Genomic DNA, 144,179 nt, shown 5'->3' with positions numbered 1-144,179 from the left:
GCTCCTTGTGCTATTCAGCAAATTCCCAGTGGTTATCTATTTAACATACAGTAATGTATGCATTTCAAAAGTTCTAAAGAATAGCAAGAAGAGATAAGAAAGACTTCCTCAGTGACCAGTGCGAAGAAATAGAGGAAAACAATAGAATGGTGAAAACTAGAGATCTCTTCAAGAAAATTAGAGATACCAAGGGAACTTTTCATGCAAAGATGGGCACAATAAAGGACAGAAATGATAGGGACCTAACAGAAGCAGAAGATATCAAGACGAGGTGGCAAGAATACACAGAAGAACTGTACAAAACAGATCTTTGCGACCAAGATAATCACAATGGTGTGATCACTCACCTAGAGCCAGACCTCCTGGAATGGGAAGTCAAGTGGGCCTTAGAAAGCATCATTATAAACAAAGCTAGTGGAGGTGACGGAATTCCAGTTGAGCTATTTCAAATCCTGAAAGATGATGCTGTGAAAGTGCTGCACTCAATATGCCAGCAAATTTGGAAAACTCAACAGTGGCCACAGGACTGGAAAAGGTCAGTTTTCATTCCAATCCCTAAGAAAGGCAATGCCAAAGAATGCTCAAACTACCACACAATTGCACTCATCTCACACGCTAGCAAAGTAACGCTCAAAATTCTCCAAGCCAGGTTTCAACAATACATGAACCATTAACTTCCAGATGTTCAAGCTGGTTTTAGAAAAGGCAGAGGAACCAGAGATCAAATTGCCAGCATCCGCTGGATCATTGAAAAAGCAAGAGAGTTCCAGAAAAACATCTATTTCTGCTTTTATTGACTATGCCAAAGCCTTTGACTGTGTGGATCACAACAAACCGGAAAATTCTGAAAGAGATGGGAATACCAGAGCACCTGACCTGCCTCTTGAGAAATCTGTATGCAGGTCAAGAAGCAACAGTTAGAACTGGACGTGGAACAACAGACTGATTGCAAATTGGGAAAGGAGTACGTCAAGACTGTATATTGTCACTGCGTTTATTTAACTTGTATGCAGAGAACATCATGAGAAACGCTGGGCTGGATGAAGCATAAGTTGGAATCAAGATTGCTGAGAGAAATATCAGTAACCTCAGATATGCAGATGACACCACCCTTATGGCAGAAAGTGAAGAGAAACTAAAAAGCCTCTTGATGAAAGTGAAAGAGGAGAGTGAAAAAGTAGGCTTGAGACTCAACATTCAGAAAACCAAGATCATGGCATCCAGTCCCATCAGTTCATGGCAAACAGATGGGGAACAAATGGAAACAGTGACAGACTTTATTTTCTTGGGCTCTAAAATCACTGTGGATGGTAACTGCAGCCATGAAATTAAAAGATGCTTGCTCCTTGGAAGAAAAACTATGACCAACCTAAACAGCATATTAAAAAGCAGAGACATTACTTTGCCAACTAAGGTCCATCTAGTCAAGGCTATGGTTTTTCCAGTGGTCATGTATGGATGTGAGAGTTGGACTATAAAGAAAGCTGAGCACCGAAGAACTGATGCTTTTGAACTGTGGTATTGGAGAAGACTCTTGAGAGTCCCTGGGACTGCAAGGAGATCCAACCAGTCCATCCTAAAGGAAATCAGTCCTGAATGTTCATTGGAAGGACTGATATTGAAGCTGAAACTCCAATACTTTGGCCACTTGATGAGAAGAACTGATTCATTGGAAAAGACCCTGATGCTGGGAAACATTAAAGGTACGAGGAGAATGGGACGACAAAGGATGAGATGGTTGGATGGCATCACCAACTCAATGGACATGAGTTTGATCAAGCTCCGGGAGTTGGTGATGGGCAGGGAAGCCTGGCATGCTGCAGTTCATAGGGTCGAAAAGAGTCGGACATGACTGAGTGACTGAACTGAAATGAACTGAGTGTGGGCAATGTTGCCTCAGGTCTTTTCTGCCCTTCCCTAGGGATTGTCTCCTCCCTAGCTCTGCCAGCACCCAAAGATCCCCACTGCCCTCCCTCCGTGGGGGGTGTGGTCCAGTCTCCTGTGCATAGCCTCTTGACTACCTCTTCCTCCCCAGCCTGAGGAGGGAGGGTCCTGGACCCTCACGGGGACATCCTCTTCTTGATACTGTCCAGCCAATTCTGTCCCTGATTTTCTGGGATTCTGAGCTCCTGCAAGAGGCTAGGCACAGACACTGGCAAGATGTAAATAGCAGGGCTCTGGAGCAAGCCCACCTTTGATTAAGTAAGTGTTAGTCGCTCAGTCATGCCCAACTCTTTGCAATCCCATGGACTTCAGCCCACCAGGTTCCTCTGTCCATGAGATTTTCCAGGCAAGAATACTGGAGTGGGTTACCATTTCCTTCTTCAGGGGATCTTCCCAACCCAGGGATCGAACCTGGGTCTCCTGCACTGAAGACAAATTCTTTACCAACTGAACTACAAAGGAAGCCTTGTTTGATTAAGGTACGAACATTTAGCTGCTGTGTGACATTGACTAAATTCCTAAACCTCTCTGAGGGCTACTTTCCTCTTTTTTTAAAAAAATAATTGCTATTGTTTTTCTTTTTAAAAATGTATTTCTTTATTTAAAAAAATTACTTATTTATTTTTGGCTGCACAGGGTCTTCACTGCTGTGCATAGGTTTCTCTAGTTGTGGTAAGCAGGGGCTACTCACTGTGGTGGCTTCTCTTGTTGCAGATCACAGGCTCTATGTGCAAAGCCTTCCGTAGTTATGGCTCTTGGGCTCTAGAGCACAGGCTCAGTAGCTGTCACACATGGGCTTAGCTGCCCTGTGGCATGTGGGATCTTCCTGGATCAGGGATCAAACCCATGTCCCTCGCATTGGCAGGCAAATTCTTAATCACTAGACCACAAAGGAAGTCCTATTTTCCTCTTTTTTCATGAAACAAAACAATGGGCCTTTGTGCCCACAGCACCAAAAGCCAAACTCTGACAGTGGGTATTTGCAGCTAAGTTAGGGTATCCGCTTACCAATGCACATGCAAGAGACAAGGGATCTATCCTTGGGTCAGGAAGATCCCCTGGAGAAGGGAATGGCAACCCACTCCAGTATTTTTGCCTGGAAAATCCCGTGGACAGTTGAGTCTGGCAGGCTACAGTCTATGGAGTAACATAGTCAGAACGACTGAGCATGCCCACACCCATGGAACACAGGGTTTGTTGCAGGGCCAAGCAAGCTACATTGCTCAACTGGCTAAAAAAAATTCAACCAAACAAATGAAACTGATTATATATCAATTGCCACTGGTGAGGATACACAGTGACGGATGCAAAATGGCACAACCGACCGGTTTAGCAGTTTATTCATTTCTTATATACGTAAACATAGTCTTACACAATCAAATGACAGTGCTCCTAGGTATTTACTCAATTTAAAAACTTATGTCCACAGAAAAACCTTCACATGAATGTTTACAGCAGTTTCATTCATAAATGTTGAAACTTGGACACAATTGTCTTGCTGTTCAGTAGGTGAATGGGTAAACTGTGATACGTCCACACAGTGAACTTTTATCAGGGATAAAAAGAAAGAGCTATCAATCCATTAAAAGACATTAATGAATTTTCAAGTATATATTGCTAATGAAATAAACTGTCTGAAAAGGCTATATCCTATGTGTTTCTTCTTTTTTTTTCCAATATGTTTCCAATGATATAATATTTTGGAAAAGTGAAGGCTACTAATAAAACAATTTAGCTGTCTTCAGTTCAGTTCAGTCGCTCAGTCGTGTCTGACTCTTTGCGACCCCATGAATCGCAGCACGCCAGGCCTCCCTGTCCATCACCAACTCCCGGAGCTCACTCAGATTCGTGTCCATCGAGTAGGTGATGCCATCCAGCCATCTCATCCTCTGTCGTCCCCTTCTCCTCCTGCCCCCAATCTCTCCCAGCATCAGAGTCTTTTCCAATGAGTCTTCTCCAATGAGTCTTCTCTTCGCATGAGGTAGCCAAAGTACTGGAATTTGGATTCCTTCCAAAGAAATCCCAGGCTGATCTCCTTCAGAACGGACTGGTTGGATCTCCTTGCAGTCCAAGGGATTCTCAAGAGTCTTCTCCAACACCACAGTTCAAAAGCATCAATTCTTTGGTGCTCAGCTTTCTTCACACTTCAACTCTCACATCCATACATGACCACAGGAAAAACCAAAGCCTTGACTAGACGGACCTTAGTCGGCAAAGTAATGTCTCTGCTTTTCAATATGCTATCTAGGTTGGTCATAACTTTTCTTCCAAGGAGTAAGCGTCTTTTAATTTCCTGGCTGCAGTCACCATCTGCAGTGATTTTGGAGCCCACAAAAATAAAGTCTGACACTGTTTCCACTGTTTCCCCATCTATTTCCCATGAAGTGATGGGACCGGATGCCATGATCTTCATTTTCTGAATGTTGAGCTTTAAGCCAACTTTTTCACTCTCCTCTTTCACTTTCATCAAGAGGCTTTTTAGTTTCTCTTCAGTTTCTGCCATAAGGGTGGTGTCATCTGCATATCTGAGGTTATTGATATTTCTCCCGGCAATCTTGATTCCAGCTTGTGTTTCTTCCAGTCCAGCGTTTCTCATGATGTACTGTGCATAGAAGTTAAATAAGCAGGGTGACAATATACAGCCTTGACATACATATAAAACAACCTCACTGAAGGTAATGGGGGAAAATGCTGACCTAAGTGACTTTGGAAATAAATAGAACTTGAAAGATTAAAGGCAAAAGGATTTGTACTATAGTTTATAAAGTTGTTTCAGACAGGGCTATGAGTGAACAATTAGGATATGCAGATGTCATTATACATTTTTTTACTCTAATAAAAGGTTTTTAAATTTCCAAACATACTCAAGAGTAGAAATAATCATTTTATAAATTCCCAAAGTAGTATCGGTTCTCCACAATTATCCAGATTTTGCCACAGCTCAACCAACAATCTATTTTTTTTTCCTGAAGCATTTTAAACTAAACCTCAGAAATTACCCTTATAAAATTGTTTGGGAGGGGGCAGCTTTTTTTTTTTTTAAGCTTTTTATTTTATGTTGCAGTATAGCCACTATCAGACTTCCCTGGTGGCTCAGTGGTAAAGAATCTACCCGCTAATGCAGGGGATGCGGGTTTGATCTCTGATCAGGCAACTAAACCCTCATGTTGTAGCTACTGAGCTTTCACACCACAGCTAGAAAGAAGCCGTGTGCCTCAATGAAGGATCCCATATGCCACAATAAAGATCCTCTGTACAGAAACTAAGACCAGATGCAGCCAAATAAAATTAATAAATATTAAAAGTGGCTAAAGAATGAATATTCACAGCAGCTTCATTTGTAATAGCCACAAAGTGGAAACAATCCAAATGTCCGTCAACTGGTAAATTGATAGACAAAATGTGAAACATACATTGATAGATAAAATGTGAAACAAATGTCAAACATTAATACAATGGAATACTACTCAGCAATAAAAATGAACTAACTCAGTATGTGCTATAACATGAATGAATCAAAAACATGATATAATTTCAAAGAGAAGGCAAACACAAAAGAGGGCAGACATATAATTCCATGGGTATGAAGTTCTACAATAAGCAAAACTTATTTATAATAACAGAAAGGATCAGTGTTTGCTTTGAGGGAAGGGTGTGGGGAGGATTTCCTGGGGAAGGCAAAAGGGAATTTTCCAGGGTCATGGGGTGATGTTCTATATATTGTTTAGAGTGATTACACTGAATAGAGTGGTTAAAATTAATCAAATTAAACATTTAAGATCTGTGCATTTTGGACTTTTCTGGGGGTCCAGTGGTTGAGAATCTGCCTGCCAATGCAGGGGACACAGGTTCTATCCCTGCTCCAGGAAGATTGCACATACAACTAAACCCATGCAACACAACTAGTGAGCCCATGCTCTATAGCCTGTTCTCCAAAGAGTAGCCTCTGCTCTCCGCAACTGGAGAAAGCCCATGCACAACAATAAAGATCCAGTGCAGACAAAAACAAATAAATAAAACAATTTTTTAAAATGTGCATTTCATAGTATATAAATTATATCTCTTAAAAAATGGATTTATGTCTCAATTTTGGATTGCTCTCATCTCTTGATGAAAGTGAAAGAGGAGAGTGAAAAAGTTGGCTTAAAGCTCAACATTCAGAAAACTAAGATCATGGCATCCAGTCCCATCACTTCAGGGCAAACAGATGGGGAAACAGTGGAAACAGTGACAGATTTTATTTTGGGGGGCTCCAAAATCACTGTGGATGGTAACTGCAGCCATGAAATTAAAAGACGCTTACTCCTTGGAAGGAAAGTTATGACCAACCTAGACAGCATATTAAAAAGCAGAGATATTACTCTGCCAACAAAGGTCCATCTAGTCAAAGCTATGGTCTTTCCAGTAGTCATGTATGGATGTGAGAGTTGGACTATAAGGGAAGCTGAGCGCTGAAGAATTGATGCTTTTGAACTGCAGTGCTGGAGAAGACTCTTGAGAGTCCCTTGGACTGCAAGGAGATCCAACCAGTCCATCCTAAAGGAAATCAGTCTTGAATATTCATTGGAAGGACTGATGCTGAGGCTGAAACTCCAATACTTTGGCCACCTGATGGGAAGAACTGACTCATTGTAAAAGACCCTGAATGCTGGGAAAGATTGAAGGCAGGAAGAGAAGGGAACAACAGAGGATGAGACTGCTGGATGGCATCACCGACTCAATGGACATGAGTTTGAGTAAACTCTGGGAGTTGGTGATGGACAGGGAGTTCTGGCGTGCTGCACTCCATGTGGTCACAAAGAGTCGGACACAACTGAGTGACTGAACTGAACTGCACTGATCACCAGGTGGCAGTGGAAACTAATTTCTTTGACTGTAAAGTGAGTGCAGTGCCTAACATTTGTAAATCATGCTATTCGTGAGTGTTCTTAAGAGCATGAGGCACAATTTTATAAGCATGAATGTTTAATTTCAATCAATAGTATTGTGCTGGAGGTCTCTTCCTGTTCCTTACTCTTCCCTGCCCCCACCCACTCAGCACCTTGTTTTAAAGGTCTGTTTACGTTATTGTGTGTATATCTACTTCATTGCTCTTTATTCGATATAACACTCCAACGATGGATGCCTCATTGTGTCCATCCCTTCAATCATCACAAATAATTTTGTGATAAAATATCCTCTTATATGTTTTTTATGCACCTGTGTGAGAATTTCTCTAATGACATAGCCAGGAGTAGGGTCCTTCCCAACTCCACTCATAATATTTATTTTACCTCCTTATCCCCTCTGCTTCATAAATTTTCCCCAAGTTCTTTGTGCTAAAACAGCTGAATCCAGGTATCATCCAAAACTTTTATTATGTATTTATTTATATTTTGCTGCACTGGGTCTTTGATGTAAGTGGACTTTCTCTAGTTTCAGCAAGAGGGGGCTACACTTGTTGCAGAGGGCTGGCTCTAGGTGCAAGGGATTCAGTAGTTGAGGCTCTCAGGCTCTAGAGCACAGGTTCAGTAGTTGTGGCACACAGGCTTAGTTGCTCCACAGCATGTGGAATCTTCCTGGAGCAGGGATTGAACCAGGGAAGTCCATAAACTTTTTTTATTGACCTGTATTGAAAAGGAACTGTGGACAAAGATTCACCAGAAATAATCTGAACAAGTGAGAAAATACAGTTAATATTACTGAAACTTACTAAAAAAGTTCCGGGACATACAGCCATAAGCTTTTAAATTAAAGGAACTATATAATGTGAGTTATTTTATTTGTATGTCTCCTTACAAAGTGTGTAGTGCTCTTTGTGATGTTGTTTAAATTTACAAAATAGTACTGTTGACTAAGATTTGGATGTCCAAATTTATAATCCTGGATTTTCTTCTACTGAATAAATTTCTCCTGATTCTTTGTGGTAAGAGAGCTGAATTTATGTAACATCCTAAAGGTTTATTACAGGTGATGTCCTAGGAAAACTTTGAAGGTTTCTCAACTGTGTCTCTGTTGACATTTTGAGCCTGATAATTCTTTGTTGTAGGGAGCTGTCCTGTGCATTATAGAATGTTTGACAGTGTCCTTGGCCACTGCCCACTAGATGCCAGTAACATCCCTTCTCCCTGGTTGTGACAACCAAAAATGCTTCCAAACGTTGTCAAATGTCCAATGATGGGGGCAAAAACACCTCCAGTTGAAAAGCACTGATTTGTGGTAAACAAACTCTGGAATTCACTTGGGACCCTTTTGCTAGACTCTGCCTTCCTTTTTGTCAGTTTATTTCAACCCTAATCTCAACTATCGGCTTCCAAGTGGCTCAGTGGTAAAGAATCTGCCTGCCAAGCAAGAGAGGCTATTTCGATCCCTGGGTCAGGACGATCCCCTGAAGAAGAAAATGTCAACCCACTCCAGTATTCCTGCCTGGAAAATCCCATGGACAGAGGAGTCTGGAGGGTTGCAGTCCACGGGATCACAAAAAGAGTCAGACGCGACTTAGCGACAAAGAACAACGATCATCTCAGCTACAGACTGTATTACATGGTCCTTTTAAAAATGTCTGCCTCTACTTTCCAGCTGGAATAAAGCTCTGCCTGGAGAAACGTATCAGAACTTTTAGTCTCTTAGTGGACTGAACACCAGGCAGTCTTCTCTAGGTTTCCTGGCCTCCCTCTCTCAGACACTACAGTGCACCAGAGGGGGAAGAAGGAGTCAGAATTCTCCTGTGTTCCCTTCCCTGAGGAATCCAGAGGAGCAGGAAGAACCCCACAGTGCCTGATAAGATCTTAAAAGCCTGGTGACACCAGTCTGCAAAGGGAACAGAAAAAAGTGGTGTCTGTTTTTTCAATTCTCACCTCCACTCCCCTCATCTCTCTAGATCTCCTTTGAAACTTAATTTTTATCTACAGTCCTTGGATGAGCACCTGGAGTGATGACTGTCACCTATATTTCTCAGCACTATAAGATAAGTCTCTGGAAAGTTCTCTGTGGTCAAATAAGTGAGGACAACACTGCCTATTGAATCTCTCGCTCTTGGACACTAGCAATGACTGTTAGTTTATTAAAGGCTTTGAAAAGCTCTTCAGAAGTGTATGTATGTATGTTCCTCTGTCCATTACTGTTTGAGATGCACTGCCTTGAAATGAGCGCACTCTCTGACAAGCATGTAAACAAAAACAAACGCAGTTCTGTGTGTGTCTCAGCTGAAGAGCTGACCCAGCAGCCTTCAGGCCAGGCCAGTCAGACAGAACAGGAAGGGAAGGCTGGTGGAGGAAGCAAGTGGCTTCTCTTCTCTCCTCACCCAGCAATGGCTGACTCAGAAGGCCAGGCTGCAGGCATGTCATCCAGGAGTGAGGACAGGTAATGAGGCCATACCTGGGGTCCTTCCTGCTTAGATACCTGCCATGACTGGGAGGAATAATGGGTCTGACTGGGAGGAAGGGAAACAGCAAGGTTTGGAGGGGAAGCAGATACTTCCCATTACCCTCCCAGAGACACCGTCTCTGCTCTGGACCAGACAAATGGCCAGCCAGAGAGCCCAGGATTCAGGGCTCTGTATGGAGAACTTTCAGCTTCTTCCTCTTGATCCGCAACCTTGGTTAATGGAGGAGATACAGGGAGGGTTCACAGCAGCCTGACCCATAAGCAAGCAAAGAAGTTTCCGGGCGAGTGCACCTAGATGCTGAGCAGATGGCCTAGTGTTGAAATCTCTTTCCTTCTGCAGGTCATGCGCATGTCTGGGTGTCGCCCTGGGCCCTGGTGGAGCGAGCTCTGTGGGCTGCAGTGAGACTGCAGGCAGGCAGGGTGAGGGCCTGGGGGAGGCTCTTCCCACAGACTAGGCTTGTGATGGGTGGAGGTTAACTAAGGCAGAGGAAACTGAAAATCACAACATTGATAACCACAATGAAGGGTAGCAGAATATGCCACCCCAAAATGAACGCTTTGATAAATTGATTATTTTGAATTGTAAGCATTTGAGAAATAGCAAAACAAGGAGAGGCTTTCTCTGAACTCTCTTTATTGCCTAAAGATAGACCTTCCAGCAACTTCCTTGGCAGTCCAGGGGTTAAGACTCTGCCTTCTAATGCAGGGGATACGGGTTTGATCCCTGGTCAGGGAGCTAAAATCCCACATGCTTTGGGGCCAAAAAACCAAAACATGAAAAAAAACAAAAACAAAACCAGAAGTAATATTGTAACAAAGTCAATTAAGACTTTTAAGAAGGGTTCTCAGGGTTCTCTAGTTGTGGTGTGATGCCTTCTCTTGTTTTGGAGTCCAGGCTCTAGGCATGTGGGATCCTCTTGGACCAGGGATTGAACCCGTGTCTCCTGCATTGACAAGTAGATTTTTTTACCACTAGACTACCAGGGAAACCCCAAGACTGTTTGCTATTCTACATAAATACTCCAAAGGTGAGTCAGGCAGCAATAGACCAAGATTGGACATGGAGGCAGCATTTGAAGCAGAGGGAAGGACCCACACAAAGCCCCAAAGGCCCAAAAGGCCCTGGGTGGAAAGAGGGGTCAACTTACATGTCTTCATTCAGTCCTGATGAAGCTGGCCTTATTGTGTTTTCCACTCTCCAGGACACCATTGGGTTTCCCTGGTGGCTCAGATGGTAAAGAATATGACTGCAATGCAGGAGACCTGGGTTCGATCCCTGGGTTGGGAAAATCCCCTGGAGGAGAGCATGGCAACCCACTCCAGTATTCTTGCCTGGAGAATCCCATGGACAGAGGAGCCTGGCAGGCTATATAGTCAGTCCATGGGGTCACGAAGAGTCAGACATGACTGAACACACACACACATACGTGCATATACATACATGTTTAACATAGCTGAGATCATACTGGCTATGAGTTTCTTGCCTTCCTTTTTCACTTGGCAGTACATTATAAGTTCTTGTTTGCTGTGATCATCATTAATATTCCATCCTACCCTTTTATAATTTAGTTAGCCACATCCCTGTAGTGGTTACAGACTTATATCACATTTCAATTGGGAATGTACAGAAAATTTGATTATAAAAATGTGATTTCTATACTTTTTGTCTCTAGCTGATCTAGTCTCCTGCACTATTTCCTACACACTTAATAGGCAAAATTAGCAATGAGTCTAACTAAAGAATAATCTGAAGAAATAATTTGAATAGCTTGCCTTTAAGGCTTTCATCCTTCTATGTGATCCCATTTTGCATGTCAGAAACCTCAGTCTTTCTCTTTGCGTCCTTCTTTCTCTTTCTTTCTTTCTTTTGGCCATATCATATAGCTTGTGGGATGTTAGTTCCCCAACCAGGGATTGAACCCAGGCCCCTGGCTGTGAAAGTGCAGTGTCCTAACCACTGGGGAATTCCCACTCTGCATCTTTTCTGTAACAAATTCTAACTCCTGCTTCTTTTGTCTTCTCATTGATATAGAATCATCCAGGGTCTCAGCAGAAAACTGATAGCTTACTCAAGGCAGACTATCCAGAAAGGTGCCAGCAAGGCTAGTTTAATGCATAAGAAATGGTGAAGCAAAAAAAAAAAAAGAAATGGTGACGCGCCCAGACCAGAGATGTGCGAGGGTATTAACACCCTTAGTTCTGAAGGAGCAACAGCAAAATCTGAAGCTTGGCGAGGTGGAAGGATACAGGCATAGCCTCCCTATGGTCTGGCTGAGAGGGACCTAGGGGAGTAACATCTCCCTCCACCTGCCTTCCACCTGTTTCCCGTGCCTCCCATTAACCCGACTGAACGGGAAGACAGGGGAACAGGTATTCTGCAGAGGTCAACCTCCCAGTGCACAGAGGGTGTGGCACACAGTGAACAATGGATTTGAAAGGGCAAATGAACGATAACCAGCCTGCATGATTTGCGCCGAAGAGGAAAACACAAAAGAAACAAGCACATTAATACTTTCCAAATCATATCTATTATTGGACTTCCAAGTTGCTTCTTATTTTCACTTTTATAAATAATGTTGTCTCAAACAGGGACATCTCTCAAACTCCAAATCTTCTATTGAAGTTAATATATGATGAGAAGAGGTTCAGAGTCTCTCAGAGTCAGACTCTATTGTTAAGTCTTTCTTGCTCAATCTTTTTTTTTTTTTTTTTTGTGGGAGATGGGGGCTGCCCACAAGGCTTACGGAATCTCAGTTCCCTAACCAGTGATTGAACCTGGGGCCCTCGGCAGTGAGAACAGAGTCCTCGTCAAGAATTCCCAAGTTAAGTCTCTTTTGTTTATAAGCTACAGAAAAAAACTAGAGCTAGATTAAAGTGAAAAAAAAAAAAGAGAGGTGCTTCTCTGGTGGTCCAGTAGTTAAGAATCTGCCTTGCCATGCAAGGGACACCGGCTTGATCCCTGGTCTGGAAAGATCTCACAAGCCTCAGAGTGATCAAGCCCGGGGGCTACAACTACTGAGTCAGTACTCTAGATCCCGCAAACTCCAACCAGAGAAAGCCGGCATAGCAACGGAAACCCACTCCAGGCAACAGATAAATCTTCTTTTGAAAAAAAAGTGGAAAAAAAGGACAACCTTAATTATCAGGACTATTAGGATACTAGGGAGTCTTCCGAGGCCCAGTGGACTTCAGGAGTAAAGGAGCAACAGCTCCAAAGAGCAGCTGCTCTGCCTAGGGCTGAGGGATTGCATCTGAGGCAGCTCCCCACTCCCATCCCACGCTCAAAGCTAAGATCCAGACTTTGTAGATCCAGACTTTGTGGAGCTGGGTTCACGGGACGGTAGAGATGTCACTATGGTGCTGTAACGGCAGAATGTGCTGGAAATCCACCCTCTAGAGTGAGTGGATTGCATTCACGGGGGTCCCTCCTCTACAAAACCGCCTGCAGCAGTAGCGCCAGGGGAAGCTGGGGCGTTTGGATGATGCTGGCCTCTAGGTGCTGTAGGAGCTGGATGCTAAAGAAACCATCTGTCCTGCAGGAAGCTGATACAGGAGAAGTTGCTTGCATCGCCGGCGCTGGATACCCGGAGAAACAGTCTAGGTTGTAGGAACCAGGCGCTGCTTGCCACAGGGGCCTACTGAGCGGAGCACATCGGAATCAGGAAGGAAAATTCCCTCCCACAGTGTCTCTCCAGTGCCCTCTACTGGAGAAAGACAAAGTTTAACACCCATCAGCGGTCAGGGGAAAATAATTGAGATGATCCACTACATTTTTGTAGCACAGTGAAGATTGAATTTGAAGTTGAGAGACAATAGATTGAGAAGTAGCACGATCGCAGGTCCATATGCCCAGAGGAGGAACGATGACTGGTCTAGCCGGTGCTACCCATGGGTTGGTCAGTCACCTGTGCTGAGAATGGAACTGCATTCATAAAAAGAAAAGCAGTAAGCATGGACAGGTAGGTGCAAGAAAGCTAACTGATAACCAAGCAGCCTTGGCTCTCCAGGGGAGAGAAACAACCATCTCAGTTGCTAGAGAAATTGTCTGTCCAACACATCAGGGACATTTCATCAAGCCTCACCATGGTTTGAAAAAGTACTCCTTAAGACTGCTGCTAAGTCGCTTCAGTCATGTCCGACTCTGGGCGACCACATAGACAGCAGCCCACCAGGCTCCCTCATCCCTGGGATTCTCCAGGCAAGAATACTGGAGTGGGTTGCCATTTCCTCAAGACTACCCGTTTTCTTTTATTCAAACATGTAGCACACCAAGAAACCTGATGTCTCTTCCCGCCTAACCAAAACCAGATGAGAGATAGACTTGGGTGGTGGCTACATATTCTGCTATTTGAAAAGGGATATCATCCACCATAATCTAATAAATCAGTGTTTGATGTTAACAGCATGGGTGTCATTAGAGAAAGTTGACAGACCAAGATTCTGCTTTCATGCGGTACAGTAAGAAGTTAGGTTCTCACCCTGAGGAGCTAAGAACCAGGTTTTGGACTCAAGGGACTCAATCAGGGTGTTCTCCTAAAGGACCTGCAGCCTACACCCTAGACAACATCGCTGCTAGAAACCCTGCAGAACATATAATTGTGTATGGATAAATCATATTCTATTAATATAAATACCCAACCAACAATCATTCTTTAGTTCCTGGACTTTTGGGCTGTTTCCAGTCTTTCACTGATATATGTAACCCAGGGATAAATGTCCTTATATTCAGTGTTCTTTTTGCTATTATTGTTTTATTTTTGTATTTCAAGTGATTCCTTTAGGATAGATGGTCAGAATTGGAAATAAACTTGTATCAAATTGCATCTTCCTCTTTGGGGAGAGATAGCATGAATGTTTTACAGACACTTGAGACTTACATACTGCCCAATGATTTCAGAAATGTACCAAATACAATCCCACCAGAGGCCATTTCAGGACATCCTGACTTGGAGGATTACATTTTGAAATGTGTGTATGTGTGTGTGCAACAACTCAGCAGTGGCCACAGGACTGGAAAAGGTCAGTTTTCATTCCAATCCCAAAGAAAGGCAATGCCAAAGAATGCTCAAACTGCTGCACAATTGCACTCATCTCACCCGCTAGCAAAGTAATGCTCAAAATTCTCCAAGCCAGGCTTCAGCAATACGTGAACCATGAACTTCCAGATGTTTAAGCTGGTTTTATTTTTTATTTTTATTTTTTAATTATTATTATTATTTTTGATCAAGCTGGTTTTAGAAAAGGCAGAGGAACCAGAGATCAAATTGACAACATCTGCTGGATCATGGAAAAAGCAAGAGAGTTCCAGAAAAACATCTATTTTTGCTTTACTGACTATGCCAAAGCCTTTGACTGTGTGGATCACAATAAACTGTGGAAAATTCTGAAAGAGATGGGAATACCAGACCACCTAAACTGCCTCTTGAGAAACCTGTATGCAGGTCAGGAAGCAACTGTTAGAACTGGACATGGAACAATAGACTGGTTCCAAATAGGAAAAGAAGTACGTCAAGGCTGTATATTGTCACCCGGCTTATTTAACTTCTATGCAGAGTACATCATGAGAAACGCTGGGCTGGAGGAAGCACAAGCTGGAATCAAGATTGCCAGGAGAAATATCAATAACCTCAGATATGCAGATGACACCACCCTTATGGCAGAAAGTGAAGAGGAACTAAAAAGCCTCTTGATGAAAGTGAAAGAGGAGAGTTAAAAAGTTGGCTTAAAGCTCAACATTCAGAAAACGAAGATCATAGCATCTGGTCCCATCATTTCATGAGAAATAGATGGGGAAACAGTGGAAACAGTGTCAGACATTTTTTGGGGCTCCAAAATCACTGCAGATGGTGATTGCAGCCATGAAATTAAAAGACGCTTACTCCTCGGAAGGAAAGTTATGTCCAACCTAGATAGCATATTCAAAAGCAGAGACATTAGTTTGCCAACAAAGGTCCGTCTAGTCAAGGCTATTTTTTTTTTTCCAGTGGTCATGTATGAATGTGAGAGTTGGACTGTGAAGAGGGCTGAGTGCTGAAGAATTGATGCTTTTGAATTGTGGTATTGGAGAAGACTCTTGAGAGTTCCTTGGACTGCAAGGAGATCCAACCAGTCCATTCTGAAGGAGATCAGCCCTGGGGTTTCTTTGGAAGGAATGATGCTAAAGCTGAAGCTCCAGTACTTTGGCCACCTCATGTGAAGACTTGACTCATTGGAAGACTCTGATGCTGGGAGGGATTGGGGGCAGGAGGAGAAGGGGATGACAGAGGATGAGATGGCTGGATGGCATCAATGACTCGATGGACATGAGTCTGAGTGAACTCGAGAGTTGGTGATGGACAGGGAGGCCTGGCGTGCTGTGATTCATGGGGTCGCAAAGAGTTGGATATGACTGAGTGACTGAACTGAACTGAACTGAACTGTATGTGCACATACATAAGAAATCTTGCTTTCTTCACGTTTCTTTAGTTATTACTGGGGCTGGATATTCATCCCACATTTGTCCTCTTTTGAGAGCATTCTGTTCAAGTTGTTCACAATTGAAAAGTATTTTATTGCAATCTTGGGGGAATTTCATGTCCCAGATTCTCCATCCTGTCCTCTTTTCCCACCTGTAAATCCTTTGGAAATTCCCCTCTGAATTCAAGTTCCTTTGGCATAGGAGGATGTGCTTGGGTGGCTAAGAGCTTCTTTGGGGCTGGAAACAAGTGTATGGAAGTCTGAAGCCTGCAGAGCCTGCTGAACTTTCATCCCCATTTGGAGAGTTTTCAAAGGGAAGGAACTGGTCTCTATGTAATCTTCTTTTCACTTTCCATTTTTAAACACTCCAGAGGGGCCCTGGGTGATTTTGCTTCTTCCTGCAAATTGAATCTCTAAATAAACTATATCCCTCTTAGGAGCCTAAGACATATTTAGAGGAAACATGTCATTTGGGGTGCTTTTTTGTGAAGTCATGTGAGGAATTATCAGAGCAAGAATGTCCTCACCACCTTCTGAGCTCTGCGCCTTCTTTAGCACAGAGGCAGGAGAAAAACTTTCTCTTCTTCCTCCTCCTGCCCCTTTTCCTCTCTGAGTCTGACACAGAGAACAAGGCCTGCCCTGAGTGCACACAGGTGGTGAGTAAGTGGCAAGCCTAAGATAGTTGTGTTGAAGTGGCCTGTGTGGGAGTGTGAGAGGTGATAGCAATTCATTCACACGGGGAGTGAGGCTGAGCAATGATATTTAAGGGAGCTTTGGGGAGGAGGGGTCATTTGTGGCTACCTTAAATGATAAATAGGGTTTGGGAATATGGTAAAAGAGTCAACTAAGTTTCTATCAGTTTCTACTCTGGCTTCACTGGTACCACCAGGAAGCTGGTTCTCTGTGTTGGTGCCAGAGACAGTTATCCATTCATCCATCCACCATCCATCCATTATTCGTCCACCCATGCCTGCATGCATACATCATCTGACATTTTATTCATTCATTTATTCTTTCTTCCAATGGTCCTTCCATCCTTCCATCCTTTTTTTTTTTTTAATGTGGCTCATTTTGAAAGTCTTTATTGAATTTGTTACAATATTGCTTCTGTTCTGTTTTTTGCCATGAGGCATGTGGTGTCTTAGCTCCCTGACCAGAGATTGAACCCATACTCTCTGCATTGGAAGGTGAAGTCTTCACCACTGGACCACCAGGGAAGTCCCTTTCTGTCCCTTCTTACATTATCTATGGAGGCCTTACTCTCTGCAGCATGCTGAAGGCACAAATATTAAGAAAAGATTTTAGCTTTCAAGGAGAACATAGTCTAGTATTTAGCTGGACAACTTAAAAATAGATCATAATATTGTACAATAAGTCCATGCTATAGGAGTTTGTTTAAAATACGCCTGTATACATCCCTTTTCCCTGTAAAGCCTTACTAGACCATTCAGTCTAAAATAGGTTCTTGTATACTTACCAACCCCGGGGAACTACCATAGCCAAGAAGGTGGTATTTCTCAGGACGAGGTTCATCCATTGCACTCTGGGTATGTTGACTGTTGAGATTTCCACAAACGTGATGTTACCAAGTCCAAGCTTGGTTTACTTGCCCCTCGACAGGCCAGTTAACCGAGAGGCTGGCTGACTGAGAAGATGCCAAACTGATGTCTCAAAATAACCATCTTGTTGGGATCTGGATACCAAGTTTTTTTATAGGACAGAGAGGAGGAGGAATTGAGGAAGTAAAAATCATTTTCTTGTAGACATCTCCTGGAATGGCCAATCTCTTACTTCTCCTGGAATCGCCACTCTTACTTCAACACAACTGTCTTAGGCTTGCCACTTACTCACCACCTGTTTGCACTCAGGGCAGGCCATGTTCTTTGTGTCAGACTCAGAAAGGAAAAGGAGGGGATGTGGAGCAGGGTTTCCTGAGGCAGGTCACTGTGTATGATTACAATTAAAAAAGCGACGAAAAACAAAGGTTAAAGTCAAACAAACAGGGACTTCCCTGGTAGTCCAGTGGCTAAGATTCCACACTCCTGATACAGGAGGCCAGAGTTCGATCCCTGGTCAGGGAACTATAGCCAACATGTCACAACTAAAAGATTCTACATGCCATAATAAAGATCAAAGATCTCAAGTGCCCCAGTGAAGACTCAGCACAGCCAAATAAATAAATAAAAATATTTTTTTAAAAAGTCAAAGAAACAGATTCATTATGGAGTCAGAATTGCTTCTTCCCTGCAACACTGGGAAACCCAGTTGCATAATTTGTGATAGTGATCTCAGGTGGCCTTGGCCTGCAGAGGCTTGAAGCAGGGTGTCCCGGCCAGAGATTAAGGATGAGTCTCAGCAGTGAGAGCGCCACTTTCTAGGCACTAGACCAGTGGTCATTGACAAGGCCTTGGTTCCTCGGTTTTGCAGAAAAGAATTCCCACAAAGATGAAAAGTAGTGAAGCAAGCAGAGTGTTTATCAGGAGAGAAAGAGTACAGTACATGTGGATAGACCCACGGGGCGGGGGGGGGGGGGGGGGGGGCGGGGCGGGGGGGGGGGCGGGGCGGGGGATTGGGGGGAGGGAGGGACTCAGAGAGAAAGTCGTGGCCTCCTGGTAGTTTGAATTACGTTTATGGGGCATGTGTTCCAGGTTTCCTTTGGCCAATCATTCTGATTTGCCTGGTTCTGAGTCCATATTTGGTACTTCTCAGGATGCAACCCACTCCAGTGTTCTTGCCTAGAGAATCCCAGGGACGGGGGATCCTGGTGGGCTACCGTCTATGGGGTTGCACAGAGTCGGACACGACTGAAGCGACTTTTAGCAGCAGCAGGATTCTCTCGTGTGTGTGTGTGTGTGTGTGTGTGTGTGTGTGTGTGTCTGTGTACTTCTCTCAGCCAAGATGGATTCCACCCAAGAGGCCTATGGGTAGATTAGGTGTCACTCCCCTTTTGATGTCCAAGGAGCTTTCTAGTGGTGAAGGTTTCCTTGACTTCAAGAATGAGAAATATGTGGTCTCTTATCTTCAATCTGGGCAGGGCCCAGCCTCCCCTCTGGATTGTCCTGCTACTGATATTTTGGAATTTCTGTCCACAGGGAATGAACTCAAATTGCTTTCCCTGGGGAGGGTGTGGGGGGGAGTGGATCTACTTCCTGTCTTAGTAGTGGGGCAGCTGCAAGAAGAGTAGATCCCTGCACCAAAGCTCCAAAGCCCTCAGGTTAAAGAGACCATAACTGGATTCAGTCCTATATTCAGCACAAAAGTCTCAACACCACCTTTCTCTCTCAAGACTGTGACCTTGAAACAGCTCCCACTGTGGGAAAGTAGGCCCAGTGAACATTCCAAAGACAGAGGGTGGGGGAGAAGCCTGCGACTGCTTTGGGTCCAGCTGGAAGGTCAATCAGGGGTCATGCCCTCTCCATTCCTCCTCCAACACCACTCCAGACCAGTATAGAGGCAGAAACTCTGGAATCAGCAGTCTGTGCTTTAACAGGCCTTCTGGGTGATTCTGATGCCTGCTGAAGTTTTCAAACACTGTACCAAAGTGATAAATGGACATTGTCATCTATCTTAGATATCTACACACAGAGACAAGAGGAATTATGTCTGGACTGGGAAATTCTTCATGGAGACAGTGACATTTTATAGGAAGCCTCAGGCTAGATAAGCGAAAAGCAATTCAGGCAAACTACTGTGTACCCAAAGGCACACAGGCATGGATTAGCCTGGCCTTTGAAGGGATCTACCAGTCGTTCTGTGGGATGGTCCCGGGCAAGGCAGAGAGATGAGCATGCAGAGGCAGGCAGGGGCCTTGAATACCACGTTTCAAGCGGCGAGGTAACACGGTACCCATTTCCCCTCCCCACGGCTGTCCAGACTGGCCTGAGTCAGACTTCGGTGGACCCATTTCCCGTCCCCGCCTGCCTTTCTCCTAGCTCTTCTCCCAATTCTCTCACCTCCTCCCTTCCCCTGGGGGTGGGACGGTCGGGTTTCCAGGCCAACCCCACCCCCGCTCTCCGCCCCCATCCGGCCAACTCGCTGACGTCAGCGAGGCCGGGCGTGTCTGGCTTGCGGTTTTGGAGGCTGGCCTGGCCGGGCCTCCCGGCCTTGGGGGAAAGGCCAGGGTGAGGGTCTGTGGGCAGGGTGCCGCGCAGGCGCACCTGCTGAAGGACGCAGTGGGGCTTTCAGGGCTGAAGAGAAAGAGTGCCTATCTCTGGAGACACCTTGTTTCTGAGGGAGAGGTCTATGATGTCAGTGTCGGTTGCTCAAGACCCAGGCTGAAGTCACTCAGCACCACAGCCTGGGGAATTGGCACCCAGACTGCGCCCTCCTCTCCCTGACCTACCGAGCTGGTGACTCCCAGCGGGTCTGTTCTCCTAAGTCCTCAACACAAGATGCTTGGAGGTGATGAAGGGTGATAACAGCTTCTTAACAATCGGTACTGTTTACCGAGCACTTAGACTGCTGGCAGTGAGTCACCTACTCCTTGTAGTTCTCAACTTTATGCCAACCAGTGCCGGTTTCTTATAATACTTTTAAGTGTCACTCAGCATTCATAAATAATGTAACCAACTTACATGGAAGTTTCCTAATATTAAACCATAAAATGCCACAGTTAGTGTAAGTGAAAGTGTGAAAGTGAAAGTGTTGCTTATTTGTGTCCAACCCTTTGCAACCCCATGGACTATAGCCCATCAGCCCCTATGTGTGCCATGGATTTCTCCAGGCAAGAATACTGGAGTCGGTGGCCATTACCTTCTCCAGGGGATCTTCCTGACCCAGGGATCGAACCCAGGCCTCCTGCATTGTAGGCAGATTCTTTACCATCTGAGCCACCGGTGAAAGTCACGCAGTCGTGTCCAACTCTTTATGACCCCATGGACTATACATACAGTCCATGGAATTCTCTAGGCCAGAATACCGGAGTGGGTAGCCTTTCCCTTCTCCAGGGCATCTTCCCAACGCAGGGATTGAACCCAGGTCTCCTGCATTGCAGGCGGATTCTTTACCAGCTGAGCCACAAGGGAAGCCCTTATGAGAACTGCCAAGAAAGAAAAAAAAGTTGTTCCTCTACCCTTCTCAGCTCTTCTGACTGGTCTAAAAGTTAAATTGACATGAGACAGACTAACAGGAAAAAATCAAATGTAATCACTTAGGTTCAAGAAATCCACATTAACATGAGAGATTCCAAAGACACACAAAAATAGCATATATAAGTCATTCTGGGCTAAAGAGAAGGGGGCGCTGCCCAGGACTTCAAAGGGAAGGAAGGCAATTTATAGGAGATGAAAAAAGAGCAAATGTTTAGTAAACAAATGTTTGCTGGGCCATGTAGAAACAATGGGACACAGAGAAGAAGAATTTTAACAGACTTTGCCAGTTTCCGCCGCACGTACCACACCTAGTTTGTATTATACTGTAGATATCTCTTGGAGAAGGCAATGGCACCCCACTCCAGTACTCTTGCCTGGAAAATCCCATGGACAGAGGAGCCTGGTAGGCTGCAGTCCATGGGGTCGCTAAGAGTCGGACACGACTGAGCGACTTCCCTTTCCCTTTTAACTTTTCATGCATTGGAGAAGGAAATGGCAACCCACTCCAGTATTCTTGCCTGGAGAATCCCAGGGACAGAGGAACCTAGTGGGCTGCTGTCTATGGGGTCGCACAGAGTCGGACACGACTGAAGTGACTCAGCAGCAGCAGCAGTAGATATCTCTGGTGGTAGTTCTCTTCCTAGAGAAGGCTCTCTCTCTGAATTCTTTTTAGACAGTTAGCAGGGAGGTGAAAAGAAAACACTTCTCAAGTCTTTTGTTTCTTTCTCTTGCCAAAGAGACATATTCTGGGGTGGCAAATTTTGCTCCCCTACAGAACATATCACAGGGTTGTGAGAACATAAAGCTGAGAACTGAAGGATGGGGCAGGAATTGGGTAGAAGAACAGGGGAATTAGGATGTTGAGGAGGGAAAGCGTCCCAGGCAGGAAGAAGAGCATTGAGTGATGACAACACTATCATGAAGCAGCATCCTCTGGAACAAAGGAAAGATCCTTGCCTAAAGCAAAGCTCCAGCTGAGTTAGACCAGCTGAGGGGCCTGGTATCTAACCTCTCCCCATTTTGGGCCCTAGCTGCTGCTGCTGCTGCTGCTGCTGCTGCTGCTGCTGCTGCTGCTGCTGAGTCACTTCAGTCTTGTCCAACTCTGTGCGACCCCATGGACTGGAGCCTACCAGGCTCCTCTGTCCATGGGATTTTCCAGGCAAGAGTACTGGAGTGGGGTGCCATTGCCTTCTCCATGGGCCCTAGCTATTACATTAGAAAGAGGCTCTTTCCTTTCCCTGGAAGCAGCCTACCAGGGACCATTCCCTCCTGTCCAGATTCTTCTACTCCTTATTGAACTATTGTATGGGGAGAAACACAAAACAGTTCCAAGAAGGCTTGACACTGAATATGATCTGTATATGCATTCTTCCCTTTCATTCATGCCCCTTTTGGCAGAGAATGTAACTTTTATCCTAATAGCCTTTATGCCCACCTTCCTTACTCCTGTGTTGGGGGCAGCATGTATCTGGGTAATAAAAACACATTTCCCAACCTTCCTTGCAAATGGGAATGGCTAATGAGAAGTTAGTGGAGGTGACTGGGTGGAGTTTTGAGAAAGCTATTCAAAGGAGTAAACTTAGCAAGCTCTCCTTTTCACTTTCCCCCATTCTTCCTTTTTTGTCCCTGGGACATGAATTTGATGGGTGGGGCTCTGACAGCCATTTTTCATGCGTGATGTGATCTTGAAGATTGATGTCATGTACCAAGGATGGCAGAGCAGATGACTGATTTCAGCTTCTGAGACCTTCTACAGTCCCCATACCAGCTTGACCTGCCTGAAGACAGATTATCACGTAAGAGGAGAATAAGTGCCTATCTTATACGCATGCCTGCATGCTCAGTCGTATTCTACTTTTTGCAGCCCTATGGATTGTAGCCAGCCAAGCTCCTATGTCTATAGGATTTTCCAGCAAGAATACTGGAGTATACTGCCATTCCCTCCTCCAGGGGATCTTCCTGACCCAGGGATTGAACACAAGTCTCCTGTATTTCCTGCATTGGCAGGCGGATTCTTTATCACTGAGCCACCTGGGAATACATCTTATATAGGCCATTGCTATTTTGAATCTCTTACCAGTGACTGGATTTCCCTGGTGGCTCGGATGGTAAAGCGTCTGCCTACAGTGAAGGAGACCTGGGTTCGATCCCTGGGTCGGGAAGATCCCCTGGAGAAGGAAATGGCAACCCACTCTAGTACTCTTGCCTGGAGAATCCCATGGATGGAGGAGCCAGGCGGGCTACAGTCCATGGGGTCGCAAAAAGTCGGACACAACTGAGCGACTTCACTTTCTTTCACTTTCACCAGTGACTGCACAAAATTCTTCATTGGTGTAACTCTGAAAGCCCTCTCATAATTCAATTTTTCTCCACTAAATGGTCAAGTCATCCATTCATTTATTCACTCAAACACTCTCTGATTGAAAATAACCCCATCTTCTAGAATCAGATGAGATTTATGTAGGTATAAATGTGAGCATGTGTGTGCTCAGTCATGTCCGACTCTTAGCGACCCTATGGACTTTAGCCCATCAGGCTCCTCTGTCTGTGGGATTCTCCAGGCAAGAATACTGAAGTGGATTGGCATTTTCTCCTTCAGGGGATCTTCCTGACCCAGGGATTGAGCTCTCATCTCCTGCGTCTTCCGAATTGCAGGTGGATTCTTTACCACTGAACCAACTGGGAATACACCATGTGGATATAAAAGGGCATTGTAAATACCAAAGCATTAAACATAGACTGTGTTATTAAATATTTATTTAATATTGTGATTTGTTGTTGCTCAATTAGGGAGATTCTAGTGTATAGCAATTTGGAGACTGCTACTGCTGCTAAGTCACTTCAGTGGTGTCCGACTCTATGCGACCCCACAGACGGCAGCCCACCAGGCTCCACCATCCCTGGGATTCTCCAGGCAAGAACACTGGAGTGGGTTGCCATTTCCTTCTCCAATGCATGAAAGTGAAAAGTGAAAGTGAAGTCGCTCAGTTGTGTCTGACCCTCAGCGACCCCATGGACTGCAGCCTACCAGACTCCTCCATCCATGGGATTTTCCAGGCAGGATTACTGGAGTAGGGTGTCATTGCCTTCTCCGAATTTGGAGATTGCTACACACTAACACTAATTCTAGTGTGTAGCAATTTGCTAGAGGGAAACTCCCATTGTCAAGTGATGGGAAACTCCCGTTAACTGGTGTGAAATTCAGTGCTATTTCATGTTGTAAATAAAAGAAGCAGTTCAGTTGAGTCGCTCAGTCGTGTCCGACTCTTTGCGTCCCCATGGACTGCAGCACGCCAGGCTTCCCTGTCAATCACCAACTCCTGGAACTTGCTCAAACTCATGTCCATCAAGTCACTGATGCCATCTAATCATTTCATCTTCTGCCGTCCCCTTCTCCTCCTGCCTTTAATCTTTCCCAATATCAGGGTCTTTTCCAATGAGTCAGTTCTTCCCATCAGGTGGCCAAAGTATCGGAGCTTCAGCTTCAGCATCAGTCCTTCCAATGAATATTCAGGATTGATTTCCTTTAGGATTACTGGTTTGATCTCCCTGCAGTCCAAGTCAAGAATCTTCTCCAATACCACAGTTCAAAAGCATCAATTCTTCGGTGCTCAGCTTTTTTATGGTCCAGTTCTCACATCCATATATGACTACTGGAAAAACCATAGCTTTGACTAGATGGACCTTTGTTGGAAAAGCAATGTCTCTGCTTTTTAATATGCTGTCTAGGTTGGTCATAGCTTTTCTTCCAAGGAGCAAGTGTCTTTTAATTTCATGGCTGCAGTCACCATCTGCAGTGATCTTGGAGCCCAAGAAAATAAAGTCTCTCACTGTTTCCACTGTTTCCCCATCTATTTCCCATGAAGTGATGAGACCAGATGCCATGATCTTCATTTTTTGAATGTTCAGTTTTAAGCCAACTCTTTCACTCTCCTCTTTCACTTTCATCAAGAGGCTCTTCAGTTCCTCTTCACTTTCTGCTAAGATATTTCTCCAAGAAATCTTGATTCTAGCTTGTGCTTCATCCAGCCCAGCATTTCACATGATGTACTCTGCACTTAAGTTAAATATACAGCCTTGACATATTCCTTTTCCTATTTGGAACCAGTCTGTTGTTCCATACCAGTTCTAAGTGTTGCTTCTTGACCTGCATACAGATTTCTCAGGAGGCAGGTAAGGTGGTCTAGTATTCTGACCTCTTTAAGAATTTTCCAGTTTGTTGAGATCCACACAGCCAAAGGATTTGGCATAGTCAATAAAACAGAAGTAGATGTTTTTCTGGAATTCTCTTGCTTTTTCTATGATCCATGGAATTCTCCAGGCCAGAATACTGGAGTGGGTAGCCTTTCCCTTCTCAAGGGGATCTTCCCAACCCAGGAATCAAACCCAGGGCTCCTGCATTGCAGGCAGATTCTTTACCAGCTGAGCCACCAGGGAAGCCCATAAAAAAAGCAAGGGGAAACCTAATGCAAGTGCTTCTCGCACCTTAAATCACGTAAGAAATACTTGAGAATCTTATTAAAATGCTGATTCAGACTCAGAGGGGCTTGGGGTGAGGCATGAGATTCTGCATTTCTCATAAGCTCCTGATGAGGCCACCTACTGCCCTGGACCTTTGAATAGCAGGGACCTGGGAGATCTTTGGGCTTCCCAGGTGGCACTAATGGTAAAAAAACAAAAAAACAAAAAGCAAAAAACAAACCTGGGTGCCAATGCGGGAGATGCAAGATACATGGGTTTGATCCCTGGATTGGGAAGATACCCTGGAGGAGGGCATGGCAACCCACTCCAGTGTTCTTGCCTGGAGAATCCCATGGACATAGAGTCTCAAAGAGTCGGACACGACAGAAGCAACTTAGCACGCACGCAGGAGATCTTTCTCCGTGCTGGGGAAAGAAATGATGAGAGAGGAGAAAGGAAAAATGAGAGCAGAGAAGAGAGCATTTCAGAAAATGGGGAAAAGGTTCTCTTAGAGGCTTTATTTTCAAGCAGATTGGTAACTTAATAAAAGCTAGGAACTGTGCAGACCTTATTTCACTGAAGTCTTAAAACCATGTATAAGAGGAATTCTAATTCTTAGTCTGCAGTTGAGAAAGCAGGAAGCTCAGAGAAGTTAAGGGATGTGATCGAAGCCACAAAGCAGGTAGTGGCAGGGATGGGATTGCCACAGAAGTTTTTCAGAGGCCAGAGCCCAAGTTTCTTTCCAGGCTCCGTGATAAAATTCCAGGGTTGGGGAGCGGGTTTCTTTTTTTTGCTAAATTCTTTCTCCTCACCCAGAGAAGAGGGGAGGAAGACACTGCTGCCCTAGGGAACCAGTCCCCCCGTATTTGTACATTTGGCTTGGCTCTAATCTATCTAAAAGGCTTTCGTGGCAGCTAAGCTGTGTATTTTTTGAACACTGGGGTCTTGGTAGTGGGAAGGGCGGTGGGGTGAGGGTCCGGTAGGATGTTTATAAGTTCTGCCGGACAGTTTCCATTTCATAAGCCTGGTCTCCTTTCTGGAGGCTGCCATGATCCAGAGCAGCAGGAATAAGTCCTGGGAGGAGGAGGCCACAGAGGTGAGAGCAAACCCACCTCTGGTTCTGACCCATGGGACCCTTGCTTTCTTTCTGGATATCTTTGAGGGATGAATAAACCTGACAACTTAGCTGAGCAATCAGCAAGCCAGCAAATGCCAGGCCCCAGTAAGGAGCTTTGTGTCCTCCCAAGAGAGGAGGTAAATGGGCAGTTTGTGTCCCCATAAAGGTCCCACCATGCAGTGTGGAACTTCTGTTATAGGCTGCCCCTCACACTGCTGTCCCCCAGGACTTGGGCATAAATCCCAGCCATTTCCTTCTCCAGTTTCCCACAGTGACTAGCCTTTGTCTAATTTCACCACCGTCGGTGGGGCTGGGGAGGGTTTCCTGCACAATAAATCTTTCACCAGCACAGTGGGTTTATCATTAGAGAGGACGATGCTAAAAAAAGAACGGGACTTCCCTGGTGGTGCAGTGGATAAGAATCTGTGTGCCAGTGCCGGGGACACAGGTTCAATCCCTGATTTGGGAAGATTTCCACATGCCGAGAAGCAACTAAGCCCATGTGCGGAAACTACTGAAGCCCAACGCCCTAGCCTGTGCTCCGCAACAAGAGAAGCCAACACAGAGAGAAACCCAAGCGCCGCAATGAAGCATAATAGCCCTTGCTTGCTGTAGCTAGAGAAAGCCTGCACAAAGCAATGAAGACCCAACACAGCCAAATAAATTAATAAAAATAAAAAAAAAAATAAAGAGCGGATGTAAGTGGCAAATGTATGATGAAAAGGAAGGGCTCAAGGTGACAAGAAAGGGATAAGCCTGGGATCACAAAGCAGAGTTGAGGAGGTGTGGATGGAGAGTCATGGAGGCATGCCAGGAACATCCACCTAAGGTCTGATTGCAGAAGAGTGTGGAAGAGCTTCCAGTGAGAAGAGAAACCAGGACATGTAGTGTGGGCTCCTCTCCCCTTGAAGACAAGCAGTTGTCTGCTTGGACATTAGCTCCACGGATGTGCCAAGGATGTTGGATGCACTGGTGTCAGGTCTGGAATCCAGCCTTCTGGATGCAGAGGGGACAGTCTTCTCACTGAAGGACACCCAGAGGAACCCTAGTGCGGAGTGTCTGAAGGGGAAGCATCTACTCTTGCTGAGCCCAAACCATCCTCCAGCCTTATTCCTTTAGGGATGTTTCCTCCTTCCAGGCTCCCTCTCAATGCTCATTTCTGAGACAGCATCAGCATCACCAGAGCAGTGAAGGTCAGTTAGGCTGCAACACTGAGGGGTAGTGGAGATCCCAGATTACCCTCATGCTGGCTGGTCTAGTCCTAGAAACAGAGGAAGGCCAGGAAAACCCTCCCTGGAGCCCCTGGCCTCTGCTGTCTCCTGGTCACCACTATCTTTGGGGCCAGGCTACTCTACGTGGTTGACAGTGCTTGCTGCCTCCACTTTCTTGATTCTCATTCTTCCAGCACTCTACAGGGTAGCTCTGTCCCACCTTACCCCAACCCACTGCAACTGCTCCTACCAATGGCAACAGCAATCTGAGGCCAAATCCAGGGGCCACTTCCCAGCTCTTAATTTTTCTTTGACTTCTCATTTACTTGATTAAAATCATTTCTGCTTGAGAAATCTCAACCCTAGGGCTTCCTAATTAGGGATCCATGAGTCCCTAGATTGTCTTTAGGAAGAAACAATGTGCAGTCCCTACAATTTTTACACAAAGTTTGCACACAATGGCATTTTTTCTAGGGAAGATGGTCCAGGGCATTCATCGAATTCTCAAAAATGATCAATGATCTGCCAAAATGTTAAGAACCAGTGGCCTTGAAATCTGTAGTGGTTAGAACTAGGTTCTGCCGGGAGTGATCCAAGGTAGCAAAGATTGATTTGATCTTCTTGCAAACAGAGTCAGTTATCAGAGTTGGAGGAGTGACTCTTCCTAGCTCTCCCAACACCAGGTGTAAAAGTCCAAGGTGGTGCTCCAAACAGCATGTTGGAGGGAGGGACAAAGAAGAACATAAAGGACATGCATCTGCTGTCTCTCAAAGAGTCCCAGGAGCTACTGTATGATCCTTTCACTTTTGTATTATTGGCCCAAACTTAATTACATGAGTCATATCTATCTGTAGAGAGGCTGGGAAATGTTATTCTGAGCAGTCTCTTGCCATGGATGAAGGGGAGAAAAGATATTGAGAGGCAGATATCAGCCCCTGTCAGAGCTTCTGTGACATTGCCAGTGGTTGATACTGTGAACTGATTCACACATTAAAGCTGGGAAGCCACACTACCTAGACTCCCTTAAAGCTGGCATTCCAAATGTGATTTAGGAATTGCCAATTAAATGGACTTGCATAAGACTTGAACCTGGAACCAAGCTAAGCGGGGAGAAGGAGCCAATGAGGTATCAATTTTGCAGAAGTGGATGATGGCAAACTTGTTTCACGGTCACCATCTTCCTGGGTCAGCAGCTTCCTGTAGTGGCTTCTTTCTTGATCTTGAAGACGAGGCATGGTGATCCTGAGGGCTTACAGTCATCTCTGGAAGCTCCATTCAAGTCTACTCTTCCAGGCCCTCCACCAGCAACATTGTGAGCTGAAGCATCTCAAATTTCAATGTTCATATTGGCCTGAGGGTCCACCTAAAGAGTAGAGTCTGATTCAGTAGATCTGGAGTGAGATCTCAGATTCTGCATTCTTAACAAGCTCCTATGTAATGTCTGATGGTTAGGATGGATTTTTTTTTTTTTTTTTTTGGCTGCAGGATTTTTAACTCCTGACTAGGGATTGAAACCGGGCCCTCAGCAGTGAAAGCGAGGAATCCTAACCACTGGACTGCCAGGGAACTAGGATGGACTTTTAGTAGCTCAGTCCGAACGTGTCCTCTGATAACCTACATCTGATCATAAATTCCTTTCTTCTTTGTCTGCTGAATGATGGTTTCTGATTCTCCTAATTCTGTGGCTGATTCTTCCTTGTTTCTTTTAGAGGATCTTCTTGCTCTGTTTGTTCCTTTATATTGGTATTTCCCAAAACCCTTATGGCAGAAAGTGAAGAGGAACTAAAAAGCCTCTTGATGAAAGTGAAAGAGGAGAGCGAAAAAGTTGGCTTAAAGCTCAACATTCAGAAAACGAAGATCATGGCATCTGGTCCCATCATTTCATGGGAAATAGATGGGGAAACAGTGTCACACTTTATTTTTGGGGGCTCCAAAATCACTGCAGATGGTGCCTGCAGCCATGAAATTAAAAGACGCTTACTCCTTGGAAGAAAAGTTATGACCAACTTAGAGAGTATGTTCAAAAGCAGAGACATTACTTTGCCGACTAAGGTCCATCTAGTCAAGGCTATGATTTTTCCAGTAGTCATGTATGGATGTGAGAGTTGGACTGTGAAGAAGGCTGAGCACCGAAGAATTGATGCTTTAGAAGTGTGGTGTTGGAGAAGACTCTTGAGAGTCCCTTGGACTGCAAGGAGATCCAACCAGTCCATTCTGAAGGAGATCAACCCTGGGATTTCTTTGGAAGGAATGATGCTAAAGCTGAAGCTCCAGTACTTTGGCCACCTCATGCGAAGAGTTGACTCATTGGAAAAGACTCTGATGCTGGGAGGGATTGGGGGCAGGAGGAGAAGGGGACGACCCAGGATGAGATGGCTGGATGGCATCACGGACTTGATGGACATGAGTCTGAGTGAACTCCGGGAGTTGGTGATGAACAGGGAGGCCTGGCGTGCTGCGATTCATGGGGTCGCAAAGAGTCGGACGTGACTGAGCGACTGAACTGAAGACTCTGGCTTAGAGGGCATCCTACAAACTCCTCCTGCATGATCCCCTTCATTCTCCAGACTTCAATAAATATCTGTATGTTTCTCAAATCTTTATTTCCAATTTATACTCTCCCCTGAGTCCAGATTCCAGTACCCACAGCTTACCAAAATTGAGTTCTACAGACAAATAGGACATGAAAGAAAGCCTCCATGGTCAAATAAGTTTGGAAAATACTGCTGCTGCTACTGCTAAGTCGCTTCAGTCATGTCCAACTCTGTGTGACCCCATAGATGGCAGCCCACCAGGCTCCTCTGTCCCTGGGATTCTCCAGGCAAGAACACTGGAGTGGGTTGCCATTTCCTTCTCCAATGCATGAAAGTGAAGAGTAAAAGTGAAGTCGCTCAGTCGTGTCCAACTCTTAGAGACCCCATGGACTGCAGCCTATGAGGCTCCTACACCCATGGGATTTTCCAGGCAAGAGTACTGGAGTGGGTCGCCATTGCCTTCTCCTTGGAAAATACTGGATTAAATAAAATGAAATTGACTATTTTGCTGAAGTGCTCCTAGAACAGTTAATGTGCTAAAAGGTATTGCAAACATTTAAGAGGAGGTATGACCAACCTAGATAGCATATTCAAAAGCAGAGACATTACTTTGCCGACTAAGGTCCGTCTAGTCAAGGCTATGGTTTTTCCAGTAGTCATGTATGGATGTGAAATTTGGACTGTGAAGAAGGCTGAGCGCCGAAGAATTGATGCTTTTGAACTGTGGTGTTGGAGAAGACTCTTGAGAGTCCCTTGGACTGCAAGGAGATCCAACCAGTCCATTCTGAAGGAGATCAACCCTGGGATTTCTTTGGAAGGAATGATGCTGAAGCTGAAACTCCAGTACTTTGGTCACCTTATGTGAAGGGTTGACTCATTGGAAAAGACTGATGCTGGGAGGGATTGGGGGCAGGAGGAAAAGGGGACAACAGAGGATCAGATGGCTGGATGGCATCACTGACTCGATGGACATGAATCTGAGTGAACTCCGGGAGTTGGTGATGGACAGGGAGGCCTGGCATGCTGTGATTCATGGGGTCGCAAAGAGTCGGATACAACTGAGTGACTGAACTGAACTGATGCAATACTTTGTATTTCTTAAACTTATTCGGTCTGTATAGGACATAAGCAGTACATTTCCTCAGATTCTCCCAGTCCTGCCTGAGCCCTGAACACATGACCTTTTGCTTTCCTTAACTATTTCACTGTAACCAATAGTGTAGTTGTGTGGCCAACCAGCCGCTCCTCTTGGCGTCTTGCATTGTTTTCCATCCCACGCCCCTTCCCTTTTATATCATTCTTAAGGTTTTGGGTTTGTGCCTTCATAAAAAGCCTGAGCACATAATCTTTGCCTCAGGCTCTGTTTTCTAGGGAACTTGGGCCAGTACAACCTGCAAGAGACCCCCACCCTTTTTCTTGGAATATTAATATCTCCCAGAACTTGGGTTCCTAGAACACACTTTGGAAATTCAACTTAGTTATCTTTCCCTGAATATCTACAGGCACCTGAGATTCAGCATGTCCTAGTCTGAATTGATCTGTTTTCCTTTATATCTGTTTCTCATCTGGTCTTTTCTGTCTTAGTGATTGCACCACATTTGCCCACCATGCAAGTAACCTGGGTGTTGTTCTTGACTTCTTTTCCTCTTCCGTCCAATCTGTTCACCCTCTCTTGCTTCCTCCTTTCTACTCATCTGGCTAATGAATGATTATTTGTCCTTTTTAAAAATTATTCATTTATTTATTTTTGGCTGTGCTGGGTCTTCATTCCTGTGTACAGGCTTTCTCTAGTTGCAGAGAGCAGGGACTACTCTGCAACTGCAGTGTGCCAGCTCCAGTGGCTTCTCTTGTTGCAGAGCACAAACCCTAGAGGGTGAGGGCTTCGGTAGTTGTAGGGCTTAGTTTCCCCAAGACATGTGGAATCTTCTGGAACCAGGTATGGAAACTGTGTCCACTGCATAACCACTGGACCGTCAGGAAGTCCAACAATTACTCCTTGTTCTTAAAGAGACAGTGTAGGTACCATCTTCTTACCCTGTCTGCTCAGTTTGGTGGGGTCTGGGTGATGTACCACTCTGAGTTCTCAGAAGCCTCTGAAATTGTCTCTCTTACAGCACTTATCACACTGTGTGGTAACTGATCTTTTAAAATGAATCTGTCTCCCCCCACCACCATCTTTGGTATCTTATTCAATTCTTAGTCCCTAGCACCTAGGATAGAAAACTTACTGATTTATTGATAGATGGGAGTGGGTGAGGACTTTCCCAGTGGCTCAGCAGTAAAGAATCTGCTTGCAACGCAGGATTCATGGGTTTGATCCCTGAGCTGGGAAGATCCCCTGGAGGGCATAGCAACCCACTCCAGTATTCTTGCTTGGAGAATCCCACGGACAGAGGAGTCTGGCAGGCCACGGTTCATACGGTCGCAAAGAATTGGACACAATTGAAGCAACTTAGCACATACGCATGCGTGGGAGTGGATGAGGCACGAGGGAGAAAGAGAACTCCAATTTGTAAGCCTTCCAAAGGAAGAAAAATAATTTCCCCTCTACCTTTCTGAGTTCTTTGGGGAGATCTCTGCAGTGAAACACAGATTAACAAGAGAAAAGCAAAGAGAAGTCTACTAACATGTATACCTTGTGCATATGTGGGAGATGTCCAAGGGAGAATGAGTAACTCTCTGAGTTGGCTTAGAATTCAGGATTAAATACCATCTTAGTAGAGAAAGAAGAGTGAGGATGTTAGGACTCTCTGCTGCTGCTGCTGCTGCTAAATCGCTTCAGTCATGTCCGACTCTGTGCGACCCCATAGATGGCAGCCCACCAGGCTCCCCCGTCCCTGGGATTCTCCAGGCAAGAACACTGGAGTGGGTTGCCATTTCTTTCTCCAATGCATAAAAGTGAAAAGTGAAAGTGAAGTCGCTCAGTTGTGTCCAACTCTTAGTGACCCCATGGGCTGCAGCCTACCAGGCCCCTCTGTCCATGGGATTTTCCAAGCAAGAGTACTGGAGTAGGGTGCCATTGCCTTCTCCATTTAGGACTTTCAGGGAAGAGGAAATGATTTTTAGGAAAGATGAATGGGCTCTTCAAAGACTAGATGGAAGAAATGATAGTTTGCAACCAAGTTTGTCTGTGTGTTGTGTCAACCTCTAGCCTCCTCTCCTGTGATAAATCAATCTCCTTGGGTTAATGATGCCTCTAGGGAGGATATTTATGATAAACGAGTTCTTTTTGGAGGATCTATCTTTAGGCAGATAAGTGGGGTTCAAAGAAAGCTCTACCTGCATTTGCCACTTTTCAAGTGCCTATAGCTCTGAATAGTTGGTACACCAAAGCAGCATATTTTGGGATAGCATGTCTTGAACTCCTGCAGTCATCTTTTGGGGTGGCATATTCTGCTACCCTCATGACCCACCTTTGAAAATTCCCCAAGTTTCATGGTCTAGAAGCTGAGTTGGTAGATCTCACCGAACCAGTCTCTTAATCTTGAGAATAGGTCAGTTCAGTTAAACAATTGTGTCTCATTCCAGGAAGTGATATTGCAGGTGGGATCCTACCAAAGTTAGAATGGATATGATACAAGTAAGCAGGTATTTGATAAGAGGCATTTCTTTGGAAACAAAACAAACAATGGTTGGAGCACACTGTAAGTCAGTGTCTGAGTCCAGGGAGCAGCCCTGAGAAGATTTCTGTATATTGGGCTGGAAGCACCTTTTGAAGTTTAATATTAATATTTTTGATGATGTCATTGGTGAACTTTCTGGTGAACTTTCTGAGCGACCTAGACAGCAACAGACATGAAGGTTGTCCATACATGATCCGTCGTGGTGATTTCTCTGAGGTTTATATGAAGTTGTCCAGCTTCAACTTCCAGGGCTTTGGGAAAAGGGCAGGTTTGTTTTTAGGGATTTCAGTCAGAAGGGTGAAAGAAAATTGCAAGCATTAGTTTGGAGAATTTTAGTCAGATATTAGAGAAAACTAGAATTTAAGATCCAGTCCAATTTGCTAGAACCTCATATCCACAAAGATTGTTATAATTTTCTACTGAAACAATCTTTCGCTGTACAATCACCCCCATTTCTAGAAAATATAATCACAGAAAAGCAAATTTGTTCACAAAACAAGTTTAGGCTCACAAAACTTGACCTGATTATTTACATAAGAGCAGCAAGAATAGCAATTGAGCATGTAGGTGCTTTTAAAATCTGCTTTGTTAGAACTTTCATAAGGAATCTCAGATTGGACTTCTAAAAGTCTTTCAAGGCTAGGAAGCCAAACCAAGAACTCATTGTCAGAGTTCACATGCATATCTATACATTTGGGTTAATTCCTCTCTTCTCAAAGTCCCCCCCAAAATATACTGAGATTCCTGGGACTGGTAGGAAGTGATCTTCCTTACTCACTTGTTAAGGCTGGAAAACCTAAAGTCAAGGAACCAGGAAGTTTCTTAGAAGGGGCTTAATGGCTCAGACGGTAAAGCAGAGCCTGGCAAGGTACAGTCCATGGGGTCACAAAGAGTCGGACACAACTGAGCAACTTCACTTTCACTTTCACTGTAAAGTCAAGCTTACTTCCTTAAAGCTGTCTGGTCATATCTTATTCTACGTACATCATTCTCCAATTTGATATCCTAGTCAAGCCTTAGTAATATAACTGTTTCCAACTGTGTCCTGTCACAAGAACAACAGATTCTTCTACAACTTATGCAAATAGCTATATTGCTGTGAAAATAAGAATACACATTAAGAGTATGAATTCTGGAGGGATCAGATAGGGAGAAAAGATAAATGCTTCAATTCTGTTTATGAAGGTATACTATACCAAACTGCAGTAAGTCATAGATAGCTTAAGAGAAAAAAGCTTAAGAGAAAAGAGCTTTCTTAAATCTAGAAAACAAAGCATGAAAGAACTAGCAAAATTTCAAACAAAAAGTAATACAAACTGTAGTTGTGCTCATCAGTTTATTCAGTCCCCTATGATTAAATCTTATTTTGCTTGATCTTGAGCTACCAGTTTTATGACTCATTCTGTTTTTCCATTACAGTTTTGGAAATTCTTACCCAGTTTAATGATATGATCTTAAAGTTATTGGAAACTGGTATCCTAGCATACTTATAAGTCCTTTCCATGAATCTGAAGACAAAGAGTTTTTGCATCATAGGTACTTGCAAAAGCTTTCAGGAAACATCAGAGTAAAACAATAACTGTCTGTGACTGACAAAATGACCGTGGTTAAAAACTTGATGAAAGTTCATTTAAGAATAACTGACAAGGAAATTTGGTTATTTCTGTGTTGTACACAGTTTAGGATGATAACTAGAGTTATGACTGATAACATTGTATGAGGATGTATCAGATTCTAGGAATTTCATATACTTTCTGGAACACACATTAATAATAATATACACCCTTACAAATATAATTTAGGAGGGTTAAACATTGCTTCCTTAAAAAAAGGAGAAGAACTCTATTTTGTACTGGCATATAGCCAATTAACATGTTGTGAGTTTCAGATGAACAGCGAAAGGACTGAGCCATACACATACATGTATCCTGCTGCTGCTGCTGCTAAATCGCTTCAGTTGTGTCTGACTCTGTGTGACCCCACAGACGGCAGCCCACCAGGCTCCCCCGTCCTGGGATTCTCCAGGCAAGAACACTGGAGTGGGTTGCCATTTCCTTCTCCAATGCATGCATGCATGCTAAGTCACTTCAGTCGTGTCTGACTGTGTGACCCTATGGACAGCAGCCCACCAGGCTCCTCTGACCATGGGATTCTCTAGGCAAGAATACTGGAGTGGGTTGCCATTTCCTTCTCCATTCTTCCCCAAATTTCCTCCCATCTAAACTGCCACATAACACTGAGCAGAGAGCTTCTATGTGCTATACAATAGGTCCTTGTTGGTTATTTATTTTAAATATAGCAGTGTGTACATGTCCATCCCAGACTCCCTAGCTATCCCTTCCCCGCATCTTTCCCCCCAGCCACCATAAGTTCATTATCTAAGACTGTGAGTCTCTTTCAGAGCTAAACATTACTTTTTACTTAACAATATTTCCCATGTAAATTAACACAGTGTATAAGCCTAATTAGCTTAACATCTGTCTTTTTACAAGCAGAGAGAACAATCTTTTGAAAAGTTCCTGGGGCCCTTTTGTTGTTTAGTCATTCAGTCATGTTTGACTCTTTGCAACCCTACAGACTGCAGAACGCCAGGCTTCCCTGTCCTTCACTATCTCTCAGAGTTTGCTTAAACTCATGTTCATTGAGTTGGTGATGCCATCTTACCAGCTCGCCCTCTGTTGTCCCCTTCTCCTCCTGCCTTTAATCTTTCCTAGCATCAGAGTCTTTTCTAATGACTCGGCTCTTCACATCTGGTGGCCAAAGTATTGGAGCTTCAGCTTAAGCACCAGTTCTTCCAATGAATATTCAGGGCTGATTTCCTTTAGGATTGACTGGTTTGATTTCCCTGCAGTCCAAGGAACTCTCAAGAGTCTCCTCTAGCATCACAGTTCAAAAGCATTGATTCTTTGGCACTCAGCCTTCTTTATTGTCCAGCTCTCACATCTGTACATGTACTACAGGAAAAACCATAGCTTTGACTATATGGACTTTTGTTGACAAAGTAATGTCTGTGCTTTTCAATACACTGACTAGGTTTGTCATAGCTTTTCTTCTAAGGAGTAAGCATCTTCTAATTTCATAGTAGCAGTTACTGTCCGTAGTGATTTTGGAGCCCAAGAAAATAAAGTAAGTCACTGTTTCCATCATTTCTCCATCTATTTGCAATGGAGTGATGGAACCCGAGGCCATGATCTTAGTTTTTTGAATGTTGAGTTTTAAGCCAGCTTTTTCACTCTCTTTCACCTTCATCAAGAGGCTCTTTAATTCCTCTTCACTTTCTGCCATTAAGTGGTGTCATTTGTGTATCTGAAGTTACTGATATTTCTCCCTGCAATCTTGATTGCAGATTGTGCTTCACCCAGTCCAGAATTTCACATGATGTACTCTGCATATAAGTTAAATAATCGGGCGCCCTCTGGGAAATCCCAAAGTTAGTTCAAGGTCAAAAAGACTTCATTTAGAATTTGATTTTTGGTACATTCTCCAAACTTTTTAAGAGATTAAAAAGACGCAAGAATACACAGAGAAACTGTACAAAAATGACCCAGATAATCATGATGGTGTGGTCACTCACCTAAAGCCAGACATCCTGTAATCTGAAGTCAAGTGGGTCTTAAGAAGCATTACTACAGACAAGGCTAGTGGACTGGAAAAGGTCAGTTTTCGTTCCAATCCCAAAGAAGGGCAGTGCCAAAGAATGTACAAGCTACTATACAGTTGCACTCATTTCACTTGCCAGTAATGTTATGCTCAAAATCCTTCAAGCTAGACTTCAGCAGCATGTGAACCGAGAACTTCCAGATGTGCAGGCTGAGTTTAGAAAAGGCAGAGGAACCAGAGATCAAATTGCTAAGATCTGTTGGATCATAGAGAAAGCAAGGGAATTTCAGAAAAACATCTAATTACGCATCATTGACTAACTAAAGCATTTGTCTGTGTGGATCACAACAAGCTGTGGAAAATTCTTAAAGAGATGGGACTACCAGGCCATCTTACCTGCCTTCTGAGAAACTTGTATGTAGGTCAAGAAGCAACAGTTAGAACTTTACATGGAAGAACAGACTGGTTCCAAATTGGAAAAGGAGTATTTCCCAATACAAGGCTGCATTTTTTAACTTATATGCAGAGTACATTATGCAAAATGCTAGGCTGGATGGATCACAAGCTAGAATCAAGATTGCTGGGAGAAATATCAACAACCTCAGATATGCAGATGATACCATTCTAATGGCAGAAAACGAAGAAGAACTAAAGAGTCTCTTGATGAAGGTGAAAGAGGAGAGTGAAAAAGCTAACTTAAAACTCAAAATTCAAAAAACTAAGATCATGGCATCCAGTCCCATCACTTCATGGCAAATAGATGGGGAAAAAATCAAAACAGTGACATATTTTATTTCCTTGGGCTCCAAAATCACTGCATATGGTGACAGCAACCATGAAATTAAAAGACACTTGCTCCTTGGAAGGAGAGCTACGACCAACTTAGACGGCTTATTAAAAAGCAAAGACCTCACTTTAACGACAAAAGTCCATATAGTCAAAGCTGTGGTTTTTCCAGGAGTCATGTATGGATGTGAGAGTTGGACCATAAAGAAGGCTGAGCACTGAAGAACTGATGCCTTTGAATCGTGGAGAAGACTCTTGATTCCCTTGGACTGCAAGGAGATCAAAGCAGTCAATCCTAAAGGAAATCTACACTAAATATTCATTGAAAGGACTGATGCTGGAGTTGAAGTTCCAATACTTTAGCCATCTGATTTGAAGAGCTGACTCACTGAAAAGACCCTGATGCTGGGAAAGATTGAAGGCAAAAGAAGAGGGGAGCAGAGAATGAGATGGTTAGATAGCATTACCAACTTAGTGGACATGAGTTTGAGCCAACTCTGGGAGACAGTGAAGGACAGGGAAGCCTGACGTGCTGAAGTTCATGGGTTGCAAAAAGTCAGGCATGACTTAGTGACTGAATTACAAAAACAAGTTTTTTCAAAAATATCAAAAGATTTCAAAACACTTGGTTAACTAGTAGCATAGGTCACTGTGAAATAACACTTAGTTATCCATTTAACCAAAAATGACAAAGCTCTCAAAGGCAAATATGGAAATTACATAGTAGTAAAAAGAAATTCAGCTCTTTTAACATAGAAGATATGCTTTTCTTTTCCTTTTACTTGTGTTGAGGCATAGCTGATTTACAATATTATGTAAATTTCATGTGTACAACATAGTAATTCACAAATTTTAAAGGTTATACTCCATTTACAATTATTTTAAACTATTGGCCATATTTCCTATGCTATACAATGTATCCTTGTAACATTTATTTTACATATAGTGGTTTGTACCTCTTAACCCTCTACTCCTATTATGTTCTGCCCCCCTTTCCCTAACCTCACTGGTAATCACTAGTTTGGTCTCTAATGCGTGAGCCTGTTTCTTTTTTTTGTTATATTCACTAGTATTTTTCAGATTCCACAAATAAGTGATAACACAGTAGCTGGAGAAGACTTATTTCCTTAAGTAATCAAAGATCTGATAAAACAACATGAATCATAAGAAATTATTTCCTTTACAATGTTCACACATAATTACAGCAGTGTTAATTATATTGATTATATTGTACATTACATCTCTAGTATTTGTTTCTCTTATAATTGGAAGTTTATACCTTCTGATTGAAAGGGAAGTAGCTCAGTCGTGTCCGACTCTTTGCAACCCCGTGGACTGTAGCCTACCAGGCTCCTCTCTCCATGGGATTCTCCAGGTAAGAATACTGGAGTGGGTTGCCATTTCCATCTCCAGGGAATCTTCCCGACTCAGGGATTGAACCTGAGTCTCCCACATTGTAGGCAGATGCTTTAACCTCTGAGCCACCAGGGAAGTATACCTTCTGATTACTTTCCTCCAATTCCACCTCTCCCCTTTGTCCTTTATTCTTGTCTTTCTCATTCTGGAACAACCAGTTATTCTATTTTAGGACAAAATCACTCTCATTTTTTTCTTAACAAAAATATGTCTCCATACCTCATACTTTTTCTTGCTTAAAATCATACACTACATGCCTTGTATACTTGGCATAGTTTTTTTTCCTACTGCTTTTAATTATATGCATTAATTAGAATTCTTAACTCTTGAAAAGTGAAAGTGAAAGGGAAGTCCAACTCTTTGTGACCCCATGGACTGTAGCCTATCAGGCTCCTCCATCCATGGGATTTTCCAGGCAAGAGTGCTGGAGTGGATTGCCATTTCCTTCTCCAGGGGATCTTCCCGACCCAGGAATCGAACCCGGGTCTCCCGCATTGCGGGCAGATGCTTTACTGTCTTAGCCACCAGGCTTAGAGACTTTAATTTCTAGTAAAAACTAAGAAAAGCAATTGGAACTGTCTGTCACACCAACATTCCAGAGGTGGCAAACTTGTGACTACATCATTTCATAACATCCAGAATCATAGGCTTCCACGTTGTACAATTTTTTAATGTAGCAAAAGGATGCTTACTATTAGAACCAATTTTTTTCTGCTTATAATTAGAGACCAAAAGTGAGCAAACTTAGGCTTTCTTGTTTTCTATGTGTAAAAATCAAGCATTTTATTTATATAGCAAGAAAGCACTCATTTATTCTCTATTTAAATAGCATACTTGAGATTTAAAATCACATTTGGCAGTGTACTGCAGGATGCTAAAAAGACTTCATCCATATTGCTTTGGATTTCCTGACATCTTGTTATATGTTTTCCATCATCCGTTGAAACAGTTAGTTCAGCTTCCTTAACCTGAACTGGACACTTAAAGGATGTAAAAGCTACACTTATGTTTAGTAAAGTTTCAGAATATTATTTTATTTAGAAATTATCTAGATATTCAGTGGACATTTCAAGTGACCAAAAAGATTTTGGAAGCTATTATAAACTACTTTATATTTTATAAGACATAATTGTTGAAAAGTTCATTTAAAATTTATTTTTAAAATTTTATTTATTTAAAAAATTTTTGGCTGTGCTGGGTCTTTGTTGCTGCATGATGGCTTTCTCTAGTTTCGACGAGCAGGGTCTGCTCTTCGTTGTGTTGTGCCAGGCTTCTCGTTGTGGTAACTTCTGTTGTGGTGGTGCACAGGCTCTAGGTGCCTGGGCTTCAGAAGTTGCGGCACATGCGCTTAGTAGCTGGGCTTCTGGGCTCTAGAGCGTGGGCTTGTGGTGCATGGTCTTAGTTGCTCCGAGGTATGTGGAATCTTTGCAGACCAGGGATCAAAACTGTGTCCCCTGCATCGGCAAGCAGATTCTTATCCACTGTATCGAGGAAGTCTGAAAAGTTAATTTATAAACTTTTATTTCATCTACATTTAGTTAATTCCTTTGTTCTTAACAATTATGTTTGGATAAGTGGTGACAATTTCATGAGATATTATACAAGTTAAATTATTTTAAATTATGTTTCTTCCTGACTAGTAAACCCAGGTAGAACAAAAGTTGTATATATGTATAACATTTGATACTAACAACCCTGAAGACATGCCTATTTTTGTTTCACTAAACCAGTAATATTCTTATTTGCCAAAGATTATCTGCCACGTGAACTTGAAAAACAGTGGGTTTCTATATTTCTCTGAGAGAATATTTAATTTATATAAGTATTTATTTTCCTTTAAGTCAATTAAATAGAGTTCTTTTACAAATTGGGGCTGCCCTGGTGGCTCAGTGGCAAAGAATCTGCCTGCCAATGCAGGAGATGTGGGTTTGATCTCTGGGTCAGGAAGACGCCCTGCAGGAGGACATGGAGATTCACTCCAGTATTCTCACCTGGGAAATCCCAGGGACAGAGAAGCCTCGTGGGCTATAGTCCATAGGGTTGCAAAGAGTGGGACACAACTTACTGACTAAACAGTATAGGCATACATAAACACACAAGACAAACACAAACTGAAATCTTACAGTTTTTATCTTAAAATTTTAGCCATATGTTAGGTGTATTAATTCACAAAAGAACAGTTGGATCCAAATTGTGTTTCTGGCAGATTAATAGGTTGATTACCCACTACTTGGCTAAGGTTTTCACTTGTATTCAAGGAGAAGACTTTTAAGAGATTTCACTTTCTCAGATTCCAAAAGCTCCTACTTCCTTTTCCATAGTTGCTTTGAGGGGTGTTTGAACCCCTTGAAAGCCCCTGATGTGGGGTAAGGGACCTTAAGTTCAAGTGTCTGTAGGGAGTTGAGGGGCCAAAGTGGGAAGGAAAAGGTCTGGTAGGGTGGACAGAGGGCTGGAAGAGGTAGGCGTTTGATGGGGCTTAGTATAGGATTCAAAGGAGCTGAATGGAAGATGCAAGGTGGCAAAAGAAGGAAGGAGGAGCACAGAGAATATGGAAAGGAAGGGGTCTTAGAGGAGTCAGTTTGGTGAGATCCTAAGTTTTCCCAATGAAGTTTCAAATTATCTGCAGCAAAATCATGCTGACAAAAAGGAAGCGGAGAGATTTCCCTGGTGGCCCACTGGCTCAGAATCTGCTACCAGTGCAGGAGACACGGGTTCAATCCCTGGTTCGGGTACTAAGATCCCAAGTGCTGCAAGTCAACTAAGTCCACATGCCACAACTACTGAGCCCGTGTACCGCAACTACTGAGCCCGTGTACCGCAACTACTGAGCCCGTGTACCTCAACTACCGAGCCCATGTACCACAACTACTGAGCCCATGTACCTCAACTACTGAGCCCATGTACTGCAACTACTGAAGCCTGTACACCTAGAGCCTGTGCTCTGCAACAAGAGGAGCCACCGAAATGAGAAGCCTGAGCACTGCAACTAGAGAGTAGCCCCTGCTCTTTGAAACTAGAGAAAGCCGGCACACAGCAGTGAAGACCCAGTGCAGCCAAAAATAAATAAAGAAATAAAAAAAAAATTTTAAAAAAAGGAAGTGGACAAAATTGGTGGAATGTAATCAGCAGAGCTTTGAGAAGAGGGTTTCAGTTGATTGGAAAGTCCCGGGAGGAACACTGTCAAATAGAGAGGACAGAGAAGTCAAAAAACAAAAACAAAAACAACTTCTATCAGGCTCTGAATATCAGCTTCCAAATAGGAAGGGCGTCTTCTGACCATTGTTTAATCACTAAGTCGTGTCTGATTCTTTGCGACCCCATGGACTATAGCCCACCAGGCTCTTCTGTCCATGGAATTTCCCAGGCAAGAGTACTAGAGTGGGTTGCCATTTCCTTCTCCAGGGGATCTTCCCTACCCAGGGACTGAACCCACATCTCGTGCATTGACAGGTGGATTCCTTTACCACTGAGCCACCTGGGAAGCACCTTCTGACCATAGAGTTCTTTTTTTAAAAATTCTTTCAATATCTTATTTTATCATATTTCAGCAAGTACAAACAGTAAATATTTCTGGCAATATTGAGCTGCTTTTTAAAAATTATCTCTCTACCTTTTCTTTCAAACCAAAGTATAACTACCAAGTGACTCGAAACCAGACCTTTCACGACTTAACTACGGACATGAGAGCTGTCCCGAAAAAGGGTGCACAATGTGCAACTCTCCTAAGACCCAGAAATACAAAGATCGCTGAAAGAAAAAAAGGCTTACCTCCCCTGCAAGCTGGCAATAGTCAGTAGGAGGAGAGCTGCAAATGGGGTGTGGCCCACATTCCTGTTTGGCTACATTCTTGGCGCCCCCCAACCTGATGGTTGAGCCATCTGTACACACAAGAACCAACAGCCTGCTTTCAAGCTGAGGTCTCAGGACACAATATGAGACAAATAAAAAAGTAATAGCTGTTTCCAGGAGGGAAAGGATAGATAACCAAAGTGTTGTGTTAGTTGTTCAGTCATGTCCGACTCTTTGCAACCCCGTGGACTGTAGCCTGCCAGGCTCCTCTGTCATGGAATTCTCCGGGCAAGAAAATACTGGAATGGGTTGCCATGCCCTCCTTCAGGGGATCTTTCTGATCAAAGTGTACCCCCAAAACAAAATTCATAAGACTCACAATTCAGAGAACTAATTCTTTTGTGGGGGGGGGGTAGGCTGGATATTAGTTGAGGAATATAGGATCTTTAGTTGTGGCATGCGAGCTCTAGTTCCCTTTCTAGGGATCAAACCTGAGTCCCCTGTGTTGCAAAGAGGAGTCTTAACCACTGGGCAACCAGGGAAGTCCCAAAGAACTCAGTAGTGTTTTTCTCCTGCTAATTTGAAATTGGAAAGGAAGGGCCTACATAAAATTTTGCCTTTCTCTCTTGACTGAGCCATACAGAGAGTTCCAGGAACACTGACTTTGGGATGAGGTCTTACCCATCTGCCAATGTTCCTAGGATTCCATCTGAGGAGGGTGGCTCAGTGGTCCCTTCTCATCCCCAGAAACTGTAGAAGAGGGAAAATAATTTTCTCTGTACCCTTCTGAATTCCTGCCTGAGACTCGTAATAGAACACAGATTGAAAAAAAAAAGAAAAAAAAAGAACACAGATTAACAAGAGCAAAGCAGACAGAAGTTTGTTAATCTGTCTCTCTCATACATACATGGGAGATACCCAAGGTAAAAATAAATAAAATTTCCTAAGGTGGCTTAGGAATTCAGGATTAAATGCCATCTTAATAGGGAAAGGTGAAGGGTTGGAGGGCAGGGGATGTAGGCCTTAGAGGAGTGAAAGTGTGCTAAGTCACTTCATTCATGTCTGACTCTTTGTGACCCCAGGGACTATAGCCCGATAGGCGCCTCTGTCCATGGGATTCTCCAGGCAAGAATACTGGAGTTGGCTGCCATGCCCTCCTCCAGAAGATCTTCCCAACCCAAGGATCTAACCTGTGACCTGGGGATCAAACAGGAGTCTCTTACATTTTCTGTATTGTCAGGTGGGTTCTTTACTACTAATGCCACCTGGGAAGCCAGCTTCACAGCACCATTCAAAGATTTTAGATCAAGCATTCCAGCAGGACTACTGTCACACAGCCTGGCATGGCCAGAGGTGCCCACCTCTTAAGCATGCACCTGCTGTCAGGATCAGCCCTTGCAGGAACTGGAGACTGATTGCACCCGGAAGCGGGGGGGCCCTGCCACCTGACACACCTCACCCTAGCCCTTGACCCTGCGACCACTTAAGCTGGGAGAGTCACTGACTCATGATGAAAATCAGAAATTTAGGCCTTTTGTAAAACAAAGTTCCGTCTAGGGGAGTGTATTCGTTTCCCCAGGTTGCCATAACAAAGTCTCACAAACCAGGCGACTTAGAACAGAAGAAATCTATTTTCTCACAGTTCTGGAGGCTAGAACTGTGGAATCAAGGTGAGGGTGAGATTAGCTCCCTTTGAGGTTCTGAGGGAGAATTCATTCCCTTGTTTCTCCCGTGCAATCCTGGCACTCCTCGGCTCGTAGGTGGGTGATCACTACCCTCTCTGCCTCCGTCTTAAAGTGGCTTCTCCCTGTGTCTTTCTGTCTTCACGTGACTGCCTCCTTCTAAGGACACCAGTCAGATTAGTGGCCAATCTTACTTCAGTATGAACTCATCTTAACTAATTACATCTGCAATGACCCTATTTCCAAATACGGTCGCATTCTTGGGGTTAGGAATTCCACTTATAAAAAAAAAATTATTTACTTCTTTATTTTTCTGCATCAGGTCTTAGTTTCAGCATACGGGCTTTTTCACTGTGGCGCACAGACTCTCTAGCTGTGGTGCGTGGGCTTAATTGCTCTGAGGCATGTGGGATCTTAGTTCCCTGACCAGGGATCAAACTTGCGTCCTTTGCACTCCAAGGCAGATTCTTAACTACTGGACCACCAGGAAAGTCCCGGGACTTCCACTTGCTATTAATTTATTTATTTATTGAGACAAGATGACACAAAAGAACCCATAATAGGAAAAAAATAATAAGTAAAAAAGAATTTTATTTTACATCAGTTTTGTGAGCTGCTTTGTTCTAAGTATCCTTATTTCTGTTTGGAGCAAGGATCACAACCCGGTGATTCAGGGCCAAATTTGGCTTCCAGGAGTGGGTCAGTGTCTCCACCATTCCCTAGTATGTTAAGCTGGCCACTTCACAAATTTGCTTACCTGAGTGGTCCTTGAAGGCATCTGTATATGTGACCCTTGGATTAGAGCTTGCTGTCTCAGTGCGCCTTCATGTTTTACCATCTTAGCATCAGAATTACCCTGGGAAACAGAACAAATGTGTTCCCATTTCGATGACCAGGACACAGAGGCTCAGAAAGCAAAGGGGATCTGCCTCAATCACACAGTTGGAAGTAGTGGAGCTGAGTCTCCCACCCAAGTCTCCAGCCACCCTGATGGGGCTTGTACCTGATCAGGACATCTCCACGTTTCCAAAGCTCTAAGGCTGCAGTGGGCTCTCAGGACCCGCCCTCTGCCCCATTTCTTCAGCTAGATTTTCAGAGTAGCAAATGCCACTAGCATTTTGAGTCACAGAGACTTTTTAAATAGCAGGCACATTCCTGGAGGAAAACCTTTGCAGATGTTCCTCTGAGAGAGAAGAAAGTATAATAATATGCTGTCTGAGTTAAGGGCAGGCTGGTTTTGAGCTTGGTTAAAATTTTCCTTCTCCAAATACGCAAGAAAAAGGAGTGAAAGGGACTACTCCTTCTTTTCTCTTATTCTGGAATTCCTATTAGATGGCAAACATTTTGGACCCACCCTCCAGGCTTCCTTTCTTTTTCTTTTTTCCCCCACATGCCAATGTGGTATTTTAAAATTAAAGATCCAGATGTGGAACAACCTTTGAGGGAAGGTCTTGCTTAGGGGTCAAGCCCCTCCAACCAGCCCCTCCCCACCCCTTTGAAGGCATTGGCTTCTTGGAGGGAGTGTTCTTCAACTTGCTTTTTGGTTGCTCTTTTGAGAACTGGATATTTGTTCTGGGTCCTCCTAGAAATATGCGCTTACAGATGTAAGGAAATAGAATGAAATTTCTTGGCATTTCCTTTATGCTTGGTATTTTGAAATTTCATCGTAATTAATCCAGGTGTTGCTGCTGTTGTTCGGTCACTAAGTCATGTCTGACTTTTTGCAACCCAGTGGACTGCAGCACGCCAGGCTTCCCTGTCCTTCACTATCTCCTGGAGCTTGCTCAAACTCATATCCATTGAGTCAGTGATGCCATCCAGCCATCTCATTCTCTGTCACCCCCTTCTCCTCCTGCCCTTAATCTTTCCCAGCATCAGGGTCTTTTCCAATGAGTAGGCTCTTTGCAACAGTTGGTCAAAGTATTGGAGCTTCAGCTTCAGCATCATCAGTCTTTCCAATGAATATTCAGGGTTGATTTCCTTTAGGATTGATTGGTTTGATCTCTTTGCTGTCCAAGGTACTCTTAAGAGTCTTCTCCAGCACCACAAAAGTTCAAAAGCATCAATCTTTCAGCGTTCAGCCTTCCTTACGGTCCAACTCTAACATCCATACATGACTACTGGAAAATCATAGCTTTGACTATATGAAACTTTGTTTGTAAAGTGATGTCTCTGCTTTTTAATACATCATTTAGGTTTGTCATAGCTTTCCTTCCAAGGAGTAAGCCTCTTTTAATTTCATGGCTGTAGTCATCGTCCACAGTGACTTTGGAGTCCAAGAAAATAAAATCTGTCACTGTTTCGACTTTCCCCCATCTATTTGCCATAAAGTGATGGGACCAAATATCATGATCTTAGTTTCCTGAATATTGAGTTGACAGAATCCAAGTGTAGGTCTTTTTTTAAAAAAGTTATTCTTGGTGCTCAGTGGGCCATTTCACTGTGAAAGCTTATTCCTTTCTTCACTTCTAGGAAACAATATGTCATTGCTTTCTTTTTTAATTTTTCCCCTTCCATTCCCTCTGTTCTCCCTTTCTGAAATCCCTATAAAATAGGATGGTAGAATCTCTGGATCCATCCTCCATGGATTCCCCACTTTTTTTCTATGCCAACATGAGGTGTTTTTTATTAAGTAATAAAAATAACTAAATGAAATCCTCTAAGTCCCTTTAAGACTCAGCCTTGCTGTGTGCACAGTAGGTGCTGAATAAACATGACCTCCTTCATTCTCAGCACCTATATCAACAACCACATTATTATCAACAGTAACATTTATTGGCTCCTTATTGTGTGAAGGCAGTGAGCAAAGTACTTGACACAGAACCCTATTTAATTCCCAGAAACCTATGAAGTAGGTATAATTATTGTTTCCATCTTACAAATGAGAACACTGAAAGCCATTAAGCAGAGAGGTTGGCAAACTACTGGCAGTGAAACAAACTGACCTCTGTCTTCTAACTTTTATTATTATTAGCTGCACCATGGGGCTTGTGGGATCTTAGTTCCCTGACCAGTGATCGAAACCAGGCCCTGGCATTGAAAGCGCCAAGTCCTAACCACTGGACTGCCAGGGAATTTCTATCTAACTTTTCTTTTATACTGCCCATCTCTGTTCTTTTGAACTGCATTTTGGGAGAATTTCTTCATTTGATCTTTCAACTTTGTTATTCACCCTTTAGCAATATCTATTTTGTGATTAGTCCATTGGATTTTTATTTGGAAAACTGAGTTCTTAGATTTCCAAAATCTCCAGTTGATTTTTTTTAATATATGAGATATCCTTTCACATTTCTTGTGAACCTATTAATTGCACTGAATCTGAAGTCCTGTTCTTTAGTATTTGTTAATTCTGCTTATTTAGTATTTATTTGGCTGCTTCAGGTTCTAGTTCCATCACTCAGGATCATTGATCTTTGTTGCAGCATGTAGGATCTTTAGTTGTGGCATGCAAACTCCTAGTTCCCGAATGAAGGATCTAATTCTCTAGCCAGGGATCAAACCTGGACCCCTTGCATTGGGAGCTCAGAATCTCAGTCACTGGACCAGCAGGGAAGTCCCTAATTCTGTTTCTTGATGTTAGTTTTTCTGATAGTGGATTGTGATGGTCCTGTTTCATTATCCTGACTTTATTCAAATGTGTAGTTTTCTAGATATTTGTCCATGTCTTTATTGTGCATTCTTATTTTTATCTGTTTTGTTTACTGAGCCCCCATGTAGTAACTTTGTGGGAGGAGTGGAGTGTGTTGGTTGGAAATAGATGAGGTGGGTGTAGGTAAGAAAGAAGAGGACCTGTCTTGTCTTTTGGGTATGACAATCCTCTACCCTTTCTGGACTTTAGCTATTTGGAACAAGACCTTACCTCTGGCCAAAGAACCTGGTTTGAGGTGAATCTCCCCCATAGCTTGGTGATCAGTGTAGGTGTGAGGATAAGGAAGGGGGAAATTTCATTAGATACTTCAAATGCAATTTCCAAATTAACAATCCCAAGGAATGGCCCAGGTTCCAGTAACATAGAAATTTTGAAATTCAAGTTCTTTCTTAACATTTCTCCTTTTGTGCCAGACTTCTCTGCATGATTTTTTTTAAAACCAGTGTCAATTTGTTCTTTATTATCTGCCTTTGGTATTGAACTTAGAATGGTCTTCTCTACTCCCTTCCACTTCAAAATGATATTAATAAATATTCATCTATCTTCTTCTTTTACTATTTTGATGATTTTATATTTTACATTCAAAGGTTTCAGCCATCTGGAATTTATTCTAATGTCAGCCATGACTCGGAGCTCTAACTTAATTTTTTTCCCTAATGGTGAGCAAGTTGTACCCACCATGCCTTTGGCCTTTTAAAAGGCAGCTCAACTCCCAGAGCTCCATAAAAGCCTAAGAGTTAAGAATAGAAAAGCTAGGACTGTAAGTCAGTCAGATCCTAATCTCTGCTGCATCACCACTCACTCTGGGACTCTGGCAGCACTCTGTTCTCCTTAGGGAAAAAGCTCTGGCCAATGATGTAAGGCTAAGAGGGCTGAGGCAGTGAGAGGAGGATTTGCAAAGAACCCTCTGGAGGAGGTTAACAGAGGCTATGTCCCTGCCACCAGGCATGGCCTTATGAAAAACAGTTGGTCAACCTTGAAACTGTTGCAAGTGGCCCCAAGCTCTCCTCCTTAACTGTATTCTTTCTTTAAACCCTTTGTCCTTTCTTGACTCCAAGCCCAGTTCATGCTGCTCCTCTGTGAAGCTTAGGTGCTCCTTGTCCTGGACCTCACTGCATTTGGCACTAATGCAACCTTTGCCATTGTTTATTGACACGTCAATGAGTTAACAAATAAACTAAGTTCCCGGTTTATTTGTTCTAAGTTCAAAGGATGCTGCCTGCCATGTACAGGAGACAAAACCCCAAACACCAGAAGATAGATGTGGCCACCTCTGTAATGTTTGCTGGGGCTCCAACCATTCGTGGCACCGTGGTTGGTACTGTGGAATGGCTGTGACTCTGATCAGGCCGCCAGAAGCTAAGGAGGCCATTCTATTTGACGAGTGTCAGATCCTGGAGAGAGCAGGAAGAGTCAACTTTCTCTCTTTCCTCGGGGAGCTGATAACTTATGTATAAGTGTGTAGAGGGAATCTTGGAAGAAACTTCAGGAAAGAAAGAATCAAGCCCAACAAAGCCTCCTAAGAGAATAAGGGATAACGGTGAGTTGGAGAATGCTCCTTCATCTATAAAAAATGTGCACCAGTGGTTCTTGTGTGCTGTGTGTGAGGCTCCAAACTCTTAACACACTATGTCTCATTTGATCCCCGTGAACCCAGGTGGCATTTTGTTGATGAGAGGTGAGATGACTTAACTATGATCACCACGAGGGGGCCACAACCAGAAATCCAGGTGAGGAGGGGGTTAACTTCAGAGAGGAGAAGGACCCACCCTTGGCTGTTTGTACTTCTTCTTCTCCTTCTCCTTCTGCTTGGAAGTACCTGGTGGGGCTGAACAGAATTTTCAGTCTTGTTCTCTGGGCCTTTGAACTGCAGTTTCCTCCGCCTACATTGTCCTTCACAGCACTTTTCCTCTAGTGAAATTTCAGCCTTCTTTGAGAGGCCAGCTCCCATGTCCTGGCCCCGGTAGGGCCTCCTGCTCCTCCTCCGCCCCTTCCTAGAGCCCCTTCCTGGAGCCCTTCAGGCACGGTCCAGCCTGATTGTAGTTCATGAAGTACATGTCTCCCCTAGGCCTGCTTCCCTGCAGGCTGCCCTCACTGAGGACAGACTAACTCTTTTTGGTCTTTCCAGGGCCTAATATAGGGCCTGGCATGTATGCTTGTTGAATAATAGTGCAGGCAGAAAACCAACACTTTTTTGAGCCATGTCAATGCATCAGTTTCAGAGCTTGTTCCTTTTTATCCCTCTAAATCCTCCCCTGAAGATTATGTGAAACTTAGCTGAGAACCACAAAAATGCTCATTCCTTTGAATTGTCTTTTGCGCTATTTCCTTGGGAATTATCCTTCCCCCGCCCCACCCCTAAAAGATATTTTACACTTTGAGAATTAACAAAGAGAAAATTTCTTAAAATATACATGTATTACAAAATTTATCATCGCACCCCTTTTCAAATGTACAGTTCAGTAGAGTTTAGTATCTTCACAATGTTGTGCAATATGAACCTTTGCATTTTGCAAAACTGAAACTCTATACCCATTAAACAACTCCCCATTCCCTACTCCTCTCAGCCCCTGGAAACAACCATTACACATGTCTCTATTAATTTGACTACTCTGGGTACCTCATGTAAGTGAAGTCATTCCGTATTTGTGACTGGCTTATTTCACTTAGCATAGTATCTTCGAGGTTCATTCATGTCATATCATAGCATATGTCAGAGTTTCCTTCATTTTAAAGACTGAATAATATTCCATTCAGATGTAGCTTTTAGTTTGTTTCTTTTTATTTAATTTTCAACTTTTCTATTGCTTTTCAGTCTCAGATTTTGCTATTACTTTCTAGTTTTACTGCATTGTGATTAGAGAATGTTATCTATATTCATCCTACTTTGAAATGTACTGAGATTTTGTTCATTTGTTTTTATCAGCCTGTCATGTGGTCATTTGTTAATGATCAACAGGCACTAACAAGAGTATATTCTAGGTTTTCAAGGTATGGAGCTTGAGGTCTTTTAATTTGATCTATCTTACTAAGTCAACAAATCAAGTCCTCCATATCCTTCCTTATTGTGTGATTTATTGATCATGGACTAAGAGAGGTAAGTGAGAATTTTCTACTATTACTATATTTCTGTCCATGTCTCCAGGTACTTCCTCTTTTTTTGCATTATAAATTCTGATACTTTATTTTTGGTGCATAAATATTTATGACAGATCTTCACTGTGACTCTCAGCCTTTATCATTACAACATTTTCTCCCATGGCTTGTTTTCTGATTTTCTGTGAGTTCAGCTGTGTCTGATATTAAAATCATAACTCTTTTTTGTTGTTGTTACTTGTATTTGCATGTGTGATATTTATTCTGTTTTCTATTTTTTCCTTCTCTTCTACTTTCAATCTGTCTGAGGAGCACTATTTTAGATATGTCTCTTACACATGGCACTAAGTAGGTTTTATTTTGTGATTTCATGAGCTGCTTCTAAAGAGTGGGGTGATCAGGTCAAAGTTAAAGAAAGCTTTTAAAGCCCTTGACCCTCATGGCCAAATAATTTTTTCACTGGTTGGACTGCTTTGTCCTGTTACCAGCATTTAGAAGCAAGCCATCTCCCCACCATTATCAGCATGACTATTACACTGCTGCTTAAATATTTAATAGGTGAAAATGGGACCTCATTGTTCTTTCATGCTTTTCTTGGCTTCATCTAATTCTACTTTAAGTAAATAAAGATGGAAGAAAAAAAGAAGTTAAAATGAAACATTCCTTTTCAGATATCTTCAGTGAGATTAAAATGAGTGGTGGTATTTCTTATTCCAGATTTCCATGACACTGGACCAATCTTTCCACGGCTCCTCAGCTCAGGCCTTGGATCTTTGCAGGAGAAAACTGTCCAGGTTTCTTTCTCATAGCCCTACACCATGCTTTCTTCCCTCTGAAGTGAACAGACAAAATAACAGAATAGGAAGATACTGGGTCTGAAGCTAGATTGAATAGCTTCATTGCTATCTGCCATATTGCCAGATTGCAATAGCTAGATTGAAGCTAGATTGAATAAATCTCAGCTCCATCTCTGCTGTTTACTAGCTGCGTGTTCTATGGCAGTTCCTCAACCTCTCTGTAACTTGGTTTCCTGAGGTAATAATTCTTAAGGGTAACAATGACTATAACAGTAAATATAGTAACACCTGTTGGGGTTGTTGTGCAGAATAGTTAATTTATGCAAAACACCCAGACAGGATTGCTGTTGGCTCTTCCTCTGGGAAACACACAGCTTACACTTCAACTACGGTGGTTTCGGTGGAAGCATTTCCTTCTTCCAAGACCCTGCTCTCTTAGCCATTGCATTCAGTCTTAGGCCAGGGGCAGGCTCCTCACAAGAACAGAGCCAATCACAGTCTTTTCCTGGGAACTAAAACTGGGACATGAGAAAAGAAGCCTTTGGTGCCTTTCTGATAGGGAAACTCCCACGGTGTGAGACCCAGGTTCCTGGCAGCCATGTTTCCAGCCTGTGAGGGGAGCTTGGCTTTGAGAGTGAGGCTAACTGACCAGTGGAGAAAAGTTGACATTAGAAATGAAAAGAGACGGACATTACTGGAACCCTTACTTTTGGCTGTCTTCAAAGGCACTTTATGAGCCAATAAATACCCATTTTCTCTAAGATTGCCCTCATTGAGTTTCTGTCACTTGGAATCGAAAGAGTCTATTTCTTAAGGCACCTTAGGACAGTATAGATCATGAGGTCTCCTGTCTGTCCACCTATCTGAGAAGCCCTCCCTAAGACATACACACACATACACACACACACATATTCGCGCACACACACTCATGGCAATTCTAGATATGAACTGGTATTCTTTCTTCGCCTGCGCTGCCCACACAGACCTTAGCTTCTCTATACACACCAGAGACCGCTGTGCTCATGCCTGGCCTAAGGAACTGCACTTGCTAAACAGGATGTTATCCCGGAAATCTGTGCCCTTCTCTGTAGGCCCCTTGTTCTTTTTTTTCACTGCCCTATTCAGTAACTTCGCAAATATCTAATGAGCACCTGCCAAGAACCATGTCAGGCCTGGGGCCCCAGAGAGGCAGCAGACAGTTCCTGCTGTCAAGGAGCTGCAGGCCATGCGGGCCATCAGGCTGTCAGAAGACAGCTCCAAGAGAGACAGCGGGGCGAGTGTGGAGCAGATGTTTCTGCCAAGTGCTGCAGGAGCTCAGAGGGGGCTCTGTCACTGGCTGCCGAGGATTGTCTGCTGAGACTCTGTCTATCTGCCTCCAGCTTCTCCCCACCCCAGCCCACCCTGCCCACTGCCACCAAAATGTCTCCCCCAACAGCTCAGTTCAGACTGCCTCTGCCCCCTTCCCAGGCTTAAGCCCACAAGCCTTAGCCTGGCAAGACCCTAATCCGGATATTACCTCAACCTACTTTCTCAGCCATGTTGTCCCCTGGTCCTCAGGAAACTTACCCACGCCCGGTCACTCACCTTCATCACATATGTCTGTGTTTCCCCACCTTGGTGTCTCTGCTCGCCCTGCTCCCTCTGTCTCCCATCCCTGCAAGTCCCAGGTATACATACCTTCCAAGGTGAGGGATGGCAAATGTGTGCCATGTGCCTGCTCTGATCATCTGGCTGTGTTGCCGTGTTGAGAAGGATTCTGTGGACATACCTGTTTTCAGTGAAAGAGTAAGGGATCAGGGACTTCCCTGGTGGTCCAGTGGCTAAGACTCCAAACTCCCAATGCAGGGGGTCTGGGTTTGATCCCTGGTCAGGGAACTATATTCCACATGCCACAACTAAGACCTGGCACAGTCAAATAAGCAATTTTTTTTTTTAAGAAAGTAAGGGATCAGTCAGCAAAATCAGCCATTGGCACCAAATTGGGTGTGTGCTGTGGCTGGTGATCAGGGAGAGGTGAAGGGCTGGAGGGAGTGGGTGGTGATGAATAGCACTCTTGGGCTGCAAGGGCACTTTGGTCTAGGTTGAGGTCTTATGGATTGCCCCACCCCCATGAAGACTCCCTTGCTCCTTCAAGTGAAATTAACCTCTTTCTCTTCTGAATTTTTATAGCCTTCTCTCTGTGCCTCAGTGACAGCACAGATTGCTGCTATCTTTTTATGGTACCTCTGCGTTTTGTTTTTTTTTTTTGAGGAGACAGATGGTACCCTATAGACTATGGTAAAAGGGAGAGATTCAAAACACATTAACCAAACGGATGGAAACCTGGTCGGTTCCACATGATGGAACTGTGTGGAACACTAAGATAGATATACAAAGAGCCGCAAGGGGCCTGCCCCATGCGGTCGGCCTTCCCCATAGCCTTGGGCAGACCTGGGGATTGTTACAGCTCCATTCTGACTCCTGAACCAATGTCCCACCCTGCTGCTTCTGCCTGACCTGTCACCTGCTATCTTCCTGGGCACCTGTGACCACTGAGGTCTGAGCTCCCAGCTTCTCTAATTCATCCCTTGACTCAGTAAACCAGGGTTGATGCTTCCTCGGCATCCTTCTCCTCCTGTGCTTGCTGTTAGGGGCCCAGGGACGATGTCCTGCCTTCAGTCTGATCACAGGCTGGGAGAGAGTGGGGCAGAGGTGGTGGAAGCATGGAGACCCGAGTCACAGGATTCAAGAAGTGATGTGGGTCCTAAGATAGGAGCAGAGAGGGTGCTGAGGAGGGATAATAGCGGCTTCTGGGGTGGGGTGGAGTGAGGGTGGAAGTTCTTGACACACCCATACCCATCAAATTTCCTCTTCCTCCACGCTTTGCAGCACGTCATGGCTGGGTTGCCTGATTGTCACTGCAAGCTCTGTGTCCCCCAGTTCCCAGGGGGCCTGAAGATGGAGTGAGGAAACATTTAAACAGCCTCAGAGCCTCCCACCTCTCCCTGTCCCACACAAACACTCAGACCTCAGCAGCCCAGCCCTAATGACCACTCCAGGCCTGAGAGCTTCCAGCCACTCCTGGACTCTCTTGAATCTCCTTAGCTGCTGTTCACACCTGGGATTCTGGGCCCAGGTAACCATCTGCCTGTCCCTAAATTATTCTTGGGGCTCCAGGATGACTAGCAGATTCACTCAGGCTGCCCTATCCCTCTGTTGCTCGGGGACTCTGGTGCCACCCCTGGCACCTCCCTCACCCTTTTACCCACTCCCCTCCCTGCTTCCCACTCCACACACGTTTCGGCTGGAGACCCAGCTGCAGAGCCGTGCAGCCCTGTTGGCAGGAGATGTGCTGGCTTAGAGCTGCCTGGAGGGGAACGTGGCAGATCACATTTCTTCAGCTTGTGCCAAATATTATTCAGACGCAGCTTTTCAGACAGACACAAATTGCTCATCCAATAAACACAGAAGGGCTAATCCCAAGACATTTATCAGAGTGGAGAAAGATGAGAGAAAAGGGAGACACACAAGAGGCCTTTGAGAGCTGGCCTGGTGTGGCTGGCCTGAGGGGAGGTGGGGAGACCTGCAGGCACTCCCAGGGTTTTCTCCTTAGAGGACCCGAAATCCAGCGCCAGGGCATTGGGGTTTGCTTTCGCTGTGACACACAAAGCCAGGGCTGGTGTGTACACGTCCCAGAACAGAGTGGAGGAAATGAACGCAGGCCAGGGTGACTCTCTGGGCAGTCGCCCCACCTCTAGTTGTCAGTGGTCGTGGGGATTAGCCGTCTGCAGGGACTCTGTCACTTCTCAACCATGCACACACAGTAAGCTCTCAAGGCGTGCTGTGATTGCTGGCAAAGTTGTCAGGAGACGACACTCCTGGACTGGAATTTCTTATTTCTGGCTGACAGGTGTGAGACCACAGCTGCTGAGAAACAGGTTGATGGACTCGGCCGACCACGATGGCAGTGGACTGGAGAGACAGGGGACCTCCGTCAGTACCAGAGGGCTGGCCAAGCCTTTGAGGTCCTTTGCTCATCCCTTTCTGCCGTGCCTTCCAAAGGGCGCCTTGAGTGTTCCTCTTTAGGGATTTTGCCCAGAAATGAAAGAAAGCAGGCCCTCCTCTGACACCCCATCTTGGAACTCAGGGAGAGGAGGCCCAGGTGAAGTCTCTAGAGACAGCCTGGATCCTCCCACGATCTATGCCATGCCACTGGGACTCTGGTGTGTGCCCAGGGAGAGGTGGGCATGTGCCCATTGGAGGGAGGAGGCACTAACTAGATCAGAGTGAGGGCACAGAAATAATTGCCAGCATTTATATAGTCGGGCACTGTTCTTACTTTTCTCACAACACCATGGCACAGTAGATGTACTATTATTGATACCATTTTTCTGGTGAGGCACTGAGAGGTTAGCTAGCTTGTCTAAGCTCACCCACTTCCTGAATGAGAGGCTTTAGCATCTGTGCCCTTAACTTGCCATACTGCCTACAGTGATTTTCAGAAATCAGCTTCAGAAATGCCAGTTGTGTGCGAGTACTTAAGAGAGTAGGGTTTGGAGGCTGGAGTCCCTAGACCTGGGATGGTGCCTCTGAGGCCCAATGTTAATGCAGGTTTCCACTGAGAACCTGGGGGGTCTATAATTAGGCTGATTAACCCTCGTAGTTTTCCAAGAACTGAGAGGGGTCTTGGGATGCTGATTTTCACTTTTAAAACTGGAATGGTGGTTCAGTGCTGAAGAATCCACCTGCCAAAGCAGGAGACCTGGGTTCAATCCCTGGGTCAGAAAGATCCCCTGGAGGAGAAAATGGCAACCCACTCCAATATTCTTGCCGGGAGAATCCCATGACAGAGGAGCCTGGCGGGCTATAATCCATGGGGTCACAAAGAGTCAGACATGACTTAGCAACAGACTTTCATGTTCATGGGCAAGTAGGGGTAAGTTGACCATCCTGCCTGTAACATCAGGGCTAGTCTTGGATTGCTGTGCAACTTCAGGTCCAACCTGCAGGCCACCTTCCCCCTCACATTCCCAGGCTAGGGAATAACAGAGTGGTGTGCTGACTGGGAAGAGGGGCCGAATAACAACCAGCTGGCAGCAGCTCTTCCCAGACACTTAGGAGGTGCTGTGCTGTGCTTAGTTGCTCAGTAGTGTCCGACTCTTTGAGACCCCACAGACTATAAACCACCAGGCTCCTCTGTCCATGTGGATTCTCCAAGCAAGAATTCTGAAGTGGGTTGCTATGCCCTCTTCCAGGGCATCTTCCCAACCCAGGGATCAAACCTAGGTCTCTTGAATTGCAGGCATCTTTCTTTACCATCTGAGCCACCAGGTAAGCCCAAACTTGGGAATTTCGGACTGTAATGACAGGCAGCAGAAAAGCAGGGACACCTCAGCCCTCAAAGCTTAGTGGGAACAGGTGTCTTCTGACAATTAGGAAGACTGGGAAATTACTAGGGGAGGACTGACAGGCAGCCCAGGTGCCGCCCAAGGAAGCCGGGGGAAGCCCCTGCCCACCCAGCCTGCCAGGAGCAAGTTTCTATTCTGGTTCCTGAAACTTCATTCCTGCCAGGAATAGCCTCTCCTCTACCCACCTACCCAGTGACCCACATTGACCTGTGTGCCTAGGCTAAGAATCCCTTACCTTCCTCCCTCTCTAATTTTGTCCCTGCTTGGTACATGACCTATTTGTCAGTCTCTGATTGTAAAGTCTGAACTTCACTCATGCAATACCTGGAAGATTCCAAGAGGAGAATGGCACAGAATCCATGGGTAGAAATGCTACTGGGTCTCCGGAGGGACAAGGACAGGGCAAGAAGCCTCAGGAATGTAGGCAGTGCTCGCTCTTCACTTCTGGTCCCACTTCTCTTTGTGGTCTGTAAAACAGAAGACATTGCAAGAGTTCATCCAGCTGCTCAAAATAAATTTGTTTCCTGCCCAAATGAAGTCAATCCAAGACACTGAGAAAACTTCCAAGGGAGATTGCGCAATCCCTATCAGGGGTTTTTGGAGGACGAATGCAATATGAAGAAGTCTGGAACACTGGTCATGTGCAAATGATTTTCCAGTTTTGAAAAAGGATGGGTGGTGGTCGGTTTCTGTTACTTCAAACAGATCTAAGGGGGAAAAGGGAGGGGGGATTTGCCAGTTCAGATTACTGATGAGTCCAGGGCAGTCTGATACGGCCATGGCAGGGCACACTCCCACCTCCTTTTCGGCTTCAAGGGCAGGCTCTTTCCACATGGTAGTTTTAGGGGGTTGAATGGTGTACCCCCAAAATTCATGTCTACCCAAAACCTCAGAAAAGATCTTTTTTAAATAAATAAATTTTATTTATTCATTTATTCTTGGCTGTGCTGGGTCTTTAACAAAGAATGGCTGTGTGGGCTTTTCTCTAGTTGTGGTGAGTCACGGCTACACTCTAGTTGCAGTGTGCAGACTTCTCATGGCGATGGATTCTCCTGTGGAGAATGAGCTTTAGGCATGTGGGCTTTTCTCTAGTTGTGGTGAGTCACGGCTACACTCTAGTTGCAGTGTGCAGACTTCTCATGGCGATGGATTCTCCTGTGGAGAATGAGCTTTAGACATGTGGGCTTCAGTAACTGTGGCACATGGGCCTAGCTGTTCTAAGGCATGTGGAATCTTCCCAGATCAGGGATCGAACCTGTGTCTCCTGCATTGGCAGGTGAATTCTTTATCACTGAGCCACCCAGGAAGCCCTCAGAAAAGATCTTTTTTGGAAATAGGGTCTTTACATATGCAGTTGGTTAAGGCAAAGATGAGGTCATATTGGATTAAGGTTGGGCCCCTTTTTCTAGTGATTGGTGCCCTAATCGGAAGACAATACATCTGCAGAAGAGAGAGATACACACAGAGAAGGCCATATGGTAACAGAGATAGAGTGGAGGGACGCAACTAGAAGCCAAGGAAGGTCAAGGTTGCTGGAAGCCACTGAAGGTAAATGAGGCAAGGAAGGATACTCCCTAGAGCTTCTGAAAATGCTAGGGAAACATCCTGTGTTTGGACTGCTAGCTTTCAGAACTGTGAGAGAGGATATTTCTACTGTTTTCAGTTGCCAAGCATGTGGCAATTTGTCACAGGAGTCCTAGAAAACTAATACAATACCCTTGACAATTCCGGGTTGGCCACCCTAGAGGAAAGGAAGAGGCTTTTTTTCTCAACATTTACCAAAATTCTGGAGAGGAGGGGACCTTTGCTTCCTGAACAAATCACTGTGACTGGAGGAAAACAGCACTCTGTTGGGACTGATATGAATTCCACATTTACTGAGTGGACTGTGGTGAGGTTAGACTGTCCCAACCACGTGGGAAGAGTGGACATCTTTTACGAGAATGAGGAATGAATACAGGGGAGACAAAATTAACACCTGTCCATTACAGGGAGGAAAAGCTGATTCTACAAATCATGCTCTCATCTAAGAATAGATTTTTAAAAATAATTTTATCTATTTGACTATGCTGGGTCTTTGTTGCTGCATGGCTTTTTCTCTAATTGTGGTGAGTGGGGACTACTCTCCAGTTGTGGAGCTTGGGCTTCTCATTTTGGTGGTTTCCCTTGTTGCAGAGAACTGGCTCTAGGGCACAAGGGCTTCAGTAGTTGAGTTGTGGCATGTGAGGTCAGTAGTTGCAGCTCCCAGGCTTTAGGGCAGCAGGCTCAGTAGTTGTGGTGCACGGGCTTAGTTGCTCCACACATGTGGGATCTTCCTGGACCAGGGATTGAACTTGTGTCTCCTGCATTAGCAGGCAGATTCTTTACCACTGAGCCACCAGAGAAGCCTAGATGATAGTACAATCAAGAGGAAAAGTAATCTGCTAAATCACTGGAGTGAATCTATGTCACTACATTTGTTCATTCAGCATGCAAACCCCTTTCTAATTTTGGAGAAATTTTCTAACGATACCATTATAGTATTGTGCTTAGTCGCTCATGTCTGACTCTTTGCGACCCCACGGACTGTAGCCCAACAGGCTCCTCCATCCCTGGGATTCTCCAGGCAACAATACTGGAGTGGGTTGCCACGCCCTCCTCCAGGGGATCTTCCCAACCCAGGGATTGAACCCGGGTCTCCCACATTGCAGGCAGATTCTTTACTGTCTGAGCCACCAGGGAAGCTGCCCTGGAAGACTTTCCTTTTTAATTCCTTGCAGCCAGGGGTCAATCATGTGAATTAGGCTCAGCCATTCCCACCAGGGACTTTTAATATTTAGGAGGTGAATTTAAGAGGTGGAGGTAGTGTAGGAAGTAGTCATGACAACAGCAGCAGCAGCTGACCCATCCTGAAGTGATGATGCTCAGGGTTTACCGGCAGTAACAGCTATGGCAGAGCAGTGGTGTAATTGACTGTCTATGCAGTCAAAAACACTGACTGGTACAAAGACTGTATTTTAAAAGTTCCAAGTCAACTTGTAGGGGGTGTTTCCAGTGTTCCAGGGTTCTGTCTTCAGCTCTGTCTCTAACATGGACATCAAAAAGTGAAAGCTGTATTAGAAAGCATTGGTGAAAGTGTGGTATATGGGACTATGGGGGTGAGGGATAGTTCTGCTCTCTTTTGTTCCTGAGACCCCAGCTGGGATGTTGAATTCAGACCCAGGTGCTGCTCTTTTATGGAGGAAAGTGACAGGCTAGAGTCTGGTTAAAGAAGAATGATCAGGACGGGGAAGGAACTCAACCACAAAGCATGAAGAACAGTAGAAATGACAGATATGAGTCAGCCTAGAGAGGAACTGCCTTTATGTTGGGAGAAGGCATATGTCTGACCTTTTAAATCTTTTTTCACTTTCTATTAAGTGAAAGAAGATTCAGTTTATTCTCTGTGGCTCCATGGAACATAGCTGGCATCACTGCTAATAGTGAGTTTCAGCTTGACATGAGAAGGGTTTAGTAGTTGGGTCTGTGATATGCACAGTGGAACAGGCTGGCTCATAATATAATGGGCTCTCTGACACTGGAGGTGTGCACACAAAACTGGATGAACTCTTAAGAGTGTATTGGGTGAGAAAATCCTATTTTGTGTAGATGAAAGACACGCTGGTGTCCTTCCAGTTTCTCTCCAGTTCTGAAATCTGACCAAATCCATAGGCCAGGTTGGGAAGGGCAGGAAGCTGGAGGTAGGAAGATCAGGGGAAATGCAAATTGTGAGTTGTTATTAAAAAAAAAAAAGGCATGGAGGATTGCATTATTCTCAGTTCCTCACCACTCTCTGTATTTCTCTAGAGACAGAATACATTTTCCTGTCCTGCTAATGTTGGGTTGGCCAAGTGATTTGCTTTGGCTCACAGTGTGAGTAGAAGTGACCATTCCAAGCATGGTCTCAAAGGGGCACTGGATTTTTTTACTCACTCATCTTGTGCTTTTGACATTATCATGTGAAAATACATGCCCTTGGTAGGTAACACAGAATAGAGACTCATGGAGTAGACTCACCTAGCCAACCAACAGATCTCCAGCCTTAAGCAGAGCTGCCCTAACCAACCTATGGATATGTGAGAGAGAAATACATGCTTTACTGTTGTGAAAAGTGAAAGTGAAAGCTCTTCAGTCGTGTCCGACTCTTTGCAACCCCATGGGGTATACAGTCCATGGAATGCTCCAGGCCAGAATACTGGAGCGGGTAGCCATTCCCTTCTCCAGGGGATCTTCCCAACCCAGGGATCGAACCCAGGTCTCCCACATTGCAGACGGATTCTTAACCAGCTGAGCCACCTACAGCACTTAGATTTGTTGGTTATTTGCTATGTAGCATTATTACGGCATTTAGACAGGATATTCCAACAGACCTTCAGATACAGCATTGAGAGCAGTTTCCAGGCTTCTACTGGCCTTTCCAGGGTATGAGAAAGTAGCACTTGAGGAAAGAACTCATTCCAACAGACTGTGGGCACGTTCTTTTCAGGGTATAGATACTGCTGGGAATGGATGGTCAAGGTCACTTCATGGGGCACAAATCCAGCATTAGGGGCACTTTGTGGGTTTGGGGGAAAGAATGTGAGGAGGAAGCCAACCTCACTTCAGGTCATGGGAAGAGGCCCACCTGGGCACTCAAAACAAGTGTGGATGGGAGTACCATCCTGAGAAACAGTTTATTTATGTTATAATGACACAAATTCTTTGCCACATCTCTCATCAAGAGATGAAGTCTGCTTCCCCTCCTCTTGAATCTGGGCTGGCTCTGTGACTTGTTCTGACCAGTAGAATGTAGGGCATGTGCCACTGAATAACTTCCAATACTTGGCCTTAAGAGATCTTCCACTCCCTCCTATGTATTTGGGATACTCCTTCTTAGAGTCTAGCTGCCATGCTGTAAGGAAGCCCAAGCAGTCATGTGGAAAAGCCCCAGGAAGGAAAACTGAAACTTTTGGCTAACAGTTGCAACTAAACTCCCAGATAGCAACCAGCAGCAACTTTTAGCCATGTGAATGAGGCCATACACCAGCCAACACTGTATGAAGCAGAAAACCACCTAGTTGTTCTAAGAAATCTCAATCCCAAACTGCAAAAACAGTTTACTCAAAGTAACCTAAAACCTAGAGGCAGGATTAATTCTAGGACACTCCCAGTAATGTTTGGTTTCAAGGTCAAGGACATGACTGTATTACTCTTGACAGTAAAATCTCATAAAGATTTTAAGCAGTGCCTTATGGACTTCTTATCTAGGTGAAAGTGCTTCTAAGAATCTTAAGGATTTGTCCATTGGTACACTGACTCACAAAACAAGGGAGAAACTTGTGTTGAGACTTAGGGATGTAGTTTTTGTTGAATGGAGTGAAACTCAATAAGGTTCATGAGAAATACACAAAATTTTTTATTATCTTCTCCTCACCTAACAGAATTGTACCAGCATAAGTACCAGTAGCTTGGACTAAAATAGACAAAGACAGTGCAAAATGAAATGAGGGCACTGGGCACCCACTGAAGCAGCCTGAACAAATTACTCTGCTGCAAACCAAGGGAAAGGAGAAAAGACCCAGAGGATGGAGCCAAGAACCCACAGGGTGAAGAACCACAGAGAATCACATTTCTGGACTCTGGAGCAGGGGGAAATTGCGACATTTGCACCATGGAATCCTAGATTTCCTAAAGACTTAAGAACTGCTATGTTTATTACCCCCTTTTAAGTGGGAGTTTCTATTATGATTTTCCTGTCCCTGTCTTCCTGTTATATGTTGGATATGAGGGAAAAAGATAACTTACAGAAAAGTTGCAAGTTTACTAGAAATGCTATTTTGAACAATTTGAGAGTAAATTTTTGACACGATGCCACATTACCCTGAAATCTTAGGTGCATATTTCCAACATAAGTTATTGTTGTTGTTCACTTGCTCTTTGCGACCCCATGGACTGCAGCACACCAGGCTTCCCTGTCCTTTATTATCTCTAACATAGCTGCTGCTGCTAAGTTGCTTCAGTCGTGTCTGACTCTGGGTGACCCCATAGACAGCAGCCCACCAGGCTCCTCTGTCCCTGGGATTCTTCAGGCAAGAATACTGGAGTGGGTTGCCATTTCCTTCTCCATTGTTAAGGTCAGGTGTCCGGAACCCCCGCCTCTCTCCAAAACCGCAATGCCCCAAACCGCATTTTATTTTAGATTAGGTTGGGACTAGATGAAGCGGTAAAGACATAACTACAATCATCAAAATCAAGAAATTAATATTATATACTACTATTAGCTTACCTTTAGTCCTAAGTCAAGTTTCACTGGTTGTCCCCAAAGTATTCTTTATGGCAGAAGGAGCCACTTCAGAATCATAGTAATGCATTTGGTTTCCATTTCTCTTTAGTTTCCTTCAATGGGGAACAGTTCTGCATCTTTCCTTGATGATCGTGACCTTGACAATTTTTTTAGGATTTCAGCATGGTTATTTTGTAGAATGTTTCATAATTTGGATTTCTCTAATGTTTCCCATCAAAATTACAAGTGTTTTGTAGGAATGGTACTTTGAAGTTATGTAAATGTATCATTAAAGTTTCTTTATCCTAATTAAGCTTAAAAGCTTCTGCACAGCAAAGGAAACTATAAACAAGATGAACAGACAACTCACAGAATGGGAGAAAATATTTGCAAGCAAAGCAACTGACAAGGGATTAATCTCAAAAAATATGTAAGCAGCTCATGTAACTCTATGTCAGAAAAACAAACAACCCAATCAAAAAATGAGCAGAAGATCTAAATAGACTTTTCTCCAAAGAAGACATACGTATGGCCAAAAAGCACATGAAAAGATGCTCAATATCACAGATTGTCAGAGAAATGCAAATCAAAACTACAATAAGGTATCACCCCATACCAGTCACAATGGCCATCATTAAAAAGTCTACAAACAGGAAATGCTGGAGAAGATATGGAGAGAGGGGAATCCTCCTATACTGCTGGTGGGGATGTAAACTTGTACAACCACTATGGAGAACAGTATGGAGGTTCCTTAAAAAACTAAAAGTAGAACCGCCATATGATCCAACAACCCCACTCCTGGGCATTTACTCTGAGAAAAACATAAGCTGAAAAGATTCATGCACCCCAATGTTCACTGCAGCACTATTTACAATAGCCAAGACCTAGAAGCAATCTAAATGTCCATCAACAGAGAAATGAATAAAGAAGATGTGGTTCATATATATACTGCAATACTACTCAGCAATAAAAAAGAACAAAATAATGCCATTTGCAACAACATGGATGGACCTAGAGATTATCATATTAAGTGAAGTAAGTCAGACAGAAAAAGACAAACGTATCACTCATACATGAAATCTACTTAAAAATGATATAAATGAACTTATTCACAAAACAGAAACAGAGTTCCAGATATTGAAAACAAACTTATGGTTAACCAAAGGGAAACACTGCAGCGAGGTGGAGGTTTTAAATCAGGAGCTTGGGTTCTTTTTTACCTTCTGGCATAAGATTTTCCAGGCTCATCTTGTAATATCCCTGAAATCAGCCTTTCCTCCTAGAATACCTAGTTCCTTTTATTGGAAAATGGTATTTAGAAACTAAGATTTGGGTGCTAGGTTGCGTTCCTCGTGGCTCAGACAGTAAAGAATCTGCCTGCAATGTAGGAGACCTGGGTTTGATCCCTGGGTCAGGAATATCCCCTGCAGAAGGAAAAAGCAACCAACTCCAGTATTCTTGCCTGGGAAATCCCATGGACAGAGGAGCCTGGTGGGCTACAGTTCATGGGGTCACAAAGAGTTGGACACAACTGAGCGACTAACACTTTTGGGAAGCTTCTGCCCTCAAGACTTCTCCCAAGTATTCACTCATATTTACATATAAACACACAGCTATATTTATTTTATTATCTATGTATTGAAACTATGAATTCACAGCAATTTCCCCAATTCTAGTAAAGTATCAGAGTTCCTTTCAGTTTTCTACTTGTCTATACTTGTAACTCCCTTTTCTGGCAGTCAGAAACTTGGGTGACTCTCATTACCTATATACAGTTACTTTTAATCAGTCTCCCTGTATTTGACAATCTCCTCACCCAATGGGACTCCAGCTCCCTGCAGTGGGCTGACCTACTTCACAGAAATCCCCCAACACTCCATGGGTGCCCTCTTTACTCTGCTTAGGCTTTGATATCCTGTGCTGGGCTGCCACTCCCCTCCCCTTACTCCTTCTCCTTGTTCACTTGGGCTCTGACACACACTCAGAGAAGGCAATGGCACCCCACTCCAGTACTCTTGCCTGGAAAATCCCATGGATGGAGGAGCCTGGTAGGCTGCAGTCCATGGGGTCGCTAAGAGTCAGACACGACTGAGCGACTTCACTTTCACTTTTCACTGTCATGCATTGGAGAAGGAAATGGCAACCCACTCCAGTCTTCTTGCCTGGAGAATCCCAGGGACAGGTGCCGTCTCTGAGGTCGCACAGAGTTGGATACGACTAAAGCAATTTAGCAGCAGCAGCAGCAGCAGCTGACACACTATCCATGTGGACTATCCTATGACATGTAGACTCCTACCTTGTTCATCCCTGCCTAATGGCCTTTGGACTCAATTATTCAGCAACAGGAAGAGGAAGAAGATAATTTGTTTTATAGTTCATATGTTCCTGAACCTGATGAATCATACTTAATATAGATGATACAATTCTGGACTTGAACCTGAAGTTATAATAGGATGAACCTTTGGAAAATTTGGAGTGGGGGAGGTTAATGTATTTTACATGGGGGAGGAATTGAAATAATTTGTGGTCTCTGGGCAAACTGCAGTTGATTAAAAAGGATAGCTGCCAATTCTTTACCCCTCCTCTCGTCAAATGGTAGAGTCTATTTTTACTCCCCTTGAATCTGAATTGCGCTGTAATTTATCTAAAATGCTCACACGGACTTCCCTGGTGGCACAGTGGATAAAAATTCACCTGCCCGTGCAGGGGACACAGGTTTGATCCCTGGCCGGAGAAGATCCCACATGCTGTAGAGCAACAAAGCCCAGTGAGCCACAACTACTGAGCCTGCACTCTTGGGCCCGAGAGCCACAAATACTGAGCCTGTGTGTCACAACTAAGGAAACCCGTGTGTTCTAGAGCGGCAGCTACTGAAGCCTGCATGCCTAGAACCTGTGCTTCACAAGAGAAGCCACCATAGTGAGAAGCCTGAGCAGCTCAATAAAGAGTAGCCCCTGCTCGCTGCAACAAGAGAAAGCATGTGTGAAGCAACGAAGACCCAGCTAGCCAAAAATAAATACATGAGAGTAAAGAAAGAAAATGCCCACAGACCTGACACTTAAAGCTAGGCCCTCTGGGATGTGCATCTTCTCCCCTTGTCCTTGAAATGCTCGTTCCAGGAACACACAGTCAAGTTTGTGAGAAAATCCAAGTAGCCACGTGAGAGGCCCTTGTGGAGAGGCCCACGTGAAGAACCAAGACTCCTGATCCATGACCCATTCTGACCCAACCCCCAACCAGTGCCAACTGCCAGCCATTGTGAATGACACCATTTTGGAACTTCCAACTGTGCCACTGCCTCAGCTGATACTACGTAAAGCAGAACTGCTAGTTTACCCACAAAACTTTGAAAAAGAAATGGTTAATTTTAAGATACTAACCTTTGAGGTGGTGTGTTATACAGAAATAAATAACTGAAATAACTATCTACCATGTGCCAGGCACTATTCTATGCTCTTCTCATCTACTAGGGTGAAAAAAAATGTAAAATGACAGGTGCAGTGAGGGTTCTATAAGAGGGCAGAGGAAATCACTAACCAGTTGAAGGCAATCTGCAGGGGAGAAGCAGTCAGCTGGGTGGTTCTGGAAAGATCAGCATTGGATGTGCAAACATCAAACCCAGATTCCAGCTTTTGTCCAATCAGCACTGCAGCTTCCTCCTTCTGGTATCTCTTCATGGTATTAATTTTTCATCTGACAAAGTCAAGAGCGAAAAGAACTGAAGAAGGTTATCTTGGGTCTGTTTCTGTCTCTAACTCCATTTCAGGTTTAGACAGCTGGGCAATGTTGTCCTGGGCGGCTTTTGACTTTCTGGACCTTTCTGAAGCAAGAAACTGACCAATTCTAGGTACCTTGGGATGGGGGAGCTGTTGAGGCTGTGTCAAGCCTCAGTGGACTCTGCATGTTCCCAAGAGATGGACAGTAAGCAAGTGTTGTTCCTTTTCCTGCTTTCTGGCCGCAGAGAGGGTCTTTGGGTAGGTCTGTGACCCCCTAACCTCCCCTTGATTCTGTCTCTTGGTCATTTTCTGGACATATAAAAGAGACACCTCCATTTTCCCCTCCTCACGTTTTTCAGAAAGGGGACTGTTCTGACCCATCCTCACTCAGTAGCCAGGCAGTTTTCTCTAGGCATAGACAGTTGGGGCCGGCTTTACCCTTACCAGTTCCCTGGTGAACAACTCTTGACTTCTGTGTTCGAAATACAATAGTTCCTCCCCTCTCCCGTTCCCACATTATCAAGATGATCACAAGCATTCATTTGCAGTATTTGTAAAATATGCAAAATATTCAATATACTTAGTAGTAGTTTTAGTCACCCAGTTGTGTCTGACTCTTTGTGACCGAATGCACTATAGACTGCTAGGGTCCTCTGTCCATGGGATTCTACAGGCAAGAATACTGGAGTTGGTTGTTGTTACATTCTCCAGGGGATCTTCCCAACCTAGGGGTTGAACCTGGGTCTCCTGTGCTGCAGACAGATTCTTTATTATCTGAGCTATAGGGAAATACACTTACATATATGTAAAATAATATATTTAATAAATATTCTAGGTATTTTAACAAATGTCTATTCAGTGCCAACTATGTCTGTGGTCCAGTTCTAGGAGCTGAGGATATAGCAGTAAACAAGAGAGAAAGTTCCTGCACTCATGCATCTGATCTAATGAGAGAGAGAGAGAGACAACAATAAATTAAATGTTTCATTTTGGGTAGTGATAACTACTCTGAAAAAAATCAAGCAGGTTAAGCAGATTTGGGTGGGGGGAACTATTCTACATAGGTTAGTTTGAGAAGCCCTCTCTCATAAGGCGACATTTGAGAGATCTGAATGTAAAATAGGGGTAAGTATTGGGCTTCCCAGGTGGCTCAGTGGTAAAGAATCCACCTGCCAATACAGGAGATGTAGGAGATACAGGTTCGATCCCTTAGTTGGGAAGATCCCCTGGAAAAGGAAATGGCAACCCACTCCAGTGGACAGAGGAGCCTGGCAGGCAGCAGTCCAAGGAGTTGAAAAGAGGCGGACACGACTGATTGACTGAGCACAGGAGGCATTTCATAGGTGTTTCAGGCTAACTGAATAGCAAATACAAACATCCTGAGGCAGGAAGAAACAGGGTAAGTTCAAGGAATAGCAGCAGTTAGGTTAGTGTGGCTAAAGCAGGTAGAGCACGGTACAGGATGACAGCAGAAGAAAGGGATGGGGGCTAGAGACAGAGGTCAGATAAGACAGGGCTTCTACAGATGTGGAGTTTTTTCTAAATACATATTTTTTTTCTAAATAATTTATGTGTCTGACTCTTTGTGACCCTATGGATTGCAGCCCACCAGGCTCCTCTGTCCATGGGATTCTCCAGGCAAGCATACTGGAGTGGGTTCCCATTTCCTCTTACAGGGAATCTTCCTGACCCAAGGACTGCGCCCATGTCTCCTGCCTCTTCTGGATTAACAGGCAGATTTTTTTTTTTCTAAATAAAGTGGCATGAATTGATTTATGACTACAGTGATCTCCCTACATGCTTAGAGAATAGATTGGGGAGGCGGCATGGTGAAGGTAGAAGCAGGGTGACCAATTAGGAGTCTATTTTATAATCCAGGCTACCATGATGGTGGCTTGGTCTAGGATGGTTACAGCGGAGTTAGCAAGTGGTTGATTCTGGTAATTTGAAGGTAGCCCTGACAAGACTTGCTGAGGGTCTGGAAATGGCCTTTAAGAATAAGAAAAGCACATCAAGGACACCTTTTAGGTTTGGGGCTTGGGGAAATGAACAAGTGAGATGAACAGTGGAGAACGCCATTCTCTGAGGTGAGTAAGAATGGAATGGAGTGTAGGGAGTAGGTTGTTGGGGGCAGAATGTGTGGAGTTTGAGATGCCAGTAGGAGAGGCAGTTGAATATGAGTTGGTTGGTCAGGGCTGGAGATAGAAAATTTTGCAGTCATCAGCATGCACATATTATAAATCACCCCTAGGGAGTGTACACAGAAAAGAACATCACTATGGGCTGGGGCCTTCAACAACCAGGAAAGAGAAGCCCAGGAAAGAGACAAGAGTGGCGGCCAGTGAAGTGAGGAAAGCGTGGTGTCCAGGAAGCCAAGTGAAGAAAGATTCTGTGTGATCACAACCACGTTTCAACTCCTGAGCCTCAATTTTCTCATCTGTGAAGTGGCGAGAGTAACAACTGCCTACTTCATGGTGTTAAGATTGAGGTAACGTACGTAAAGCAGTTACACTTGCGTCTGACTGGCTGTAGGAAGCTCTTTCAGTGTATGGTAGCACTTTAGAGTAGGCTGCGACAGCCCCTCAGCTGCCCCATCCACCAAAGTGATAGCACCTCCATGAGTCCTGCTCAGGAATGAGGTGCCTGCCCACTGAGGCAATCAGGTGGGCCCGAGTCAAATCTGAAGCAAGCGACTTCAGTGCCTAAACCTCTCATCTAGATAGCTTCCAGCCCTTATCTGCAAATCAACAAGTGGGAAATAATGGTTTTAGAGCCAGAATTCTGCCTCTGCCTCATACCAGCTGAGCGAGTCTTAAATTTCTTGAGCCTTGAACTCTATCTGTAAAATTGGAACAATCTCTTACTTTCATGGCATTGAGTCCAGGTCCGTTCATACTGTAAATAAAGCCAGCTGCTCTTCCTTTGCATGGCAGCCTAGGAGTTACTTGGGCTCCTGGACATCCTCCCACGCAATGCATGGTGGGGGATGCGCTAGAACAGGCACCCACGCACTCCCAATCCGAGCTGGGTGGGTCTCCGATACCCCCTAGCCTGGGCTGTCGGACAGTGAGTCCAGAGAAGCGGAGACTCGTCCACTTTCTTTTCCACAGGATGCCAGGTGAGCCACGCCTCCTTGCTGGGCCCCCCACCTTCCCAGCTTGGTAGACGGACCTAGCTCCGCCCAGGGACGGGGTTCGAACCTCTCAAAGAATCCTTCCGCTGTCCTACCTCCCGCTGGGCGTCGAATCCGTTTCCAGGGCAACCTTTCTCCGCCCCTCTTCCTGACCCCCACCTAGATCTACCGAGGTCCACCGTTCTGGAAAGCTGCCGCGGCCACAACCCCTCCAGACAACAACCAGCCTGCCCTCTTCTCCTCCCTCTTCTCTGACGCCGCGCCGCTGGCCCAGGCGCGTACCCCTGCTCTTTAGCCCTGCAGGAAGTGGTGGCGCCTCTCGGGGGCAGCTCGGAGAAAGAGGAGGAAGCGAGGCTTAGTAGGGACCGAACCCTCACGGTGCGGGCTTGAGAGGGCAGCGTGGGAACCCGAGAGCTTAACGCGGAGCCTGCGTGCTGCCAACCGCCTCCCCGAACGGCTCCGCCCCGATAGCCCACCCTCCACAGGTCCCGCCCCTCAGCTCGACCACGCCCCTCCACAGGCCCCGCCCCCACAATTCGGCCCCGCCCCCAGGCGGCCCCGCCCTCCAGCTACAGTCCTGAAAACTCTGCTTCTACCCGGGCCCTGCCCCCGCCCCGCTGGCGGCCCCGCCCCAGCTCGCGCCCGCGCCTTGGGCGCACTTCTGCTAGCTGGGCTGCTGAGCCCGCCGGAGTCGCCGAGATCCGCCGCCTGCCCGCCGGTGCCGCTCCTTCGCCTTCCCCCGCCTCTCGGTCCCTCCCCCAAGTGCTGTGGTCTGGCAGTGCCTGGCTGGCGGCCCGCGGGCGGGCCGCCCTCCCCGCGGTAGCCCACCCCCCTCTTAAAGCGGCGGCGGGAAGATGAAGTTTCGGGAGCCGCTCCTGGGCGGCAGCGCCGCGATGCCGGGCGCGTCCCTGCAGCGGGCCTGCCGCCTCCTCGTGGCTGTCTGCGCGCTGCATCTTGGCGTCACCCTCGTCTATTACCTTGCCGGCCGAGACCTAAGACGCCTGCCTCAGCTGGTCGGAGTCCACACACCGCTTCAGGGTAGCTCTCACGGCGCCGCCGCTATCGGGCAGCCCTCCGGGGAGCTCCGGCTGCGAGGGGCCGCACCGCCGCCGCCTTTGCAGAACTCTTCAGAGCCGCGCTCCCGGGCCGCCTCCAACCCAGACGCGGACTCTCGCCCCGGCCCTGGCCCGGGCCCGGGGAGCAACTTGACTTCGGCCCCAGTGCCCTCCACCACAACACTGTCGCTGACCGAATGCCCTGAGGAGTCCCCGCTGCTCGGTAAGTTCCCCATGGAGGTTCGCCCATGCCCTCTTCCACGACAGACAGGCCCCCTGTTCCGGATCAGAGCTCCCAATCCGCAGAGGTTCCGGGCTGGACTGGGGTGAGAGGTTGGGAGGTGAGTCCCTTCGGATTCATGGAGGCTGAGTAGGGCACGGTTTTGGAAAGCCGTTAGGCCCCTCCGACCCCAGAACCGGAGAAGACCTTGGAGACTTCCCAGCTCTGGCCCAAACCTCAAAAAGTTACGGGAGTTTGAGTCCTACTAACTCGGAGCAGTCTTCGCCCTGCTAACTCTGCTTAGGGACTACTAGGCAGCTCAGAGTAACCCTCTCTAGCTTAGAAAAGTGATGATGAGGCCTCCAGCAGGGAAGGGAGCAGACCTCCCAGGTCACATCTCTGTCTTCGGTAGACCCACCGTCTCCTGAGTGTGGATTAACTTTATTCCTAAGCGTTTGGGAACGTGACTTGTCCCTAAACCTCTGGTTTTTCATCTGTTAAATGGAAATAAGAGTTACCTGTTTCAGGGGACTCTTTTGGAAGATTAGACGAAGCAGTGTAAACAAGAGTTTAAAGTGGGTAAGCCCTCGGTAAATTGTCACTATTGTGTTCAGTTCTTCCTCTCTATAGATGCCTGCCCTGGGGCCCTCCTACCCAGCTTCCTGCCCTTGTAGGTTCCCAAAATGTCTGTGAGCAGGGCCCTCCCAGGGGCGGAGTGTGTTTGTACCAGTGTAGTGTGTGTATCCTGGGAGCTGGAGGGCTAAAATGTAAGTAACCAGTTAGTACCATGTTGACCCTTCCTTGGTAGCAACCTGGAGTCTCAGCTGTCTTGCCCAGATGATCTGAACTGGCGCCTCCAGCCTGTGTTTCAGTGGGAGCAGAGAGCTTGGGTCGGTGGGTCTGCGTTCCTTATGTCAGGAAGAGGCTGAGCCCATGCCCATTGGGACCTCCCCTAGACCTGTAATCCACTGGCAGTCAAGCTTAAGGCAGCCACAGGTTGCTCCCAAGATTACCAGACAGGCTGCTCAGTTTCAATGCCAGGATGTTGAGAATGTCATTCTGAATGAGAGGGACCCAGCAGAAGGGCAGGCATCCTGCCAGTAGGAACTGTCACTTTTTCGAAGAGCCCTGGCAGAGCAAGCCTCCTACAAGCTCTTGCTCAATTTTTCCAGTAATTACTTCAGTATTTTCATATCAAGTTTGGGAGGATGTTCTTGGAATTGGTCAGACATAAATTGTGGTAATAAAGGAGTTTTTTTTTTTTTTTTTTTTAACCAGAAGCTTGAATTCCTTTGGACTTGATGGTTAGTCTGGGTGACAAACTGGTCCTGAAAATGAAATGAAATCTTTGCCATGCTGCTGTGTGTCTGATCTCAGACATGTTACAGGGGTCCTCAGAATCCCTTTCTCATGTGTAAAAGGGGCTTGTCCATGCTTAACTCACAGGGTTATTTTTAGGACTATATGAGATTGTATTTGTTAAGTACATGGCAAATAGGACCCAGGATTTGAAGTTCCATTTTGTCAGCCTCTGGAGATGGCCCTGAACAGCATAGAAAGGGAAAGAGAGCTGGAGAATATTCACACCCCAGAGGGACTTCCCTAGTGGCGCAGACAGTAAAGAGTCTCCCTGCAATGCAGTAAAAAAAAGTCTGCCTGCAATGCAGAAGACCTGGGTTCGATCCCTGGGTCGGGAAGATCCCCAGAAAAAGGAATGGCTACCCATTCCAGTATTCTTACCTGGAGAATTCCATGGACAGAGGAGCCTGGCAGGTTACAGTCCACAAAGAGGGGGTCACAAAGAGTCATGATACAACTGAGCAACTAACACAACAACAACAGACCCCAGAGAGGCCAGATTTTGACCTTCTGTTTCTAACTGTTGCCCAGATATTATGTAGAAAGAAAGAGAAATCCTTTAGCAAATTAAAGGAAAGTAACCCAGAGTTTATTAGAATGGTGTTTGAAGTATGGGACCTTCTCAGTGAAGCACGAGAAGCTGCGGTGGCCTGTGTTCACTTTGTTTTGTTTCGTAATGATGTTGCTGGTGATCGGTGGCCAGTCACTTGTTTCTGAGTTGACTCTGATGGCACAAACAGACTTCCTGAGAGATTAAGTTTTGGAGAGCACAGGTTGGGGGTGGGGAGAGGCCCTGGGCCTTCTCTAGCTTGTCCACCTTAATGTGACATGCATGCGACCCTGACGTTTTGGCTCCTGCCGAGGCAGCTCTGGAAGTTCAGGGCGGAGGGTTTCTCTTCACTATTGTTGAGCCCTTAGGTTCGATGACTGGATACCCGCAAGGTGGAGGTTCCTGGTTAGGAGAGGGCCTTGAGGAAGCTGAAAGTCTCCAGGGACGTGTTTGTGTGGGTTGGGGGAGTCAAGCCCATCTGTTCAGCTGGGCAGGTGTCAGCTAAAGGCCTAGCATGGTGGTTTTGAGGTCATTGGGAGAAAGCACCCTCGGGGTTTGAAGCTGTGGCCTTTTCACTACTTGCAGTTCCTTTGCACAACTGGGCTCTGCTCTCGGGCATCCAAGGGTCTGTGCCTGATGTTTGGCTCTCTCCTGGCTGGTGGGTGATGGGTGACGGGCATGCCCTTCCTGCTGGAGCCAGGCACCAGGCTGGGCTGCTCACAGGTCCCTGTTCAATCTGTCCTGGGTTGTCAGAGCCTCAGCCAGACTTTGCACGCCACTCCAGTACTCTTGCCTGGGAAATCCCATGGACGGAGGAGCCTGGTAGGCTACAGTCCATGGGGTCACGAAGAGTTGGACACAACTGAGCGACTTCACTTTCACTTTTCATTTTCATGCATTGGAGAAGGAGATGGCAACCCACTCCAGTGTTCTTGCCTGGAGAATCCCAGGGACAGAGGAGCCTGGTGGGTTGCCGTCTATGGGGTCGCACAGGGTCAGACACGACTGATGTGACTTAGCAGCAGCAGCAGCAGCAGCAGCAGCCAGACTTCAGTACGCTTCAGAGTTGGAGTCCTGCTTCTGTCTACCCTGTACATCAGGGCAGGTTGCAGTGTTTGGAGCCAGAGTAGGCCCTGTCCCCAGATCCCTGTTAGGTTGAAGTGAGGATTTCAGGAATGAGACCTATAGGGGAGAGGTGGGTCTTTGCTAAGGATTCCTGCAAGTTCCCAGGGAGTCCTCCCAGGGAGTCCAGGCCCATGGCCTGGCTGTGCAGCATCTCACTGAGTATGGCATTAAGGCTCCCTTTTCTGGCTGCCTAGGTGTTTGCCTGAGATGTAGTCAGCCTGGGGGGAGTAGCGGCCTTGCGCTGAGTTACTTTTCTGGGAATGTTTATTTCTGCTTGGATTTGGCGGCAGCACAACATACTTGACTGGCACTGCCCGCCCAGAGAGGGGCTGGCTGAGGGGTGGGCAGTGGCTCAGGTAGGACTGGTTAGGGGAGGCCAGCCTGACCTGGACAGCTGGTTTTAGCCCTTGGGGTAGTGGCAGGAGGGTATGAGTATAGGACTGCCCAAACTTGAGGCCCCGCTTGCCCAGCTCCCCTTTGACGAGATCCTGTTCGTATGTTCAGATGAAGACTCTGATCTAGAGGTGGGCACCAGAGAGGCGTGGGCGCCTGGGCCAGCCAAGAGCTGCAGGTTGCCAGGGCCCTGAGAGAACACTTGTTCATGAGCCCTCTTTCCCAGGTTTCATGAGGGCTGTCAGCCAAGCCTCTGCCATGGTCTGTGCCCTTGGCAGAACAGAGCACGTGCTGGGCTTCTCCCTGGCTCTTAGCTCCCAGGTGTTTCCCCAGCAGCACACAGTTCCCACTCCCCCCACTCTCCCATCATCACACATGGGACATAGTGTATCTAGAGGACATGTGGCCTCCGCTCGGGAAAGGGCTGTCTCTCTCCTTTGGGGATGAGTCCTGGAGCCTCATAACCTTCTGGCTTGGGGTGGAGCCTCATCCTGGGGCTTGGGGAGGCACCTGGAACTTCCCCTGTGTCCAGACCTTTAAGCTTTGGGAGGTTCGGTAACAGTCTTTTAAACCAGTTTTGTCCTGTTGCTTTTCCTGGGGAAAATAATTTCCTAACATACGCATAGACTTGCTTTCTTGTCTGACAGTCTGAAAAGGAGAAATACCCTCCATGGCTTTTTGGCTCACTATTTTCCACGCAGCCTGATGGTCGCAGAAGTATATCCTGCCTGTTATAATTTGACCCAGATTCTAAGAAAGCACATGGGTGCCTCCACCTGATGAACCGGGTGAAAGTTCCATGGATTACAGGGTGCCCGAGCCAGGCATAAGATGGGACTCAAACTGAGGCATCCTGGAACCACAACATCCCAGGATGGGTCTCCAGTTTCCTGACCCCTGTCATGCCCTGTGCTAAAGGGGGAAGGATCTTGCCTTAGGCCACTGAGTCAGGCAGTAGCCAGCTGGGGCTAGAAAAAGTGATATCCTGCTTCCCAGTCTAATGCTTTTCCTTAAAAGTTATTGCCCAGTAGACCCTTAGTACAGAGGCTCAGGGCAGCTTAATGTGGCCTTGAGTTTGGGAAGATCCCTGCTAGGTTTACAGGTGGGTCCATCTGAGAGGTCTGATATGGTAACAGTTTGTCTGGATTTGACAGTGTGCCTGTTCCTAGGCCGAGTGCTAGAGCTATGGAGAGTGAGACGACAAAATGCCTCCTCTTTTGGAACTCACAATTTAGGCAGAGGTACATGTGCTAAATCACTTCAGTTGTGTCCAACACTTTGTGACCCTATGGGTCGTAGCCCTCTAGGTTCCTCTGTCCTTGGGATTCTCCAGGCAACAATACTGGAGTGGGTTGCCTTGCCGTCCTCCAGGGGATCTTAGCAACCTAGGGATTGAACCCGCATCTCTTATATCTCGTGCATTGCAGGCAGATTCTTTATCGTGGAGCCGCCTGAAAAGCCCCTTTAGGCAGAGGAGGCATAATTAAACCATACTGATATCACTTAGGGAAGCCACAGTGTGTCCAAGCATTTTAGTCTTTCTGCCTCCCTGTCCATTCCCTTTCCTTCCTTCCTTCCTTTCTTCTTTCTTTCTCTTATTCAGAAACCCAGAGCTGGGACCAAAGTTTTCCAGTCCTGGTTTTATCTGATTGTGTGAAAATGTTCCTCTAATTTCTGAAGCCTTGCATTAGCTCTGCTGGGTAATCTTTAACTTGCTGCTTTATAATGATACATCAGTGGCCGTATGGTTGGATATTATGGTCTTTGGTTAGCAGCAGAGTAGGGGTTTCCAGGCTGGGACTAGACAAATTTATGGTTTGGGGAAGACAAAACAGTTAATCCCGGATCTTCCGTGGATTCCAGCCTGGGGACCCTCTAGATCCTGGGGGCAGGGCCAGGAGTCTCATCCCCTTCAGGCTCAGCTGGGCTCGGGCCAGTGTGTGAAGGGGGCCCAGGCATCCTGTGGTCAAGTCAGACCTGGTGATTTCTTCACTGACCCCCTTCCACCTTGCCTCCTATGCCTGACTTCCTGATCAGCATTCATGAAGTGGAGATGGAAATTCTGCTTGAAGCCACGTCCACCTGGCAATTCCAGTTCTTCTTATCTGGTTAAGCAGCATTCCAGTTGTTTTAGGACAGTGGTTCTCCCTAGAGCTAACTCCCTCGAGGATCTTTTTACCTTTGCCTCTAGCACTGCCCATGTGGGCCAGGTGATGAGATCACTGTAAGCCAGACCCTGACATCTGAGGAGCTAACAGGGCGTGCAAATTGGATTCGGTGACATCCACAGGGTTCCACCTGTCCCTTAACTTGGTGAGGGACCGTGGCTGTGATTGCAAAAGCCTCCGTTGTGGGGCCTCTCTGTTTACCTGGGCCTGTGCAGTCGCTGGCCAAGGAGAGAGATCTTCGATCATGTTCTAAAGGCCAGACCTCCAAGTTGGAAGGTCGTGGTGGCCTGAAGGACAGGGGACAGGGCCTGGCAAGAAGCTGGTTCTGGGTGAACGTGGCCTAAAGGGATTCGTCCTTAGGAGGCAGAAGGGCTGAGTCACACGCTGAGTGTTTCAGGTTCCACTTTTCAGCCTGGCCCTGCCCGCCCCTTCCCTGTACAAATGCAGGCTAGGGGCTGTATTATTGGCTGTTGCTGAATTCTTTGGCAGGGATTTTAATGTCTGGTCTGGGTGTGTAACGTAGCTGCTTCTCTTTCCCCCTGCCGCCTCTCCAAACCCCTCACAAAGCTCAGAGAGAGAGAGGAGGAGAATTTGTCTCACTAGGATACCAGAGGCCAGGGCCGTGGGTCTTGGCTTTGCCTGTTTTTTCTCTTCGAAGAGCGAGTAATCTTTTTTCCTCCTTTTTGTGAAAGGTAATGCGGGCTCATTGAAAAATATTTGAGAAGTTAAAAGAGGTTGAAAAGCACATGTATATTCCTGTACCTAGACCAGGCATGTTGGCAAAGTTTGTCTTGTACATGTTTAAGAATTTAGCTGATAAATTTTTACAAATGGACAGATAGATTGGTATAGATAGATCCAGATAGCCTGATGGCCAGGATTTTTTCAGTTAACATCACGGGCTTGGTCCTATACCTTTAAAAACAACAAAGGGTATAACTTTTATTTTTCAACTGTTGCTGAACACATACAGTTTTTTCTTAGTGGTTTGGTGAGGCTCATGCATAAAACTTTACATACTTTTTGGATTGTTTCCAAAGTAGAGTTTTTTGAAAAGCAAGAAAAGGGGATGAACACTTTTTGAAAAGGGCTTGGTTTTTAAACTATTCTTACTAAAGGATAGACTCGTTGAGAATTTCAGGTTTGCTTAGTGGTGGCAGATGTGTACCACTTACTGCTGAATAAAGGCTGTGTCTAGAACTCTGATTAAAAGCTAGGTGCAAGGAAGTAAGTGCCTGGGGTGGGGGCAAGGGGCCAGGCTGCAGGATGACTCTGTGGTGGGCGTGATGTCCTAGGAGTCCACTTCCTCAGTAATATCTCCATCTGTCTCCTTAGCAGCCAAGTCCCTGGACTGGGCTTACGGGCCCAGTGGCCCTGGGGCGATGGTGCTGGGTGAGCACCAGTTAGCTAACCCAGTTCTGGTGACATGACTGAGATAGGACTGTGTCTGCAAGAGGTGTGGGAACAAACTAGTGAACCAGCACAGCTCTCCCACCTCCCCTCTCCAGAGGGTCCTGAGATCTGAGAGGGGCCAGGAAACGAGAATCTATAGGTTCCCACAAAGTCCTGTCAGGAGAAGCCTCGGAGACCAGCAGAGCTTGGCACTCAGGCTCTTTGCAAGGTGTCTGCTTTGAAGTCAGTTGACTTTGAATGTCCTCTCTGGAGCTAAATTCTCCTTCTGAGGCACACTTTGGATTTGGGACTTTGCCCAGGGTCATTTGGCACAGAGCCCGGCTATCGAAGGGGAGGCTGCACTGAGGGAAGGGCAGGGTTGTGTCAGACCAGTGTGACCACCAGGGTGTGAGGTCAGGCTCCTTCCTGCCCCACCACATGGGTCTCCAGGTCACAGGGAGGCACCCTGGCAGAAGATTCAGTGACTGCCTGACCTCATGACAGGTTGCGTTCTGAAAATGCCTTTAAACATTTCTTTAAAAGTTTCCTCCTGTTTTGCATACCGTCCTTTTGCCTTTGACTTCCTGAAATGGCAGCTCTGCTGTTGTGTTTCAGGATACTGTCTGCTTGAAAAAACAGGAAAGGACTGCCAGTTAGGGCGGACCCTGGGAAGCTGGTATTGTGTTATAGAAGGCTCGGACACTGCCGTGGAGATGTTGGGTAGCTCTTGGCATTCAAATGAGCACCTTAGGTGGCGTGGCAGGGTCCCTGCCTGTCTCAGAATGGGCAGCCTTGAGTACTTACCCCAAAGGCAGGAGGCCCCTTGCCCAGGAAGAGGATGAGTGGGGACTCCTTTGCTCATTCAGCAAATACGCTCTGTGAAGCACAGGAGATGGACATGAACAAAGGCTGGGCCCCACCCCGGGGGCATCCCTCAGCGGTGGACAGACCCTGACAAAGATAAGAGGAAGCACGGGTGCTCCCAGGGCACTGAGAAGGTGCAGGGAGCCGGATGGGCGGTCTGGGCCAGGGTTGGAGTCAAAACGAAGGTCTCTCAGCGTGTTGAACAGTCTCCCTGGTTGGGAAGGGCAGGGGTCTGCTGCCTGTTGTCATCTCTAGTTGCTCTCACACGGGGAGGGTGCCATAACCAAAGTCTCAGCTGTGGCAGGCCGTCCCCAGCAGGGCAGGAGAGGACAGGAAGTTGAGGCACGGTGCAGGGAAAATGATAAAAGAGAGAGAAGGCTGTGCAGCTGGAGTGTGTGGACAAGGGCAGGCCTAGGAAGCTAGACTGAGAGCCCAGAGCGAGGAAGCAGAAGGGGAGAGGTGCAGAAAAAGGTGCTTGTGGTCTGAAGAGTGGCAGGAGTGTGGGGCGTTCAAGGGCCTCTGGAGCTAGGATTCGGAATTCTGGTTCTTCTAGCTTATATCATTGCGAACAAATCCTGACTGCCTTGGTCCCTTCTCCCCTCTCTGAAGTGTGTGTGCTAAGTTGCGTCACTCATGTCCAACTCTGTGACTCTATGGATTATAACCTGCCAGGCTCTTCTGTCCATGGGGATTCTGCAGGAAAGAATACTGGAATGGGTTGCCATGCCCTCCTCCAGGGGATCTTCCCGACCCAGGGATTGAACCCGAGTCTCTTACATCTCCTGCATTGGCAGGTGGGTTCTTTACCACTAGCACCACCTGGGAAGCCCACCTGTTGGTCCTTAGTGCGCTTCTTCCTCTTCCTCCCGGAGTCTGGATTTGTAGGGGGGAGCCCTGGTTCTATGTGCCACGTGACCCCCCTGTGGGAGCTCCTGAGGGGCTCACTTCCCACCCCTGAGGGGTCTTGTGTTGAGGCTTCTGTTGAGGACTCTGTCATCTCTATCTAAGCAGGCATAAAGCTTTTAGGTGGGTGACCTTTGAAATGGCACGGGCAGTATTTCTTTCCATCATGCTGGTTAGCTGTGTGCTTTGGGAAAGTTGTCATCCTCTCTGTACCTGTAAAATGGGGATAATAAAAGAATCTACCTCATGGATGCTGTGAAGTTAGTAGGCACAAAAGGGCTTGAAGCAGTGCCTAACACAGAGTAAGCTCTAAATACATGTTCTCTCTTACTGGTAGCACTGTTAGTGGCTCAGCTGTGTCCGACTCTCTGTGACCCCATGGACTGTAGCCCCTCCAGGCTCCTCCTTCCATGGAATTTTCCAGGCAGAAATACTGGAGTGGGTAGCCATCTCCTTCTCCAGGAAATCTTCCCAACCCATGGGTCGAACCTGGGTCTCCCACATTGCAGGTGGATTCTTTACTGTCTGAGCCACCAGATAGATATAGATATGTTATCTTTTATTGGTAGTGCTAATAGTTCTTATTTGTGAAGATTTTGGCTTTTACTTTGTAAAATTTCTCCTTCTCTTCTTCCTCCTCCTAGTCATCTTCTTCCTCTTGCTCTCTTTCCCCTCCTCTTCCTTCTCCTGCTTCTTTTCCTTCTTCTTCAATTGAAAGTGCAGTGTCGCCACATTCACTGTTTAAATATGCATAATTCTACTCCTTCCCATTGTAGTAAAACCATACATCTACTGGCATGCTTTCCAGATGCATACATACTTTACTGTGTTGCAACCATAGTGGGAACCGTTTTGCCTTCTACTATATTTGTTCAGCATTATCTTATAAACTATTGCTTATGTTACCCGAATTATCTTTTGTGGCTCCTTTCTGAAATCCTTAGGGCTTATTCCCTTAAGGTCCAGTATCCCGTGTTTCCCCATCATAGATCATCTTTGCTGCATGTTGCTTCTTGTTTCAGTTGAATTATTTCCTGGGGATAAATTCCTAGAGGGGAATTTCTAGGCCAGAGGATATGGCCATCTTTACGGCACTGGTTCACACTGCTACTGTGCTTTCCAGTAGGGTTGGAATAATCCACAGACCCTAAATTCTATTAGGTTGGCCAAAAAGTTGGAGTAAGATGGTATGGAAAAACCCAAATGAACTTTTTGGCTGGCTCAGTAAATTCCTGGGCTGGGGCTTCCCTGGTGGCTCAGATGGTAGAGAATCTGCCTGCAATGTGGGAGACCCAGGTTTGATCCCTGGGTCAGGAAGACCCCCTGGAGAAGGGAATGGCAACCTACTCTGGTATTCTTGCCTGGAGAATTCCATGGACAGAGGAGCCTGGTGGGCTACAGTCCAGGGGGCCACGAAGAGTCAAACATTACTGAGCCACTAGCACTAGGGATTTTAACTCCTAAAGAGTGTGGATTCCCAGGGAAAGTCAGATTTATCTGGAGTCTCACACATAATGCTCTCAGCTCTGTGTGTGTATGTGTGTGTGTGTGTGTGTGTGTATAGTTTCCTCTGTAAGACCCTGCAGGTGCTCTGGATGTGAGGCTTTTCCTAGAAGTCATTTCCTGTGGGCAGGTCCTGCTGAGGTTACTGGGTATCCACAGAGGAACCTTACACGTGGCTTTTTCTACACTTCACACACCTTTGCCAAAGAGTTGATTTATACAACATAAGGACCTTTCCTTATTTGTGGAGCCATATATGTAGATTGGGGGCAGATCCCAGCTTTAAAAGCCTGGCTTTACAATGCTGTTGATCTCACACATTGCAGGTTGGTTGCTGGAAATACCACACGCAGAACCCATGTTAGGCTCTAATGGACTGGCCTGGGCACCTGACCATTAACCCATCTGCACGAACTCTGCTCTGACAGCCCTGGTTTATGGGATCCAGACACAGGGTCCAGATGAATAAAGACTTCAAATTAGATTGGATATAAATAAGTTGATCAGTAGCCCAAGGTCTGCAAACAGGAATTGCTGTTTCTGACCCTGTAGCCACACCCTTACCCCATACACATGGCTTTTTTGTAGACAAACAGGAGCCTGCCAGCCTACCACTTGCACAAATGTTAGAATGACTTTAGAGCTAGTGATGTCAGTGACCAGAGATTTATACCAAGTAGACGAGGTGCCTTTAGCCTGTGACAGCTGCTGCCTTAGCCTTGCAGCCCCTCCTCATGTCCTCTCTTCTGCTGCATTCCTCAGCAATCAGCTGTGACTCAGTGGGTGCTCCCAGGGTCCGTTTGGAACTGGGCCGGAGCTGCTGTGAACATCTTGTTCCTGTGGGACCCAGGGCAAGACCTCCTTCCTGTGTAAAGTGGAAAGATCGTCCTTACCTCAGAGGGTTGATAAGAGGATGGAATGATCTGAGGTACTTGGTAATGGAATTCTGATCAATGCACAACACATCCCCTAGGCAGCAAAGTAGGCTGCCAAGTAAAATGTTTTTCAAATGCAGTTTTTTCTCTCTGCTCCGGGGCAGTCAGGAGAAGAAGACTGAGGCTGTATCCACAGTTTAGGGACAGAGTTTAGCCAGTTTGGTAGAGACGGTGGCCTGCTTATCTGAACAGACCTACCCCAGGCCCCAAGGAGAAACCTCCACCTTGTTGGATCTGCAGCACTGGGAACCTGGAGTGTGGGCTGCCATGTGTCAGGAGTGCCAGGCTTTTGTGGTCATTCACAGCGTTCCCTTCTCCAGGTGATCGTTGTTTGTCAGTGTCCTGGGTCGAGGCCATCACAGACTACACCGTAGCTGAGTGGTCAGGGTAGAAGCTGGAGGGAGCATTGGATATTTGATGGAGTCTCAGGAGTTAAGGCTTTTGAACTGTGGTGTTGGAGAAGATTCTTGAGAGTCTCTTGAACTGCAAGGAGATCCAACCAGTTCATTCTAAAGGAGATCAGTCCTGGGTGTTCATTGGAAGGACTGATGTTGAAGCTGAAACTCCAATACTTTAGCCATCTGATGCGAAGAGCTGACTCATTTGAAAAGACTCTGATGCTGGGAAAGATTGAGGGCAGGAGGAGAAGGGGATGACAGAGGATGAGATGGTTGGATGGTATCACCGACTTGATGGACATGTGTTTGGCTGGACTTTGGGAGTTGGTGATGGACAGGGAGGCCTGGCGTGCTACAGTTCATGGGGTCGCAAAGAGTCAGACACAACTGAGCAACTGAACTGAACAGGAGTTAAGAATGGCTGTGTTAAAAACAAACAAACAAAAAAACCAGGTGCTGGGCTGGACATAGGTGGGCTCAGGCTGGGCCACCCAGTGGTCTGTACCACTGTCCTATTAGAAAACTAAGACACAGGCCTAGACAGCCTGTGTCTACCCAGGGGCTGGTGTAGGAAGCCAGGATACCACACCCTGAAGTTCTGTTTTGGTGCCAGCCTACTGAGTGATCCGAAAGAAGTCACATTCTCTTCCCCGGGCCTCACTTTACCCATCTGTTAAGTGAGATAAGGGGTTGGCCTGGATATTCTCTGGTGTCTCCTCCTGCCTGGGAATTCTGATGTAGCCTTGAACTCCTGCCGTAATACAGTTGAATGTCTGGGCTGCAGGACAGCTGGCCCATGAGGGCCAGCCATGTAGACCTGGGTGACTGTAAGTGTACCCTGAGCCAGGACTGAGTCAGTTACTGGCCAAATCCACATCCAGCTGACCCTCCCAGCAATTCCCATAGCTAGGCTCCAAATCACAAGTAAATCGGTCAGCTTGAAAACCCAATCAGTGGGAGCTGCTGTGAATCTAGGGTTCTAGGTTCCAGCAAAAACCACATCAACCACACCCACAACAGATAATGCTTACTTAGCATCTTACTTACATGCCAAGCATGGGAAAAGTACTACATTTGCATTATTTTCAGGGATTCTCACAGCAACTCTTTTTTTTTTTTTGGCCTAATTGTCCTGGTTTGAACTTCCAGCACATTGTCGAATAGATGAGTAAGAGAGGACATCCTTGCCTTGTTTCTGGTCTTAGGGGAAAAACATTCAGTCTTTCACATTCAGTCTTTAAGTATGATCTTAGCAGTGGGATTTTTGCAGAGGCTTTTTATCAGATGTGGAAGTTCCCTTCTGTTCCTAGTTTCTTGAATGTTTTTATCATGAATAGGTGTTGGTGTGTTTTTCTGTGTCTGTTGAAATGATCATGTGGTTTTTGTCATTGGTCGTTCTATTGATGTGGTATATTATACACTGATTGCTTTTCCAGGTATAAATCAAACTTGAATTCCTGGGATAAATCCCACTTAGTTGTGGTATGTCATCCTTTTCATATACCTCTTGCTTTAGTTTACTAATATTTTTGTTGAGAATTCTTGTTCATAAGAGTCATTGATCTATAGAGCTTTTCCCTAAGCTTTATTGAAGTATAATTGGCAAATAACCTGTAGTTTCCCTTTTCATCCTTCTCCTGATGTCTTTGTCTGAATTTGGTATCAAAGTAACACAGGCTCACAAAGTAAATAACTCTTTAATGCCCATGGTGGGGTTGGAAAATGGAAGTGGGAATGAGGATCAAAGAGAACAAATAAATAAGGCAAGAGAGTCCTTGATGATAAGAGGCTATGAAATAAAAAGTTGGATGGCTGGATGGAAAGGAAGAAAAGAAAGAAAAAAGTACATAAGGGAATACATAGGGGAGTGGTGGAGGATGGTTGAGTTCCCTCCTCTTCAATTTTCAGAAGTTTGTGAAGGGTTTGTATTAATTCTTCTTTAAATATCTGGTGAAATTGACTAATGAGACTTTCTGGGCCTGGACTTTTATTTGTAGGAAGCTTTTTGAGTACTGGGTCAATTCCTTTACTTGTTGCAGGTCTATTTGGATTTTCTTTTTATTCTTCAGTCAGTTTTGATAGTTTATGTCCTCCTAGGAATTTGTCTACTTCATCTAATTCATCTAATTTGTTGGCATGGTTGTTCATAGTATTCTCTTATAATCCTTTTTTTTTTTTCACTCCAAAGTTGTTAGAAGTATTTCCGTTTTCATTCCCAAGTGTGGTAATTTTGTCTCTCTCTGTCTCTCTTTTTTCCCACCTTGATCAGTCTAGCCAAAAGTATGGCATTTTGTTGATCTTTTCGAAGAACCAACTTTGGGTTCATCGATTTTCTCTGTTATTTTTCTGTTCTCTATTTCATTAATTTCTGCTCTAATCTTTATTATTTTCTTCCTTCTGTTTTGCTTTAGTTTTATGTTTAGTTTGTTTTTCTGTTTCTTAAAAATCTTTTTAAGGTGGAAGGTTAGGTTATTGATTTGAGTCTAAAGATCATGTACTTTCCACATTTTAATAAATACTGTTAAATTGTCCTCTAGTTTACACTCATCAGCAGTGTATGGAAATTGCCTGTTTCCCACACTGGATATTTATCATCACTCTTTCTACATTTATCAATATGATGGTCAAATGTGGTATCTTGTTTTAGTTCGTTTCTCTGATTACTGATGGTGTTGAGCAAATGTTAATGTATTGGTTGGCCATTTGTATTTCTTTTGTAAATTACTTGTTAATATTTTTACCCATTTTTCTAATAGTTTTAAAATATGTTTACAGACGTTTTTAAGACTATGGATATTACTCCTTTATAATATATCATTTGCAAATAAGATCTCTCTATTTGTCATGCGTCTTTTAACTTTATATCTGGTATCTTTGATCATATAAAAGTTTTATATATTTAAGTCTGTCTTTTCCTTTATGACTTCAGGTTGTTTTGGCACTTAGGAAGTTCTTCATGTTTCCAAGATTGTAAAAATTTCTTTTGGTAGTCTTTTCTAAGCTGATTCTTTAGCATTTTAGTACTTGTCCCTGACAGTAAAAACCAAACAGAATCACTGTTCAGCTCTCATATGTTATAAGAAGCCTTATAGCATACCCACAGAACCCTTTGAGCTCTAAATCTATCATCGATACTGATGGATTAGAGTAGAAACGTGAAATTTCAGTCACTTGTGATTACAGAGTTGTAATAATCTGTATGCTTTGAAGTTCTAGGGAGTCAGGGGAGAAGATGAAGTAATATTTATTGAACATCTGTGAGTACGAAGTAATATTTATTGAACATGTATTAGTGCTAAGCACTGTGATAAGACTGTATATGTGTTATCTCGTTTACCATGTGGAGAGAACACATTATTATCTCCACTCCTTAGAGGAAGAAATTGGAACAGGCTGCATTCAAAGAGATCCTGATGCCAAAGAGGTATTGTCAGGAGTGCATGGCTGGCTGACTGCCCAGGTGGCCTGTTAGGGCAGCAAGCTTTCCACAGTCCAAGGTCTGGTTCTAGTTGGAGAGGGAAGGATGTACTGGTAACTAGCACTGCAGATCCAGAAATGCAGTCAGGGCTCCAAAACTGATCAGAGGGTCAGCTGACTCAGAAATAAAACCCCCATGAGACTTATTTACATGCTGGAATGCTAAGCTGTGCTGTGCTACTGGAAGATTGAAACTGTTGTCAACTGGCTTAGCATTCTCTGGCTGCTGGCAGCACTATAAGGGAAGCCATAGTAAAATCAGGCAGCTGTGAAGTCAGAAGTCAGAGCAGAGAAGTGAGTTGTACTCCAGTGTTGGTTGGAGTCAGGTGGTCAGGCTGATGAACCCGTCCCCGCAGTATTGTGGAAGCCCTTCAGGGACCTTGGTCTGGTCCAGAGGTCAGAACTCCACTCTCCCCTGTGCAACCCTGGAAGGACACATCCTACACCATCCTCCACCACTGCCCTATGTATTCCCTTATGTACTTTTTTCTTTCTTTTCTTCCTTTCCATCCAGCCATCCAACTTTTTATTTCATAGCCTCTTATCATCAAGGACTCTCTTGCCTTATTTATTTGTTCTCTTTGATCCTCATTCCCACTTCCATTTTCCAACCCCACCATGGGCATTAAAGTGTTTAATGTGTATCTTTTTTTTGCTCTTGCCAGATGGGAGCCACTGTTTCATATATATGCAATTTTTAATTAAAATTTAATTTTTTAAATTAACATACCTAAAATTGGCCTTTTTTGGTTTGCAGGTCTATGAATTTTTATATGTATATACACACATATATATAAAACTACCGCAATCCAGATGTAAAATATTTTTTCACCACCCCCAGCCAAAATCCCCCTGTAGTCGTATTTTCCTCTCACCCTTCACCCCTGTTAATCACTGATCATTACTGTTTTTTTGAGAATGCCGTGTAAGTGGATCACATAGTATATGTATATATATATATTTTAACTTATAAACCATTTTATTTTATTTTTTGCCATGCCGTGTGGCATATGGTATCTTAGTTCCCAAACCAGGGATCATACCTGTGTGCCGTCCTGCATTGGAAGCTTGTAGTCTTAACCATTGGACAACCAGGGAAGTCCCAATGGTATTTTTTATAGCTCATTTTGATTCTATTTTTTTTTTTACCCACTTCTGCTTTCTCTTTCTTCTTTTTTTTCTTCAATTTTTAAAACGTTTGGCATAACTTCAAACTCATAGAAAAGTTGTTAAAATTATGCAGAGAATTTCTGGATAGCCTTTGAAAGTGGCTCAGTTGTGTCCTACTCTTTGCGACCCCGTGGACTGTCCGTGGAATTTTCTAGGCCAGAATACTGGAGTGGGTAGCCTTTCCCTTCTCCAAGGGATCTTCCTGATCCAGGAATCAAACCGGGGTCTCCTGCGTTGCAGGCGGTTTCTTTACCAACTGAGCTGTCAGGGATAGCCTTTGGATCCCCCTGAATTCCCCAAACGTTTACATTTGCTGTATTTGCTTTTTTCTTCTTTCTCTCCATGTATGTGCATGTGTGATATTCCAACTCATGCCCTGTTAGCCCTAAATATTCAGTGTGTATTTCCTAAAAACAAGAATTTTTTAATATAACTGGTTAGTACAATGACCAAATCAGGAAATCAACATTGAAAATTTTCTATTATCCCGTCTACAGACCTTATGAAGATTTTATCGCTTGTCCCAAGATTGTCCTTGTCCTAAAAGGAAATTGAAGAGAAGGCATTTTATTCCGTGATCATGTCTCTTTAGTCTCTTAATCTGGAAAAATGCCTGACATTTCTTTCTGTTACATGACACTGACATTGTTGAAGAGCACAGACCAGTTGTTTTATAAAGGCCCCTCAATTTGAGTCTGATGTTTCCTTGTGGTGAGGTTCAGGTTATACATTTACAGCAAGAGTATTGGGTGAATGTTGCCGAGATCTTCTCAATACGTATTATGTAGAAACACATGCTATTAATTTGGTCCTTATTGGCCAAGTGAACTTTGATCTTTTCATTATGGTGGCATCTGCTGTTTCTCCATTTTCAAGTTTGTTATTTTACCCCTTTTAATTAAAATGTGTTTTATGGGCATTTACTTTGAGATTATATGAATATCTTGTTATTCCTCAAACCTTCGTCCATTGGCTTTGAGCACCTATCAGTGATTCTTACTGGAATCGATTATTTGTATGGTGTTTGGCGATCTAATTCTGTCATTGCTTCTACATTTATTAATGGGCATTTTCTTGTGAGGAAGAGCTACAGATCTTTCTTTGTTCAGTAGTTCATAATTCTTCACTAACATTATTTATTTTAATGATCAGACTCTCTCGGGTCGCAAAGAATCGGACACGGCTGAGCGACTAAGCACATACGTCCCAGATTTGGCCTACGAGATCCCTTTCAGGCTAGCTCCTGTGTCATTTTGGCACATCTCTCTGTTCTTTGAGCATTTCCTTCACTTTCAGGCAAATCAAGATGTTCCAGCCTCCTCTTGTTCGTTCTGACTCGGCCGTGGAATCAGCCACTTCTCCAATGAGCTCTTGTTCTTTTTAATAGAGGATGGTGTTTAGAAACCAGAAGCTGGTCTCCAGACACTCACCCTTGATTTTAAGGTCCGTCCTCGTTGCCATGTGTAATCTAGTGTCTGTGGTGTTCATCCCAGTTTTCTCTCTCCGTTAATGACAGACTCTAACGCTACCTTCACACATCCTGACGTAAGGAACAGCCTTCTCCATATCCTCTGTGGACCTGTGTGTGGATTTATGCTGCTCCCTGAGTGCCAGATACAGCTCCAGACCAGCTGCCCCTGTTTACATCTCCACCAGCGGAGAGCAGAGCATCTCTGTACCTCTCTACAAATACTTAGCCTTAACGAACTTCCTCATTTTTGCCAAACGATTAGATATGCTGGGTGAGCTCTGGTTTTAACTTGATTTTCTCTGATGACAAATGAGCTGGAGCATCTTTTCGTATGCTTGATGGCCTTTGGGAGTCTTCTTTGGTAAATTGCTTATTCATAATTCTTCTTTGGCTGTTTTTTCAAAGGGGCTCTTGTGGTTTCGTGATGATACGTAAGATTTCCTTATACATCCTGCATACTAATCTCTTGTTGGTCTCAGACAATACAGGTCTCTTCTCTCAATCTGTCCTTTATCTGTTCACTCTGCCCATGCTATCTTTTGTTTGAATGGAAGACTTTTCCCCCCTTTGTTTTGTGCTTTCTCTCACCAGTACCCTTTTTCTATAACTACGTGAATACCCTTAGTCCCTCCACATTTTAAATGTGCTGGTATGACTAAGCACTGGTGATTCTCCACAGCAGTCTGTCTTATGACTTCTTAGCCTCTATTGATTTCTGTTAAGAGTGACTTTGCCTCTTAGAATGTAAGATCCGCACGCAGGTATTATTCATATGTTTATTCAGCAACTCTGTGTTGTAAACCCACTATCTGTTAGGCACTGTGCTGTATCACAAGACAAGGTTCAGAGAGGGTGAAACATGCCTGTGGCTTTTCAGAGGTAGAGCAGGGATTTTTTGCCTTTTTATTAAATTTTATTATTAGAGTATAATTGCTTTACGATGTTGTGTTGGTTTCTGCTGTACAACGAAGTGAATTGACTATAAGTATACATGTACCCCCTCCCTCTGGGATCTCCCTCCCAGTCACCCCCCATCCCTCCCCTCTGGTCATCACAGAGCACGGGGCTGAGCTCCCTGTGTGGTCCAGCAGCTTCCCGTAGCTATCTATTTTACACTTGATAGTGTACGTCTGTCAGTGCCATTCTTCCAATCTGTGCCGTCCTTCCTGTTGTCCACGCGTCCATTCTCTACTTCTGGAGTAGGGATTTAAACCTGCTCTTTCCCATTGAACTGCTTCCCTCGGAAATTGCATTTGGTTCCTATAGAACCGTGTGTCAAACTTCCACACCTTTTGTAACAAATGGCCTAAGAAGGTGCAGAGCAAAGTGCTCTCCCCCGGCATCCAGGGAGGGGAAAGTCATCAGGAGGAGTGAAGGGAAGTGTGGCTCCCGCCTTCCTGGGCCTGGCAAGCCCTGGGCTACCCACTGCTGGCTCCAGGCTGATAGTGTCAGACCCAGAGGAGACTAGGAGGCCACTTCTGCCTGCAGGGGAAGGTCTTAAAATAATACCCAGGCCTGTATCATCTAATCCTTTCTGAGAAGCTCAAATCATCCCTTCCAGAAGTGCTCTGGTTCTAAGAGGAGAGAGATACAGCCTGATCATCCTGGTGCTAACAGAATTTCCAAAGCCTTTCCTGGTAGTGATAACGGCGGGCAGGCGCAAATTCCAGCCCGGCAGGAGGAGGGCTGGGTGAGGAGGAAGTGTGCGTTTGGGCTGGAACCAAACAAAGCAGAAACTCCTCCTGGGACAGTTTTTCCCCAGAGGACAAATGCTGGGAAACCTGTTTACTGGGCTGTTAAAGCGTTGATCCCTGGGCACTGCTTCCTGATCTCAGGCCATGCATCTCTGTGCCTGTAGAAACCTTGGGTTACCCCAGGACAGATGTGTACTGTTAGGCCCGCAGTCCTGGGGTCTCCCAGGGCTCCCTAGTTCTCTATCCTTGTTTCTACTGCCCACTCTGAATTCTGAACCATGACCATGTATGTGTGGAAATACACGAGAAGGGTTTAGATCAGCGATGTCACATCGGGTTCACTTTTAGGCTCCCTGAATCAGAATCCCCATGGATTCTGAACCCTGGAGTTCTGAGATGGACTATCCCCCTGGGCACAGTGGAGGGAAAGCAAAGGGCCATGTGAGCTGTGATCTGCTGCCCACTGTGTAGATATAGCCATGATCATTAGAACCTTAAAGGATTAATAAGGAGATGATAAGGATGACTCTTTTGCAAATCTTAAGTGTCCTTGCAGAAATCTATCAGGCTCTCTGTCCTTTGTGTAACACTGGGGTTAAAATATAATTCTCAAGGTCCCTCCAGCCCTGGTCTGCTAGGATTATCCAAGGGGCCTGTTTCAAGGTGGATCCTGACCCTTCAAGGTGATGGAATCTGACCTTGCCTTCACTCCCTTAGGTTTAGGCCTTGGTGCCCTTGGTAATAGGATCCTGGACCAGGTGAACATCCAAGGCTTTTCTGATGATTTTACGACCCGTGTTAGACTTTGAACTTTGGAGTTATTCTCTCAAGGATCAAGTGGTATTTGGGGAAGCACCTGTTTGATGTGGCAGTGTGAGGTTTAGATGAGGAAATAGCAATATATTGTTTAGAAGATGAGGCTGTATACTACCACTGTGTCTAAAATTATAGGGCTAGAATCTGGAGGAAACTCATTTTAAAATGTAGGGTGGGGGATATGCCCGTAGGTCATGAATTAGGTGCTATACCTGTAAACCAAAGGCATCTTTAGAGCTCAGAAGGGAGAGTTTTCTTGCCCTTGGTCACCTTGGGTGTAGGTGTGTAATTAGGACAACAGCTAGATTCTCAAGCATCATATAGGCAAGATGGCTCCCAATTCTGCTAACTCAGCTTCTTAGTTCATAGCTGAATGTGTTGTGGGGATCACCAACATTTGTACAGCCTGTTCTTTTAGAAACTGTTCCAAGTTCAAAAGGAATGGTATACAGCCCCTGCCCTCAAGGAGACAAGGGTCTACTAGAGGAAGCAGGTAGATAGACAGGCACCCTCCTCCCAGGGGGCTTGGATGCGGGCTCATAAAGGTTGAAACATTGGTAGGTGAAGAGTGTTTGTAGGCATCTGGAGCACAGACCAGCTGGCCTGAAGGACCCTGGAAAAGCTTTGAAATTCAAAGTTTGAACTTTGAAGGACTGTTCCCTTGCCTACTTCACAAAGGTTTTTGAAATAGCGTAAGAGTGCTGCTGCTAAGTCTCTTCAGTCGTGTCCGACTCTGTGCGACCCCATAGGTGGCAGCCCACCAGGCTCCCGCGTCCCTGGGATTCTCCAGGCAAGAATACTGGAGTGGGTTGCCATTTCCTTCAATGCATGGTGAAAGTGAAGTTGCTCAGTCATGTCTGACTCTTCGCAGCCCCATGGACTGCAGCCTACCAGGCTCCTCCGTCCATGGGATTCTCCAGGCAAGACTCCACACTGTGAAAAAGGATCAACATAAATAAAACAAGAGAAAGAGAAAATATAGCTTAAAAGTTAAGATTCAGGCAGAGTTAAAATGTAGATATTCAGATGCGGCAACCCAGCATAGCCATTTCGTCTGTCACTTTGCAAAAGCCACAAGTGAAATGTCAGAGAGCAATGATATGCAGTAGTTCCTGAGCATAAGTTGTTTTTCTTGGTGCTTCACTCTTTAAGAGCTTCATGGGGGTGGGAGGGAGGTGGTGGTTAGCAGGTGAGCCTACAAACCAGCATTCCTCAAACTATGCTCTAGGGATCTATGTTAATGCTACCTAGAGTACTTGTAAAAGGCAGAGTCCTGGGCCCCAACCACAGACCTACCAGATCAGAAGCTCTGGGCAGGAAGATCCAGGAATCTGCAATTTTACATGCTTCCCCAGATGACTGTCTATGTACTCCTCAACTTGAGAACCTCTGCAGTAGATGGAAACCTCAACAATATCTTGAAAGCACATGCAATAAAACAAATGTGAAGGCTGGGTGGGAATTTAGTGGGAGAGAGAGCAGGGCACAAGAATAGGCAGTTCCACTGAGGTTCATTCCTGGCCAGGTCACTTTCAGGTCATATTTTAGAAGAGGTACTCAATGTGGTAGTTCAGGCGCGTGGCAGGGACGCTCCTCAGCACAGAGATGGATGGCCCCACTGTGTTGTCCGGCTTGTCCAGCTTCCCCTCGCTCTCCTGGGCTCTCTTCTGTAGACCTGCTCTGGCAGGCTCTTTTATTTTTTTGAGAAAATACTTTGTTTTTCTATGTGCCCCCAAATGCAGGGTTCTGAGACCACAAATGTGCTCAGCTTCCTGTTGAAAAAGTGTTTTTCCCCTCAGGGTCTAATAGCAACTTGGATGATGAGTTGGCAGAAAACAAGTGGGTGTTGACATTGTGTCCTGCATGCAGTGTGTCTGAGACTCAGCAGGCCAGCCTTTAGAGTAAATGATTCCTGTTTTCTGGTCATGGAGTTGTATGTTTTGAAGTCTTTATTTTGGAAGACACTTCTTTATTGGGAAAGGGATGAAGAAGGAGGGGGTCACACTTCTTGACCTCGGGTTATATTTTTAAATAGTTATTGTTCAGTTTTAAAGATATACCCAAAAGTATAAAGAAAAGGAGCGTGAACATCTGGTTTAAGAAATGATTTCCAGTACTTTGGGAGCCTTTGTGATTTGGATTTTAAAATCCAGTGAGACATGGTTACCATGAACCATGAGCAGTCCCATCTCGTGGCTTTCTGTCCTGTCCTCCTCCATCACGTTCTCTCATGTTTTCTTGTACGTTAAACCTTCGTCACGTTTTCTCAAGGTTTATTGAAATCCTCTTCGTTTCTTGCACTGGTGGCAGGGAGAACAGCTGCGCACCATCCATTCGGCCCAGGTTTGTTGGCGTACTCCATGTCCACGGCAGCCAAGTGGACACTCATGACTGTCCTCCCGGGGTGGAGCTGAGGGAGCCAGTGGAGTCAGCTGCTTCTCTGCAGAGCTTTCCTTGATTGACTCTGTTCCCCGGCCCCAGAGTTGACTCCCCCTCTTTTGTGCCATTTCCTCTATTCTCACCACTATCACCCTCAGCATTGTATTTGCATTGCGTCTCCCTCCTGGCCAAGGGCAAAGACTTCTTCTTAACCCATCCCCCACTGCTTGCATGCCTGGCACCAACTGGCAAGTGGTGTGTGCTAACTAGGTGCATGCTTAAATGGACATGGTGCTCCGAGTCCTTAACAAAGGAAGAGGAAGAACCAACCTTGAGTGGTCTGAGAAGGCTTCCGAGGAGAGGTGATGTTTGAGCTGTGGCCAGGCAGCTGTCGGATTGGTGATAACAAAGTTGTTGGAGAGACGGTTTAGTGTAAGCCCCTTGCAGTAGACGTTGCTTCTCATTTCTAGTCTGCAGTCACAAGGGGCACCGTGGGTTGATAAGACCATTGCAGACAGCTGTCATTCCTGTGCCTGGGGATTTGATAGTACCTAGTTTGGCTTCCAGCTTACATCAGGTCTTTGGAAGGTTGGTACAGAGGAAAATGGCTCACCCACAACAGTCTGAGGAGCAACACCACAGGGGAGCTGAGGGGTGGGCTGCGGGAGGGATGGTTTGAAGAGGGGCTGTGCCATGTTGTTAGGTCTGAGGCTTGGCCAAGGAAGATATTCCAACATCTCAGCTGGTTGAATCACAAAGTTCTGGGCATGGGCTAGTTCCCGAAAATGTGAATTTCATCACTCAGGAAAGTTTTTTTTTTTAAAGTGGGGAGTCCTGACCCCTGGTTGCCAAGTAAGGGTGTTTGTGTGTGTGTGTGTGTGTGTGTGTGTTTTAATTTAAATTAAAAAACAAGCAATCCAACATTAAAATCCACTGTGCTCATTTCCTAAAAGAAAGGGGATCTTAACATTTAATGAGTAAGAAGTACTTCCTCTTGGAAGAACTGGCATTCTGATATACTGATTGCTTTGAGCTTAATGAAGGACCACTTACATCATCTTTTGTTGTTCAGTTGCTCAGTCGTGTTGAGACATGGACTGTAGCCCCCCCAGGCTCCTCTGTCCATAGGATTTTCCAGGCAAGAATACTGGAGTAGGCTTCTGTTTCCTTCTCCAGGATATCTTCCCTACCCAAGAACCTGCGTCTCCTGTGGCTCCTGCATTGCAGGCAGAGTCTTTACCACTGAGCCACCTGGGAAGCCCCACATAGTCCTTACATTAACCATTTACATTCACCATCTCGGGCTGGTGAACCATTGTCATCACCCCACTTCAGGCCGAGGACTGTCTTGACCAATCAGCTGCTCAGTTGGGAAGCCGTGACTGGATATTCCAGCCTCTTTGGCTGATCCCAGAGGAGTGAACCAGTGGCTTGGATGGCAAGGTGGCAGGGCGTCCATGCTGGGCTGGCTCTTGATCTGCAGGGCTTCTGACGAGGGGTGCGTGTGTGTTTAGGTTTGCTGTGCTGGGCTAGGGAGCAGTGGAATTTGTCTGAGTTGAGCTCGCACATTGAAGTTATTGAGGGACTTACACGCAAGGCCGTGACCTGGACTCCCAGCTGAGAGGCCCACGTGGCGGAGCTTTAGCAGGAGGAGCTGAGGACAGGCTCACATCTGCTCATCTGCTTACGTAACCCTGCCTCCCAGCTCTCAGAGCCAAGAAAACACACAAGCCGACCCAGCGGGGCCAAGGGTTTGTGGTAACACCGCCATGCGCCACCCAGCAAGGGGGCCTTGGCTCAGCTTTCTGCCTCCTCCTCGCGCCTCTCCCCGAGGCCCCCACGGTGTCTCTGAGACTGGCTGGCAAGTCCCCGAGGTTCCAGGCAGAGCTGGTCACTTGCCCTCCTGGAGTCTGAGCGCTTAGACTTTGTCATTAGGACAGAGCCAGGTGTGCTGCCCAGGACAGCCCCTGCCACATGGCAGGAGGTGAGTAGGGCACGTGGGGAGGCTTCCCACCTGGCTCCAGACCCAGGAAGGCATTCGGCTCCAGGTCAGGAGCCTCCACGGCTGCTGAGCCCTGACCCATCTCAGGGTTGTGAGCTGGAGGGTTCTCAGAGCAGTGGCAGCTTCGAGGGGGGAAGGTGGGGAAAAGAATTGTCAGATTGGGCAGGAAGGGCTGGGGTTCACTCTTCCCATCTGTGTGGGAGACACGGCAGGGCTGTAAGAGGGGCACAGGGAGGAGCAGGGAGTGGGAAGAGGCTGTTTGGTGATCAAGCTCTGTGTGGAGCCGCTGGGGCAGCCAGTCCCTTAGACAGCCTTGAGCCAGGGTAGTTTTCACATGGATCCTGCCCTTTTCAGCAGGGAGTGCCTCGAGGTCAGGAACTGTCATGTCCATCGCATCATCACCTCCCACCTCCCCGACCTGGTTCACAGTGGATGTCCAGAAAGTATTGATTGAAACAAATTGAAAGTGGCCTTGACACACCACAGGAAATGTTTACATTAAACAAACACTTCAGAAAGACTCTGGCTTGATGCTTGAGTAGGTTCCCATGGATGGGTGGTCACATGCTATTAATACCTTGTGTGTGTGTGTGTGTGTGCGCACTCTGGGATTAAAGGAAGGGGGGGGGAGGTTATCTGCTCCCATAATTGGGTGGACAGTGTTATCAGTTGCTGAAGGAACTCTGAAACAGAAGCTGGTTGGCCCTAGGTGGTGGTGGTGGTGGTGGTTGGTGGACGTGATAAGGTTAAGTAAGTGTTCATTTGAGTTCCAACCCCTGGAATTTACAACTGGAAACCAGTATCCTGAGAGTGGATGGTCGTCACCCAAAGATCATCCAGCAAGTCACTGGCAGAGCTGAGCTAGGGCCCAGGCAGCCTTTTCCTGACCAGGAAACTCTGCCTCACCGCTGTCTTCCTAGAGCCACCGAAGGGACGAGATTAAGATGCTTTAAGCCTGCAGGTGTCTGCTCCAGGGAGGCCAGGCAGCCCAAGTGTAAAATACCTCTTTCCTGGGTTGGTTTCAGAAGTTGTGAGAAAGTTGGTAGAGTGACAGTCCAGATGCCCTTTGGGTTCCCGAAAATGAAGATACGTTTAGCTGCATCTTCCGAACCAAAGGTGGGGCAGGCCGTGGATGGAGTGCAGATGTCATGGGGCCTTCTGAAGTGAGAAGAACCCGAGCACCGATCTTTACTTCTTGTTTTTCACAAGTGCCCTGTGCATCAGGGCCTCCCAGAAGGCCGTGCCCACGGCTGGGTGGTCGGGCAACCCAGGCCTGCGGGACCTCGTGGGAAAGGGCTGCTACCTCCCTGAAGGCCCCAAGCTTGTGAAGATGTGCAGGCTGGCCCTGTCCGCTCCCCACCACCCAATTTGTCCAGAAAGAATTGCTTGGGCTGCTTGTTATTTACATGGGTCCTTCCTGAGATCTGACAAGTCAGACTCCCTAGGGCAGAGGCCTGAGATTCCATATTTTTACTGATTGCCTCACTTGATTTTGATGATCAGTGTGAAGAAAATGGTCGCGCCGACCCCTTAGCTCTAGGACGTAGGACCTACTCTCTGGAGGGCACCATGGGAGTTTGGGGATGAGGCAACAGGCAGTCATGGGAGGGACTGGTCTGTGAGGCCTCTGTTCCTCCAGAGACCATGTGCGTGGCTAGGAAGAGACCAGGGCTTTTTGGTTTTGTTTTTGTTGCACAGGATCTCTGATGCTGCGTGAGAGCTTTCTCTAGTTGTGGAGAGCAGGGGCTTCTCCTTGCAATGGTTTCTCTTGTTCCAGAGCACAGGTTCCGTAGTTGTGTGCGTGGGCTTAGTTGCTCCACGGCATGTGGAATCTTCCTGGACCAGGGATCAAACCCACATCTCCTGCATTGGCAGGTGGATCCACATCCACTGTGCCACAAGGGAAGTCCGAGACCAGGGCTTTTAATCCCTAAAGATCCCCTTCTGCCCAGGGGGTCTGCCATCTGAGCTCTGTGGGAAGGAGTAGAGATAAAGGACAAGGCCGGATTGGGGCTTCAGTTTGAAGATTCTGGTCTCTCGATGCCATTAGAGGAAAGAGGGAAGGGCATTTCTGGCAGAGGGGAAAGTGTGGGCACAGACACAGTTCATAGGGGCGGGAAGGGAGGGGGAGCTAAGAGGCTTAACCCGACATGGTCCAAGATCATGGCCTTAGAGCCATTGGAGGGTTTTATCAGGAAAATGGTAGGATCAGAGCTGTGTCTCGGAAGAAAAAGGACTATTGGGAGCAGGTCCTTTGAGGATGGAACTGGGTCGGTGTCAGGGAGGGAAGTGGTGAGGAGTCCCAGGGATCCAGGAAAGGCAAGAGGAAGAAGAGACAGCAGGTTCACACCTGCTGACAGGCCAGAGGAGCAAGTCATAGCTTCCTTTCCTTGCGCTGCCACATCTCAGGAGAGTGAGTGATCCATGAAGACGAGAGGTGCTCAGACAAAGTCACATGCCACTGACAAGCCAGCAGGGCACCAGAGGGCCGCAGTGGCCCCCGGGTGGTCCTCACCAGCGTATTTCAGGGGAGCTCGCTCTGAGCTTGAGATCAGGGTCTGGCCTCTGTTCTGTTGTGTGTGGTTTCCTTCCTTTGTTCCTGTGGATGGTTTGCTCCACAGGTAAAGTTGGTTAGGCTAGAGTAATGGTTCCCAAAGCGTGTTCACTGATAAAATGGTTCTGTGGCTAAGTAAGTTTAGGAAGTGGTGGGTTAGATAAAGTGAATGGGGTTTCTTTATCTTTTTTAAAGAGTTTATTTGGCTGCTCTAGGTCTTAATTGTAGCACCCAGAGTCTTTGATCTTCACTGCAGCACGTGGGATCTTTAGTCGCATCCTGGGAGCTCTTAGTTGTGGCATGTGGGAGCTAATTTCCAGACCAGGGATCGAACCAGGACCCCCTACATTGGAAGCGTGGAGTCTTAGCCACTGGACCACCAGGGAAGTCCCTGAATGGGCTTTCTTGACTGCACAGCTCCTCAGAGCTTTTGGTGTGCATTATGACCTTCCAGAAGCAAGATTTAGTTTGCAAGGTTCCCAGACTTCTTTGACCAGGGGGGCCTGTTTTTCCATTGAGCATCTTACTGGGACTAGTGGTTCCACTTTGAGAAAGTCTGGCCTACGGGGAATACTGGGGACCTGGTTTGAAATGTTCACTCTGTCCACCGTCCCCTGTCTGTCCCTGGGCCTCTTTCTCCTGCCCTCCTCTTGTGTGCTGTGGCAGGAGCAGTCCTCAGACTTGGAGTCTTCTCTCGGCTCCACCTGTTTCTACTTAGGAGGTGGGGACGTTCATTCCTGTATCTGGATCTTGACTTTGACCTTTTCCTCACCTAACCTGCCACTACCTCAGAATCCACCATCTGGGTCTCATCAGTTTTTTCTCTAAGCCCCAGCTCTCTTACTTTTCTGTGCTATACTTAGTCGCTCAGTCGTGTCTGACTCTTGGCAACCTCATGGACTGTAGCCTGCCAGGCTCCTCAGTCCATGGGGAGTCTCTAGGCAAGAGTACTGGAGTGGGTTGCCATGCCCTCCTCCAGGGGATCTTCCCAACCCAGGGACCGAACCCAGGTCTCCCTCATTGCAGGAGGATTCTTTGCCATCTGAGGCACTAGGGAACTTAATTCTCTCATTTGGAGCCATGTTCTTCCAGGACAGAATCTTCGTGGAGTCTCCCCCGACTTTTCCTTCCTTCTTCATCTACTATTTATCTAAGCGTTCTTTTTTGGTGTTCCTTCTGGCTGTTCTTTCTCTGTTTCCCGAGTTCCTCCAGCCCCTCCTCATCAAGTTTGTTTCATTCGTGCATCACATCCCTTCCCCAGACATGGGTAACCCGTGCCACTCGCTGCTGCCTTCTGACTTTAGGCTGATTTCCTCAACACTGAGCTCCTCAACACACACGCACACTTCCCTTCCAACTAGGTTAGGTTCAGAGAGATGATGTAAGTTGTTTGTCCAAGGCCACACAGCTGGGAGGTGGCAGAGTTAAGTTTCAATGTCAGAATTTCTAAGAAAGTGCTTTCTCAACCGTGCTCTCTGATCCTTACAACAGCTTGTCCGGAAATCTGAGCAAGAATTACTCCATTTCCATTTTTTCAGTTGAGCAATGTAAGAGTCTGAGTGGGTCCTGGGGATAGGAGAGTGCTTCAGAGGGTGACCGGCTGTCTGGGTTTGCTGGGACTGAAAGGTTTTCCCAGATGGTTGGTCGCGCTGGTGCTGGACATGGTACCTCGTGCTTGGCCTGAGAGCCTTTGCCGTGGCCACACGGCCTCCCCAGGGATGGCTTCCTGAGGCAGTCCTGGAGCCTGATGTCTTCTCCTTTCTCCCACCTCTCTAGTCGGCCCCATGCTGATTGAATTTAACATACCTGTGGACCTGAAGCTTGTGGAGCAGCAGAACCCGAAGGTGAAGTTGGGTGGTCGCTACAGCCCCATAGACTGCATCTCTCCTCACAAGGTGGCCATCATCATTCCATTCCGCAACCGGCAGGAACACCTCAAGTACTGGCTGTATTACTTGCACCCAATCCTGCAGCGTCAACAGTTAGACTATGGCATCTATGTTATCAACCAGGTGAGGTCTGGGGGGATGGAGGGAGGGAGGGAAGGCGTGTACGTATGTATGTCGTCTGTGTGTGTGCGCGCGGGCACTTATGTACTCAAATATGTGAGTGATGGGGGTGAAGGAATAGAAGTACTTTTTTAGACATCTGGCATTTTGAAATTCTACCATACCGCCCTCAGGTGCAAATGAATTAAACGCTGTATAGTTCCCCCTACCCCCACCCAAGAATTTAACTTTGGTATTTCAAGTTTAGCCTGAATACTTAAATTCCCACCTTTAGACTATAACCTCCCAGGTGGAATAACACATCTAACTTATCTTCCTACTAAGTTCCATTGAAATTCCTTTGAAGAGACAGAGTATATACATTCCCATTTCTAAAAGGCCCCGTGCCCGTTTCACATCAAGATAAACTATGGATCTTCTTGCAGTAAGTTAGTTTGAATAGAAAGATTGTTAGCAGCTGACAGCTTCCATCAAAACTGAGGGACTTTGTGAATGTACCTTGGACCAGAAGAAAAGCTAGAAACAGCAATGTGTCCATTAGGCATTTCTGAGCACTGCCAGGACAAAGCAGAGAGATACTAAAGAAACGACGAAGTTTCCTGGTTCTACCTGTCCTGAAGCTTCCATCCTCATTTATGGCAAGTGGGACCCTTCCAGGGAACAATTTGCTAATAATCTCAAGAACTGGATCTCAAGGTGGGAGAACAGGTGGCAGGCAAAACCCCTCAAGGCTGTTGGAGGGCCTTGGCCAAGTGAGGCACAGACCATGGCCCCAAGAAAATCTGCTTGTAAGATAGCCAGACAGTTGGGCTTTATTATGGAAGAATATTTGTATTATGTAAGAGAGAATAGGTATATGCCCTGCAAAATCCAAGCCACTTCAGTCCAACGAGTATTTGTTTAAAAAAAGCCCTGCTGTCAAGGAACACTTGTCTGATGCCAGTGTGCACGTGTCGATCATGGTAGGATTCAGGAGCCCGTTATTAAAGCACTGGTTTTGAGCGCCTGGAAGAGGAAGCCACAGTTGCCAGGCCAGCAGGGATTACTAAGCATAAGCCAAGCCAGCTGCCTCTCCTTTCCCTCATTGATAATTGTTATACCGGTAGATGAATGACACACTGTAGACACTGTGGCAGATTGTTTCATCAAGGTATCTGATAGCCTCCCACAAATCTGCCTGAACAGAAGTTAGACAGCTGTGGTCTGGGTGGCATATAAACTGTATAGATTAAAATGCTTGGGTAAAGAGTGTTAAAGAGAGTTAGTGATGATGCCAAGTGTTTGAATTTAGATGACTCTGATCAAGGAAGACTTTGGGGCAGGAGTGGAGAATGCTAATGTATAGAAAGGTTGTATTTTAAGTAAATGTGAGATTGCCTCGTTCAATTATAAAGTCAAACATATATTGGACTGGTAAGATTTAGCCGCTGTCCTAAGTTCCTATGGCAGGATTGATATAGATATTACCCAAGTTTCAAACAACAGATTTCCACATGTCTTACACCAGCTATTTCCTCCTGCCTGCCCCAGTCCAGGCTGGCAGAACAATAAATAGGCAAGCCAGCTTGGACCAGCGGTACCGCTGTGCCTGCTCACACCGGTCACTGCCCAAGACGGGACTTCTCCCCAAGTGTGCTCTCCGAAATGGGGATCTGAGGTCACGTGCATTTGAGGGATGCTGGGGACAATGGGAAGCAGGTTTTGTTCCTGCAGAGCCTTCAGTGTCTTGGTGTACATGACAGCCTCCAGAGGGAACTCGGCACGTTTCCTGAGCTCATCTGACTGGAGGAACCGCCTTCCAAGAACCATCTCGAGTGACAGCTATTCCGTGAATTGAACACTGGGGGAAAGCAGGCCTCCTCTTCTCCCACCTCCTCACTTTCCCTAGGATGCTGAGAAACACCCCCAACTCCTGTCTTCTCCCATGTGTATCTCAGCATCGGAAAGATTTTATTTTTCATTTTTCAAACCTTTACATCTGTCTCTCTTTTTTTTTTTTTTTCCTCTAGTTTGGTCAGTATAATCATCTCCCCCTCACCACCCCCCACCCCCACCCCTACCCTCTGCCCTAGTCCATGTCTTTTCTACTCTTCCAAGGGTTAACTTTCCGCCTTGAGAAAATCATTTCCTTTATCTCCCTCTCCCCCAGCTAATCTTATTTCTTCTGCTCCAGCTCCGCCCTGATTATTTCTTTGGGAAAATGTGATCTGACTTCCAGGTAACCACGTCATAAAGAAACCTGAAGTTGCCCCAACCTTTCCAGCAAAGGACATCTTGTGTGGTATCTATAAGAAACCCATGATAAAGCGACGATAGGAAAACCCAAGCCTTGAAAGAGGTGGGAGGGGAAACATTTGGAACGTGCCCTCTCTACAACTTAGAACCTTCCCACGTTCCCTGTGTTACAATTAGATGCTCTGGTTCAGAGCATCTGGCTTGGGTTTTGTGGTACCATTTGTTGAGCAGCTAGGCCTCTTAGCATCTTCCTGTCTCAGACACCCTGCTGTCATCTTGACACTTCATTCACTGCCCCTGCCCCAACACACACACCCAACTTAAGAAGGGAAATTGCCTAAAATAGGAGGGGCCCCTGAGACATCTAGCCCTCAGGTTCTCAGGCAGGTTTTTAAGAACAAAACCTCCCCTTGCCACGTTGAAATGCTGCCTAGCCCTGCATCCACAGTGGGTCACATTGGGTCACAGGATGTTCTACTTGAAGTGGGGGCTGTGTCCCCACCTCTATCCCTGACTTCCCGTTCATTCTTTGCTGGGATTCACCTGTACCCCTGAGGTACAGAACAGAGAGTTCTGTTCTCATCTGTTTTGCTGATGAGGAAACTGAGGCTCAGGGATTGGAAGAGGGACTGGTAGGAAGGCACATAAGCCACAGTAGGGCTGCAGCTCTGAGCCCAGTCCCGTGTCCTAGCGGCCTCTCAGCACATTAGCACTAGTTCCCTTCTCAAGGGCACTTAGTCCCTCCTCCTCAGAGCTGGGCGTCCAGGACTGGCAGTGAGCTCTAGGCTCAGACTGCCTGGGTATTGGCTCTGCCCCTTCCCAGCTCAGTGACCTTGGACTCAAGTCCTTCACAGCTCGGTTTCCTCATTCATGGGAGGGAAAGGCTACAGTCCTTCCCACACACAGGACGGGGCTGTGACGCACACACCTGGCACACGGGGAACCCTCCGTAAACATTAGCTGCTTTGAGTTCCTTCTCCCCCCGCCCCCCACTGTCCCCCTTCTTCCTGCCTGTTTTCTCTGCCCAGGACTATGGTGATAAACTCTGTACTGTTCTCCCTGCCTCCTGTTTAACCCCCGCTCAGTACCAGGATCGAGACCCTCCCTCCCGTTCTTGGGTTCTCCATGGGAGCAGAAGGTCGTGAACTTAGGGACCACGGCCCACCTGCCAGCTTCTTCCGAGAAGGGTTGTGTCTCGGGCTCTGCCCGCAGGGGTGAGCTTTCATGGGCTTCTGTGGCTCCCGCCCCATGACCCTCAGCTGTTGACCACTTTCTTTTGGTTTAGTCCCCTCCAATCACCATAATAACTTGCATCTCACAAGAAGAGGGGTGGAGGGTTGACGAGCCTGAGAAGCAGCAGCATTGCTGTCTGTTCTCAGCGTCCAGCCCTCCTCCTGCCTTCGCCCGCCGGCGACTGAACATCCTGTTAGGGTTCTGGCAGGTCCAGCCTTTCAGAGCCAAGGGTGCTACTCTGAGGTTCAGATATCCTACCTGAGGTCCAGCGCAGGTACAGAGGAGGACACTAAGATATTTTAGCAGATGGGAGGTGGGGTGCACACCTCCCTTCCTTATACTTTCATTGAGAAAGGAAACTATAAAACCACCAAGGGCAAAGGGAAGGCAGATCACCACCTGGCAGCCCTGACTCTAATAAGAAATACAGGATGTTTGTGAGATAAGCCACTAGGGGAATTACCAAACGGATGACAGATGCAAGTGGGTTCGTAGTAGCCGTGGCAGCACCTTGCCCCAGAAACGGCCCAGGATCCGTCTCTGTTTCTGTTTGTAGGTCTGGTGCCTCTGCGCTCACTCAGTTTTTCTAGCTCCGACCATGGCATGCCCTCTCTAAACTCCATTATGTCCTCGCCCACAGGCGAGGGTCTGAAGGGCATGGGAGCCTGAGCTTGGCACCCGGACTGAGACCTGCCGCCATTTCCCCTCAGTTCTCCTTCACATGCTGCGCTGGACTCACCACCATCCCTGAGACACACTCCCTCCTGGGCCTCTGCTCATGCTGCACCAAATACCTCCATCCTGTGTGCCTCCCTTGCCTCCCCTGGTTGCTTTCTTTCTGGCCACCACGGAAGGCCGTCCCCTTAGCTCTGCAAAGGCTTGGAGTGGAACTGTGCTGCCTTCTCCACTGGGCTGCTTCCAAGCCCCATAGTGCTTTCTAGTGAGGGGAGAGGAGTGTTTGCCTGTGTGTGGGCCTTCCCTGCTCCTGCGGCCCCGAGATCCACATCCCTCAGGCCTAACTCCCTTGTCTCCCTGACCACCAGGGTCCGTGCTTCATCCACGGTTAGGGTGTGGAGCCAGAGCTGCTTCCTGTGGCTCCACCAGCTCTCGGGACAGGACCCCTTGCTCCTGGCTCTCTGGCAAGTGAGAACCTGAGACGTGAAGCCTGCTTTCCCCTCCAGGCCAGTCATGACCCCTGGGAACCTGCATGGCCTTCTCCCCTCTGCCCCATCAAAGCTTCCTGCCCAGCAGAGACCCCACTTTAGCCCTGTGATGGTTAATGGTCATAATACATGATGGTCTTTTAGACTGAGCCTCTTTCACGGTCTCAAAGTTTGAGTTTTGACCCTGACAGCCCCCAGTGAGGCAATGGGTGCCCCTGCTCCACACCATTCCTGCTGAGGGAAGACTCCCAGAGGGGAGCAGCTTGCTGGGGGTCTCGCGATGGCCAGGCAGCAGAGCTAGGACAGAAATCACCTGCAGCCCCTGGAATGCCTCACCTTGCCATGTGTCTGTTCCTCACTGAGGAGCAGCTCCATTTCCACTTGGTGGTGTCCCCCGTGAGTCCCACTGGGTCACAAGAAGAGGACAGTGGCTTGGGAGTAGCAGCCTCAGAACCTCCAGGAGGCTGGCCCAGTTGTCATGGTTACAGGTAAAACCTGGCCTGAATGGAGGCCCCAGCTCCCATCAGAAGAGTCTCCATCCAGCTTTGGAGTTTTTCACCTCTTCCTTCTCATCTGTGCACAGTCGTGAGGTGGTTCTAAGCTGCTTGTCTGAGACCAAGAGTGGGCAGGTTTGGAGACAGCCCCTGGCACCCTCAGTGAGTGAGAGCCTCTGTTACCCTCCTCAGCTGCTTACCTCTGTCCCTGGGCCAGGCAGCTGATTCCTAAATGAGGCCAAGACAGTTAGAGTGAAGCTCCGGAGGACAGCTGCCTGGGCCTGAGGCATCCCCCTGGGTTGGTTTCCATCTTGATTGTGTCTGTTTGCCATCCACCTCCCTGCCTTATGTTTCCTGCCTAAGCTGTCAGCACCTAGAATGAGGTATGCAGGAGTAGGGCTGGGGAGGGGTGGGACCGGCCGCATTCTGCAGCAGCCCCTTTCTCTGGGCACTGGGACCTTTTGTGGGATGGCTGTAGATATCCGTATCCCACTGCTCACGTGTTGCCCCAGTGACTGGTCGTTTCCTTTGCTGTGTGTTTCCCCTTGCTCTGTCTGTGGCTCGCTCCAGCCTCCAGGGATCATGTTGAAGCAGCACTTACAAGTACTTGCCTGAGCTGGTGATTTGCCTCCCTGGGCATTGTCCTGGGAAATGTCATTCCCCCATGACTTTGTGATGGGGACTGACCACTTATTAGGAATGTGCCTTTGCCTTGGAACCAGGGTGGCCACAGCCCAGACCCTTGCCTCTCTTCCTCACGTCTCTCCCTTGCAGCCACCCTTGTCTCTTTTTTCTTTTTTTCCTTCTAGTGGGGGCCCTTTGCTTTTCCTTGTTAATCCTGTTTGTAGCAAAGCAAGCTGAAGGAGGACCTCCTCTCTGTGATATGCTTCTTGCTCTCCACCTGCTCCTCTTCTGTGCCCTTCACCTCCTAGAGAGAGAGAGGAATGCCGACCTTACTGCCGCTGCGACTGCTGCCGCCGCTGCCACCACTGCCGCCACCCTGGTAATGTCCACATGCCCCCAGATCCAGTCCAGAGCCCAGGCGCTGCTGAACAGGGGGAAGCTGTGTAAATGATCCTGAGCATGTGCCATCCCGGGCCCTGGGGTTTCCCAGGCGGGGCCCTGGCCCCTGTGGGCTCACTCAGAAATGCTGAGGCTGGTGGGACCCCAGCTTTGCATTAAAATCAAGCTGGAGTTGAGCTCATACTGTATGTGTGTATACTTTTGTACCTTGCTTTTTTTCCTTAAATTCTATATCATCAACATCTTCCCATGTTATTTCATAGTCTTCATAATCATCACTTTCCATGCCTTCATAAGAGTTGAGCCTGTAGTTCCACCATAATTAGTGTAGACATTCCTCTGTTAGAAGGCATTTAGGTAATTTTCACTTTCTCAGTAGTGTAAATAAGACTGTAATGAACATCTTTCAGTTTGTGGCTTATTCTGTGCTTGCTTCTTCCATATTTAGATTCATTTCCCTAGGCTAGATTTTCAGATACAAGACTATGGGTTCAGAAATGGTGTAAACATTTCTATGGTTTATAATATAAGTGGCCAAATTGCTTTCTTGAAAACGAAGCCTTTATTTTCTGAGTGTTTTTCTGCAGAAAATCTCATCTCAGTGCCGTAGGCCCTGGGAGAGAGGCAGACATCCTGCTGTAGAACTGAAGTTTTAAAATTATTTTCTGTGTTTACCTTGCCCAGAGTCCTTGCTTGGCTGCTTTATTAGTTCTGTTCTCTCTGAAGGGACCTTATGGCTCTGACCTGTGTTCTACTCTGTCAGGGGCCAAGGATATGCCCTCTCTTGTGAGTAATTACTGTGGCAAACAAGAGGACTTACCCCCTCCCCGCAACAGACCCTGGAGGGCACCTTTCCTTCACTCACTGGGAGAAGAGCTTAAGTCTCTGATCCAGGTTTTATTGAGGGCCTTGTCCGAACTTAGGGCCTCCTGTATTATTAAGGTTCAAAGCCAGAGACCCAACTGCTGTGAAATAATGGGCCAGTGGATATTATCCCGCCACAGATTCAGCGTTTGTGTAATCCCAGCAATTCTCTGGAGATCCCCTCACAGCCAGCCTGTCTACCCTCCTGAGGCTTGCTGGTCAGTCCTGCTGCATGGCTGCCTGGCCAGAGCTTCCTCTGCTTGTCTGCCACCCATTTGTCCTGGGTCTTTCCTCTTAGAGTCTGAAGGGGCACAGGGAAGCATGCAGAAGGGTATTTCTGCAGAGATTTCCACTGCCTGCAGACCTGCCTCTGGATCTGTGGGCTCGAGAGCCTGTGGGTTACTGTAGCTATTGTGGAGGGGAGGAGTGGTGTGATGGGCAGGGGGTATGTATAGGAGCAAAACTGTTTCTCCCATCCCATAGAAATTCTGATTCTTTGAGACTCTGGGCTTAGGGTTGGTGTTTCCAACCTCTTTGCTGCTATGTCTTTTGGTGGCAGAGGGGCCAGGTAGTCAGCCCCCAAGCCATCATGGTCAGGGGATATGTGTGCTGGTGTTCACACGAGGGCCTGACATCCAGGGAAGCCAGGGTGGTGTGGTGGGTCTTCTAGAAACTGAGAACTTGGGCAGTTGGCGCTGTGGTCATCTGTCTCCTCTTACCATCAGGGAAAGGCTGCACTTGCCTTAACCACAGGATTTGCCTGGTGATTAGACCAGATTCTGGTACCTCTCCTGGAAACCCCACGAAGGCTGCTCACAGGTGCAGCGCACAGGCCTGGGAACAAGTGAGGCATGAAATGGGGAAGTGGAGTCCCCCGCTTAGCCCTTCCGGAGAGGCATTCTCTGCTTGCCCCGTGTCATTGCCTAGTCTCCAGTAATCATGCCATAGCTTCCAGACTGGTCTTGCTGCCCTCAGTTGGCAAGTAGGGCACAAATTCTTCTTGGACTTGCAAAACATAATACTCATTTAAAACCTCAAGAGCTTCCTATGGCCTGAATGAAAAAAAGAAAGTCTTGATTATTTTAGCAAAGTTCCCAGCCTGCCTCTCCTGCCCCATGTTTTGATCCACATCCACCTTCTTATCTTAGTCTGGCTTCCCCAATCTGTATTTCTGTAGTTCCTTGAATGCTATCTTTTCCTCACAGGCTTTACAAATGCTACTCGCGCGTCTTGGAATATTCTTCTCATGCCTCCCAACTAAACTTGGCTAGCTTCTTCGAGGCCTTCTCTAATTTTCTACGATTGGGTTTGTGTTTCCACCTCTACTTCTCTGTATGTGCTGAGCTGAGGAGCTCCTTTCTCCTCCTTCCCCTTTAGGTAGCTGTCCACCCTAAAGAGCTCATCACTCCATAAAAACACAATTGCCTGTTTAACTTGGAACTTCTCAAAAGCAGGGCTTGTGTCTTTTCTTTTTCTGTATTCTGTATTTTTGCTAAGCAAAAAGTAGATACCCAATAAATGACCAGAATCAATATATGAAAAAGAGGGAGAAAAAGAGCCCTCTGGTCCTCTCCCATCTCTGGAGCAGGCTTTTCTTGTTTTTTGATAATTTAATTGAGATATAATCACATATCATACAATATACCTATTTAAAGTATATAATTCAGTAGTAGCTTTTAGTATATTCAGAATTGGGCATCTATCAACCATGATCAATTTTAGAACGTCTTTATTAAGCCAAAAAAACTCCCCTACACTTCTTGGCTATCAATTAATTCCTCCATTCTCTCCCGCCCTAGTAGCTACAATTCTACATTCTGTCTCTGTGGATTTGCCTGTTCTGGACATTTCATATAAGTGCAGTCTTTTCTGTGATCCTTTGTGACTGATTTCTTTCACTTAGCATGATGTTTTCAAGGTTCATCCAATTTACAGCATGTAGCAGTACTTCATTCTTTTTATTGCAGAATAATGTTGAATTGTATGTGTATACCACATTTTATTTGTCCATTTATCAGTTAATGGCCATTTGGGTTGTTTCCACTTTTTAGCTATCTAAAAAGTGCTGGACAGTGCTGCTGTGAACTTTGAAAGTTTTTGTGTGGACATGTTTTCATTTCTCTTGAGTATATACGTGGGAGTAGAATTTCTGGATCACATGGTGACTCTTTGTTTATCCATGTGAGGAACTCCAGCCTGTCTTCCAAGATGGCAGCACGATTTTGTATTCCCACCAGCAGTGTATGAGGATTCTGTTTTGAATGGACATATTACTTGCTCTTCTGTTTCGGGTAAATGAGGGCTCTCGAAAAAGGTTCTAATGCCTTGGAGAGCCATCTGACACTTCTTGAGACATTTGTCCCTGCCACTCAGATCTGCCCGAAGGGCATTGGGTTTGCTGCATGAAGTGTCTGGAGAGCGTAGACTCTGCCAGGCCTCCCACCTCACGTGTCCTCACTCTTCCCAGGCCAGCACACTGACCAGGCCCAGGCTCCTGTCCCCTCTGGACTGATGGATGTTGGCCTCTCTTGACTGGTACACCCACTTGTCAGTCACCCCACACATGGGGAAAGGGGTAGAACAGGTCTGCTCCTTGGGTTTCTCCTCCGGACTGCCATTGGTCCTGGGGTTGGCACAGTGGTGCCCATTCATGGTTCCATATTTCTAGTTCCTGCGAGAGGAAAATGCTTAGGGTAGTCTCAGTCAGGTATCTGCTTAGATCAACCAGTCATGGCCAACAGGCCAGGTCCTGTGGTTCAGACAAGGCCACCAACACCCTGCGCCTGTCACTGGGGAGCGGACCAAGAGAAGGGAACATTGGGCAGTGACTCTTGGGGGTCTGCTCCACAACTGGGAAAAGGCTTTGTTGGAACATTGCCTCTTCACTTGTTGAAAACATGTTCTTTGGGGCTGAATTATATCTCACAATGTTCAGAGAAAGCTAATTCTTTGAGAATCTTTATGGGACTGGAGGAGGAAGATGGAAGCCACCAGATGCAGGCCTCTATTACCAGGAGGTCGAAGGGTGTGGGAGGAAGGAAGCAAATCAGATTTGGAGGTGAAGGTTGTTAACAAGATTGTTGAGATGATTAAAGGACACATCATGCTTGTAAAATACTTCCCTGTGCCTGGTGTATCGGATCCCCCAGAGAATATTAGCAGTGTGTTATCGTAATAATAATAACGACGACAACTTCATATGCAGTTCCTAAACTTTGGTCATTTTTTTTTTCTTGGTCTCATGACTTACACAGAATTAGCTGAAGGCAGAATTCTAGATGGTTCTTAACTGGTGTGTGTGCCTGTGTGCATGCTCAGTTGTGTCCAACTCTTTGAGACGTCATGGTGCCTCTCTGTTAACTCACAGAGCAGCCCAAGTACACCCTGAGTACTTCAGGGTGCAGCCTTCTCCTGTTACCACACATGGTTAGAATGCTTTCTCATGGGCTGAAGAAAGGAGCTCTCATGTAAAATGTTTCATTTACTCTTTGGGGCTTTTCTTTCTGACTTCCTGCTACTTATCTTTCTCAAGTGGTCCGTGGCCCCAAGTCACCCTCCTGACACTGGGGGGTGTGGCACCTTCCGGGCACTCTGTCCTCACTAAGGCAGCCTGGTGGAGAGCCAGTGTCCGGGCCTTATCTTAGAGTTCTGGAGAGAAGATGTTCAGCACCCCACCTTAGAGACCGTACAGATACTGTAGGCCCTCGTGAGGCACATTTTCCCCCAAAGTAGAGGTCCTTGATCTTGTTGATCCCGAGAAAGACTGGAAAGTGAGGATTCTAGAGGGTTGGGCTCCAGCACTGGGTGAGTCATTTATGTGGCCTTAGTTTCTTCATGACAGTGGTGGGAGAATTCCAGCCAGGATGAGAGTATGGATATTGAAGTGCTTGTGAATTAAGTGTAAGTGTGATTGTGTCGATGATGTTAGTGTCCTTCCTAACCTGGGGTCTTGGTAACTGGTAAGAGCAGAGACCCATGAGAGGCCCCTTAGGTTGGAGTCTCCTCAAAGGGTTGCCATCTGCCATTGTATGTTGAAGCCCATCCATTTGTCTACTCATCCATCCACCCATCAGTCCATCCATCCAGTGGTTATTTATTGAGCTCTTATTGTATGCCAGGCTGTGTTGCAGGCCTGTTTCCAATGGGTGAGGAAAAAGCAAAAAAAAAAAAAAAATTCCAGCATTCATTGAGCTTATGTTCTAATGGGAGGAGACTGAAAATAAATGAGAAGTAACTAAAATATGAAGTACCTTGGCACCAGCACACTTAATTCTTGTAGACCCTGTGGTTGGCATCCTGAAGCGGGTGTCCTCCTCTCTCATACACACTATCTCTACTGTGCCCAGTAGCTCACTGGTCCCCCCCTACACTGTGAGCACTGGGAGGGCAGAGACTGGCTTGAGTTTGCCATATTTCCTGGTGCCTGGTTTAGTGACAAATACCTGGACACAATGTGATGATCAAACCCTAGTCAACCACACAAAAGCAGGTAGAAGTGAAAAAGTCCCATTGTCACCAGTTTCCTGATATCCTTCCTGCAATTAGCCTATATGTACTATAAGAATAAATAACACATCTGTTTAAACACCTTTCACCTAACAATACTATCTCGATGATCATTTCCTTTTAGAGCTTCCTTATTTTTTTTTTTAAACAGCTCTATTCCATTATATGGATGCATCATGGTTTATTTAAGCCATTTCCTGGTCATGTTTACGTCATTGTTTGCAGCCTTTTGCATTGGTGAACATGTGGTGAAAAGAGTGAACACGTTGTTCACCTGTCATTTGCACACTTGCAAGTCCTACAAGATAACTCCTAGAAGAGGGATTGCTGGCTCAGGGAATGCTATTCAGGATTGAGTTGTAAAGTGAGGGTAGAAAATGAGGCCCAGGAATGGTCTAAGGGCCATGTGGAGCAGACAGGTCACCAGTCCCCATGGGTGTTTGGCTGAAAGGCCTCATGGCATCTGATGGCAACTTTTTTTGTTTCTGCACCAGGCTGGAGAGTCCATGTTCAACCGCGCAAAGCTCCTCAATGTTGGCTTTAAAGAGGCCTTGAAGGACTATGACTACAACTGCTTTGTGTTTAGCGACGTGGACCTCATCCCAATGAACGACCATAACACCTACAGGTGCTTTTCACAGCCACGGCACATTTCTGTAGCAATGGATAAGTTTGGATTTAGGTAAGAGATGTTTACCGGAATCTGCAGAAAACATATCTGTGTCTTCCATGACAACCAGGGAACGCAGTTCCTCTAGCCCAGGAGTAAGTGCCTCTTAGGCTTTGGAGGAGAATGCCTTTTGGGAGAACTGGGTGCTTTTGAAGCATATGTGTGTGAGTGCTGTGTTAAGTCTCTTCAGAGTGCATATGTGTTGAGTGCTGTGCTAAGTCACTTCAGTTATGTCTGACTCCTTGCACCCCTATGGACCGTAGCCCACCAGGCCTCTCTGTCCGTGGGATTCTCCAGGCAAGAATCCTGGAGTGGCTTGTTATGCCTTTCTCCAGGGGATCTTCCTGGCCCAGCGATCGAACCTGTGTCTCTTCCGTCTCCTGCACTGGTAGGAGTTCTAGACCACTGGAGCCACCTGGGAAGTCCTTTGAAGCTCATCAGTTCAGTTCAGTCGCTCAGTTGTGTCCGACTCTTCGCGACCCCGGTGGACCACAGCACACCAGGCCTCCCTGTCCACCACCAATTCCTGGAGTTTACTCAAACTCATCTCCATTGAGTTGGTGATGCCATCCAACCATCTCATCCTCTGTCGTCCCCTTTTCCTCCTGCCCTCAATCTATCCCAGCATCAGGATCTTTTCAAATGAATCAGCTCTTTACATCAGGTGACCAAAGTGTTCAAGTTTCAGCTTCAACACCAGTCCTTCCAATGAACACTTAGGACTGATCTTTAGGATGGACTAGTTGGATCTCCTTGCAGTCCAGGGGACTCTCAAGAATCTTCTCCCAACACCACAGTTCAAAAGCATCAATGCTTCGGCACTCAGCTTTCTTTAGAGTCCAGCTCTCACACCCATACATGACTACTGGAAAAACCATAGCCTTGACAAGGTGGACGTTTGTTGGCAAAGTAATGTCTCCATTTTAATATGCTATCTAGGTTGGTCATAACTTTCCTTCCAAGCAGTAAGCGTCTTTTAATTTCATGGCTGCAGTCACCATCTGCAGTGATTTTGGAGCCCAGAAAAATAAAGTCAGCCACTGTTTTCCCATCTATTTGCCATGAAGTGATGGGACCGGATGCCATGATGTTTGTTGTTTTCTGAATGTCGAGCTTTAAGCCAACTTTTTCACTCTCCTCTTTCACTTTCGTCAAGAGGCTCTTTAGTTCTTCTTCACTTTCTGCCATAAGGGTGGTGTCATCTGCATATCTGAGGTTATTGATATTTCTCCTGGCAATCTCAATTCCAGATTGTGTTTCATCCAGCCCAGCATTTCTCATGATGTACTCTGCATATAAGTTAAATAAGCAGGGTGACAGTATACAGCCTTGACATACTCTTTTTCCTATTTGGAACCAGTCTGTTGTTCCGTGTCCAATACAGATTTCTGAAGAGGAAGGTCGGGTGGTCTGGTAATTCCCATCCCAATTCCTTCAGAATTTTCCACAGTTTTTTGTGGTCCACACAGTCAAAGGCTTTGGCATAGTCAATAAAGCAGAAATAGATGTTTTTCTGGAACTCTTTTGCTTTTTCAGTGATCCAGCAGATGTTGGCCAGTTGAACTCTGGTTCCTCTGCCTTTTCTAAAACCAGCTTGAACATCTGGAAGTTGATGGTTCACATATTGCTGAAGCCTGGCTTGGAGAATTTTGAGCATTACTTTAGTAGCGTGTGAGATGAGTGCAGTTGTGCGGTAGTTTGAGCATTCTTTGGCATTGCCTTTCTTTGGGATTAGAATTAAAACTGACCTTTTCCAGTCCTGTGCCCACTGCTGAGTTTTCCAAATTTGCTGGCATTTTGAGTGCAGCACTTTCACAGCATCATCTTTCAGGATTTGAAATAGCTCAACTGGAATTCCATCACCTCCACTAGCTTTGTTCTTAGTATTGCTTCCTAAGGCCCACTTAACTTCCCATTCCAGGATGTCTTTTTTTGTACAATTTTTCTGTGTATTCTTGCCACCTCTTCTTAATATCTTCTGCTTCTGTTAGGGCCATACCATTTCTGTCCTTTATCGAGCCCATCTTTGCATGCAATGTTCCCTTGGTATCTCTAATTTTCTTCAAGAGATCGCTAGTCTTTCCCATTCTATTGTTTTCCTCTATTTCTTCGCACTGCTCACTGAGGAAGGCTTTCTTATCTCTCCTTGCTATTCTTTGGAACTCTGCATTCAGATGGAGAACAGTCATAGTCAGTTATTATTTAAGGAGGAAAGTGGACTCCAGAAGCACCTATACTTCTGCACCTCCAGGTGAGAAGTGTTTATATTTGGGATGACACTTATCTTCAGGCTCCAGAGGGTGGTTGTATTACTTGACTTTCTTCTCCCCTTCCCCTCACAATTTGGGAAGCCAATTGGAGTCATCTTCCCTCAGTAATTTCTTGGACTTGGGTAATTGAGATCTTCCTTGGCACTTTAAGAAGGAACACGATTGTTTCCCTGCAAAGCACAGGCTTCTGCTTAAACACTGGGGCTCAGACTTTCCCACCAAAATGCCCCTTTGCAAGGAATCCAGCTGATGCCTGTCCCCAGGAGCAGCAGTGTAATTAAAGCCTATTGTCATAGGTGGACAATAGTCTTATGGTCCATGTTTTTAATCTTAAAAAGTAAATTTGCATTTCATTCCATAATTTGTCCACGTTTGTATCAACATAAACTTAAGGCAACTGTCAGTTGGATAACCTGACCTCTTCCTCCATGTTCTAAGTCAACCTGGAAGCTCCAAGAAGGTGTGCTGTGGGTACCTCGTGTGCTGGGCCTCCCTGGCTCAGGCTTGACAACCGTAGTACTGCAGGCCTGTGTGCCAACTGGCAGTCCCTTGGTATAGAACAACCAACGGCTTTCTTTCAGACTCATTTTATTTATTTTTTAAAGTTTGAGTAATTTTTTGGCCATGCCAGGTCTTTGTTAGTGCACATAGGCTTTCTCTAGTTGCAGGAAGCAGAGGCTACTTGTTGTGGTGCACAGGCTTCTCATTGCAGTGGCTTCTCTTGTTGTGAGCACAGGCTCTAGGCACGAGGGCTCCAGTAGTTGTGGCTCACGGACTTAGTCGCTGTGCAACACGTGGGATCTTCCCGGACCGGGGATCAAACCAGTGTCCCTTGCATTGCAAGGCAGATCCTTAATCACTGGACTACCAGGGAAGCCCCAGACTCATCTTGCTTTCATCATTTCTTTCTGTCCTCCCTTGCTGGGGGCATGAGTGCTGTGAGATGAACAGAGGATGCTCTGAAGTCCTTCCCCAAGATTAAAGCGTTTAGACCATAAACATCCTGTCTTAATGGGGGAAACTTTTGACTGTAAACAGAACTTTGTACCCTCCTGTCTTCCCCCTCTCCCTCCCTGTTTGTGTATCTTCTCCTCTTTGAGGCACACCGGTTCCTCTGAACTCTGCCCTTGAAGTGTGGTGGTGCTTACCTAATTCTTTACCACAGCATCATGTATGTTTCACCCAGAACTAGTTAGGCTTGGGAGATGAGGCAGGAAGGTAAGAGAAACCAGCAGATTCAGCAAAACCAAATCTGGTCAGAATAGCATATACTTCTCCTGTGCAGTGGCTGAGAGTCCACTTCTGTAAAAACACTGATTATGAAAAAGCCTTAATGGCCTGGTCACCTCTGGTTTTCAAACCCTCACATTATAAGTGCAGACTATAGTGTGCAGATAACCAAAGGGGGATGACTTGATGCTTAAATGATGATACCTAATTACAAGTGGATTATCTTTGATTCATTAAAGCAGGCCCCCAGGGATCTTTGCTTGTGGGTGCTTGCAGTCAGAATTCTGGAACGTATTTGAAAATAACAACTGCATCTTTTTTTTCATACATTTTGTATGGTTTGGCTGACTTCCCCCTCAAAGTCTGAGTTAGAGTTTTCCTTAATTTGTGTGATGGGTTTTGGTCTCTTCGGATTCCAGTAAAAGCCCAATTGTGGTTTGGAGCTACACACAGGGCTGTCACAAAATCACAGCCTTTATAAAGCCCACAGGAAAGCCTTTGCTTGCCCTCCGGGCACATCCAGATTCTTAACATTTCTCGTCAGTCCTTCCTCTGTGTCCCTCAGGAGTCCACAATTCATAACCACTGAAATATTGAAATGCAGAATGGTTTGGAAGGATGAAAGCCTAGATGCCCTACTGCTTGAAAATGGGTCAAAATAGATTCATCATCATACATTTTGCCAAGTCAGGATGTGGTAGAATTTTCCAAGAAAATTTTTATTTTAGCAAAGTTTCAGAAATGCTGTCTCAACTGTTGGGGTCAGTGTTCAAGTCAGTATACCTTTGGAAGAATGAAAGCAAGACTGTAAATGGGCCAGGGGTGGGAAGGGGGGCATGACAGGGTGGGCACAGGAGACTCTAAAGCAGTCTCAGTTTCTGGGACCTTCTGGAGAAGGATTTCTGACCCATGGAAAGCAGGTTCTCGAGCAATGCAGGAGAACTGGGCTTCTGTATTTGTCACTGACTGATTGTCTAGATAACCACAGTGTTCTTGGAAAGTGCAAGATTCTACTTTTTGATATCTATGTCTTCTCTGCGATAATCTGAGTCTGATATGAAAACAAAACAAAGGAAACCCTCATAAATCCCTAACTTAAAAGTTCCAGGGAATAAAAATAACTTTAGAAGTGTTTATATATTAAAAAAAAATAATTTAATAAGACCCTGATGCTGGGAAAGATTGAAGGCAGGAGCAGAAGGGGCGACAGAGGATAAGATGGTTGGCTGGCATCACCGACTTGATGGACATGAGTTTGAGCAAGCTCCAGGAGTTGGTGATGGACAGGGAAGCCTGGCGTGCTGCAGTCCATGGGGTTGCAAAGAGTTGGAGACGGCTGAGTGGCTGAACTGATTCATTTTCGGCGGTGCTGGGCCTTTGTTGCTGCACGTGGGCTTTTCTCTAGTGGCGGCGAATGGGGCTAACTCTTCGCCGCAGTGCATGGGCATCTCATTGTGGTGGCTTCTCTTGTTGCAGAGCATGGGCTCTAGGCACACGGGCTCCAGTGGTTGCAGTTCTTGGGCTTGAGAGCACAGGCTTAATAGTGGCGCAGGGCTTAGTTGTTCCAAGGCATGTGAGGTCTTCCTGGACCAGAGATTGAACCCATGTCTCCTGCATTGGATTCTTTACCACTGAGCCACCAGGGAAGCCCAGAAGTATTTATATTTTGAGTGAGCTTTATTAAAGAATAAATACTAACTACTGGTCCTCTGTGTGTGCGTGTGTGTGGTTTTTTTTTCCCCAGCCTACCTTACGTGCAGTATTTTGGAGGTGTCTCTGCTCTAAGTAAACAACAGTTTCTCAGCATCAATGGATTTCCTAATAACTACTGGGGCTGGGGAGGTGAAGATGATGACATTTATAACAGGTAAGCGTCACAACTTAGATCTCGTGCTTCCCTGTCTCCCTTCACTTCTGGTTTTTCTATCTGTGCTTGGTTATTTTGCAAGGATTGACCCTGAGGAGAGATGCAGTCCCCACTGAGCCTGAATTCTTAGGTGAGCTCTGCTCTAGATGCTCCAGGTGATAAAGAGTATCTTAAGAGACGCACCATGAGAACCCTTAATGAAACTGGAAAGCATCTGAGAATACGCATGTGTGTAACTCTGATGTGCACTTGAAAGTTTTAATCTACCTGCATTAGGAACAAAAACAAAAAACTCAACCTGTACTCACTGCTGTATTTAAAATGGATAACCAGTAAGGTCCTACTGTATAGCACATGGAAGTCTGCTCAATGTTATGTGGCAGCCTAGATGGGAGGGAAGTTTGGGGAAGAATGGATACATGTATATGTATAGCTGAGTCCCTTCCTTGTTGACCTGAAACTATCACAACATTTTTAATCGGCTATACACCAATACAAAAAAAAAGTTTAAAAAATCGGCTATACACCAATACAAAAAAAAGTTTAAAAAAATTAAAAAGTATCTTTAGGAAAACTAGCTTCTGTGATTTTTGCCTTAGCCTTCTGGAAAATGTAAAATGAGAAACATGTGAAGGGGTGACTCACACTACATGGCCATCCACACCCTGGGGCTCTTCATGAGTTGGTAAAACTTTATTACGTGAGTTGTCATCACAGATGGTAAAAAAAACCATCTGTCAGTGGCATTTGAAAGCACATTCTGCTTGGTTTTTCCTGGCAGTGAAATCTTCACCCCTGCTGGATGTATGCAAAAAGCACCTTCTCCCTCTGGGAGCCAACCTGAACATGCCACTGAGTTTGAAACCAGAATACACCCTGGTGCCTTCCTGAACTGGAGTACATTAATTTCATCATTAACAGAAGATGTCTCAGAGCAGCAGCCAAGTCGCTTAAGATTAGCTTTGCAGCATAGACCCAAGTCTTTAACACAGTTCTTGAAGAAAACTTGAATTTTAGAGATTGATTATCAATATGCAGAGCACTGGGCCAGGCAGGACCAGTGGTGAGGAAGACAGTGAAGCCCTGAACAGGGAGTCCAGACAAAAACAGACTTCCTTTCACAGCACCGCACCCAGGCAGCTGGGCCCGTGTGACAGTGTACAGGACTGACGTGCTGCGCAGACCTGAGTGATCAGAAAAGTCTCCAGGAGGGAGCCCCGAGAACAAACCCCTGAGGGTGGGGGAACAGAAGCATCAGTGGTTGTGGAGGAGCTTTCTGTCCTTTCTTTTAAAAAAAGTTTTTAAAATTTTTAAATTGAGGTATAGTTGATGTACAATGTATGTTTCAGATGTACAACATAGTAATTCACAATTTTTAAAGGTTATATTCCATGTATGATCATTATAAAACTTCGGCTATAGTCCAAAAGTAATATCCCTTTCAGACATTGGCCCTGTTCTGGGAGATGCTCTGAGAAGGCCTCCATGATACAGTCTTTGCCCTTCTTTCCTGCTTCACCTTTGGCCACTTCCTACCCCAAACTTTGATGCTCCCAGAGGGCACTGCGCTTGCTCTCACCTCCCTGCCTCTGCCTGTGCTGTTCTGACTGCCCAAAATGCTCTGGCAAACACCCACTCATCTTCAGGGCTTGGCTCTGCCCAGTCTCGATCAGGTGGAGTTGGTTGCTTCTCCCTCTGTGCTGAGCATCCTCACGCCCACCTCCTCCCCTTCGTCCTGTCGCCTATGGCCCTACATTCTAAACATCCACATCGTAATTTCCACGAGGGCAGACACCCCCAGTGCCTGGCACAGGATAGTCCCCCCACAAGATCTAGAACCAAGGGTAAAAGGATATGAGGGAGGGGTGTGAGTTTTAACTGCTGCCTGTACACTGGGCTGGGATGTGGGTTGGTGAGACCAGCTGGCAGGATAGGATGGTGGATGGGACAAAAGTCTTGCCCCTGTGGCTGTGGGACCTGGGTCTTGTGGCAGCTCTGTGATGACCACTTGTCCCTTTGCTCCTTTACAGATTAGCTTTTAGAGGCATGTCTGTGTCTCGCCCAAATGCTATAATCGGGAAGTGTCGGATGATCCGCCACTCGAGAGACAAGAAAAATGAACCGAATCCTCAGAGGTGTGTTCTCTTTTATTCTCTCCCCTGTGTGTGTTTCCTTCTGCCTTCAGGTGGGGCTGGCTGCAGGAATGGGGCTCTGGAGTGGGCTCTGTGCCTTAAGGGAAAATGGGTTCCATCTACAGGGCAGGGTTGGAGTAGGAGGGAAGTGGTGGTGGTGGTGGTTTAGTTGCTCAGTCGTGTCCGACTCTGCGACCCCACAGACTGTAGCCCACCAGGCTCCTCTGTCCATGGGATTTCCCAGGCAATACTGGACTGGGTTACCACTTCCTTCTCCAGAGGATCTTCCTGACCCTGGGATTGAACCTGCATCTCCTACATTGGCAGGTAGATTCCTTACTGATGAACCACCGGAGAAGCCTAGTAGGAGGGGAAAGGGGCCATTAAAGTACAAACGTTTTAAGTTTTGAGTTTTGTTTTTGCTTTTCTTTTTTTTTAAAGATTTTTGTGTTGGCTTCAAACCCTTTGTCTTTTTGTTCCTTGTAGGTTTGACCGAATTGCACATACAAAGGAGACAATGCTGTCTGATGGTTTGAACTCACTCACCTACATGGTGTTAGAGGTCCAGAGGTACCCGTTGTATACCAAAATCACAGTGGACATTGGGACGCCAAGCTAGCATTTTGGTGCACTGACCAGAGACCTGAAAATGGCCAGGGACCTCTGCTGTGTCTCTGCCCGTGTGCTGGGCTGGTCCCTCTCACTCTCACAGTCAGTGACAGGCCCTCTCTGCTCATCATTCAGACGCCTTTCCGGACGACCAGGACGAGTGGGATATATTGCCCCCAACTTGGCTCAGCATGTGACTTCTCAGCCCCATGAGGTGTATGTAAGCATAGAAACCATCAGCCTCTGGGGGCTCTCGGCATGTTCATGGTGTCACCCCAAAGAATCAAAGCTATGCACAGCTCCAAATCTGGTGACTGTGGGACTCATCCCCAGCAAAAAAAAAACAAACATAAACCTGCTAATTTGTTGTGATATAGGTAAGAATTTTGCTTTCAAGTGTGGTATTATTACTTTGTGAAAAATTGGAGAGTGCTACTGAAATCGGATCGGTGTGGTGTTTTTCCATTGTCATGTTTTAACAGAAAAACACCCAGTTACAACCATTCTCGTGTTACCACCCCCCACCCTCGACCCTCTCTCCATGATATGCAACTATTACAATCACTGTGTATGTGTGTCTTTTCTTAGCAAAAGAATTTTAAAACTTGAGGCTTGAATTCCAAGGCCACTTTAGCCACCAGAGCAAAAGCCTTGGGTGTTCTCACATTCAGTGGCCTTTCTCCAGATGCCTGATTTCTGAATGTAAACCCTTTTTTTTAATAGCATTTGTTGTAGTATTTTAAAGAACAAATCAGATCCTCCTTATGGTCTAGCTTGATTTTGTGTTGATCTAGAATGGCATAGTCTTTAGTCATGGCAATTTATTTTTCTGAGCATGCTATATAAACTTGAATTTCCTATGTATTTTTACTGTGGGGTTTTACATGTGGGGATGGGGATTGAGCATTTTTTAGGGCGAAAAATAACGTATGCTGTAGTGGCCCCACATGGGCCTTGGATGGAGCTGGCAGGCCAGGTTTTCTGAAGCGCGTAGACATCTTTGGGTCCTTCGGTGAGAGCTAAGGTGCCCCATGAGCACTGTCAAGCTGGACTCTGCAGGGGAGGCAGACACCTTGGCCTGCCTGGCAGAGTTCCCCACCTCACCACCTCCCTGCCCTCCCCAGGTGGGCAGGGCCAGGGAACAACCCCTATCTCCTCAGACTGATCCCAGCAGCCCCTTTAGGCCCCAGGCTGTGGAGCTGGAAATGACAGCCATCAGGTTGTTTACTGGCCCTCCATCTGCCCCTGGGGGCTGCCTTCCAGGCACCGTTGGCCCAGCTGCCTGGCCCACCTTGCAGGACCGGTTCTCTGTCCTCCTCCTCCTCCTCCTCCTCCTCCTCCTGCCTCCCTTGTGCTGCCTTTCTCTTCCCTCCCTCCCCCTTTTTGTTCCTTAGCCTCTTGCCTGTTTCCTAAAACTGGCCTGTGGCACTCAGGGTCAAACAGACTGTCCATTCTCCAGCATGAATGTGCCTTTTAATTAGAGATCTAGAGAGCAGTTCAGCTGAACACACCCACACTCCTCCCACGGCCACTCTGGTGCCAAGAGCTTCCCATCCCCCCTCAGGTTTTAGCAGGTGCTCCTACCCCAGGGAGGCCGACTCACAGCAGATGTCTTCCCCGAGCCCTTCTCTGCTACTGGAGGTTTTAGCCTGCCTGGGGTGAGATGCACAAGGCAGTTCCTGCCACTGGGCACGAGTGCTGGGTTCAGGCTGGGCTGAGGGCTTAAAATTCACCTTTCTAATCCCAGGGTTAACCTTTCAGCTGGGCGCAGCCTAGAAACCAGCCCTCAGTGTGGACGCTGAACTGGTGCCTGGCCCCAGTCATACCTGTGCCTTTATCGCTTTGAGCATCTCATGCTATTACCTGGTTCTTTTTCCAGAAACCTTTGTGTTGGTTACAAATTATTTTCCACTGTAGCTGTGCTATGCAAAGAGTATTCCGTCTGTCAATTCCCCACTCCTTAATAACGACGTTGTTAAAGCCAGGAATAACCCTGACAGGAAGCTTTGGGAAATGCAAAGAATGAAGACCTCGCTTTCTGTCCCCAGATCCTGACTTTTCCAAAGTGCCTTAAAAGAAAGGAGACAAGTATCCTGGGTGGTAACCTTTTTGTAACTTTACTTTTAAAAACGAGATTCTGACTTTTTTTTCTTTTCCTATTACATTTTCTTTCATGTTCCATTGTAATAGTCAAGTCTGTGGTTCATTCTCAGGACCACCGGACACGCTGCTTCATCACCCATTCCCCGTTTGCTCATCTTCTGGTGCGCTCATGGGGTCCACCCGGGCCCAGGGTTAAGCCTAGCCCTGGTCTGGTTCATCAGATGCTGCAGCGCGTACTTCCTCCCTGGGGAGTTGAGTACTAAGGGTTCAGGAGCATTTCCTTCACCTGGAAGTTGTCACCATGACATTGTCACCTGCTCTTCTCTGTTTCTGTCCATTCTGTTGCTGGTGACCCTCTAAGGTGGCCTTTGGGAAAGGTCAGAGGGCAGAGGTGGCGCAAGAGGGTAAAGGAAATGCTGGTGCTGCCCCCTCAGGGCCTCTGCTGACCAGTGGTGGGGGGGGGGGGTGGGCTGGAGGGAGGGGTGCCTCACACGGCTGGGAGGGGAGCCTTCCTGTCCTAGAGACCTGTGTGCTGTGTATTTTGATTTCCCATGTACACAAATGTATGTATTTACCGTTGTAAGTGGGTGAATGTCTGACCTTGGTGTTCAAAACAGAACTGTATTTTTGCCTTTAAAATCCAGTAATATAACGTGAATAAATGACCCTATCTTTGTAACGGCAGGTGGTCTCTCTTCTGATGTAAGCGGTTATAGGTTCCTCCAAAGCTGGAGGACAGGGATTGGGGCTGCCTGCTGGGAGGGTCTGAGGAAAGCAGGGGCTCTGCCTCGTCTGCCTGCCTCACTGTGTGGGGGGCAGAGATGGGGGCTTGGGTGAAGGGAGGAGATGTTCTCTCACCTGCCTAGGATCACACACACCCTCCCGGAATCAGCCGTTTCCCCATCTGCATCTCATAAGAATATCCGTAAAATGGGAACAGTAACACACACAGACTTTCTGAGGCTTAAAAGAGATGTGTCTGAAATACAGCGACAGGCACCTCACAGGTACTTACCACATAGTAGCTGGGGGCCCTTCAGAGAAGAAGTTTTCCCAGCAGTTCTCTGGCTCTGTTCTGTCTTCCACACAAGCCAGCATGTTCTCAGCCGTTTACACAAGGTGTTCACAGCGTAGCTTAGATCAATACGCTCTCTTTTCAGCCCCAGGAAATTTAACCTGGCACTACAGAAGGTCTTAGCTGTGCCCCAAGGACTTGAGACAGTAAGTACCTTGGGCACTTCCTCCAGTGCCCTAGGTCAGGCACTGCAGCCTCTGACATGTGGCTTTCATTGAATTGGCTTCTGGAAGAAATGGGCCTTAGGAAACCAGTATGCAAGAGAGGTCACCCCCACGCTGTCCAAGCTGAGGGGCCACAGGCCCTGCTGGATGGAGCTGTGATTGTGGGACCAGCAGGGAAACAGAGCCGGAAGGACAGCCCCCTGAAGCCCCACCAGGGCCAGCTGGCCATTTCCACCCATCCGTGTGACCGGTGGAAGGAGCCCTAGTAGCCTCAGGCTTGAGCAGTGGCTGGCACTCAGATCTGTCTTTCTGACCAGACTGCTTTGGACAGAGTGCTGCCTTACAGGGCTTTGCAAGCTATAAGGTCTGGGTTAAGTGGGGCACCCTTCCCTCTCCCGAAATACATGGACACCGCCAAGTACTTAGGAGAGGCCAGAATGCCTGTCTTCAAATCCTGTTGCTGCTTCTTCCCAGTTTCACGACCTTGAGTGAGTGACTTAGCCTCTCTATGCCTCAGTTTGTTCATCTGTGTAATAGGATAACAGTACTTCTTTCATAGGATTGTCAGGAAGATCAAGTGAATTAATTTTATAAAGCACTCAGACCATATCTAGCTCATAATAAGCATTATGCACATTACAAATATTTGTTAAATTTTAAAAGCGCAGGTACACGTGCATACCAACGTGTACATAGACTGCTGTGTACACGGTACCCACATATACACACGAACACACCAGGTGTGCTGGGGATCTTTTTTCCTCTTCTAGGGCGCATGTCTGGGACTTAACTGTGTGGCAGTTGGGTGAATGGATCTCAGGGTAAGTGACCACTTCTCTTTTTTTTTTTTTTGCTATTTCCTTTGTGACCACTTCTCTTCTGGAGACACCCAAGACCTTAGCAATGCTATTTCCCCACCCCTTCCTGCCTGCCCTGAGGGAAGGTGTTTGGAATGGTGGCCTTGGCAAGGGAGAGGGGCTCAAATCCTGTGTTGGTGTGCTCCAAGGCGCCAGGAGGATGGGAGGAAGAGGGCCAGGGCCAGGCTCTGGGGGTAGCCATTTCCTTGAGAAGTGCCCTTAGTTTGCTGCTTCACCTGGGACCCAAACCAAGTCTGAGCCAGGGCAGAGCCCAGTAGCCACGGGTGTGGATTTGGTGGGTACCAGTCTTGCCCCCATAGAGTACCTCTTTTCCATGAGAGAATGTGACCTGGATGCCTAATCACTGACCCATAGATGTCCTTTGGAGGCAGGGCTGTGGTGCCCAGATGGCCGGGGTGCTCGTGGAAGTATATGAGTAAAGCCTCCCCCGTAGGAGTTTTTGCTGCTGGTGGTAGAGGGAAGCTGTGTCTGGGGAGGGTTGGGGGAGGTGGAGGAAATGAGAAGACGAGCAAGTGCTAGGTGTTGCCAAGTCACCACTCTCCTGAGCTCGCCGCCTCCTGTTTATTCCAGGAGGTGGGAGTTTGGACATTCCTAGGGGCTGATTTCTTCTTAGAACTGGAACTTCTTACCCCATCAGAAAGGAAATGAGATTTGCTAGCTGAGCCAGTTGTGCCAGATGAACCTCATTTCCTCCCCTGGCACGGTCCCCAGGCAGAGAACGTGGCCGCTGCCTTCATTTGGGCTCCAGGACCTGTCCCCAAGCTGGGCGGCAAAGGAGCCGGCACGGTCTGAATGGCATGTGAAGTGATAGGGTCGATGGACCAGCAGAGGACCGTGACATTCCCAAGATACTGGTACTTGAGCAGGTTATGTGCCGGGACACCAGGCAGGGGCCAGGAGGAGGGCTGGAGGAAGCCATACAAAGAGTGGTCACTGTGTCTGGCCCTCTGATTTCCCACTCACTGGCTCACTCAGTTAAAGTCCGTTCCCCTCCCTGAGCCTCAGTTTGCTCTCCTGTTTTATGAATCTACCCCTGGTCTCCCCATAGTTTTTCCCTCCCCGCAGAAGGAAGTGCTGTAGTCTCGGGTTTCCCCTTGCTCCTGAGACTCACCCTTCATGCCGCCTTGGAGGAAGTTATTTTATCTTGAGTTCATTTGTAAAAATAGCAGGATCACCCCTGCCTTCCCCCTCTTTTTCCAGGACAGCATTGAGCATCACAGGATACACTTTTTTTTTTTAAGATTTTTTGATAGGGACCATTTTTAAAGTCTATTGAATTTGTTACTTGTGTGTTGCTTCTGTTTCATGTTTCAGTTTTCTGACCAAGAGTAGTGTAGGATCTTAACTCCCTGATCAGGGATTGAACCCTCGCATCTTAACTCCCTGATCAGGGATTGAACCCTCGCCCTCTGCACTGGAAGGTGAAGTCTTAACCACTGACCACTAGGGAAGTCCCACAAGATACACTTTTAAAACTCTACCTGGAAAAAGAAGAAAAAAAAAGTCTACCTGGGATTTCCCAGGCAGTCCAGTGGTTAAGAATCCATCTTTCAAGGCAGGAGACAAGAGTTCGATCCCTGGTCAGGGAACTAAGATTCCATACACTGCAGGGCAACTAAACCCACACACCACAACTACTGAGCCTTTGTACTGCAACTAAGACTTGACTCAGCCAAGTAAATATTTTCTTGAAACTTTAAAAAACGAAACAAAAATTTCTACCTGGAGGAGCGGGCTGGAATCCTATTGCTTTTCTGTCTCCCTCTTCTGCCTGTGGCCCCTCCAACTTTGGACAGACTCCTGTTACCTGCTTCCCCTCGGCTTTTCCAGATTCAAGCTTCCTGATTATCCCATCGGCCCTGAGGGAGAAGCACAGGAGCCTCTGTAGTAGCCGTGTTTACCCTGCCATTACTCATAACACTGAAAGCCTGAGAGCCCCCATCAGTGGGGGCTGTGCTCAGTGAAATGCGGTGTGTCCAAACAAGGTGACCACTGAGCATGATGAAGTGGATCTGTGCTTACTGATTGGAAAGAGGTCTGAGGGGAGAAGGCAAACTACAGAATGGGATCTCCATATAGGACAGGAAATGCCTGAATAATTCAGTGCAAAAATTATTGTGATTGTTGGTGGGAGCAGATACACAAGCAATAAAATGGAAAGGTGATCTCCTCTCTCTGCACCGCTTTTGTGGCCAGGCTCCCAGCCTAGGGTAACAACCTTTAGTGTTCAGGGGCTGCCTGAGGGCCGAGGCCTTTAACGGGACCAGCCCCATTGAGAGAATGAGCTGGGTTGTCCCCAGGGGAGTTGTTCTATTGCTCAGTCGTGTCTGGGGGCTTTGCAACCCCGTGGACTGCAGCACACCAGGCTTCCTTGTCCTTCACCATCTCCTAGAGTTTGCTCCAACTCATGTCCATTGAGTGAGTCGGTGATGCCATCCAACCATCTCATCCTTTGCTACCCCCTTCTCCTGCCCTCAGTCTTTCCCAGCATCAGCGTCTTCCAGGGGAGTTGCATTCCCTCAAAGTGCCTAGATGTGGAAGGGAGACAGGTCCTCTTCCTCTGAGGAGGTGCTGGAGGCCTGTGCCCTATTCACCTTGGGCGGGGTGGGGGACGTGGCACACTGTGGGGTTGTCCAGGGAGGCTGGACAGGATCAACTCAGGCTCAGAAGTTTCTATCAGTTCTCTTGGGTTTAGAAACATAAAAATTAGAACAGTTTGCTACTCTCTTCTGAGTGCCATTGAACATTCACACCTGTTATACTTGGGTAATTAAAATGTTAACCAACCAAAAAAAGTGGCGAGGGCAGGGGGCACTGTGCCCCTTGGCTCTGGAGGGGCAAGATTGGCCTGAGACACCTCATCAGGGCCCTGGGAGGAGCAGGAAGTGAGGGGGATCTAGCTGCCTGTGGATCTCTGGCCCCAGAATCCAGGAGTCCTGTTGCTGGCACAAGGAGGCCCTGCCATCTGGATTTTGATGCAGACCCAAGCCTAGAGCTCTCAGAGATTCATTTCCGGGCCAGATGTGAGTGCTGGACGATTGGCATGTTCTCTGGGACCTCGTCCTGCCTAGGAGGGATGTGCCAGGAGAGGGTAGGCACCAGACTGTGACCAGTAGGAGTGTACTCCACTGCCTTGGAATCTCTGTCTGGTGGGGTGCCAAGAGCTGCGTGCCCAGTCTTGCCCCCACTGCTGCTCAGCTCCATGGAAGTTCAGCCAGCTTGAGCTTCCTGCACTGAGAGACTGGACAGGGTGAGCCAGCAGCCATCATCCAGCTGGGGACTAGGGCCATCGGGGGGCTTTCAGAGTGCTCCCCCTCTGCAAAATATCCTGTTGCTGTGGCTCTGGGGACTTTGCTTTTCCCTGACAACAGCAGCACAGGGACAGGCCAGCTCCCAGGCCTCAGCTCTGTAGTGAGGGTCTGTAGTGATGGACGGAAGAGGAGGACCTGGCGAACTGCTGCTCCACTGTGACCCTTCACACAGCTGCTCCCCTTTCCAGCACACCTGGCCCTTTGCCGCCTCCTGTGCTGCACTGCTTATTACAATCATCCCTGTCATGAGAAACATAGGCTCGAGGCGGTCACGTAAGGCACAAGATCACACAGAGTTACTCTCTGATGCAGGAGTGCTGAGTCCCAGCCCAGGCTCTGTCCACGGAACCATGATCCAGCCACTCATCAGCTTCAGGGGCTTGTCCTCCACAAAACAGCATGGGAGCTGGAGGCCGGGGAAGGAGGGTGCCCTGCCTCAACCAGAAGACAGGAGCCTCGCCTTGAGCCCGTTGCTGCAGTGTCACTAAGAGAAGTGCAGTATAGACCACGGGTTGGACCCAAGACCTGGTTTCCATTTTGTGTGGTTTGGGTTCTGTTTCATTTTCTTTTTACAGTTCTAGAGGACTTGGGAAGCCAGTATACTCGGTGGCAACAGCTCCCTGTGCCAGGGATATCATTGCAGCCTCCATCTGGGAGACACACTGGAGTGGTTAACACTGAAATCATTCATGATGATTCAGGGGGCCTGGGTCGTGGGTACAGAGATGAAGGGAGACCCTTGAGACCTGAGGGTCCACACCTGAAGAAGTTGGGACTGCTTTTTGCCTCTGGAAGCATCGCTCTGGGCGGCAAGAAGCAGCCCCTTGTTCACAGACAGCACAGTTCCTTCTGAAATTAAAAGATGCTTGCTTCTTGGAAGAAAAGCAATGACAAACCTAGATGGTGTATTTAAAAGTAGAGACATTACTTTGCCTACAAAGGTCGTATAGTCAAAGCTATTGGTTTTTCCAGTAGTCATGCATGGGTGTGAAAGCTGGACAGTAAAAAGGCTGACTGCCAAAAACTTGATGCTTTTGAATTGTGTTGGAGAAGACTCTTGCGAGTCCCTTGGACTGTAAAGAGATCAACCCAGTCAATCCTAAAGGAAATCAACCCTGAATACTCATCAGAAGGACTTAGGCTGAAACAGAAGCTCCAATACTTTGGCTACCTGATATGAAGAGCCAATTCATTGGAAGAGACCCTGATGCTGGGAAAGATTGAAGGCAGGAGGAGAAGCAGACAACAGAGGATGAGATGGTTGGATGATCACTGACTCAATGGACGTGAGTCTGAGCAAACTCCAGGAAACAGTGAAGGACAGGGAGGCCTGGTGTACTGCAGTCCATCAGGTCGCAAAGAGTCGGACGTGGCTGAGTGACTGAACTGCAGTGGCTCCTTCACCACAGTGCTCAGTCCTGCCCTTCCCCTGGGGTAACACCTGGCATCCAGGGGGCTCCGCACAGTGTTGTCCCAAGGCTCCCGGGGATGCGCCGAGAGGCGGGTGGCTCTGCTGAGGCCTGGACTCCTACTCATCTTTCCCTTCTCCTTCTTGTCACCCCTTTTCCTCACCGTACACCCTCTGCCCAAAGGAGGGCAGCTGTCACCCCATTCCCAATGCTCCCAAACTTTCTAGCCAATGGCATTTTCCTAAATGAAGCCAGGGGCTGTGTCTTGATAATTCATGATTTTTAGACTGTTTCAATCAAGAGTTCTAAAAAGCTCTGCTGGGTTTGACTTCATCAGACTCAGTGATTTATGTTTCACGTGGTTTGCTCTGGATGGAAGCTGACCTGGCCACAATGAGATGTGGAATGAGGAGAGCTAACCTGCTGCCGAGGACGGAGGAAACCTCTGCCACGACCAATTTGTTGGGCAATGTCTTTCAGATGCCAGGCTGGGCCCTGCTGCCAGCTCGGAACACTCTGCCTCTGATTCAGGTGCTGGGGCTCAACTCCATTTCTCAGGCCCTGGACTTGGTGACTGATGGGCCTGGCTGATGATCTTGGCTGCGCTGGCTCCGTGGGGCCTGTAGGCACTCTCTCTACCTTGGACCTGCCCTGTCTTGCACGTTCACTGTCCACACCTTCCAGAAGATCTTTTCAGGGCTTTTCTTAATGGGAAACAGGGCCTGCCAGGCCTTTCCCTGGCTCACTACCAATACTGAGTGAGCACATGTCTTAGCACACTGCTGGAGTGACTGGCTTCAGGAGGATGAGACAGGAGAGGAAACTGAGGAAGGCCAATGTTGACTGGAAGCCCAGTGTTGACTTGCTAGGTGCCCAAGGCCATATCCTCTCTGGTCCCCATCCAGAAACTGGCTGAGGAGGATGTGAGAGCCCACTGGGGCTGCTGGCTATGGTTCTAGGAAAACTCTTGGGGGTGGTTTATTCCTCCAGCCTTCTCTGCCTGTTTGAGGTTGCTGCTGGGGCACTTAAGCCAGGATTCAAGGCCAGAAACAAAAGTCCTCTTTGTTAGTCCAGGAACCAGGAAGGGGGAAGGTAGAAGGAAGGGTAGATCAAAGGCACCCTCAGGGTCAGGGTCCAGAGTCCAAAGGGAACTGGACTGCAAGCCTGCATGGAGGGACCTTATGCTTTTCCTTCTTCCTTGTCTTATCACCTGGACTGAAGCTGCAATAAATCAGAGTTCAGCTCACAAAGTGAAACACAAGACTTGTGCCCAGGGCATCTGGTGGCCAGGCTCCTGCTTTCTCACGAAAGTTCCATCAGAAAACCACCACCACCATCACCACGCTTGTTGAGATCCTAACTGAAATTATGATGAATCTATGAAACCTCAGATGGTAAAGCGTCTGGCTGCAAGGCAGGAGACCCAGGTTCAATCCCTGGGTCAGGAAGATCCCCTGGAGAAGGAAATGGCAACCCACTCCAGTATTCTTGCCTGGAAAATCCCATGGACGGAAGAGCCTGGTAGGCTACAGTCCATGGGGTCACAAAGAGTCGGACACGACTGAGCGGCTTTCTTTCTTTCTTTCTATGAAACCACCCAGGCTTCCTGGGTGACTCAGGTGGTTAAGCATCTGCCCACAGTGCAGGAGACTTGGGTTCAATCTTTGGGTCAGGAAGATCTCCTGGGGAAGGGCATGGCAACCCACTCCAGTATTCTTGCCTGGAGAATCCCATGGACAGAGGAGCCTGGTGGGCTACAGTCCTTGGGGTCACAGAGAGTTGGACACGACTGAGCCACTAACACTTTCACTTTTCTTTCTATGGACCACTATAAGGAGACTTGATCTCTTTTATCTATAAAAGATAAATGTATTATAATCCTCTTTTGGTTAGGTCTTCTTTTTATTATTTTTATTTTTTGGCCGTGCCAATTAGTTTGCAAGATCTTAGTTCCCTGACCAAGGATTGAACCTGGGCCCAGGCAGTGAAAGTGCCAAGTCTTAACCACTGGACTGCCAGAGAACTCTGGTTTAGGTCTTCTTTATCCTTAGGGTTCTTACACTTTTTTCCCCTAGGTATTTGGTATATTTATATGGTAATAAATAATGTTGTTGTTCTTTAGTCGCTAAGATGTGTCTGACTCTTTGCAACCCATAGACTGCAGTGTGCCAGGCTTCCCTGTCCTTTACTATCTCCCGGAGTTTGCTCAGATTCATGTCCATCGAGTTGGTGATGCTGTCTAACCATCTTGTTCTCTGCCACCTCCTCCTTTTGCCTTCCATCTTTCCCAGCATCAGGGTCTTTTTCAAAAAGTCGGCTCTGCATCAGATAGACAAAGTATTGGAGTTTCAGCTTTAGCATCAGTGAATATTCAGGGTTAATCTTCTTTAAGATTGATTGGTTTGGGCTTCCCTGGTGGCTCAGACAGTAATGAATCTGCCTATGATGCAGGAGACCCAGATTCAACCCGTGGGTCGGGAAGATACCTAGAGAAGGAAACGGCTACCCACTCCAATATTCTTGCCTGGAGAATACCACGGACTACAGTCCATGGGGTTGCAAAAGAGTTGGACGCAACTTGACGACTAAACCACAACTTAATTATCAGTACCTACTTAACTTGTTTCACTCCTATCCCTACGCTGTCTCAGATTATTTTGAATCAAATACCTGACATTATGATATTTCATTGTCTATCACTAAAAGGTCAGTATTCTTTCTAAAACCCAAATATAATAATTAGTAATAACTCCTTAATATCAAATATTCAGTCAGTGTTCAAATTCCTCCAGCTGTTTCATGCATGCTCAGTCACTCAATAGTGTCTGACTCTTTGCGACCCTGAGGACTGTAGCTTGCCAGGCTCCTCTCTCCATGGGATTCTCCAGAAAAGGATACTGGAGTGAGTTGCCATTTCCTCCAGTGGATCTTCCCAACCCAGGGATCGAACCCACATCTGTGGCTCCTGCATTGGCAGGCAAATTCTTTACCACTGAGCCACCTGGGAAGCCCCTCCAATCATTTGGTATGTTTTTATTCATATATATACATATATTTTCAGAATCCTACCTTTTCTATTGAAGGGTATTTTCACTGGATGTAGAATTGAACCTAGAAATTATTATTCTCTTTCAGTCCTTTCAAATAAAATTCCATTGATTATTGCTTTCCATTGTTTCTTATAAAAAGTTATTTATTAGTTTAATTGTTGCTTCTTTCTTTTTAATGGACTTCTCTTGTAGCTCAGTTGGTAAAGAATCTGCCTGCAATGAGGGAGACCTGGGTTCTATCCCTGGGTTGGGAAGATCCCCTGGAGAAAGGAAAGGCTACCCACTCCAGTATTCTGGGCTGGAGAATTCTGTGGACTGTCTGTATAGTCCACGGGGTCGCAAAGAATCTGACGTGACTTTCACTTTCCTTCTTTTTAAGGTAATATGCCTTTTTTCCCTCTGGATGCTTTTAAGATTTTCTTTACTCACTGGTTTTGAGTAGCTTTGCTATGATTTGGCTAGGTGTGTATTTCTTTTTACTTATCCTATTTGTATTTCCAGGACTTCTTGAATCTCTGGCTTAATGTCTTTTTTCCACTTTGAAAAGTTTTCAGCCATTAACCCTTCAAGATTTGCTTTTATCCTATTCTCTGTCTCTTCTTCCTGGAATTTGAACTACTCGTGTGTTAAATCTTTTCGTCACACCCTTTATGAATCGTTCCTCTCCTGTATTTTTTGTACTTTTGTCTCTCAGCACTTGTTTCTGGTTATTTTTAAATGACATTTTCCAGTTCATGGATTCTCTTTTAGCTGGCAGGTGGTCTGGTAATCCTGTCTGTGGTTTCTTACTGTTGATTATTACATTTTTAATGCTAGAATTTCCGTGTAGTTTTGCTCTTTTCTCCAGTCCTCTGTTGATACTCTGAGTCTTGTCTTTCAACATATGGTGAAAGTGTGGTAGTCACTCGGTCGTGTCCGACTCTTCGGGACCCCAGTAACTATAGCCCGCCAGGCTCCTCTATCCATGACATTCTATAGGCAAGAATACTGGAGTGGGTAACCATTCCCTTCTCCAGGGGATCTTCCCAACCCAGGGATCAAACCCAGGCCTCCTGAATTGCAGGCAGATTCTTTGCTGTCTGAGCCACCAGGAAAGCCCTTCAACATGGAAACATAGTTAATTCAAAGCCTGTGTCTAATAATTCTAATATTTGGAGCCCTTGTGGAGTTGTTTCTATTGTTTATTGTTTTTGTTGGTTTTCACTTAATCTTTATCCAGAGTACGCAGGCTATTGTACTTGAAAAACACAAGCAAAAAATTGTTTATAGCAACACTTTGAGGCCTAAGATGTCTTTCTTCAGAAAGGATTTGTTTGCTTCTGCCAGGCTCTTGGCACTCCAGAATTACTTTATTTCAATTTCAACGATTGAGATGATTTAAAGCTGATCCCTATGAGAACCCATGCACTTAAAATTCACCCTTACTACTAAGGTTCAGCCTTTCGGTATCTTAACCCAAGGGAGATTCATCAGGGATTCCCACTCTGGCCATTCCTAGCCTTCTCTTCAAAAAAAGCCATCTGTCTCTTGGTTATCTATTCTGGTACTAAAACATATCCCCCACCCCTACGCAGGGAAAAAGTGGTCCCAAACCCCAATTTATTATCTCCTCTATGCCTTGTAGCAGATTCATTTTATGTTTTCCATTGCAAATGGGCTGGGCCAAACTGCAAAAAATTTGGAAACTCTATTTAACCTTCTGAACCCGTTTTCTCAAGATGAGGACCATTATGTGCTCACTGGATTTGGCAACATGAAGTCATTGACAGTCTTAACATGAGCAGGTTTTGTGGAATGAAAGTCAGATTGAAATAGGTTAGGAGTGAATGAGGTGAGAGGGAGAAATAGTATTTGGGGAGCAATTTATTCTCGAAATCTGGCTATGAGGGAAAGCAGAGAAGTGATGTGGGAGACGAACAGGGATGATGTGAGTCAAAGAAGAACTTTGAGAGGGAGAGATACCAGAGCATGTTTGTATGTTGATGGGTGTGCTTGCACCAACATATGAGTACATATATGAGTATATTTGCCACCATCATAACAGGTATATTTCATACCCATATGACAGGTAAATTCATAACTTGGCTTTCCATATCTGCATGATGTGTTTTTTTTGTTTTAATTTTACTTTATATTTTTGGCCACATTGTGCAGCTTGTGGGATCTTAGTTCCCTGATCAAGGATCAAATCTGGGCCCCAGCAGCGAAAGCTGCTAAGTCGCTTCAGTCGTGTCCAAATCTGTCTGACCCCCATAGATGGCAGCCCACTAGGCTCCCCGATCCCTGGGATTCTCCAGGCGAGAACACTGGAGTGGGTTGCCATTTCCTTCTCCAGTGCATGAAAGTGAAAAGTGAAAGTGAAGTCGCTCAGTTGTGTCCGACTCCTGGCGACCCCATGGGCTGCAGCCTACCAGGCTGCTCCGTCCTTGGGATTTTCCAGGCAAGAGTACTGGAGTGAGTTGCCATTGAGCACTGTGTCCTAATCGGACTGCCAGGGAATTCGCTGCCTCATGTGCTTTAATCAGTATGAGTCAAAGTGCATGGGTCCTGCCACTTTAGGAGTCCCAGCTCTGGCCCAGCCTTTCTTATCACATCCATGCTGCTGCTGCTGAGTCGTTTCAGTCGTGTCCGACTCTGTGCGACCCCATAGACGGCAGCCCACCAGGCTCCCCCGTCCCTGGGATTCTCCAGGCAAGAACACTGGAGTGGGTTGCCATTTCCTTCTCCAATGCATGAAAGTGAAAAGTGAAAGTGAAGTTGCTGAGTCATGTCCAACTTAGCGACCCCATGGACTGCAGCCTACCAGGCTCCTCCATTCATGGGATTTTCCAGGCAAGAGTACTGGAGTGGGGTGCCATTGCCTTTTCCAATCACATCCATAGTTGCTTTCATTTCTTCTTCTAGTCACTCCTATATCATCGTTGGCCCTAGACTAAGTCCCCAGCCCCTTTAACTAATCTGATGCTTCTAACTAGGGTTCCTTCCATGAGAATCAGCAGTTTTCAGCCCCATCTAAAAACAGGAAGCCACCAGAGCCCTTCATATTTATTTGGTGACATAATAAATTCTTCGTGTTGGGAGCTCAGCAGTGGAAATTTAAACATGTCACTTCTCACTTAATAACACTCCTCTGCTCCCTATTTTTTTCTGGCTGAAGCCTACCTGTCTCTCCAGCTTCACCCCTCTCACTCTTGCTCCCACACAGCAGATTGCTGTGTGGGCTAAGGCTGACCTGTCTGGAAAAGGAATGGTTTGTTTGGGGAAGGCAGGGCCTCTGGGTCTCAGAGCTTGTTTGGCCAGCCTGGGCCACTATCCCAGGGCTACCCTGTTCCCCGGGGAGGCTCTGCTTCTCTTGGTGGGGAGCCCCTGGGGTGGCACTTGACCCAGAACTCCAGTGCCAGGGAGACGAAGGTAGGAACTGACATCCTGGACCGGTGAGCCAGGGCTGGGCCGTGCCAAGCCCTTTGTTTCTAACTTGGGAGAGGTTTCAGGTTTCTTTTTTTTTCCTTAAGAACTGGGGATGTGTCACATGGGCACCACAGAGGCCAGAATCAACAAGAAAAACAATACCCTGGGGAAAAACCTATTCCCTTAAGTCACAGGATTGTGGGGTGTGTGTCAAAGGCTTCATGTTTGTCATATGACTTTATGTTTCTATATATGTATTTCATACTTGAGTATTGATACCATGAAGGGCCCTGTGGGGCTCCTGGGCACAAGGTCTTTCTGTGTCCCCCATTTCTTTGATTATAGGAAACAGCTTTTATTCAGCCTCATGACCTTCCCTGAGTTACAATGGGCAGATTCAAGCAGCTGTTAATTAGGGAAGGGTGGGTTCCCAGGAGGTGTTGTGGTGAAAGAATTCGCCTGTCAGTGCACAGGATGCAGGATGTGGGTTCTATACCTGGGTTGGGAAGATCCCCGGGAGGAGGAAATGGCAACCCACTCCAGTATTCTTACCTCAAAAATTCCATGGACAGAGGAGCCTGGTGGGCTACAATCCATGGGGTCACAAACAACTGAACAGGACTGAGCAACTGAGCATGTACACACGCATGTCCAGGAGTGGGATTGCTGGATATGGTAGGTAACTAGGGAATTGAGACCAGAGAAAAGCAGTCAAGAGCAGCTTTGGGGCAAGATCCCCATCAAAAGATACACACAACAATATCTTTGAGCTGTTTTGCAGATACTGATGGAGAAGGCAATGGCACCCCACTCCAGTACTCTTGCCTGGGAAATGCCATGAACGGAGGAGCCTGGTAGGCTGCAGTCCATGGGGTCGCTAAGAGTCGGACACGACTGAGCGACTTCACTTTCACTTTTCATTTTCATGCATTGGAGAAGGAAATGGCAACCCACTCCAGTGTTCTTGCCTGGAGAATCCCAGGGATGGTGGAGCCTGGTGGGCTGCCGTCTATGGGGTCACACAGGGTCAGACACGACTGAAGTGACTTAGCAGCAGCAGCAGCAGATACTGAAACCTCCAGGTGGGAGAAGTTAATGATTAATGATGGTGTGCTGCCCGCAAGGCTGGAGACCCCAGACCAGTTGGACCTGAAGGTGGATGTTGTTGACTCCTGCTTAGCTCACCACCAACCCCCTTAGAAGAATATCCATGAGCTGATCATGCCTTCTTTGAACAATTGCTATAAAACTTCTCACCATCTTCCCCAAGTGGGAATACATGGTTTGAGGGCTTTAGCCTGCTGTGTCCCCGTCTGCCTGGCAAAACAATGAATCTACCTTTTTCTACTTCACCCGAAGCTCTGTCTCCAAGATTGGATTGAGCACTGGTGTACAGAGAAGCTGAGCTTTCAGCAACAGTGTGTGCCCATCCCTGTGTCCATGTGTCCCTGTGTGTGTTGTATGCTGGGAGGGAGAAGAGGTGAGGGTCTGCATTGTGTCTTGTGTCCGTGCGTCTGTGATACCTGTGTATATCTGCACGTATGTCTGTATTCTGTGTCTGGGGAGTATCTGCCATAAGTTTGCTTGAGTTTCTCAGCCTTCATATGTTCATATGTACTTAGCCCCCAAATTCTAGACTTCGCGCCAGCACTTCTTCACTCTGCTTCAGCCACTCCCTCTTGTGGTCATGTCCCGAGTCTTCTCAGCAGTGGAAAGGGTGCCACCTCAGAAGTTGCGATAACCCAGTATTTCAGGCTCTGATGTGCCCTTCTCTCCCTCCAGTTCTCTCACACCACACTTGTCTTCCACTACGGCAGGGCTTCCAGCAAAATGCTCATGGCTCCCCATGTCTCCCAGCCTTGACGTCCAGGTGTATTCTTCAGTGGCTCCCTCCTCAGCACCTTCCCCGTTCTGTGCTGTGTGCTGTTATGTCTGACTCTTTGCAACCCTGTGGATTGTATCTTGCAGTCTCCTCTGTCCATGGAATTTTCCCAGCCAAAGAATATGGGAGTGGGTAGCCATGTCCTCCTGCATGGGATCTTCCTGACCCAGGGATCGAACCCACGGATCCCATGTTTCCTGCATTGCAGGCAGATTTTTTTTACCCACTGAGCCATTGAGGAATTCCTCCCACTTCTACCCCACCCGGCTAATCCTCAACTCTGTAGTGGAGCCTCACTGAAGAAACAATCGGAAGGAGCCGGGGAGGAGGCGGGGAAGGGGTGGGTGAGTCTACTTACAATGCGTCACCTGTAACTGCTGCTGGGGATTTCTCTACCTGATACAAACTGCCTTCCCTCTCTCACTTACAGATGTGGCTTTTTCGCTACTGCACCCCTTTCCTCCACCCCAAAGGCTTCAGTTGATCTCGGCACAAATGCCTTGCCTCCCAGCACCTCTCTGAACACCCCTCTGCCTGAGGTCAGTGGGTGTGAATCTCTTCCATTTCCTGCCCCTTCCCACCTCCAAACTTGCCTGCAACTGCCCCCATTCACTCCTCCTTTTCCTGTATCATTGTGTCCTTCCTCACATTCAAGGCAGTGCTATGCGTGCTAAGTCATTTCATTTGTGTCTGACTCTGTGACCCTATGGACTATAACTCACCAAGCTCCTCTGACCATGGGATTCTCCAGGCAAGAATACTGGAATGGGTTGCCATGCCCTCTTCCAGGGGATTGTTCCGACCCAGGGATCAAACCCTCGTCTCTTATGTCTCCTGCATTAGCAGGTGTGTTCTTTACCCCTAGTGCCACCTGGAAAGCCCACATTCAAGGCTAGATCCAGCCAAATGAATCCAGCTCAGTTCTGTTTTGTCAGTACTCTTTTAATCAAAAGTGACAGAATCCCAACCCAAAGCTGCTGAAGGAGACAAAAAGGGACCCTTTATCAGCTCACACAACTAGGATGCCCAAAGTTGTATCCTATGTAGGAACAGCTAGATCCAGGAGCTCATGTGATATCGCCTGGACAATGTCACAATGCTATGCCTCAGTTTCCTCATCTGTAAAATGGGATATTAGTGGTCCTGACCACTCACAGTTTTTGTGAGAAATAGAAGCCATCATAAACTCAGATAGTGGGGCTCTTCTGGTGGCCCAGTGGTTAAGAATTTACCTCCCAATGTAGGGGACATGGATTCAGTCCCTTGTCAGGGAACTAAGATGCCACATGCCGTGGGGCAACAAAGCCCACACGTTGCAACTAAAGAAGCCTGTGCATAGCAATGAAGACCCAGCACCCAGCCAAAATGAAGAATAACTCAGACAGCTCCTTGGTGGCTCTCAACTCTCAACTCTTGTTTCTCTGTGCAGCTGGTTTCATTTTTTTCTCTGCAATCTGACTTTCTTTCTTCCTCAGTCGAGTAAAGAAAGTGCCCACCCACAATTCCTCAACATATCAGGTCGGTTAGAACTGAAATATTTGATCCCAATTCTTAATACCTGGAAGAGAGAATTCTATCAGTATAGTATGGGTCAGTGTCCACAACTGGGCCATTCAGGAAGGGAAACATCTGGTAAAACGTAGCTGTAGGCGGCCCACCCCTGAATGAGGGCAGTTGGAAGGGGAAAGGAGAAAAATTGTGAATTGACCAGACAACACAAAAGGTGTGTGAGAAACTAAGTTAGATTGCAGAGAAAAGAATGAAACCAGCCACACAGAGAAAAAAGAGTTGAGAGCTACCAAGGATGTTGTTTGGTCAACTCAAAATTCCCCGCGCACATCCAGGAAATGAACCTGGATCCTTTCCCTCAAAGTAGATAAAAGCCAAGCCTTCCAGGTGTCTAGATTTGAACCTTATCCTATGCCTTAGAGTCCCTGGAGGTTGATGGAAATTAGTCTGATAAGGAGATCAGAGACACTTAATTTAAGAAAAGGGCTACAGTGGAAACTCCCTGTGGGAAAGTTCAGGAAGCTGCTGGGGCTTGTCCTGGCCTGGACCTGTGGATTCCATGTGCATAAATTCCAGATCAAAAACGTGTTAAGGGAAGTCTCTGGAGGTTACAAGTGCTGACAAGTCATGGTGTGGGGAGACAGGCGCTCCAGCTCTGGCCTCCCATCTGAGCCTCAGGCTTGTGAGATCACTTTCTTTGTAAACAAAGGCAGTGCTGGCCATACACCTCCATTGTGGCTTTGAGTCCCAGGAGCAGAATTAGCCAGCAGGGACCAGGCAATGATTCCTGAGGTCAAGACAAAGTGGAGGATTACAGGGGACCATCCATTCACCCCCTGATGGCACAGGAGAAGGATACAAACCCATCTGTGAGAGACATCAAAGAGGGGAGGAGTGCTTCCCTGCAAAACTAATCAATACTTCAGCTTGACTTTTAGTATGAGTTTTCTTATTGTGTTAAGAAACATAAAGGAGTAGGGCTTTTACAATTCTTAATATATATATCAACAATAACAATAATAATATTATAACAATAAACTCATATAGTGAAAGGCAAAAGATTCACACAATCAGAGGAGAAACCAGAGTATAACAAACTCTTAATCAGTGCTTACTACATGCCAGGCAGTGCTTTAAGTGGTTTATACAGATTAGCTCATTTAATCCTCATAACTTTTGAGGTAGTACTATTATTATCCTTATTTTACAGCTACCTCACACTTTACCTTGCTTACCTCATGGCTTCCTCCACCTGAAAAAACTTTCAGCTGCTTCTATTTCTAAGTACCTGATCGCTCTACATTTTCAAGGTCATAAAACTGATTTATTTTTGAGCCAGTTCAGGCTGTAGGATGCTGGTCAGCCTATGGTTTGTTTGCTCTTGGGTCTGGTATGGGAAGCGGATAGAAGTTACATGGTATATAACATGAGTGCCTATGGTTGCGTTTTAGGTGGCGCTGTTGGTGAGGCTGTTTTCTTAAGTGTCTCCAAGACAGGCTTGTGTAGCTGAGGTCCGGGCCAAGCCTTGTGTCCTCAAGCTGGAACTACTGTTTGTGCCGCATCACTCCCATGTCATTGCTCTCTTTGGAAGGCATCTTTCCTTTCCTTTTCCCTTCAGTCCTATATGTCTGATCTTGGCTAGTCCACTGAGGACAGCATCCCCAGTCATTGGTCAAAGAAAGAAAGGAAGGGACCAGAGCCAGCACAGGTGAATTTTCACAAGCTTGGGACTCCCTCACTGTGAGGTCCGGGTGGGGCTCTTCAGTCCCTTTTTTCTACTTTCTTGCCTGTGTGATGGGACTCTTCAGTGCCTCCTACCAGCCTCATCCAGCCAGGGCTGGCTGTCCACCCAAGGGTCATTCCACTAGCACCACCTACTCTTCCTCACTGGATAATACGCGATTGTGTTTGGATGCTCAGGAAAGTGGTCCCTTCATGGCTCCAGGGGGCATATGTACATGCTTAGGCCATGCTCGGTAATTCCAACCCTTGCCAATGATGGCTTTCAACTTGACAATGGACATATAATGATGCCTTGGCCAAGAGACCAGCTGAAGAGGGCGTTTCTGGGAAAGGCTTTAGTCCCTGGTTAAAAAAAAAAAAGTATCCATGTGGGGAGTGCCCTGGTTGCTCAGTGGTTAGGACTTGGTGCTTTCACTGCCATGGCCTGGGTTCAATACCTGGTCGGGGAACTAAAATCCTATAAGCCATGTAGCATGGCCAAAAAAGAAAAAGAAAACAAGCTATCCATGTGAAGATACTCTCCTTTTGACTCTAGAGTGAGAGCCCCATTGCAGTCTCTGAAGAGAATGGGCTTGCTCTTTGGGATTTACAGGAAAGCATGTTTTGTTCCAAGTTGGAACAGGTGGCCTTTATTCAAGTAGGTATACAGAAAAGGTCCTTCATCACGGATGATGCAGGAATTCCTGTAGGAGTTGGGAATTTAAAAAGAGGAGGTTGAGTTAGAAGATCTTTAAACCATGTCCTGCCACGAACAGGTAGAATTGTGTAATAATCTTTCTCTAGTCTTTGCCATGTTATCTTGATGAAATTGGTGTAGTTTCACAGGAAGGGCCAAACTGTTGCCCCATTTTAGCACTCAAATATTGACCCTACCTTCTACTTTCACTGGACCAAGGATCTCTCTCCCATAAACCTCTCTCTCCTGCTTGATAGCAAACAATGGCAGCTTTTCTGTGGTTGGCCTGCCCTCTGCTGGATTGAGAAGATGGGTTGCAGAGACCATGGACTTCTGGGATGGGCCAGCTCTCCAGAAAGGACGTGATCCGGAGACTGGATTTCCTTTGGGGTCACTCTAGTCTATTGGTTCACCAGAAGTTAGGTCTGGGAGGCTGTGACCCAACTCTGAGTGGGAGTTGGAATCTTCCTAATGAACCCAACTGCCTGGTTTAGAGGTTAGAAAATGTGTGTGTTGTGTGCCTGTTTGAGTTTCTTTATTCATGTACAGATGAAGAGATGTAAGAGACCTCATTTGTCTAGTGTTAAAAACAAAACTTCCTAGACAAATTGATGGCTAGCAATTGTCAAAGCTTATCAACTTGCTAATAAGGGATTAGCAAGATAATAAAGCTTATGCTTTGGGTATAGAAAGGCTGTGGAAATTGATGGATTATGTAGCTTGGATACAGAAGACTTACATAAGCAGCTAGTTTAGAGGGGAGACTCCCTAACTATCTAAAGCTTGCAGTTTGGTTACAAACAGTAACAAATGTCATAGTTAAGTCCCTCGTTACAAAGGAAATGTGGAGGAGGAGGATTTGTGTAGCCAGGGATATTGGCTGTCAATCAGAGATTAAAAATCCAATATATCAAAGAAGCAAAGAATGAGGATACATCTGCGGCTGCTACCTGTAATCGTAAAGTTTCATTTCTCAAGAATGGTGTCTGAGGATCTGATTGCCATGGGTGCATAAACCACAGACTCCATAACAAATAATAAGATCTGACTTGAAACAGGCTACTTTGCACCAGGAATTTTTCTCAAGCAGCAGAAGCAGTGCAGCT

General features: G+C 46.3%; 1 protein-coding gene across 1 annotated transcript; it reads left to right on the top strand.

Moving 5' to 3' along the window:
• The first annotated feature begins 71,900 nt into the window (after window positions 1-71,900).
• B4GALT1 (beta-1,4-galactosyltransferase 1) lies at window positions 71,901-124,407 on the top strand. The gene is made up of 6 exons (XM_052644594.1): window positions 71,901-72,410; window positions 101,337-101,572; window positions 113,582-113,769; window positions 119,002-119,124; window positions 121,155-121,259; window positions 121,743-124,407. Exons 1-6 carry the CDS (start codon window positions 71,987-71,989, stop codon window positions 121,873-121,875), a joined length of 1,209 nt encoding a protein of 402 aa, XP_052500554.1. The 5' UTR covers window positions 71,901-71,986; the 3' UTR covers window positions 121,876-124,407.
• The last annotated feature ends 19,772 nt before the right edge of the window (window positions 124,408-144,179 follow it).

This window comes from Budorcas taxicolor, chromosome 8 (assembly GCF_023091745.1).
Source record: "Budorcas taxicolor isolate Tak-1 chromosome 8, Takin1.1, whole genome shotgun sequence".
NCBI lineage: Eukaryota > Metazoa > Chordata > Mammalia > Artiodactyla > Bovidae > Budorcas > Budorcas taxicolor.
Note: the sequence above shows the minus strand (reverse complement) of the source record. Positions and strands in the feature narration are given on the sequence as shown.

Coding starts and splice junctions, on each gene's coding strand:
- B4GALT1 (XM_052644594.1), top strand. CDS start 71,987: ATGAAGTTTCGGGAGCCGCTCCTGGGCGGCAGCGCCGCGATGCCGGGC. Junction 72,411..101,336: donor TGAGGAGTCCCCGCTGCTCG/GTAAGTTCCCCA, acceptor CCACCTCTCTAG/TCGGCCCCATGCTGATTGAA. Junction 119,125..121,154: donor GATGATGACATTTATAACAG/GTAAGCGTCACA, acceptor GCTCCTTTACAG/ATTAGCTTTTAGAGGCATGT.